The sequence below is a fragment of the Martes martes genome (assembly GCF_963455335.1).
Source record: "Martes martes genome assembly, chromosome: 3".
Taxonomy (NCBI): Eukaryota; Metazoa; Chordata; class Mammalia; order Carnivora; family Mustelidae; genus Martes; species Martes martes.
This window is the reverse complement of record NC_137890.1, coordinates 70,658,524-70,802,702: the sequence shown is the minus strand read 5'-3', so window position 1 is coordinate 70,802,702 and position 144,179 is coordinate 70,658,524. Positions and strand designations below refer to the sequence as shown.

Below are 144,179 nucleotides of genomic sequence, written 5' to 3'. Positions count from 1 at the left end.
AGGAGGACTGGGGTTGTGCAGGGTTGGCCAGATCAGGGGGCAATGGTCCAAGAGGGCTCTAGGAGGATGTCACAGTTGTCCCCTTGTGTGACCACATGTGTCAGCATGACTGGGCATTGGCCAGACTGGAAATGACAGGGTGGACAAGGGGCTGTGTCCCTAAACTGTCTTCTGCAAGGCAAAAGTTTGGTAACGAGATTTCTTTCAGTACGATTTCATTTTACATGTGTCTATGAGTCCCTAAAGCTGACTGTGTAGGACATGAAGTATGTAGTTTGCCATTGTTTTCAAGTCTGAGGTGCTGGGGGCAGAGCACACTTGATACTTCTTTTTGTTGCTTTCAGAGTATAATGACTTTTCCCACATTCATCTCAAACCCAAGGACAGGGAACAAAGGCAACACAGATCTACACTTTGAAGTGTCAACAGGAATCTCCAAACCCAAGTTCTCACAGGAGCTAAAGCTTCAGGACCAGGGAGACAGAAAGGGGAGGCAGATAGCAAGGAACCAAAAGAACAGGTCATGTGTATGTGAGCTGGCCCACTTCTCTACCTGTTGGAAGCAAGCCATGCCTAACAGGAGAGAGTCACACCTGCATCTGGTCCATCTGTTTGCTGCCCTTGAGCAGAGTAGAGGATGTGCTGAGCTGGGTGTGGAGTGTGGGGGGAGATGGGCAGCTGGCTACAGATGTTACCTGCCAGGTACCTGTAGGACCAGCTCCTGGTCCTCAGCAAAAATGAAACAATAATTATGTTTAGTTACCTATTTCCTGGGACAGGTAATGTGCTCAGTGACAATAACTTGGTGACTATATCCTCTCATTTTATTTTCTAAAAACACTTTAAGCAGGTAAGATTGACATACAAAAAGCTGTCCATAGTTAATATATGCAACTTGACCCTGGCCCTAACCCTAATATCTAGTTAAGTTATACTCAATTTAGAATATTGAGCTAAGGAATTAAGGGACCAACCTTCTTCTGTCTCATTCTCCCTTGAATCTGCTAAGTTGGAACACATTTGGCCAAATGCTATTTGGAGAGTGGCCACATGGGGGAAACAGTGAGTAAGCACTGGCGCAAACCCCACTACAAAGCCAATTCTTCCTTCATCCTGTCAAGCCTTGTTCATTCAGTGTTTACAGATCATTTTATAGATTACGACAATTGTGACTTTGCTGAATTTTTTAAAAACCAGACTAATTCTTTCAGCCTATTAAGAATAGACGATGTTGTCTAAAATCTCAGAGTTGGCGAGCAGATGAAGGCTCAGGAGCCTGGGATAAGGCCATTACTATTGAATCTATTCAGGTCAACTTAGAAAACAAGGATGACTTCTATTCCACTTCTTTTCAGGAAGAATTTGTGCCAACCAACAGTACTAAACCCACACAAAATAATGCATCACAGAGGAAAACAAAAGGAGAATCAACAACCTCCAGAAGCAGAGAAAGAATCACACCCAGGAACCAAGAAGACAGACCATAGAGGCTCTGCTCAGGCCAATTTGCAGTCTCTAGATCCTCTGGAGATAGAATGCCCCCAATGCCCCTGGGGGTCATGGGTCAGGCAGAGCATACACCCTAATGATACACTGTCATAACCTGTGACAAGTCTCCTGGTCCCTTCCTCCATGAGGCACTCCCTACCCCCTGATGACTCCAGCCTGATTCTTGGAACTCCAATTCTCCTTTCTGACCTCATTGTTCACTTTTCCCATCACTGCCATAGTATAGAATACATTTAACTACATACTACTCTGACATTTAAATGTTTTTTGTCATGTTTGCTGTGAAACTACACCTTGCATCATCTACCCTGATGTAGAATCACCTGTTTCATTGCATGGCTCAACTGTGGACTCTGAGTGCCTTCACAGTGTCATGGGGCTAGTGTCCTGGGCAAGGTCCTCACTAAGCTGGCTCAGCTGTTGCAGTAAAGGTCTGATCCAGACACAGCTATTTTTGTGCAAGTAAGGCAGCACAGCCAAAACCTTGGTTTAGGTTCAGAATTGCTCCTGGTCCCTCAGCCACATCAGATGGCATGGGGGCACATCCTGAAGACACTTGCTAGTCCAATGTTGCCCTAGGAAATTTCCATGGAATAGCCATTTTGTCCAGTGGCAGAACTCAATAGGAGCGGGGGGGGATGGGAGTCAGAACTCCTGAGATAGAATCCATATTTGAGATTGCCTAGAACCTCCTAGGAGTTCATTCCATAGTCTTGAATGAATAAATTAATCTAAAAACATTTCCTAATTTTAGAAATGATGAGCCTGAAGCTCCAATGAAGTGACTCTCCTAGGTCATACTGGAAATCAGCAAAAGAACCAGTCTGAGATGGGAGATGGCCTCCAGCATGATCCCCCAGAGTGGCTTTAGTTAGAGCTGCAATTACCCATTGAACTTTCCAGGACTCCCAGACTCTCATGGGACTGATCATTTGGCATATTCTGGGAACAAAGTTCATGTCAGGGCCACAGAAATCTCTGACACTGGTTATAACAAGACTCAGTGGAGTCCCAAGCCATAGGCCATCTCAGAGTTTGTCTGCAGAGATATGGTTGGTGGGAAACCCACATGCTGACAGAGGGTAGAGGAAGATGGAAAAAGCTAGGGAAAGAGGGGATGCTTATGTCACATCTTGCCCCAGATGGTACAGTGGTGTCCAGCAGGACAAGCCCCCGAAATGTCCCCCAGCACCTTCACAGAACTCACCCCTGAGGTTTGAAGATGAGCTTCATACATGTGTCATGAGTGCTCCAGCTAGCTCAGGGAAGCATGACACAGGACATAATAAAGTCATAGCCTTGACAGATGTATATTCATGGAGCAATAGATTTCTCCAAATATATTCTGAAATGGTAAAAAATTCACTGATAAAGCATGGATATTTTTGATTAAAAAGAAAGTCATACTTGCTCAATTAATAAATATTTATAGAGTATCTACTTAGTGCAACTATATAGCTCTAGTCCTACCTGGGAACTTGCGAAGAGTGTGGGATATAATCAATGGATCAATGATAGAAAGGAATGCAGGCTAAAGGCTAAGAGAGTCATCCTATTCAGGGAGGCCCATTAAGGAAGGCCACTGAGAAGATGCTTTTCAGCCAAGACCAGAAAGACAGGGTCAGGGAATCCATCTGTGAGAAGAGTGACAGAGCAATTTGATTTTTAATTATTTTGATCATAAAACATAAAAGTCAAGAATTATTGCCTTAGGTATTGCTTTGGAACATTTGGTTCTTCTCTATAACTATTTGGGTTACATGCTAACCTTTACTCACTGTAAAATACTCCAAGAAAATGTCATATTTATGCATGGACATCTTGTATTAAAAGGCAAATAAATTAACTCTAGCAAACCCCTAAACCTATCCCACACCCTAACCCTAATTCCTGACCCTAACCCATGACCCTAAACCTGACCCCAACTCTGACCCTAGATTGGGCTCAGAAGGGTCTGGGCCAGAAACCTGGAGCCAAAACCCCAGGGGCTGGGGACACCCAAGCAATTCCAGAGGGCTCCACCTGCCACCCAGAAGAAAACCATGTCATTGGGAACTCTGGAAACCATTAAGAGCGGGAGGAATCTACATGCCCACCTCAGGCAATCCCCCACATTCTGTGACCCACTGGACAAAAACCTGGACCCTGACATTCATCCTGGCCCATGCCCTCAAATGAGCCCTTGGGTAGTCTTGCCACACAGCTGGCAGATTGAACCTGCCATGATCCTAGGCCCCAACCCTAATCTTAGGTTGGTTTTTTAAAGGACCATGCCCAGAGGCCTAGCTCCAAATCCCCAGGGAATGGGGACATCTAAGTGAAGCAGAGGGCTCATCCTACAACAAAGTCCAAAATCATGCCTTTTGAAACTCTAGAAAGGATTTAGAGCAGGAGAAATCTGAATGAAACTGAACCAATCCCTGCTTACTTATACTTTTATACCATACTGAACACAAAGCCTGAGCCTGATACTCTCCTTAACTCTAGCCTTCAATTCAGATGTCTGTGAAGGTCTCTATACCTAAGGATGCTCCACGGACCTACCCCATCCTAGTTTAAGAGATAGGTAAAAACATGAAAACACCTTTCTACCAAAAGGACATACAAGCAACCAAGAGACACAAGAAAAAGTGCTCCACATCAATAGCCATCGGGGAAATGCAAATCAAAACTAGAATGAGATACCACCTTACAACAGTTGGCATGACTAAAATTATCAAGGTAGGGAACCACAAATGTTGGCGGGGATGTGGTGAAAGGGGAACACTCTTACACTGTTGGTGGGAATGAAGCCTGTACAGCCACTCTACCAAATGTTATTGCATTTCTTCAAGAACTTAAAAATAGAGCTACCCTGTGACCTAGCAATTGCCCTACTAGGTATTTATCCCAAAGATACAGATTGAGTGAAAAGTAGTGGCACATGCCCCCCAATGTTCATTGCAGCAATGACCACTCTAGCCAAAATTATGGAAAGAGACCAGATGTCCATGGACAGATGAATGGATAAAGAAAATGTGGTCCATATCTACAACGGAATATTATTCTGCCATCAGAGAGGGGGAATACTTACCATCACATCTACCTGGATGGAACTGGAGGGTATTATGCTGGGCAAAATAAGTCTATCAGAGAAAGATAATTGGCACACGGGTTCACTTATGTGTGGAATATAAGAAACATCATAAGAAAACTGAATGGGAAGTCATCAGAGAGGGAGAAAAACCACAAGAGACTCTTCATTACAGAAACAAACTCACGGTTGCTGGAAGGGAGGTGGACGGGGGAATGGGGTAACTGGGTGATGGGCATTAAGGAGGACACGTGATGCAATGAGCACTGGGTGTTGTACACACCTAATCTATTACTGAACAGTACATCTGAAACTAATGATGGACTCTAAGTTGGCTCATTAAATTTAAGTTAAACAAAAAGAACTCAAGCAAACACTCCTAAAAATTCATATGGAATCACCAAAAATATTAAATAGCCAAAACAATGTTGAGAAGAAAAACAAAGCTGGAGGAGTCACAATTCCACATTTCAAGTTATACTACAAAGCTGCAGTCATTCTAACAGTATGGTACTGGCACAAAAATACACACAGCAACCAAGGGAACAGGATAGAAGCTTAGATATAAACCCACAATTATGTGGTCAATTAATCTTACACAAAGCAGGCAAGAATATCAAAAAGGAAAAGGACAGTCTCTACAAAAAAAGGTGCTGGAAAAACTGGACAGCTACACACAGAAGAATGAAATTACTCTGCTTCCTTACTCCATACAGACAAATAAATTCAAAACAGTTTCAAGACATCAATGGAAGACCTGAAACCATAAAAATCCTACAAGAGGATACAGACAGTAACTTCTTGACATAGACCAAAGCAACATTTTTCTAGACTGTCTCCTAAGGCAAAGGAAATAAAAGCAAAAATAAACTACTGGGACTATGTCAAAATAAAAACTTTCCATACAGCAGAAGAACTATGAAGAAGTAATAATAATAAGACAACCTACTGAAAGGGAGAAGATATTTGCAAATATCCTATGCAATAAAGGGATAGTGTCCAAAATATATAGAATGGATACAACTCAACACCCAAAAAATAATCCAGTTAAAAAATAATAGATATGAACAGACGTTTCTCCAAAGAAGAAATACAAATGGCCAACGGTCCCATGAAAAGATGTTCACCACCACCCAGCCTCAGGAAAATGCAAATCAGAAGTATAATGAGATATTACCACACACTGTCAGAATGGCTCCCATCAACAGCACAAGGAACAATAGGTGTTGGGAGGATGTGGAAAAAGGGGAAACCTCAGGCACTGTTGGTGAAAAAGCAACCTGGTGCAGCCACTCTGGAAAACAGTATGGAGGTTCCTCAAGATGTTAAAAATAGAGCTCTAGGATTCAGCAATCACACTACTGGGTATTTACCCAAAGAATATGAAAACAATAACTCACAAGTATACATGCACCCCTATGTTTCTTGCAGCATTATTTACAAGATCATAAAATGGAAGCAACCAAGTGGCTGTTGATAAAGTGATAAATGAGATAATAGATGTGTATACACACACACACACACACACACACACACACACAGTAAAATATTACTCAGCCATAAAAAGAATGAAATCTTGCCATTTCCAGCTACATAGATGGATCTAGAGAGTATTATTCTAAATGAAATCAGTCAGTCAGAGAAGGTCACTCTTAAGTAGAATTGAAGAAACAAACATATATAAATAAAGGAGAAAAAAGAGACAAACCAAAATACAGATTCTTAACAATAGAGAACAAACTGATGGTTACCAAAGGGGAGGTGGATGGAGGGATGAGTGAAAAAGATGAAGGGGACTAAGAGTACAATTTTCTTGATGAGCACTGAGTAATATATAGAATTATTGAATCACACTGTTGTACACCTGAAACTAATATAACACTGTATGTTAACTCAACTGGAATTAAAATAAAATTTAAAAGATTTTTCTTTCAGCAACCTATTTGAAAAAGCTTTGGTACACAATGTTCATATGCCCTACTTGGGAGTATTTCCTCAACAATGTTTATTCACTCTATGCCTCGATTTCAAATTTCATTGAATTCTTATATTTTAATTGTTAATCCCAGCCCACAGGAGCCATGGTCCCTTTCCATCCAGGATCAGCATCTGTGCATTCAAGAGAGTGTAATTAGAGATAGATGCCACTTCATAATCCAGAAAGCTATTATTTTTTCTGTTTTAGTATGAGATGGTCACAGAGTGTGGGACAGGTTTCAGAGCAGGTTTGTTCTCTATCCTGGATCACTAATTCAGTAGTCATTACCTGGATCCATTTGGTTAATAGGTTCCCTGTGGATGAGCTTGCTTCCAAGCACACCTATTAAAGACACAAAGGAAGGTGGGCTCAGTTCAGGATAGGAAGAGGAAGTACAGAGAAGGGTACGATCCCTTCCCTGATTCAGGAACTGCCATGGGTGTGGGTATGGAAGACAGAAGCAATGGGAAACCACCAAGTTCACCAGCTGAATGCAGGAGGCACAGATCAAGGGTTCTCAAGATGTGGCGTGTGGAGGCTGCTCTGAGCTACCTCTGGGAAGGAGAGGGAGGAAGGAATGAGAAAGAGAAACTGCCTGCACCTGGCCCATGACTCCTGGCATACATCAGTCTACACAGCTGACACAGCCTGGGCTCAGGATGGGCTGGCTCAGGTCCCTCAAAACTCAGTGGGACAGCTGGCTCCAGGGCTCAGGAACATGCTGAAGGAGGTGCCAGGGAAGGCTGCCCCTCCGAGGTCATTCTCTCTTTGAGCAGACAGCCCTGCAGGACTGCTGAAAACCCACTGAGAGGTTCAAAAGACATGCCATGGATGAACTAAGGCATGGAGAAATAGAAAACAGTATTGGTTTTTAAAGTCAGAGCTGTCAGCTCAGGAAGTAGGGATAGCTTCCCTGAGGAGGACTGAGGGGAGGGCAGGCCAGGCTGAAAAGGAAGATGTGGCTCTCCTAATTGGGAACCTACAGCCCCCTTCCAGGGCAGGGCATCATCCTCACATTTCAGGGCATCCATGGACGTGTTCCATCAGGGGACTGACAAAGCTGCCTCTCAAGAAGGCTACCCTGACATCGGGTTGCACAAGGTGGAGGATAAGGGCCAGATGGAGGGAGGGCAATACCCCAGGTGGTCAAGGGGCAAGAGCAGAGGCTCATAACCATTAAGATAATGAAAAGTAGGAGGTAGCAGCATGGGAGCTGGCTGACACAAAAGTGCCATGGGCACAGTGCCCACAGCTACAGTGACTGGGTGCCTTCTGTGCCAGGCACGGTTCACTTCAGTGGGCTCCAGACTATTCATGACCATAACCCTAGGAAGTGTGCACCACCACTGCCCTCCTTTCCCCGTGTTGCTGCTAGGAATCACCGTCATCAGATCCTGATCAGTTTTCACGGAAACTGAGCAGTGGCTCCCACCACACACTGCCCCTCTGGTCGTGGTCCAGTGTGAACCTCATGCCTGGCCAGAGACTGCTGTTTACCTGTCTCCACACAACTCAACAAACAGGAGGGTTTCCCTAAATTCCACAGGTTCTGATGAGACAGATCCACAAGCCCCACTGCCCCACTCACCACCAATACCCAGTGGGTCACTTGGGACCTCGGCTATTGTCATGAAACTCACCATGCCCCATTTCTGTCACTTCCTACAGAAAGTCAGGTTCTGATCCCCCAATTTACCATACAACCTGGTTGCTGACTTGGGACCATGCCATGAACCCACATGGCACCTTTCTGTTAGAGAAAGCCACCCCTGCACCTCCTATAAAATGTTTCTAAGGAAGTACAAGTCCATCAGGGCTACAGTGTGAATGGTGGTACACAGCCTGCATGGTAGTAATCAGTAATTCTAACAAGAGTTGACCCCCTACCCCTGCTCTAGTCTCACAAAACGTTCCTTTCTCCACAGAATGCCTGGTCTTCCCTCAAAAAATAAAAAAATAAAAAAATAAAACCACCTAGGAAACTAACCATTAAACCATTAACCATTAAACTGAATGTTCCCTTCACTCTCTGTTTCAAATATTGTTCACACACAATGGTGTGAAAGTAGAAATCAGTCACAAGAAGAAAATGGAACAGTCAGAATTATGTGGAGATTTAACAACATGCCACTAAACAACGAATGGTCAAAGAAGAAATCAAAAGAAATTTTAAAAGTACCTTGAGACTAATAAAAAAGAGAACCAGAAAAACTTAGAGGATGCAGCAAAAATAGTTCTAAGGGGGAATTTGATAGAAATTCAGGTCTTCATCAATCCATTTGAAAGCTCTCCAATAACCAATCTAGTTTTACATGGGAAAGAAGTGGGAAGAAAAAAAAAGAAGAAAAAAAGCCCCATAATGGTGGAAATAAGGAAATAACAAAAGGAATGTGGAAATAAATCCAATGGAGACAAAAAAGACAAAAGATCAATGAAAATACGAGCTGCCTCTTTTGGAAAGGTAAACGAACTGACAAACTTTTAGCTCGACTCACCAAGAAAGAGAGAGGACTCAAATACACATCAGGAAAGAAAGATAATTGATTCCTCACATCAAGATCCTAGAGGAGACCACAGGCAGCAACTTCTTGGACCTTGGACACTGCAACTTCTTGCAAGACATGTCTCTAAAGGCCAGGTAAACAAAAGCAAAAATGAACTATTGGGACTTCAAGATAAAAGGTTTCTGCACAGCAAAGGAAACAAATAACAAAACTAAAAGGCAACCTACAGAATGGGAGAAGATATTTGCAAATGGAATTATAGATAAAGGTCTGGTATCCAAGATCTACAAAGAACTTCTCAAACTCAACACCCAAGAAACAAAGAATCCACTCAAGAAATGGGCAGAAGACAGGAAGAGACAGTTCTCCAAAGAAGAAACACAAATGGCCAACAGACCCTGAAAAAATGTTTCACATCACTTGTCACCGGAGAATTCAAAACCACAATGAGATACCACCTTTAGCAGTTAGAATGGCTAAAATTAACAAGACAGGAAACAACAAGTGTTGGTGAGGATGTGGAGAAAGGGGAACCCTCTAACACTGTCGGTGGGAATGCAAGCTGGGGCAGTCAGTCTGGAAAACAGCATGGAGGTTCCTTAAAAAAGTTAAAAACAGAGCTGCCCTACAATCCCGTAATTGCACTAATGGGTATTCATCCCAAAGATACAGATGCAGTGAAAAGAAGGAGCATATGCTCTCCAGTGTTCATAGCAGCAATGTCGACAAGAGCCAAACTGTGGAAAGAGCTGAGATGTCCTTCAACAGAGGAATGGATAAAGAAGATGTGGTACATACATATCATAGAATATTACTCAGCCATCAGAAGGGATGAATGCCCACCATTTGCATCGACATGGATGTAACTGGAGCGGGTTATGCTAAATGAAATAAGTCAAGCAGAGAATGACAATAATCATATGGTTTCATGCATATGTGGAACACAAGATAGAGTGTAGAGGACCACAGGGGAAGGGAGGAAAAACTGATTGGGAAGAAATCAGAGAGGGAGACAAACCATGGGAGACTCTTAATCATAGGAAACAAACTAGAGGAGAGGCAGGTTGGGGGGGGGGGTGTAACTGGGTGATGGGTATTAAGGAGAGGACTTGTGGTGATGAGCCCTGGGTATTATATGTAACTAATGAATCATTGACCTTTACATCAAAAACTATACCCTGGCTAACCGAATTTAAATTAAAAAATGTGAAAAACTTAAAAAAAGAAAGAAAGATGAGCTACTACAATGAATACCACAAAAATACAAAGGATCATAAGAGACTACTATGAGTAAGTAGAGGCCAACACCTTGGACAACCTAGAAGAAATGCATAAGTTCCTAACAACAACCTAGAATGAGCTGTGAAGGAAAAAAATATATATATATGAACAGACTGATCACTAGTAAAATCAGCGATTCAGTAATCAAATCCTCCCATCAAACAAATGCCCAAGACCAGAGAGTTTCACTGAGGAGTTCAACCAGATGGTAGAAGAAGAATTAATACCAATCCTTCCAAAACTGTGTTTAAAAAAGAAGAGAAGGGCATACATCTCCAAACTCATTTTATGAAGGCAACAGTACCCTGCTACCAAAACAAGACAAGGACGTTACAAGATAAGGAAAGACCAATATCCCTCATGAACAGAGATGCAAAAACCTCAAGAAATTATGGGCAAAATAAATTCAACCATACATCAGGCGAGTCACACAACACAATCCAGTGGGATTTATCCCAGGGATGCAAGGATGATTCTAAATCTGCACATCCAACAATGGGATACACCACCTTAACAAATAAAAGATAAAAATCCGAGGATTGTTACAATAGATGTAGAAAGAACACTTATTAAGATTCAATATGTATTTCTGATAAAGACTCTAAACCGTCTGGGTATTGAGGGAACATACCTCAACCAAAAGCCCTATATAAAAAGCACACAGCTGACATTACATTCAAGGGTGAAATGCTAAAAACCTTTCAACTATGATCAAGAACAAGATAAAGATGCCCACTGTTACCACTTTCATTCATCATCATATTGAAAGCCCAAGACAAACTATTTTAGACCAAAAAAAAAAAAAGATATGAAATATAAATAGGAAAAGAAAATGGTCACTATTTGCAGATTACATGATACTATATGTAGAAATCCCTAAAGAGTCCACAAAAAAAAGAAAAGAAAAAAAAAGCACCTGTTAGAATAAACAACTTCAGTAAAGCTGCAAGATACAAAGTCAATATACAGATATACAGAGACCTGCTGCATTTCTTTTTTTAAAAGAATGCATTTATTTGACACAGAGAAGGAGAGAGAGCACAAGCAGGGAGAGCAGCAGAGGGTCAGGGAAAAGCAGACTCCCTGCTGAGTAGGGAGCCCAATGCTGGGCTCATTTCCAGAACCCTAGGATCATGACCTGACGTGAAGACAGACAACTGACTGAGCCACCCAAGTGCCCCAACTTGTATTTCTATATACTGATGACAAACTTTCACAAAGAGAAATTAAGAAACCAATGTCATTGACAATTGCATCAAGCAATAAATAGATAAATAAATCTAGGAATACAAGTAACCAAGAATGAGAAAGACCTGGTATACTAAACACATGGCAGAAAAGGAAGGAAAAACATGTACATGTTGGCAGGTGAATGTATGGGTCAAAGATTTGGAAGATGACACAAATAAATGGAAGCATATGCCATGCTCATTAACTGGAAGAGTTAATAATGTTAACATGTCCACTGTACCCAAAACAATCTACAGGTCTGAGGAAATCCCTATCTGAATTCCAATGGAATTATTCAAAGAAATAGAAGAACAGTCCTAAAATTCCTATGGAATCACAAAAGACCCAAAAAACCCAAAGCAATCTGGAGAAAGAATAAGAGAGAGTCCAAGATGGCAGAGGAGTAGGAGACCTTAATTTCGTCTGGTCCAAGGAATTTAGCTAGATAGCTTTCAAACCATTCTGAACACCTGCAAATTCAAGGATAGATCAAAGAAAAGAATAGCTGCAACTCTCAAAACAGAAAAGTGACCACTTTCTGCAAGGTAGGAGGTACAAAGAAGTGACTCTAAGTTGATAGGTGGGAAGATAAACTGTTGGGGGAGGGAGCCTCTGTCAGCCAGCTACCATCAAATGCTAGGGGCAGCAGAGCACAAAATCAGAAACTTTAGAAGTCTGCTCTGGTGAGGGATGGCACTCTGGTGGCTAAGCAGGGGGTGGAACCCTCAATGGGACAGTGTAGTCTTAGAATCCTCGAGGTTCCAGGAAAACCAGGGCCGCTTGTGGGCAGCAGAGCTCCCAGGCATCAGAGCAGGGAAGCTGGCTGCAAAGAGTGAGCGCAGGAGTGGGCGCAAAAACTGCAGGCTGCCATAAATTGGGATCCATGGCACAGTCTGGCCACTGCTCTTTGAGAAGGGGTCCAAGAAGTGGCACGACTAGGGAGAGCCCCCTACCTCTCCCAGGAGGAGTGGTGCCTGAGCATGCTGCAGGAATCTGCTGGGTTTGGAGACTCAAAACGGGGTCATGTGCCAGAGATAGAAATGCTTGGTCACAGGTCCGGTGAACATGGACTATTGACAGAAACCAGGGAGACATGAAAGATTGACCACTTTTCTGTGAGGGTGCACTGAGGAGTGGGGCCCCGAGCTCTTAGCTCTGGGGCCAGAGATTGGAAGGCCACCATGTTCATTCTCATCCCAAAAGACTGGGATTATTCCCTGCATATTTTCAGACCACAAACCTTTAAAAATGGAACTCAATCGCAAAAGGAAAGTTGTAAAGAACTCAAATACATGGAGTTAAAGAGCAGCCTACTAAAGAATGAGTGGGTCGACAAGTCAATTTAAGGTGAATTTTTAAAAATTATGGAAACATGTGAGAATGAAAACACAACTGTTTAATATCTTTGAGATGCATCAAATGCTGTCCCAAGAGGGAAGTATATAGCACTATAAGCCTTTCTCAAGAACCAAGAAAGGTCTCAAATACACAACCTAACCCTACACCTAAAGGGGCTGGAGAAAGAGCAGCATAAAAAGCCTAAACCCAGGGGCGCCTGGGTGGCTCAGTGGGTTAAAGCCTCTGCCTTCGGCTCGGGTCGTGATTACAGGGTCCTGGGATCGAGCCCCGCATCGGGCTCTCTGCTCAGCAGGGAGCCTGCTTCCTCCTCTCTCTCTGCCTGCCTCTCTGCCTACTTGTAATCTCTGTCAAATAAATAAATAAAATCTTAAAAAAAAAAAAGCCTAAACCCAGAAGGAGAAGAGAAATAATAAAGATTAGAGCAAAAATCAATAAAGGAGAAACCAAAAGAACAGTAGAACAGATGAACGAAACTAGGAGATGGTTCTTTGAAAGAATTAATACGATTGATACACCCCTGGCCAGACTTCTCCAAAAGAAAAGAGAAAGGACCCAAATCAATAAAATCATGAATCAAGAAGGAGAGATCACATCCAACACCAAAGAAATACAAACAATTATAAGAACATAGGATGGCAACACTATGTCAACAAATCAGGCAGTCTCAAAAAAATGGATGCATTCCCAGAAACATAGAAATGACCAAAACTAAACCAGGAAGAAAGGGAAATCAGAAGAGCCCCATAATCAGCAAGGAAATTGAAGCAGTCATCAACAATCCCCCAGGAAGCATAATATCCCATTGTATATATGGACCACATCTTCTTTATCCATTCGTGTGTTGAAGGGCATCATGACACTTTCCACAGTTTGGCGATTGTAACCATTGCTGCTATGAACATTGGGGTACATGTGGCCCTTCTTTTCACTATATCTGTATCTTTGGAGTAAATATCAAGTAGTGCAATTGCAGGGTCATAGGGTAATTCTATGTTTAATTTTTCAAGGAATCTCCACACTGTTTTCCAAAGTGGCTGCAGCAACTTGCTTTCCCACCAACAGTGTAAGAGTGTTCTTTCTCCACATCCTCTCTGACACTTCTTCTTTTCTGTCCCATTAATTTTGGCCATTCTAACTGGTATAAGGTGGTATCTCAATGTGGTTTTGATTTGAATTTCCCTGATGGCTAACGATGATGAACATTTTTTTCATGTGTCTGTTAGCCATTTGTATGTCTTCTTTGGAGAAGTGTCTGTTCCTATCTTCTGCCCATTTTTTGATGTGATTATCTGTTTTTTGGGTATTGAGTTTGAGGAGTTCTTTATAGATCTTGGGTAACAGCCCTTTGTCTGTAATGTCATTTACAAATATTTTCTCCCATTCTGTGGTTTGCCTCTTTGTTGTGTTGACTATTTGCTGTGCAGAAGCTTTTTATCTTGATGAAGTCCCAAAAGTTCATTTTTGTTTTTGTTTCCTTTGCCTTTGAAGACATGTCTTGAAAGAAGTTGCTGTGGCAAATGTCAAAGAGGTTACCAACTTTTGTATCAACATGGATGGGACTGGAGGAGATTATGCTGAGTGAAATAAGTCAAGCAGAGAAAGTCAATTATCATATGGTTTCTCTTACTTGTGGAGCATAAGGAATAACATGGAGGACATTAGGAAAGGAAAGGAAAAGTGAATTGGGGGAAATCAGAGGGGGAGATGAAGCATGATAGACTATGGACTCTGAGAAACAAACTGAGGGTTTTGGAAGGGAGGGGGTAGGAGGATGGGTTAGCCTGGTGGTGGGCAGTAAGGAGGGCACATATTGCATGGAGCACTGGGTGTGGTGCATAAACAATGAACCTTGGAACACTGGAAAAAATTAAAAATTTTTAAAAAATCCCCCAGGAAATAAGAGCCCAGCACCAGATGGCTTCCCAGGGGAATTCTATCAAATATTTAAAGAAAATTTCATACCTATTCTTCTGAAACTTTTCAAAAAAATAGAACTGGAAGGAAAATTTCCAAACCTTTTTGATGAGGTGAGCACTACCTTGATCCCAAAATGAGACAAAAACCCCACCCAAAAGGAGAATTATGGACCACTATCCCTGATGAATATGGATGCAAAAATTCTCACCAACATACTACCGAATAGGATTCAACAATACATTAAGAGGATGATTCACTATGACCAAATCAAATTTACTCCTGTGCTGCAAGGGTAGTTCAACAATGGCAAATCAATTAATGGAATACACTACCTTAATAGAAGAAAAAACAAGAACCATAGGATCCTCTCAATAGATGCAGAAAAAGAATTTGACAAATTACAGCATCCTTTCTTGATCAAAACTCTTCATCATGAAGGGTACACACCTGCACACCATAAAGGCCATCTATGAGAAATCCACAGTGAATATCATTACCAATGGGTAAAAACTGAGAGCTTTCCCTTCAGGTCAGGAACATGACAGGGATGCCCATTCTTATCACTGTTGTTCAACATAGTACTAGAATTCCTAGCCTCAGCAATCAGACAACAAAAAGAAAGAACACACATCCCATTGGCAAACAAGAAGTCAAACTCTCACCCTTTGCAGACAACGTGATACTTTCTGTAGAAAACCCAAAACACTCCAGCCCAAAATTTCTAGAATTCATCCAGGAATTCCGTAAAGTGGCAGGATATAAAATCAATGCACGGAAATCACTTGTATTTGTCTACAGCAACAATGTGACAAAAGAAAGAGAAATTAAGGAGTCCATGCCATGTAGAATTACACCCAAAACCACAAGATACTTAGGAATCCATCTAACCAAAGAGGCAAAGGATCTGTACTCAGAAAAATATACAATCGTCATGAAAGAAATGGAGGAAGACACAAAGAAATGGAAAAACATTCCAGGCTCATGGATTGGAAGAACAGATATTGTGAAAATATCTATGCTCCCTAGAACAAGCCACAGGGTCCATGCAATCCCTATCAAAATACCATCCACGTTTTTCACAGAACTGGAATAAATAATCCCAAAATTTGTATGGAAACAGAAAAGACCCCGAGTAGCCAAAGGGATGTTGAAATAGAAAACCAAAGCTGGTGGCAACCCAACTGCAGACTTCAAGTTCTATTACAAAGCTGTAATCATCAAGACAGTATGGTACTGGCACAAAAACAGACCCACAGATCAATGGAACAGAATAGAGAGACCAGAAATGGACCCTCAACTCTAGGGTCAACTAATCTTCCTCAAAGCAGGAAAGACTATCCAATGGAAAAACAAAGTGTCTTCAATAAATGCTGCTGGGAACACGGGACGGCCACATACAGAAGAATGAAACTGGACCATTTCCTTATAGCATACACAAAAATTAGACTCCAAATGGATGAAATACCTCAATGTGAGACAGGAATTCATCCAAATCCTTGAGGAGAACAGAGGCAGCAACCTCTTTGACCTCAGCCACAGCAACTTCTTGCTAGGCATGTCTCCAAAGGTGAGGGAAACAAAAGCAAACATGAACTGCTGGGATTCCATCAAGATAGAAAGCTTTTGCACAACAAAGGAAACAGTCAATAAAACCAAAAGGCAACAAACAGAACGAGAGAAAATATTTCCAAATGACATATCAGATAAAGAGCTATATCCAAAGTCTAGAAAGAACTTATCAAACTCAACACCCACAGAACAAATAATCCAACCAAGAAATAGGCCAAAGACATGAACAGACATTTCTCCAAAGAAGACATCCAAATGGCCAAGAAACACATAAAAAAGTGCTCAACATCCCTTGACATTAGGGAAATATCAATCAAATCCATAATGAGATACCACGTTACACCAGTCAGAGTGGCTAAAATGAACAAGTCAGGAAATGACACGTGTTGGTGAAGATGTGGAGAAAAGGAAACCCTTTCATACTGTTGGTGGGAATGCAAGCTGGTGAATGCACCCTGAAGAACAGTGTGGTGGTTCCTCAAGAAGTTGAAAATAGAGCTGTCCTACAACCTAGCAACTGTACTACTGGGTATTTACCCCAAAGATACAAATGTAGTGATCTGAAAGGCACCTTCACCCCAATTTCTATAGCAGCAATGCCCACAATAGCCAAAGTATGCAAAGAGCCCAAACACCCATCAACAGATGAAAGGATATATATATATACACACACACACACACACACACATACATATATATACGTATATATATACGTGTATATATACATACATGTATATATACATACATGTATATATACATGTATATACATGTATATACATACATACATACATGTATGTATATACATATATGTGTGTGTGTATATATATATACCATTAAATATTAAGCAGCCATCAAAAATGAAATCTTGCCATTTTCAATGACATGGATGGAACTAGAGGGTATTATGCTAAGGAAATAAATCAATCAGAGTGGGACAATTATGATATGATCTCACTTATATGCAGAATTTAATAAACAGACAGAGGGTCATAGGGGAAGAGAAGAAAAAAGGAAGCAAGATGAAACCAGAGAAGGAGATAAAGCATAAGAGACACTTAAACTTAGGAAACAAACTGTGGGTTTCTGAAAGAGATGGGGTGGGGGAATGGGGTGGCTGGGTGATGGGCATTGGGGAGGGTATGTGCTGTGGTGACCACTATGAGTTGTGTAAAACTGAAAGATCTCAAGCCTATACCCCTGAAACAAATAACACATTATATGATCATAATAATAAAGAAGTAAAAGAAAAACATTTAGATTATAAATGTAAACTAAGTTTAAATAAATAATCTCATTGATGAAAGAAAGACAGCAAGCAAACAAGCAATTAAGTGACCTGGATTCACCACACTCCAATTTCAAGCTAGATTACAAAACTGTTGTCATCAAAACAGTATGGGACTGACACACAGGTCAATGGAACAAAATAGAAAGTTTGGAAACTCATAACCACAGTACTTTTGGCAAAGTTTATTCATTAGTATATTAAAGGTATTTTTAAACTTAGTTCTGATAGAATTATTAACTCTGAATGGGAATTAATAATATTTATGTCCTATTCCAGCTGTTGCTTCCAATAAATGCATTTCTTTAAACATGCTGTTTTATATAAGTATATATTATAAAATAAGAATGATTTAGAATCCACATTTTAAGAGAAATTAAATGTACTTTAATAAACCTACCATGGAAAAGGAAATATAGATATCCATCATGACAACTGAGAACATCACATAAGAACCACAATCTGGTATCTGATGGAAGAATATAACACTACTTAGGTAGTTCTGCCCAAATGTTCAACCTGATAGAAGTTATAGAGCCAGCTACTCATTTACAAAAACATGTCAGAGGATGTCAGAGGAAAGTCCTAACAAAGAGTACAAAGATCTCAACAGTGAAGTCCGCACTGCATATATTCTGACAGGAAAAATATTTTCCCAACAAATAAGCTGTAAGACAGGAAAGAAAGGGAGAAAGGAAGGAGGGAGGGAGGAAGGGAGAAAGGAAAAGAAAGGAAAGGAAAGGGAAAGAAGAGGGAGAGAGAGAAAGAAAGAAAAAAGAAAAGGAGGAAGGAAGAAATAAACCTCAGAAACTAATATACACATGCATGGTCTTAATTTATGACACAGCAGCAGAAAATATACAATGGGGAAAGGACTGTCTTTTCAGTGAATGGTACTGGGAAAACTGGACACTAAATGCAGAAGAACGTGATTAGATCACCTTCTTACACTGCACATAAGAATTATGAATGGATGAATGGCTTGAACATAAGAACTGAATCCATAAACCTCCAGGAAGAAAACACGTAGTAAGTTTCTCTATATTGGTTTTGGTGAAGAGTCTTACATCAGACACCAAAAGAAAAGGCAACAAAAGCAAAAATAAACAAGTGGAATGACATCAAACTGAAATCTCTAAATGACAATAGAAACCATCAAACCCTTAAAAGGCAACCTACCCAATGAGAAAAAATATTTGCAAATCCTATGTGTGAGAAGAGGCTAATATCCAAAATACACAAAACACTCTTCAAATCCAAACAAAAACTGAATAAAAATCAGGGAGAATATGTGAATAGATCCTTTCCAAAGATGGTATACAGGTGGCCAACAGACACAGAAAATGTTGTTCAACATCACTAACTGTCGTCAGGGAAACACAAGTCAAAACCACAATCAGCTATCACCTCACAACTGTTGGAACGGCAGTTGTCCCAGAGACAGACACCAGGTGTGGTCAAGGGTGGGTACACAAGGGGACCCTGTGCACTGTGGATGTGAATGGAAACTGGTATAGCCACTGTGACAAAGGCTATGGAGGTTCTGGGAAAAAAGTAATACAACCAACACATGACCCAGTAATTGCTCTACTAAATATTTCTTTGGAGAACACAAAACACTCCCTCAAAAAGAGAGATGCACTCCCATGTTCACTGCAGCATTATTCACAATAACCAGACATGGAAACATTGACTTTGGGAGCATTATGCTAAGTAACTCAGACACAGAAAGACAAACACCAGAGGCTTTCATGGACATTCCACATGGAATCCAAAAAGTACTGAATGCATACATACTGAGAACAGATGGGTGGTTGCCAGATTCAGGGAAGGGGGGAAAGGGGTGAAGGTGGTCAAAGGTGCCATGTTTGAAGTGACAAAATCTGCAAGTCATGGAATGTTCTGTGCAGTATAGAGACTAAAGCTAACCCTGCAGGATGAGATACAGGCTCCACTGCTACTTGAAAGTACAGTGTTCCTAGGAAACCTTTCACAGCAGAAATGGTGTAAACTGAAAAATGAAGTACTATTCATTTCTACAGAAAAATGAGTGAACATGCTCAGACACCAAAAGTTCCTTCTCTTTGGCTCTTCTTAGGCCTCAGGACAAAACATCCTAACAGATGCCTAAAATAAATGGAGGTAAAGCACAGCAGATGCTCACAGATGCAATTCAAAGTGCTGGTGGCTGGATGTGGAGAGCAGTGCCCAGGAAGGAGCTGGTTGGGGTGCACACCACCTTTGTAGTGGTTCCCCACAAAACAGATGCTGAACATGATGCCAACTTCTTGAGGGAAATCCTCTTCAGGTTTCTTTCTGCTACTGGAGCTAAGTAGTAACGTAGATCTTCCCAAAAAGCCATGTGTCTTACCATGAACTTAGAGTAAAGTGGGGGAGACTTGAACTTGAAAGTTGCTGAGGGGGTAGAAGTTAAAAGTTCCCCTGGACACAAACATCAGCAGATCCACTGTGAAAAACATCTTCCTCAGCAACTGGAACACAGACTACCTCCTACCCCCAGAAACCTCCCCCTTTGCCTCGCTGAGGACAGCCCACAAGAGCTCAGAGTTACCTCAGTTCCTCCTTTCTCCCAATCCCAATATCAAACCCACTGGCAAATCCTGTGAGCTCCGTCTTCAATAGGTACCCAGAATAGCATTAACCCTTCCTTCCAAGGCCACCTGTCTGGTCCACACAGGAGCCCATCTCTTGCCTGAGTTCCTAGAAAAGCTTCATCATTGACTTCTCTTGCTCATCCTTAACTCTGTGTCATCTGTTCTCAACATGGTAGCCAGGATGGCCCAGTGAAAGAGGTCCCATAGGGTCATGGCCCTGTAATGGCTTTCTGTCACTCTATTGTCACCTTCCTGAGGTCATGCCCACTGTCTTCTGTGGCCACAGAGCCTTCTTGCTGCTCCTGGACATACCTGGTATTCTCCTGCCCCAGGGCCTTGCATACACTTTCCCTTCTTTTTAGAAGGCTCTTGATGTGATATCACTCACCTTCTTTAGAACATGACTCAAGCATCACCTTCCTAGTGAAGACCCATCTGGCCCCATGTGAATAGCAAGCAACACCGCCACCTCCTCTTCAGCAGCCCAGCCCTGTCTCCTGCTTTATATTTCCAGAGCAGTTGGCAAGGGAGAAACAGAGGCCTGTTTGGATGGTTTCACCACTGACTCCCTCCAATTTCCTTGTCCAGAGCCCTGGGGGAAAAGGTGACCAGAGCTCTTGCACAGACAGGATGTCTGAAGTAGGGTCTCCCTACTTTACCCTGAAGACCATCAGGAAAATGAGCCATAAGATGAATCAACTTACATGGAAACCAGACACCTTCCTTGATTCCAGGTGAGCACACACACTTCCCCCCTTGCCTGATGTGCTCATCTGAGAAAACTGAGCAGAGAAGCATCCCAGGGTCCAAATCTCCCTCTGGCCAAGGTCCTGGTAAACAGATATCTCTCCTCCTTGCACCAACCACCTAAGATTGATGTCTGGTGTCCTCCTGTGCTGGGACAGATTGGTGCACCTGTCCCTCTTTCCTGGGACGTCATCACAAACCAGACTTTGATGCACAGTTTTCAGGAAGGAACTGCAGCAGCAGCAGCAGCAGCAGGCCACCCAGGTTCAGTCTGTCTCACACATCAGGCCCCATGTGGAACGGGAGCTTCAAGGAGACTGGTGTGCCGTGTGGCCTTGGAACCTAATGGCAGGAGCTGAGATTTCAGTTCCAGATGAAAACTGGCCTCTTCCACACAGCACAGGAAAGGGGAGGATTTCTCAGGGCTGTGGCTCTGGAAGAAGGGCCACTCCTGGCTGAATTCAGACACCAGGCAGAGGACACCTGTCGTGTCTCATCTGAGGAAGCAAGGGGCACACTGGGCAAGAATCCATAATGCTGCCTGTGGGATGCTTCCCACCAAGCCCCCTGCAGAGACAAGACCTTGAGAACCCAACAGGAAGCAAGTTTCCTATCACATCTGCAGCAGGAGGGCTTGCTGGGGAGCAGAGCCCTGTCCCTGGAGCAAGCTGGCCTGTGCATCAAGAGTGAAGGCCCACTGCCACGGCTCACAGTCTCCCCACTATCTGATCAGACTCCCCTGCCAGGTTCACACCTGCTGACATGATGACTCCTAAGACCCAGAGACTGCTTTCCACCCCAGCTCACTGCTGCTCACAGAGAAGCAAACTCCAATCTCAGAAACGTGTTTATTGTTAGCTCTGGAATTTCCTCGGTTTGTCTCCACTGTCCTACTCAAGTGTCCCTTCCAGATCATTCCTCCAGGGCCCTAGGGTTTCAAGGCACCTTCAAGCTGCCCTTCAAAAGGCAGGAACTGGTCCGATGAGGCAGACCAGCCAAGTCACTCTGTGTGCGGGAAACTCGGACCACATCCTCCCTGAACACCAATGCTTCCAAGTCCAAGCTTCAAACACTCACTCACTGGGCCTGGAGAACCACGTCAGCATGAACACTGCTTTTTCAAATCTCTTGTCTCCCATTCCTTCAAGCCAGAAACCAAGCTCTAATCACTCTCTATTTTTCCTTCAGAGAAGTAAGGAAAAGGATAGAATCAAACACTACATGTGCACAGCACACTTCTATCCAAATAGAATTCCGTGTTCTTTTTCATACGGGTAGCCCGACATTGCCCATACTAATGAGAGGCACCACAAGTTCAGTCCTCATATATGTATATGACCTTGTGTTTTTCCTTTGGATATTTGTATCCTGAAGTCAATATCCAGACTGCTTTCTTAAAAAACAAGAATAATAATGACATAGTCACATAAAGGTCTGGATCTCCATAACCAAACAACATGGCTATGGTTCAGAATAGGATGAAGACACAACCTCTTCCCAGGAAGCAAAGCCCACACCCTCAGGGATCCTGACATACCTCACAGGTGATGGGTTCCTCTGCTCCATGGAGTTTTTTGAGTGCAAAGGATGCAGATACCCTCCAGGATTAATTCTATTTTCTTCATAAATTCCCCAGTTCAAGTCACAGGAGATTCACCAGATCAGGTTTCAGAGGCCAGGGTGGGCCACCAGGTGAGCAGCCACACACACACTGCCTCCCCCACCCACCCACCCCCACCCCCACCCCCTGCCAGCTAGGGAATGCTAACAGGGGCTTGTGTTCCATTGGGAGCACAATGAGCCACTCCCTGGGCTCCTAAACAACCCACACTCCTCTTCCATTTCTCCCACTCAAAGAGGGCACCACACCCTGTTATAGCTCTGAGGCTGTGCTTTACTTTAAAAACTAATTTTTTAAAGATATTATTTATTTATTTGACAAAGAGAGAGACAGCAAGAAAGGGAGCACACGCAGGGGGAGTGGGAGAGGGAGAAGCAGGCTTCCCACCAAGCAGGGAACCCAAAGCATGGCTCAATCCCAGGATCCTGGGATCATGACCTGAGCTGAAGGCAGATGCTGAATGACTGAGCCACCCAGGTGCCCCCTCAAAAATAATTATGAATATCAGAAAGTGGTTCACAGAAGAGAAAAACATGAACTCCCACAAAGGATTCTTTGACTATTTCAGAAGCCTGTTTTCCCATTGTTTAATTAAAACAGGAAAGAAAAACACACAGACTGCCCCTTCCAAGTGTCTAATCCACTTCAGTGATTGAAAGGAGAGCAGGAAACAGAAGAGTAACAGAAGTTCTGGTGACCCATCATTTCCACCATCTAACTTTCAAAACTTCACCCACACGCAAGGAAAGAAGCACAAACCAACGTCTCAGCCTGGTAACGCGGAGAAGTCTGAACTAGAGTGACAGGGACAGACGATAAGGTTGTGTGTGTTGGTGGAGGCTGGTAGCACAGAAGAAGGGGCTCTGCCAGCTCTCCACCCGGGCCTCACCTGTCTTCAGCCGGGAACCTGCTTGCTGCCCTGACCTGTCACAATTGTCACACGGGAGACACACAGCCACCCCTGGAGCCATCCCTGCCCACAACCTCTTGCAGAATGCACTCCACTCTCCTCCAGGACCCCTGTCAGCTTTACCCAGACCTCGAACTCCCCTGCCTGCTGCAAAGCTCCAGGATCCACCCACCTTCCAAAATGACACTGGCCCAAGGCTTTCCTGAGAAAGGGAGAAGGCTACTTCATGAATGGTTAATACCTTTCCTCTTCTGTCATATTTCTCTGCACTTACCTTTCTACCTGGGCAAATGGTAAGTAACATATCAATGGAAAATGAACATGCTCTGGGATCTGAATCTTTCATTGCAGCTTTCTGAGGACTCCCTATGCAATAAGAAACTAGTGTATCTTACCACAGTGTATTTGAAAACTATCATCTACAGAATAGGAGAGCGAAAACCACTCCATTTTTACCTCACTCTTCATGAAGCAGAACATGGTCTTCATTATTCTTCATTGACTTCAATTCCAATTCGTTTCTGTCCAGTGTTAATTCTTTTGCTTCAGGGGTAGGATTTAGTGATTCCTCACCTGCATACAACAGCTGGATCTCATCACAATTAGTGCCCCCCCAATAACCATCACCCATTTAACCCTTCCCCCCATGCACCTGCCCTCCAGCACCTGCCCTCGGTTTATGCTATAAGTTTGAGTCTGTTTCCTCATTTGCCTATCTTTCTCCTCCCACAATGTTCATCTGTGTTCTTTCCAAAATTCCACAGGAGTGAAGTTAGTGGGTATTTGTCTTTCCTTACAGATTTTGCTTAGCTAAATGCACTCTAGATCTATCCACATCCTTGCAGGTAGTAAGATTTTATTCTTTGTGAAGCTGGGTCCTATTCCTCTGTATATCTATCTCCCACATCTTCTTCATTCATCAGTGAATGGACATTAGGACTCCCTCCACAGTTTTGCTGTTGTTGATAATGCTGCTATAAACATCACAGTGCTTGTACCCCCATTGAATGTGCATTTTTGTGTTCTTTGGGTAAATACCTAGAAGTGCAATTGCTGGATCCTAGGGTTGTTCAATTCTTAGCTTTTGAAAGAACAGCCATACTCTGCTCCAGAGTGCTACAGCAGCCCACATGCCCACCAACAGTGCAGGAGGGTTCCACTTTAAGCAGAGCATTACCTGCCAGCAATTTCCTGAGGAGGAGATGGAAAACCTGGGGGATAACCTGACTCACCCAGGTTCAGGCAAGCAGCTACAGAAATTCACCCCAGGGTTCCTGATGCCAAGCCCTTTGAAGCCACCAGCGTGCCTCTATCCAGGAGAATTCCCAAAGACTCTCTTTCCGCGGGTGCCTGGGTGGCTCAGTGGGTTAAGCCTCTACCTTCGGCTCAGGTCATGATCTCAGGGTTCTGGGACCAAGCCCTGCATTAGGCTATCTGCTCAGCAGGGAGCCTGCTTCCCCCCTCTCTCTCTGCCTGCCTCTCTGCCTACTTATGATCTCTCTCTCTCTCTGTGTCAATACATAAATAAATAATCTTTAAAAAAAATAAAAAGACTCTCTTTCTGACTTCACCGCAAATGAAACTACAGAGAAAATATGGCCTGTCCAACTATCCAGATGATCCATTTAGTGAAACTAGAAAGTCAAGCTTCACTTTTACATCATCAAAGTCTCCTTAGAATCATTTTGAATCTTTCCTCTGCCCTCATTGTAACTATTTGGATGAAAAGACTAATCAGTTAGGAAACATCACCTTTGACAAATGACAAGACATCATCCAAGTCTCCATCTGATTGCAAAAAGTCACGTGACTCTAGATGCTGGCCACTTCACCACAGCTTAGGCCCAACGGAATAAACACTGCTAGATGAAGGAACAAATTATGTGTTAAAAACACACACAGAGTAAATCTCATTTTCCCTTTTTAATCAAAGCAATTGCCTAGGAAAGAGATGTTCCAAATACCCTTGTAAACCAGAATGAGCAGAGAAAATGGGATCCCCTGCCATGTTCTAAACTAAAGAACTCTTGCACCCCACACTAGATTGCTGACAGCTGCTTCAGTTGGACTTTGTTGCTCCACTAGAGACAAGAGAAAAGCCCAGGAGGTTTGGGGTTGAGGAGAAGTTTTACTTCCTGTCCTGACATGGATGTGACATTGTGCCCAATGTAGCTGCTGCTTTCTCTGAACACTGACGTCCTGTGACAAGCTGCATGACTGACTCAGATGCTGTTCAGAGGATCGGGTCTCGTGGAGCCAGAATTGAGAAGTGTTGTCAGATGGGGATACAACAGTACCTCCGATCTAAGGCCTGTACACCTGCTTCAGTCCTTGGGCAAGGGGAGACACATGCTTATTTCTTTGGTAATTAGCTTCATTCTAAAGTCAACCAATGCCATTGTCCTTTTTGGAGAAGTGATGTCACTCTTCCAAAAACACACTCATCAGTTCCAAATGCAACATGAGTCAGGTGTCATTTCCTCCAGGCTCCAGACCCCCACTGGGAGGCACCTCCTGCACCATCCTGACAGGCCATTATCACCAAACCCAGGAACACAGGGCACAATGCTGAGTTGGCGGATGGCTCTAGGGGTTGTTACCACCACTTCTGAGCCTGGGGAAGGAGAGGCTATAAAGCTCACCACTCCCTCCTGTAGAAACAAGCTGTAGTACGTCACCTTTCAGGGTCTCTCACCCAGCACCTCACCACTGCCCTCAGTGCCGGCAGGCTGCAACGGATCCATCTTCCCATGTCTTTCACACTGCAGCTCGCCACTGCCTCCAATGGTGGCAAGCAGCATTGCCATGCCTTCCAGTGACTCCCACTGCAGCTCACCACTCCCTCCAGTGGCATGAATGAGCCTCCCAGAGTCTCACAATGCAGCTCACAACTGCCTCCACTGGTCTCAAGACCCACTGGCTTGTCTTCCACCTTCAAGCATACTGTAACTCAATTTGGGTAGAAATCTCATGAGAACCCATTTCAAATATCGTGAGAACGCAGGGAAATCACGTGATCTCAATCCACAGCTCATGAGATCATGGTCCAAATCCTGTGAGATCTCAGGTACTTATCATGAGATTTTTACCCAAATATTGTCATTGTAAAACTAGTGTACAGTACATATGATTGCATTATACTGTTTTCTTTTTGCTGTATTGGAAAATTTTTTTGTTACACAATTTTCATACTTGTTATTTTTCTATATAGAGATGCATGATTTTCCATGGATGTATTAATCTCAATTGATTTAATTACTTTCCTGCTGTGAAACATTTTGTATCTTTCTAACTTTGTTCATTCATTCATAAGGCATGAAGCATTTTTTAATGTACCAACCATCACACTAACTTTAGGGACAGAAAAGTAAGAAAGAAAGATAGGTAGGAAGATAGATAAATAGATGGATGAAATAGTCTCTGCCCTTGAGAAGTGTTGGGTGAAAGAGATGTGCTCACTAACAGGGGACCCAAACCCAGTGCAAGGAGTGCAATGAAAGGGTCAGACATCAAAAAGTAGTTTTTGAAGTCTTGATTAGCATTTCTCAAAATTTTTAGGAAGGGACATTTTTTTTTTTTTAAGGAGGGGTTGCAAAATCAAGTATGCTGTAAGAGAGCTAGAATGCAACAAAATGAAACATAGGATTTTAAAAAATTTGTGCTCTTGAATAGCCAGTGTGGTCATGAATTTCCAGGAGGGCATGTGGTCTACTACAGTGTCTCACACACTTCTATCTCAGGATCCTTTCCAAGAATTAGCCAGAGGACTTACCAGGTAGACACTGAGGAAAGCTGCTCTGGTACATACTATAAGCAGGTAGGCAAACAGACTGGACTAATAAACACATCACTCCAGAGTCTGAGTTTGTGGATTTCATGCACAGCATTATCCTTGACAATTTTACAAATTAAATCGGTGTCAAATGTACCTCAGTACTGAATTGATTTGCTGCTAATGTTTCCTAAATGTTTAAATTACTTGTTGGATCCCTCCCAGCCATGAATGGATATTGTGATGGTTAATTTTATGTGTCAACTTGACTGGTCATTGGGCGTTCAGATTAAGCATTATTTCCTGGTCTTTCTTTGAGGGTGTTTCCAGATAAGATTAGCATTTGAATCAGTGGCCCAGTAAAGTAGATTGCCCTCCGACTGTCCGTGGGCATCCTTCAATCCACAGAGTGCCTGAATAGAACAAAAGTTGGAGGAAAGAGGAATTCACCCCATTTCCCCCCTGTCTCTCTACTTAAGCTAAGACATCTCATTTTATCTTCCATTCTGAGAGTGGGATATACACCAAACTCCCTGGATCTCAGTCATTTGGACTCAGACGAATTATACCACCAGCTATCCTGAATCTCCAGCTTGCAGATCATGCAACTTTTCAGCCTCCATAATGATTTTATATCTATCTATATCTATATCTATCTATTTAGGTAAATAAATATCCATCCTATTGGTTTTGCTTCTTTGCAGAATCTGACTAATGTAGATACTGTTATGAGTTGAATTATGTCCTTCCAAAAGATATATTGAAGACACAAACCCCAGTACCTGTTAATGTTTTATTTGAAAATAGGGTCTTTGTAGATGTAATCAAGTTAAATTGAGGTCATTAAGATGAATCCTTAATCTAAGGATTGGTGGCCTTATAAAGAGAGAGAAATTTGGACACAGACACTGAAGGATGACAATCATGTGAAGAAGAGGCTGAGATTGGAGTTACCCCACCAGACCTAAGAAACACCAGGGGCTACCAGAAGTTGAAAGAGACAAGGATCCCGCCCAGGGGCTTTTGGAGGGAGAATGGCCCAACAAACATCTTGGTTTCAGACCTCTTACCTTCACAACTGTAGGAAAATAAATTTCTGTTGTTTTAAGCCCACTCACGTTGTGGTCCTTTGACATAGTGGCCACAGGAAGCTAATACCACCACACCACCAGTGTGGAGAAACACTGGAGAACAGAGGAGGCTACGTCTAGTTCTGTTAGTCTCCTTAGCCTGTTTTATGCCATCTGTCAGAATGCTGCACCTACTTCCTCTCAAAACCCCACAGGTGCCCACTGTCTCTTCCCCTTCTGCCTGGTGAAGACCTTCTCACAAGAAACTATCTGGAATTTATTCCCACTGGATTGTAATAAACTACTTGTCACACAACTGAAGTTATCACTATGGAAAAAGCCATTTGTATGGTAGACAGTTTCTGCAGGTTACATAATTTTGTTAACCTTAAAAAAAATAAAACTGCTGTAAGGACCTATTTTATATTTTTATATTTTAGGAAGAGGCTTTCATTGAGGTTAAACAAAAACTTTGTTGTTTAACCTTTAAACTGTCCCTGCTCCCCTTCCCCCAGGGAATTCACTTAAAAACAAGTCCCAGAAACCAGCTCCGGGTAACAAAGCCCAGATACAAAGGTGGGTCAGGCCAGGTGGAGACATCTGATCAGTAGGAGGTTGCATACTGTCTCCCTAGCTACCAAGGAGTATGGGCCCCCACCCTTTGGGAACCCTTTTGGCGCCAATCCTAGTCAAGGTATAATAGGCTGGTTCAAATGTCTACTAGAGTAAATTGTAATTCAATTGGTCACCTAGCATCACTGTGGAGTTTCCTGTGTGTGTTACAATCTCATTGGTCACCTGTGTGTGGCCAGGCCCAACCGCATGGCCTTTGCCCTTAAAAGCTAGACTGTGAAACAGAGAAGGGTCGCCCTCTCTTGCAAGAGGTGCGTCCCCAAATGTTGGGTTAGATTCTTGATGCTTGGCACGAAATAAAGCTTTGCTTGACCTTTGCTTTGTATCAGTCTCGCTCCTTTAATTACAGACCCGTTATTGGGGCATAACACTGCCAATTATTTCACCAGCCAAAATAATAATAATAATAATAATAATAATAAGTTTATTCAGGAGTAGCAGAGAAATGCAATTTTTTCTAGAAAATTTCTAGAAAATTTTAGAATTTAAAATTTAAAATTAAAATTTTTATAAAATTAAAATAATTAAAATTTAAAATTAAAATTAAAATTAAAATTAAATTTAAAATTTCTAGAAAATTTCTAGAAAATATTTCTAGAAAATATTTCTAGAAAAAATAACTCTTTCTAGAAAAAAAGTTGGGAGTTGGGAGGGCTGTTATAAACAAAAAGCTCATTGGAGTAAACGGGGAGGTCAAAGTATAGTGGCTTTTCATTGGCTGAGATGCGACAGTTTCTCATTGGCTGGACTATTGCTAGGGAAAGAGAAAAGCCCTGCTTTCTCCTACTGGGGTGGTAAAGTAGTATCCACATGCAAGGTCCCTCTTTTCCTATTGGGTCTGCGATTGACAAGGAGTGGTAGAGCATGAGAGGACAGCTACTGGCCTCCTAACTCCATTCTAAATGAGGTTTCCTTTCATTAATTTTCTCAGTTGCAAACTCAAAGTTAATGGGGTCTGGGACCAAATTGCCTGGACTGAAATCCTGGCTCCACCAATTCGTAGCTCTTTGAGCTCCACCAAATCTCTTGAACCTTATTGTGGCTAGATGACTTGAAGTTAAAGGAATTAGTATATTTTCAAGTTAGATGATTTGAAGTTAAAGGAATTAATATATTTTCAACACATAGAATGTATCTGGAATATAAAAAGTGCTCAAAACGCATTAGTTATTATTTTATTCACAAATATTTTATTCAGGTTCATTTACTACACGTGGTCTTTGATTTGGTGCAAGTGATATGACCAGGATGAGAAAATGACAGTATAAGAAGAATAAATACTTGATTTTCTTTCTGAATCTGACACAAATAGCCTATAAAGAAAAAAAAAATCAACCTTCCCACCTACGAATGGGTATGGCAGATATCCACAAGAATTCTTCAGGAATACAATAGAAGTATAACATTGTAGGAAGAGAGCTGTTTGAGAGCCAGGAAACCAAACTGTTGGTTCTTGCTTTCCTTTTAAATAGCTGTGTGAATATTGTACCTTTTCTGAAAATTAGGATGTGGGTGGTGTGTTATTTAAGGTTCCCTACAGTTCTCCTTGTCTGTGTTGTAAGATTGTTACTATAACAGAGGTGATGAACACAACAAAAGAAAGGCACTATGTTAATTTGTTGCTAAATACACATTTTGGAAAGGACCCCAAATTGTTGGTTAGGGTAGAATTTATATCTTAAGATTATTAAAGAGTAACAACACAGAAATCAATTGTCAATTGTCTTCAGAGACAGTTATTCTCTCTGAAAGATTCACCTTAAAATAAAACTAAAATAAAGAAAGAAAGCCTCCATAATTTTGAAAACAATGGCTAACTTACACAAGTAAATGTCAGTACAAGTTCTTTGTCATAACTCCTTTCTGTCTCACCACACATGAATCATTCCAAGAGGAAAATTCCCTGACAGTAATTAGCAAACATGGCAGATGCTAACTGGTGGCATGCAATCAAATCACTTTCCATCAGCTTACCTAAGGTAGACTCTCCTTTGCCCTTGAAGACAGACGAAATTTCTATAGGGGACCTTGATATTCAGTATGGTTAGAGGACCAGCAGCATTAGCAGTAGCTGAGAATCTAATAAAAATGCAGGATCAAGGCCCCATCTCAGACCTGCTGAACCACAATCTGCATTTTCTGAGCTCCCTAGGTGATTGACAGGTGCAGTAGGTCTGAGAAACGCAAGGGCACACTAACAACGGAATCACGGCTTGTGCTCTTTGACAATGGACTTGTTGAGCATAAAGCCCTCTCTTCTCGCTCTTCTTTAACACCTATGTAAGGCTTAGCAAGTTTATTTTGGAATGCAAAAAAACAAAGCTGAGACTAAAATGGTGAGATTTGCTGAATGTGAACTAGAGTTTTCTGTTGATATGTATGGCCATTAGTAGCAAACATTCTTCAAAGCTTCTACTTGAAGTTAAGGTCACTACAGGGTTTGCTTTGGCTTTTGTTTGGGTTGGGTTGGGTTTTTGTTGTTTTATTTTGTTTTGTTTTTGTTTTGCTTGGGGGAAGCTAAGCAGAATGAGTCACAACTGTAGCTCCTACTTGTTCTCTGTAGTGGTGAAATAGGTATGACCCCCACCTGCCCACATGGCCCTTTAAGGCAGGACTTCTTGTCCTGGCTGCTGTGAGTGAAGTCAAGAGCCTTCAGCTATCAGCCCTTTCAAGGACCACTTCATCTCCAGAATCACCAGCCAAAGACTTGATCTTCCAGGGGTGGCTGGTATTAATAACTGATTGAGATGGGCTGGTCATTTTGGCCCAGCGCATTTCCATGCATGACAGCTCTGATGAGTCACCTCATATCTGGTGCTTCTCATGGCATCAGCCCAGGCTGCTGGTCCCACATCCAGCTCACTTCTCCCTCCGCCTTATCTGCTTCCTTCCTTATCTGTTCCACAGGTATTGATCCTGAGGGTACTCCCTAATAAAGACCCCTGAACTAAACTGTCTGAGGGTCTTCTTTTTGGAGATCCCAACCTGTGACATACCATGAAGGAAATATGAGATTGCCAGAATTTTGGGTGGAAATATGACATAAATCTCACACTGGGCATCAAAAGATCTGGTTCAAGTTCTAGATGAGACACAGAGAGTCAGTGCGGTACTGAATAAGACTTGTACTGTCTTTGAACCTCAAATGTTTGTAAGACATGAATTATCCCTCCACATCTTTCTCACAGGGTAGTTATCATGAAAACTTAATGACAAGATAATATATGTCTGAGGAAATCACTCTGCAGAATGCAAGACATTAGATGATTATTATTCGATAGATTCTGGAGAGTTTTTTGGTTTTTTGCTTATTCTATAAGTCCATCCTTCTCAACATTAAACCATTCAGATCACTCTAGAATAATACTCTCCTGGATTATTCTCACATCTGGCTAGAACTAACTTTTTAAGGCTCAAAAGAGATGTCAAAAATCAAAAACTCTGAGTGAATGTCAATGTACCCCACATAATTTATACACTATACACCCAGGACTCAGGCTACATGAAAGCCTGTCATCTTGGGTATAAAGAAAGGACTTGAGGGAGCTGAAAGTACACACTTAGGGATGGATATAAAGGAGATATATGGGTCCTAAGTCCTGTGAATGTGTACAAAGTCATAGTAAAATGGTTTTATGAGATGGGGGATATTTCATTAATGTTTCAGCCCATCTTGACCAGAGAACTTTGTGAGTAATCCTTGGTTCATTTATTTCTTCTTCTTGTGAAGTTCCCTCATAATCATTAGGAGACTTGCTTGAAAGATAGCAAGTAGCTTGAAAGTAAGTAGGAAATCAAAAGAGCAATCAACATTTCAATTTGCAAGAGAAAGAGAGACTGACAATGTAGAGACTGGACATCATGGACATGACAGCTCTTTGCTGAAAAGTGTCAGTTATGCTTGGGAAGTTATGCCTACTGCCTCTGACCACTGAGTCCCCTGCTCAATTGGTATGACTGGTGTCCAGTGAAAAACATCCACCGCTGCAGACCGTCTCACTACAAACATTTCATCTCTCTCCCTTTCTCTCTCTCTCTTTTTCTGAGAAAGAAATAGTCTCAGATTAACATAAAAATTCACTTACAAATGGTTGCCACAAAAGAAAAATTAGGGAATATAATGAAGGCCTTTTCTTTTCTTTTCTTTTCTTTTTTATTGTATGTTAGTCACCCTACAACACATCATTAGCTTTTGATGGATTTCCAAGATTCATTGTTTACACTTGTTTACATATAACACCCAGTGCAATACATGCTTTTGCCTCTCTAAGACCTTCAGCAACCATCAGAGATCTTTGAGTTTCTTATTTCAATTCACTGAAAAATACATTATTAATTAAAAATTTAAAAACTTTCCCTTTGCTAAGGCAGAGATCTTTCTTTTAACTCTTTACCAGCACAAGAACTGTTGGAAGTGGAGCTGCCCCAACAAATCCAGTGAACAGGAGTGAGAAAATTATTCTGATTTTTCTGGGAAATATTAATAAAGTATTAATAGAGAAGGTGAGAATCAGTTTGATAGTAAATAGAATAAGGGTTAGGCTAAACTGAAAGAAAAATGGAAAAAAGTAAAGTTGGTTTGAGTATCCCTTCTTTTGTTCTCTCTGTTTATCTCTGTTTTCTCTCTCCCTTAAGATCTACCAAGCTTGGGTGCCTGGGAGGCTCAGTGGGTTAAGCCTCTGCCTTTGGCTCAGGTCATGATCCCAGGGTCCTGCTCAACAGGGAGCCTGCTTCCTTTTCTCTCTCTGCCTGACTCTCTGCTTACTTGTGATCTTTCTCTCTCTCTGTCAAATAAATAAATAAAATCTTTAAAAAAAAAAAAAGTCTACCAAACTCTGTGAAGATTTCCACCCTTTGCAATCCCTTGGCGTCCCAACCTCCTCCTTTTAACTTGGTCATCCTTGACTCAGCATCTTTATGTTATCTTTATCCCCCAACCTAAAGCATGTACTCTTTCCCTTACTCATAACTCCAATAGTTGGTGTGTTCTCATGCCCTCAGATTTTAAGGGCTAACTAGCAAATCCAGAGGTTCCTTGAGTATTATAGAAGGAGGATGGATGCATAGGGCTGCTCCCACAGAATGTATGACATGTGTATGTTAATAATAACCCCCTAGAGACAAATGACCCGTGAGAACCACTTTCCTACTATGATGCTAATGAAGGAGATTTCTCACTTGACAGTTAAGGAGAGCCAGACTCCAGCTGGCTGGGGGAGCAGAGATAACTACCACCAAATGACCACATTCACCCCAATCTGGGAAGCTCTTCTTGGCCCTAATCTTTTGATGTAGAGGCCCTCTACCTGCTAGTTCCTTCCTTTAAAGTTCTGGGAATGTCGATAATATCTTGCCAAAGGCCTTTTTGATTCCTTTAATTCCCATTAGTCTGGTAGTATACTTGGCTATAGAACAGAGAGGATTTCAGTGTCTGTCAATGATGATGTCCTCTGATCTGGCAGTTCTAAAGGATAAATGTGCCAAAATGAGAAAATTAAAGGAGTGGTGCCCTACACATGAGAACAATTATGTGCTGGGTGGTACTGAATACCACCCACAAAATAAGTAACAAGAGTAAGTACACAGAACACTCACAATTTCTTAACTTTTATGTTTTAAAAAAATCATAAAGATTTTAAATGCCCCCAGTTTATGCAAGAGAATCATTCTGCATTTCCTGAGGTAGAAGCCGTGTGCAAAGAGTACATTGCCAACAGTATTTGGGACTGTTGATCAGCAGTGACCTTGAGCAGCGGTGTCCTGTGAGAAGCACAGCTCCTATTTGGAAGTGGTGGGAAAGAGCAGAAACTGAGCAAAGGAAATTCAAGAGAGGAGGAGACGGCCTGGGAAGTGAAGGGGGTCCTATGGGGAAGCCACAACCCTTAGTAAGAAAGCTCCAGTGAGGAGTTCAACAAGTACCACTATGAACAACGCACTCACCACTTTCTTCTTATGTCCTGTGGCATATGCAAACCCAGAGCTCTGGATCTCAGGACACCCAAAGCATAAAGGCCAATGTGGGCAAGCCCTTTGTTTTGTTCTTATGAATTGGCAAATATGAGGCCCATATCACTGATGTTCCCCAAAAGTCCTGACGATCCAAAAGGACTAAAAGGAACATTCACTCATTTCAATGAAATGAATGATGTGGAAAATGGGAAGATATGTACTGGGGAGTCAGGTTTCATCAACTGTCACATATTCAAGAATGGCCTTTAGGTCTACCTCCCACTTGGATATAACACAGAAATGTGGTTCAAGGAGATATATATTTTCCCTTGCTAACATGTGCACATAGTCGTGATTCATATAATTAATGTACGGGTGTATGTTTTAGATCTGGCCAGTTTTTGTTTTGGTATTTTTTTCAAATTATTTTCTTTAACTTTGTATTCTTTCACTGACTTCTCCCTATTTGCTCCACCTCTCACTCCCTAGCAATCAATTTTCTACTCTCTGTTTCTATGAGTTTGACTTCTTCTTCTTCTTCTACTTTTTTTTTCTTAGATTCCATATATAAGTGATATTATACGATATTTGTTTTTTCTGGCTTATTTTAGTTAGCATTATGTGTTCAATGTCCATCCATGTTGCAAATGCAGTATATCCTTCTTCCTCAAAACAAAATAATATTCCATTGTATACATACACTGTCTTCTTTATCCATTCATCTATTGATAGACACCTATGTTGTTTCCATGTCTTGACTATCATGAATAATGCAATAGTGGACATGGAAGAGCAGATATCTCCTTGATATCTTGTTTTCATTTCCTTTAGATACATACCTAGAAGTGGAATTACTGGATCATATGGTAGTTCTATTTTTAATATTTTGAGGGACCTCCAAAACGTTTTCCATAGAGGCTGCACCAATTTACAATTCCACTAACAGTGTACAAGGGTTCTCTTTTCTCCACATTCTTGTCAGTACTTGCTCTCTCTTGTTTTCTTTTTCATGACAGTCATTCCAACAGATATAAGAGGTAATATCTCCTTCTGGTTTTAATTTACATTTCCCTCATAATTAGTGATGTTGAGCACCTTTCCATGTACCTATTGGCCATTCATATGTCTTCTTTGGGAAAACATCTATTCAGTTCCTCTGTCCAATTTTTAATTGGATTTTTTGTTGTTGTTTTTTTTATTTTTTTACTGAGTTGTATGAGTCTTTATATATTCTGATAATTAGTCCCTTATCAGGTATATGATTTTCAAATGCTTTCACTGATTCCATAGGTTGCCTTTTCATTTGTTGATGATTTCCTTTGCTGTACAGAGCTTCTTTGTTTGATGTAGTCCCACTTGTTTGTTTTTGCTCTTGTTACTTCTGTTTTTGGTATCAAATTAAAAAAAAAAAATCATCACCAAGACCAGTGTCAAGGAGCTTTTTTCTTCTAAATTAATTTTGTCAAATTTGGTCAATTTTATTATCATGGACTTCATTGCTAAAGAACTTGGTCATTGAATTGTCACTGCATAAAGAAAACAACGATAAGAAATAAGTCAGAGAAAGACAAATACCATATGATCTCACTCATTTGTGAAATTTAAAAAAACAAATGAGCAAAATGGAGAGAGAGAGAGAGAAAGAGAGAGAGGCAAACCAAGAAACAGACTCTTAACTATAGAGAAAAAAATGGTGACCCAGAGGGGAGGTCGGTGGGGTAATGGGTGAAATGAGTGATGGGGATTAAGGAGTGCACTTGTCATCATAAGCACTGGCTGCTGTATGGAAGTGTTGAATCACTGTATTGTATACCTAAAACTAATATTACACTGAGTGTTAACTAACTAGAAAGAGTAAAAAAGAAAACAACCTTAAACTATAAGACTTACAAAAACAAAAGCAGTAATCTGAGTTTTTACAAGATCAGAGTACTATTCACTTTTGCTTAATATTAGATTCTCAAAATTAATAATTATCAACTGCAAGAAAGAAATAATTCAGTTTTTCATAGTCATAAGATTCAATTTTTATAAGGCAGAAAATAAATTGTATTATTTTTAATAATCTTTTTTCTTAGTATTTATTTTTATCTGAGTATTTATTTTCCAATTTAGAAACAGCATTTTCAATAAAAATTCAATTGTGTCAATGCGCCCAACGGGTATTATAAAATTAGGCCAAATTGTTGATTCATTTTCTCTTTCCTAATAACTGACACAGAAAAGTTAAATTTCTTAGATTGTAAAGTAGGACTATTTCCACATAGTTGTCTCTTAATCAAATAACTTTAATCCAAGTGTATATTGTGATGCATATCTAACAAATTGTTTTTAAAATGAAGTACATTATTTCTCTGATCTGTCAGCTATTACTGAATACCACAGAGATGTCTGTTATTGTGTTTGTAAACATAACTATAATGTTTCTGAAATATAATTTAAAAATCAATACTTAAAAGCACTTTAAATGCATACTTGGGCATTATTCATCCTAGAGGCCTATACATCTCATTTTCTAGAAAAATCAAAGGTATGCTCTATCAAAATAAAAACTATACTTTCAATTCTGTGTGTATGATTTGATTGTGCAGGAATAATACTTATTTAATCAACTTAGAGGATGAACTAAATGCTGAAAGACCATTAACCCTGAATATTAACCCTGAGTTTAGCCATAGATTTTCTATAGTTACAACTTAGTAACATGTAATTATCAGCAATATTGATTAACAAAGAAATGAATGAAATAAAATCCACTGTTTCTTTTATCTTAATATTTCTAAAAAACTATAGAAAAAAAGCAATTATATTATTCATGAGTTCAATATCATTATCCCTTAATTATATAATACTTAACTCATTTTCCTAAGGTATATTTGGAGAAATAAGATGAATGGTCTTATAGAGATTAAAACAATGAGGAGTAATTATAAACAACAGAGCAACATAATTTATAAAAAAATATAATTTTTTGTTTGTTTTAAGGTCTTAGGAATTTTCAGATATTGAAAGAGCAAACAGATATAAATGCATTTTGCTTTAGGTGAGGTTTGCTATTTTTTCTTTCCATGCCTATTTTTAGGGAAATTAAGATTTTTTTAGAAAAAAAATTACTCTATAATTACATATTACTCTAAGATTTAAAAATTTGTGCTCTGGTATGTAAATAGACTATAATAAAATAGTTAATATATTAATCTAGTTCATACAAATCAAGCTATAGTTGACTTCCCATTTGTTACAATTTTATTTTTAGTTGAGTTTAAAATTGATTTTTTTTTTCTGAGCAAAGAGGTATTGAGAATTTCATTTTTATTCATAATAACTAATTGTTTAACATGTCCCAATTCATGAAAGCTATATTCTTTGGCACTTCAACATCTATAATTTGAGTATATTTTTAAAAGGTGTCTGAAAATTGCATGTTTATAAGTTTAGTGGATATTTAATTCTGACCTCAAATTGGAAGCTTTAACTATAAGATACTTAGAGCCCTCTTACTAAAGAACTTGGTAGGTATTAGTTTAAAAGCACAATTACAGAAATACACCTTCTAAACGCCTAGAGAAAAGAGTTAATGAAACACACACACACATGCACACACACACACGTAACTCAAAAGAAATGAACAGGGTTTCATATCTTTTATGTGCAAGAAAGAAGCTGAGAATTATTCTACCAAAGGTTGCTAAAAAAACCCCTTGACTCACATACCTACAGACTTTCAACACCTAAATCCCAGCCCACATGGGAATTGTCCCTCCCCTTTTTCATTCCCATCCCTCAAGCTGTCCTTTACCCTCTGTCTTTAAGGTGGTTATTGAGTTGAGTTTAACCTGATTCACTTCAATGAATAGTTAAGGGAAAAGCTGGCTGCTGTTGGATCTTTTCACACTGTGCACACATATGGAGATAACACTTCCCCCCACATCCCCTCTCCAGGTCCTAGCTGCTGGTCAATCTCACGTGAGTGCCCTAGGCTGCCCAGTCTACAAGTATATATCTTATTTTATCAGCAGAGCTCCAGGGTTTGGTCTACCTATTTTTAACATTCCTGGGGATTAATTTCTGTCAGCTCTTGTAATTCAATGAGTCCTAGTTCTGAATCATGCTGAAGGCTGTGGGTGCAGAGCACAAGGCCTCAGGAACCTGCCTAGAGCTGAAAACACTGCACTTGCTTTTTACAGTATAACATCTGTGTGGTTCTTCCAGTAGTCACATATCTTTTAACCTGATAAAAGCAGAATAGTCTTAGCTGGAAATGAGAACTGAATTTGTAAAACTAGCTAAGATGATTCAAATCTGCCAGAAAACACTTCACCCTGACTCCAAACCTGAACTGGGATAACAATTGCATTGATTGCATTTACTATTAATGTTGGAGCTCCTCTGGTTTTATTTCATCACTAGAATGACATCCTTTGAAAGAAATAAAAAATTGCTATTATATTAAGTGGTCCAAGATAACCTGGTAAGAGTAGTTCTTTAAAGGGCACTTGGAAACAAACAAACAAACAAATAAATAAATAAATAAATAAAGGGCAACTGGATGGTTCAGTCAGTTGAATTCTTGACTCTTGATTTCAGCTCAGGTCATGATCTCAGGGTTGTGAGATTGAGACTCATATCCACTCTGTGCTGAGCATGGAGTCTGCTTATGATTCTCTCCCTGCCTCTCCCTTTGCCTCTCCACCACTCTAGTGCCCACTACCCTCCAACCCAAGTTCTCATTATCTCTCTCTCTCTCTCTCTCTCTCTAAAAAAAGTACTTCTTTAACAGCAAAAATGTGGCAGGAATTCTAGTCTTTAGCTTGCCTACAAGATTTCCATTTGCCCACCTATATACTTATATTATTTCCAGCCTCCCGTCAATAATCAATTCTCATATTTTCTTTGGCTGACCCTGTATTTGCATAGCAAATGTACTTAACTATTGTTCTGCAAACTCAAATTCCCATAAAAACAAAATAAATCAGTAACAGAAAAAGGAAGCCAATTTTTTATCTTTTCAAATCACCCTTCTTGTCCTTATATCTTATAAAAGGAAAAAACATTTATTCTTTCATATATTCACGCTTTGAAAAGGGGAATAGATGTGCTCTTTTCAAAGATCTCATAATTTATGAAAGCAGTTTTAAAAATTTGGGTCAGTAAGCTCCTCAGATTTCAGTAAGAACTAGACTCTTCGTAGAAATATGAACACATCTATATAAAATTTTGAATATAAATTTTTTATGAAGTTGATAACCACCTATAACCCTTGTATAAAACACATGGGATGGACTGAATGTTTGTTTTCTCCCCAAAGTGAGGTTATTTGGAGATGAGGCCTTTGGGAAGTAATTAGAGCTACATTAGATCACAAGGGTGGGGGATTTAGTGGCTTTATAAAGAAAGGAAGAAAGAAAGCTATCTCTCTTTCCTCATCCACCCCCTCCACATGCATACATGTAGAAAGGCCATGTGAGGATAGAGCAAGAAAGGTAGCTACCTGTAAGCCAGGAAGAGAACCCTTAACCAGGAACCAAATTGGCCAGCACCATGACCTTGGACTCCCCAACTCCCAGAACTGTAAGAAATAAATTTCTGTAGTTCAAGCCACACAATGCAGTGTTTTGTTATGGCAACCTGAGTAGGCTGATATAGCCCAGGCTAAAGATATCCACTAGGTATTACTTCTTATTATCAGTGCTACAGATTCTACCACAGAAGAACCTTAAGATTATTGCTAGATGATGGTAATGTTATTGTCATATATTTTGAAACTTTCTGAAATTCCTTATGGAAACAGACTGAGTAAAACCCATTTATAATAAAACATCTGTGCAGCAAGAGGCAGAGGGGAGTAATAGGATATCTGATAGAGCCAAGAAAAGAAAATCCCAATATAGTCCAAAAGTACTCACCAGAAAGTGTGGCAAGCCAACCTGAGAACATACACTGAAACTAATAGAGGTTCTTCCCACTTCAACAGCTACTGAGAGCAAAGGGTGCACTGTAAAGAAGTCTGAAGGGGCTGGAACAGTCTCAAAACTGACCAGCCAAAGCTCCCAAGGAGCTACTGCTGAGAGGAAAATCAGATAAGCAGAGCAACAGTAGATATGAAAAGAGAGTCAGTCCAGAGAAGTGGGAGAGAGAGAGGAACAGTGCCAGAAAATATTATAAATGAAGTTGCTAATTTACAACACTTTAAGGAAAGAATAAAAAAGGGAGTTTTGTAAAGTTAGAAAGGTTTCCTGAACTCTATTGCCTTCTAACAATTCAAGAAAACTAATTTCACATAGAATTGAGCATCAGAGAAATATTGGGGCCAAATTCAATGCAACGTTATTGTAAGAAAAAAAAAGAATAAGGAGCAAAATAATATCTGTACAAACAATGAATGAAAGCATGCCAGATAGACATGCTTCCAGAACAAACACAAACTATAACATATTATTTCAAACAAACTAAAATACTAGGATAAATAATGCCAGAACAAGAAAAATAAAAATTAGAAAAATTCAGAATAAAATGACAGAAGTGAAGAAAATTAGAAATTTTATAAAGTCAATTTCATAAATAAAAACGAAACTTGGGGCCCCTGGGTGGCTCAGTGGGGTAAGCCTCTGCCTTCGGCCCAGGTCATGATCTCAGGGTCCTGGGATCGAGCCCCACATCGGGCTCTCTGCTCAGCGGGGAGCCTGCCTCCCCCTCCCTCTCTGCCTGCCTCTCTGCCTACTTGTCATCTCTCTCTCTCTCAAATAAACAAATAAAATTTAAAAAAAAACTAAACTAGAAGGAACTCAAAAGCAAATAAACATAACAGGTAATGTTTAAAATTTAAGTAACTTGCACTCCAGAATAAAATGAAAGAGATCTAAAAAAACTGAGTGATAACAATAAACTTTGAAGATAGGCTAAGAAGAGACAACATAGATAATAGGCGTCTCTGGGCATGGATGGGTTGGGAGAAGTATAGTGAGGGGGACAGGAGAATAGAACAAACTCTAAAGACTGTTATTTATGCAATCTTTCTAGAAATTAATTTTTAAAAAGATTTGAAACTCTATATTAAAAGAGCACACTTGGTACCTGAGAGTATAGGCCAGAATGACCAACATTGTGATCTATTCCAGTAAAATTAGTAGACAACTGAGACAGAAAAATGTCCTTGATCATCTAGACAAAAAAAGAGCAGGTGACTTACAGGAGAATAAAAATTAGATTGCCATCAGACTTCTCAAAATCTCTGCTATCTATCAGAAGAAAATGGAGTAACATATTTAGAGTACTCAAGGAAAATTATTTGAGTCAAGGATTTAATATTCAACAAAGCTGATTCTTCAGGTAGAAATAGCATAGAAAAATGTAATCAATATGCAAGAAATCAGGGAACATTATTCTGTTGAGTTCTCCCTAAAAAATCTGTGAAAGAATGAGGTTAAGATAACCAAAATGAATAGAGAGGCACTGTCATATTACTGATTATGAACATTGAATGTATAGTTTCTTACACAACTAAGACTAAATGATGTCCAAAAGAGAGAAAGTAAACTATGTTGAGGTTTATACTCTAGCAATGTAGGTACAGGACCTCTAAACAGTTTGGGGGAACATTGGGGAAAGCATATGGAAACACATTCTAACTGCTTTCAGTAATCATACTAGAGTAATACAACTAATAGCATTATTCTTAGAGTCAGCAGTACTAATAATACTGTTAGTAGTGTTATCCTTAGTATCAGTAGTGCTAATACTACTAGTAGCAGTATTCTTTTGTGTGTGTTTATAAATAAAACAAATGAATATTTAGGGGATATTGTAATTCTAATATCCTCTCTGTTTTTCCTTGAGAACCAGAATTCTCAGTGTGTAAGAAAGATATATTTTTAATATGGACGAGCTTGAGTAAAAGTAGTACGAGCTTGAGTAAAAGTAGTACTTGTAGTACTTTTTTCAGTGGTAAATATCAGTATGATACTCATAAGAAATTGACCTTTATTATGCATATATTATTCTATATATAATAGGTAGAATATATATCATTTTAACTCTGTCCTCTGAAAATCCCTAGAAGCAATAATTAACCCAATAACCATGAAAATTCCTACCATATAGATTATGGTCTTCAAATACTTTTTCCAAAAGCAACTAGATGAGCTTGGATCATGTTGTGATATTAAAAAAAAAAAAAAAAAAAAAAAAACAAGGAACATATCCAAGATCAATAAATCTTCTCTTAAGGACTCAGGAACCAATTTAAGAGACTCACCTTGGTCAAAGATGGCATGGTTTGGGCTTCAATAATAAAAATGCAATGGATTGAAAGCTATTGTGTAGTAAAAAATTAAACCTATCCAAAAAGAGATCTGGTCTTTGCTCTCAGTTCCTGGATGGTGATCTGCAGGTCTTTGAAATGCCCTACCCATTAATGGGTCTTTATTTATCTGAGAGCCTTGGGCCACACAAGATAGTCTAATAATTTGATTTATGGCTGGGGCTTTGGGCCATGCAGTATCAGCTCTACCTCTGGAGGGGCTGGATGTTCAGGTCCACTTTACAGGTCTCTGTGAATAAGCCCCAATGATAAATCCAGACACCAAAGCTCTGGTTGGCAATACTCAGTGCATATTGTCACATACTGTTGTTGGGAGGAGTTAATGCTGTCCAGGGCTCCAGTGAGAGAGACATATATAGCAGAGTCCACTTCTTGAACTCTAACCCAGACCATCCCTTGACTGATTTTAATCTGGATCCTTCCATGGTAATACACCATAACTGTGAGTTCAATTTGAGTAAGGTTAATTCTTCCAGCTACAAATACAAATATTTGTCTTATACACATTTCTTCTCTTTGCATAGAAGTGTATCATAGGAGACTAAGCAAATGTTTTTTGAAGTTCACATATTTTATTAACTAGATTAACTTATTATTTATTAACTTAGATTAACTTTATTAATCTAAGCTTCCATAACATGGAGACTTAAAACTTCAGTGGCTGAAACAAAATGAATTTATTCTGATATAGGGTATGGAGAGGAATAGATGGTTTTTCTTCATGAAGTTATTGAGGGAGTCAGGGATCCTCCATGTTGTTATTGCACCATCCCCTGAGTGCTGTTCTCACTACCTGGGGGAAGTTTTCTCACCACTGCTGTCTACAGGAAAGTGAAGGGAAGCCATGGGGAGGTGGGACACATCAGTGCTCCTCACATCCCATTGACCAGGAAAAAGCTAGTTACATGGCCACATGCAGCCACACTGGAATCCTAACTAAGTTGCCATGTTTCCAACTAAAACACAGAGGACTCTTCTAGTGAAAATAAGGTGGGGCAAATAGATATTGGGGGACAGTTAGCACTAACCTAATAAATTTCTGATCTATCAGAGTAACCTAGAAAAATCCAAAGGGTTAATCTGACATGATTTGTTCTTCATTAATCTCTGCTGGATTCTGGTGGTCCTTACTTTCTATTAGGTGCTCATATCTAGACTTTTAATTTTTTTTTTTTTAAAGATTTTATTTATTTATTTGACAGAGAGAGAGAGATCACAAGTAGGCAGAGAGGCAGGCAGAGAGAGTGAGAGAAGGAAGCAGGCTCCCTGCCGAGCAGAGAGCCCGACGTGGGACTCGATCCCAGGACCCTGAGATCATGACCCGAGCCGAAGGCAGCGGCTTAAACCACTGAGCCACCCAGGCGCCCCCATATCTAGACTTTTAATAACCTGATCTAGACCTTCACTCAAAATCCTGATTAAGTTTATCAGTCTTTCTTTGCACAAACTACATACCTCATTCTATTTAGGAAAATTGGATTTAAATTTATCTTTTCCCACCTTCCTAACATACTTTCAATCCTTAGGATTCTTTAAAAACTAACACCTTGGTAATTTCTTTCTAAGCTACTCCTACTGCCATGAAATATAATTCTTACATGCCAAGAGACAGAAAGAAAAAAGACAAAGGAAAGAAATAGAACCATTTCAACTAGTCTAGTAAGTAAGCAAAAAGAGGTAAGAAATAAAGGATTATTACGATTCATTTCTAAGGGAAGTTTAACTACGTTAAGAAAATGCATCAAGTCATTTATTAGAAAGATGGGAATTATTTCAGTGTCAGTCTTCTTTATATATGCACCCATCAGGTTTTTATTTTATTATCATTTGAAGGTAATTAGAATCACAAACCTTAGCTTCTCTGAATAATCACTACTAGGTCTTCCAAAAAAAAAAAAAAAAAAAAAAAGCAAAGGCTATACTCCTAGTCTAAATTTTTGGATGTCTTCCCAGTTCAATGTCAAAACAGTAGCTTCCTTTGGGATAACTATTCTTCTTTATTCTCCTGAAGAGTCCTTTTAGTGGTTTGTTCTGAATAATTATATATCATGTTTGACTTTCCTTTCACACAATGTGAAATTTTTTATTTTCTTGTTCTTTATGGTAACAGCTAAGTTACTTCAAGCCCATTTCTTTTCTCTCTCAAATATGTATCTATTTTCCTGGAAGTAGAAGTGGAGAATCTGCAAGTACACAAAGGCAGAGAAACTATACACAGATTAGATAAGCAGAAACCTCTATCCCCTCCACACTTCATCCACAAGTCGCCTTGCTCTTTTCTGAAACCATATACATATGCACACCCTGGGACTTTCCAGGTGTTTTTCACTCCACATGGAATGCTTCCTCTCCACCTCATTCTGACTAGTGTTCCTCACACACCCCTCATTGTCAATTCAAAATCCACCCATATCATGATGCTTTCCCTAATCAGACAGAATCAAGTGTTCTTGTCTGAGCTAGGGAATAGTTTCCCACTATTAATTGTTTAGAGTATGCTGTAGCATTATGTTTGATTTTTTTTTAAACCTTCATTATTTTTCCACCTATAATATCTACAGAATTATTATTTTTCATCAGGTTACATACCTTTGTAATCACTATCTGCTGGCATCCTTCCTTTCCTGAAATTTTGCCACAAATTGATGCTCCCAGAACAGCACGGAATACCAGAGCTAGCTAATTTAAAAACACCAGGATCTGGCAGACTGCTCAGCAGGGAAGTATTTTGGTTCCTCTCCTTCTCCTATCTTTGGTTGGCTTTTCACCCATAAAACAGGTCCCATAAATATCCTAAGGGGCAGTAGATTGCTGTCCCAATAACTGCCATGTGACCTGGAAAGGAGGAGGGCTGCCCAACGAGGCAGCAAAGCCATGGCTCTGGGGAAGGCTGACTGCTGATGGCTAGTCTGGCCAGCCCACCAACGACAGTTTTCATCCAACAACAGTTTCCACTTCCCAAGGACTGTCTCCCACACCCTATCATGTGTGGACATATTACATTGGTTCTTTTGCTCAAATTATTTTTTTCTGAATATGTTCAGAAAACTGTCACGTTCCTCTGCTTTTACTTTCATCAGTAAAGAATACTTATTTGGGGATCTATCCGGCTGGTGCTGATGATATTTGATAACATTCATAAAATAGCTTGTTTATTGTCATTATCTCATTTCTTCCAACCCATAATAACTCCTCAGGGAGGGACAACATCTGTTCTTGCAAGAGAAATAGCTACAGGCTTCTTGTTGGTTTTCTCCAGGCTTTAGACTCCTGGGAGATCAGAATCTCCCCTCCCCCCATTCTTTTGGTTTCCCTAGATTTTTTTTACACAGAAATTTAACAGAAAATAATATTGTAATGCTGAGGTGTTTATTAGATAACAGAATACTGTGAAATATTAAAATGAGACTAAAAGGAGGAACTGGAAAAAGAAAAGAAAAGAAACAATAAGATTTAGAAAGGATTTCAAAGACCTTTAAAACTACTAGTCAACTATCTCCTCAGAGATAAAATTCTATAATAAGTATTAAAATTATTCTGCTCTCAAGTACTTAGCTTAGTTACTGTTAAAATATTAATGTGCTTTCTTACATTGAAACTAACTTAAATTTCAGGCATTTAGGTTTAGAGTTCAATTCACAGCTTGTTAAGATGTGGAATGTATTAATTCTACGACGTTCTTGCAACTATGTCCCAAAGCTCTAGGACTTACATGCTATATGTGCCAATTAATATCCAAATTTCATAATGTATGTCAGCACTATAAACAATTAGTGTGGGGAGAAAAATGATGCCCTTTTTGCTGATAAAACAGCATTGAACATTGAACAAACATTCTTTGAGGGTCTACTGGGTCCCAGGCTCTGAGGCTGAGAAAAGGTTTGGGAACCGGGTGGGGGGGAAGGATGAATGAAGATGCAAATAAGGGGAAGGGAAGTAAGGAAATTAACAAAGCCCCTCTATATGCTTTCAAAAGGTATTCACAATCCCATGCGGGATGGAAGGAAAGGTGGAAAAAAAGGAAAGTGCTGTTGGTGTGCTGACAGCTGCATATTTGACAATACAAATAGGTAGCCCCCAGTTTTCCAGTTGCAGAGCCACTCTTCTATAAACCTAGAATTCAGAATTTTCCTGCCCAGACTCAATCGAGGAACTAAGGGGATCAGTTAGCTCTGTTGTTTGCTTGTTGTTTTCCCTTAGGACCTATAATACTCTTCCCAACCAAAATGTAGATCAACTCCAAGTGTAAAAACAGGTTCATTTGCTGTTGCTTAAAAAGCTTTTTTAGGTCAAGAGTTCTTTGCACTTCTCAGGAAGCTTCACAACTCACAAGGCTGATAATGTCAAGAATGTGGAACTCATAGCCTGGAAATGGAGTTCCATCCCAGCTCCATCACTCAGAAGCTGCAAGGTCTTGAGCGTATCCCTTCAACTTCTCCAGCTTCGGAGGAAAGAATGCACAAAGCTCTTTATGTACCATGAAGGCAGAAATGAAGGTCAGTTGCTGATACAATTGTTCCCTATGATAAGGCAATGAGTCTAGGTTTATATCAAGACCATTCACCAAAATCACACACTATACCAGGAATAGAAAAGACGAAGAGGAACTCAATTTTCACTTTTTAATTAGGCTGTGCCTCTTGAACTGAGCTCTAATTCACAGTAAAACTTGTCCTGTGAGTAACAGTCCAGCTTCACTTTCTGTCGCACCTCTCACACCCAGCATATCAGCCCTTGCTAAAATTTATGTACTCCAGCCCCTCCATGATTGTGCAAAAGTTCCCTCCTTTGGTTTTAGTACCCTAAGTCTGGCAATCTGGTTACCTCCCTGGAGTAACATTTACTGTATTGTACATAAAGACTACCCCCTCAATAGGATGGGAACTCCCTGAAGACAGAGCATGCATTATTAATCTTTGTACCCTTGGCAGGGTACCTGGTAAAGATGGACATGGCTTATTGAATGAATGAATGAACGGAGTGCATGTACATAAACTTCTGTCTACAAAGAACAGAATTGTGACATACCCCAACTATGTGTATATGTGGGTTAATCCAAAGCACTATTACTCCTGTTATATTTTGTAAGTCTTGAGATACAATTCAGATTCGTATCTGAAAGTTGTACAAATCAGTGCTTTTTAGTATACCTAGTTATGCAATTTGATAGTGGTGGCGCACATTTTCATTACCCTAAAGAAAAAAAAATCCTCCCCATTAGCGGTCATTCCGCATTCCCCCCCACAACCCCCACCTTCTAGCAACCACCAATCCACTTTCCTGCCTCCACGGAATTTTAATTAATTTCTTGTCACACAATATACATAGCATCAAATATCTGAGTGCATCCCTTCGCATGACTGAAAAGAAAGAAAACCCGAGGCAGCTTTGATTTGGTATACAGGTAGAGAATCAACCTCCTTGGTCTGTGACCTTGGACAAGTTGTTGAAGTGGATTTCGCTTCTTCGTAAGATGAAGTTTAGACGGTGTGTGAGGGCGCCTTCAGGTTAAAAAATAAACCAGCTAAAACAAAAAAGCAAAAGAAACCCTCTGGCTATAATCCAATACTCCACCCTCGGTAGCCTTTCCTGGGCTTCCTTAATAAATGTCTGTCATTAGGATTTCACACCGGAACCGCTGCAGCCCGCTGCCCTCCCCGCGAAGGGCCCTTCAGAAGATGTTTCCTCTTTTTCTTCTTGGCCGTCCAGTTATTTCTGGGCTGGCTGAGGAGGGAGAAACTGCAGAGCCCAGGAGCGGAGGCTCCGCGCGCCGTACCCGCAGGAAGCCTCGCCCAGCCCCGGACCCCACCCTCCCGCGGCGCCCCTGGAGAGAGGCGGCCGCCGCGCGCGCCACCGGCGCGGGAGGGGCGCGGCGCGCGGGGGCGGAGCCAGCGACTTCCGCAGCCAATCCCGGCGTCGGCGCGTCCCGGGGGTCCGCGGCTCGCCCGGCGCGCAGGGGGCGGTGCTCCGCTTGACAGTGGCGGTCGCCCGGCAGCGGAGCCGGGGTGCTGCGAGTGGAGCACAGCTCAGGGAGCGCGAGCGGCACAGGCGGCGGCAGCGGCACAGGCGGCGGCGGCGCCCGGTCCCCGCCGGATCAGGCTCTCAGCGCAGCGAAGTAGCCCCTCGCGGCGGCAGCGGCGGCGGCGTGCGGGCGATGCTGCGGGTCTCTTCGGGCGCCGGTGTCCTGGCCTCTTCCTAAAGGTACCCAACCCCGTTCGCCCCCTCGTCCGGGGCACCGCACCGATCGGCAAGTGGCTTTGTGAAGCTCTAGGCTACCAAGACCGAGTGGTGGGCTGGGAGCGGGGTGGGTGGGGCTGGGCGGGGCTGCGCTGTCTGGGCCGCTTTCCCCGCGAGGAAGAGGGTGGGGGCAGAGGGAAGCGGGGTGGGGGGAGGAGGGTTGTCTCGGGCAGCAGCTGGCTGCATCCCCATCCTCCATCCTCCTCCTGTCTCCATGTGATTTGAAAGAGGTCTTGTTCCGGGAGAAAGTTTGGTGCTGAGACTTTAGTAGCCAGACTCGGGGGTCCCTGAGGCCCGCACCTTGAAAGAGAGCTAGAGCACCCAGTTGAGGACGCCTGTGTTCTGAATGTGGTCATGCAGGAACCCATGCCACTTTCTGACCCAAGCAGCATTCCTGACACAGGCCCTTTCTTGAGGAAATTCCTCTGTGGGAATCTCCCTTCGGGAGAGGGGCATTGGGACACAGGGCATCCTGAGCCCCCACCTTATGGCTTTTGCTTGAAAACAGTGCAGCAGGTAGTCAGTATCCCCCATCTTCTCTCTCCCTAGAGTGGGCGCTACCAATGTCTATGCCCCAAGAGCTTCCAAATTTCAAGTCTAATTAAAGATCCCCCAAACACCAGTGTGTCCAAGGTGCCAATGATTACTCCTGTCAAATTTGAATAGTTTCTTAATGCCATATGCTTCCAATCAGCTCTCCTTGAATGCTGGGCGGGTGCTGTGGAGCACAGGAAAGGGAGGAGAAGTTATAGCCCCGCTTTTCGGATGGTAGATGGGAACAAAGAATACAGAACATGTGTACCCACTTGAAGATAGGAGAAAGTTTTAACCTTCAAAATAAGGTGGGTTAGGTGGGGATTATTTGCTTTACAAAACTTTCTCCAATGTAGAGAAATGATTAGAGGTAGAACTGAGTTTTACATAAGATTGTGGGAACGGGCCTATGGTAAAGTAGCTCAGAGTAGAGGTGGTAACATTTGGATATCCCTTTGACTTGAAATTAGCAGGTTTCAACGAATATATGTAGATTCTGTTGAATTCTGATCAACCTTCCTGATCATACACATGGATTATTAAGTTTACTTTATTCCTTCCTAACCAAGACATTAATACCATAAGACAACTTCATAATACCAATTTTTGTCCTCTGGAGACACCCTTAGCCAAGAACACAGACATCCTGTTTTGATCCTTAAGATTTACCCCCACACCAGGCAGCATAACCTCTCTGAGAACATTTACATCATAAAGAAAAGGAAGCTTCCTTAATGGTGACACAATAGTGTCCAAATACTGAGCACATACTACGTACCAGGTATATCACTAAGTTTTTACATAAATTGTGACTTTTTTTAAAAAGATTTTATTTATTTATTTGACATAGATCACAAGTAGGCAAAGAGGCACGCAGAGAGAGAGGGCAAGCAGGATCCCTGCTGAGCAGAGAGCCTGATGTGGGTCTCGATACCAGGACCCTGAGATCATGACCTGAGCCAAAGGCAGAGGCTTAACCCCCTGAGCCACCCAGGTGCCCCATAAATTGTGACTTTAAATCTCACAGTCAACCTGATGAGATATTATTACTCACCCTGTTTCAGAAACAAAAGAGATTATGTAATTTTCCCAAGACTATATGTCAAGTAAGTGATAGAGGTGAGATTTGAACCTGGATCTGTCTGATTCGCTGCCCTATGCTATCTCCCCCTACCCTATGCTATCTCCCAGCCTCTCTTGAGAGAGAGTTGCCATATTATAATGTAGTGGGAAATCAAAATATGGCAAATATTATGTCTACTGGCCTCTTGGATTCAAACCCTTTTATAGACTATTTTTCCCTCTGGAAACCTAACACTGTTTGCCTGTGCCCAACAAGTATTCCCTTCACCAAAGGGTAACCTCAGGAACTCTCCAGATTCCCCCTAAGCCCCAGTCCCCAGCATGTAAATCAGATGGGAATCTGGAACTCTCCAGATTCCCCCTAAGCCCCAGTCCCCAGCATGTAAATCAGATGGGAATCTCCAGACATACAACCTCCTTGTCCTTTCAGAGAGGTTAGTTCTGGAAGACAGGTAACCAAGTGTTTCCCTACTGCCACTTAAGGAGCAGTCTCTACCCTCTCAGTCATCCAAGTCTGTTTTAGCTCTGCACATGTAAGTACACACCACCAGTTGGCAGCAACACATCCCCTGCACTGTTCACACTGGCACACTCATCTTCCTGTACCAACTGTCAGAGAATTCCTGACATAGGCCTGCTTACTTAAAAGAAAAAACTGAAACAAGGTTGCTGGGGATGGTGTTATTAGTCCAGGGAATTCCTGTATTCTCCACTGCTGACCAGAAAGGAAATTAACATAGGGCCCCAGGAGCAGGAAGCAGACCTTCCCCATGGTGTGAAATGCCACGTGTATGGTGTTAGCCCATTGTCAATACTACTGAAGCTGTGTGTTCACCGCATAGAAACCTGTTTACCTGTTATCTTGGTGATGGGTGTGGCCACACACCTATTTCTGATTCCATTACTCACTTCTATACTAACACAGTTGTCACTGGCTGAATGGTATCAAAAATTGATGTCACGGTTGTGAAACAGTAAGTTCTGCAGCTGTGCCTAAAAAATTGTGTGTGTTGTAATCAACAGCCATTGTTTTCTCATTTCTCCTGCCTAGGTGTGTGTTTGTGTGTGTGTGTGTGTGTGTGTGTGTGTGTGTGTGTTTTCTCTCCCTTGGTATAGTTTTCAACTCTCTCTGGTTCCAAAATGATTTGAAGTACCAAGCCTAAAGAGAAATAGATGCATTTTTGAGCTGAGGCCATATGCTGCCTGGAAACATATCTGTGTAGTTGGCATTTTACTCATGTTACTCTAGTGCTAAGAACCGCAAAGTCCCGTATGCATGCTTTGGGATTTCAGATGGACTCTCCTGTCTAATTATTTCACTCCTTCCCCTGCAGCAGTCAGAAGGTTTGCGTTTAGAATACAGCCCCAGCACCTCCCCTCTAAATTCTGTAAACTGTAAGCCCCAAACTGGAACAGCGCTAATTAAAGTTGGGAAAGTAGAACACGAGGTTTGCTCATTGTCACACTCTTGGAGGAGAATGGGAAACATACCAAAAACATTGTGGGGGATATGGAGTGATGTAGTCTTCTTTAGAATGACTAGTGATCTATAGATCTATACCAAATTGATACTGCACAGTTTGCCTAAAGTTGGGTTTGTGCAGGTACCTCACTAAGTTAAAACTGTCCAGTATCAACAAACTTCTACTCTATTCTGTTCTATTTATAACACTTCTCATTAACTAGCTATCTGTTTTTATTTCCATATTTTGTCAAATCTAAAGTGTCATCAGTTATAAGAAATAACATTTTTATGTTACACAAGAAGACAAAACACTACCAATTATATTATAACATGTATTCCATCTTAACTGTCATCTTCCGTGATACTGTATGAATCAGTCACACTGCTCTCTCATTGCTTTCAGGCCTCCATGTGTTCCGTAGGTTTTGGTACTTTTTCCTGCTCGTTCCTTCATTACTGTTGCTTCCCTAAGCAAAGTGTGAGAGGCAATGGGTTTGCTATATCTCAGTAACACGCTGTAACAGATTCCTCTTCTGTGTCTTTCTTTTTTCAATCTGGTAAAGCATTTGGATCTTGCTTTGCAAGGTAATATGGAAATGCCAAACAAAGACAAATGTTTCCCTTAGTAATATAACATTTATGCCCCACTGCTCTGTTTCTGTGCTGTGGTGCATACACAGGAACATCTTCTTTCAGTGCCAAATCATCGCGGAATCTTTTTGAAAACCATTTAAATGGCAATTAAACAGAACACATGCAGAGCCAACAATGCCCATAATTTAGAAGCGATAACAAAATGAATAGCTGTGACCAAATTTATGCATGTGCAAAGGAATGACAATGGTACTGCTGAGTTATCAGCAGTTTTAAGATACCATCAATATTAAGACACATCCTGATTTCAGAGATGTTAAAATGTAAAAAAAAAAAAAAAAAAAAAAAGTGAAATATGCTAATCTGTGCCTCCTTCATCTCCTCAACCCTGTTGATTCATTTGTTCATATGGTCACTCATTCTGTTAGACCAAGCTCCAGGGGGACAAGGACTTTTTTTGTCTTGTGCTCTACCATATGTTAGCCACTTAAGGATAGTCCATGACACATAGTTAATCTGCTCAATAAATAAATATCTGAGTGAATGAATATCCTCCTGTGGAAGGTATGGAGGCACATCAAGTAGTTCACTACTCTCCTGCTAGTTAGAAGATGTATTCTTAAAATTATGACATTGACACAAATGCCAGACATTGAGAAAGGGTATAGGCCAGCATTAACTCCTTGATTTTATTTACAGACCCCTATTCAAAATATGTCATGCCATTACAAAGACTAGTTCAGGACAGAAGAAATTCCATTGTAGCTTTCATTAATCTTTGACCCCTGAAAGAATTTCTAACAACTTAATACTTTGATTCTTTCCTGCAATCCCAAATCATAAATTGCTTGAAATTTATACTTAGCTCAATTTCATGTACTTTTCCTATTGGGTATTTGAGAGTAACCAGGATTAATAGGCACATGCTTTTCCTTCAGTAGGCTCCTCTGACACAGGAATTCAGTGCAGGTGACCTTGTTTGGATGTGTATTTCTGAGAGAACATGTGTATTTGTATACACACACACTTTAAGGCCTTGCCTTGCAGTCTGCTTTTTAACCGCCCCCCACAAGTGGCCATCTTGACATTTTGACAAAGAAAAAGATGAAAAGGAAAGAGGAAAGCCTTGATAGGCAATACAGACCTCTGTCTGTCAGTGCTTCTTCCTTATTGCTTCCTAGTCAAGCAGAATGTCCTTCGAGGCCAAACAGGAAGCTCTATGAAGATGCAACAGAAGGAACTGGCAGGGGAACTTCACTTAGCAGCAAACTCTGAAGCAGTCATGAGGATCCAAAGTGAACAATTAGCATTGCCCAGATAACCGCACAGTCTATGAATGTGATAGCCAGACCTGCAAAGATATGCCCCGATTCCAGTTCTGTGAAACGTGGGACCTCCAAAACACAGTATGTAACCAACTAAGGTCGCTTGTGGGCTTCTAATATACATTGTCTGCTTGCTTAGGGATGAGTAAATGGTGTGTGTCTCTCCCCACACACAGGCAAAGCAGTGTGTGCTGCGAAGAGACCTGGCGGATGGATCAGAGTTGTCTCTTTCACATAACCGAAAATAATTATTAATTCAGTCTTTTTGGCTCTGCACTAAAGGAACTTATGTATAATTACTTTTATTAAGTATTGTTAACATGGCAATGACAACAATAATTTAAAGATTCTATTTATTTATTTAGACAGCTTGCATCCGCTTTCACCTGAGGGGGGAGGGGCAGAGGGCTAGAGAGAATGTCAAGTGGACTCCACAACTGAGCGTGGAGCTGACCGGGGGCTTGAACTCATGACCCTGAGTTAATGACCAGAGTCGAAATCAAGAGTCAGATACTTAACCCACCTGAGCCACCCAGGCTCCTCAAAGACAAGAATAATTTAAAACTTGTTTTTACTGAACACACAGGGTAAGATGAAAGAAAAACAGAAAAATCTTAGCTGCCAATTCTATGATTAATTAGGATGCTTTAATCATGTATGGTAAGACATGCAGACATGGAAATGACTGTCATAAAGGAAGGAATTTATTGTGCTCACAGATCCCTAGAAGCAGGAAGCACATAAGTCACGCAGGGCCACATGGAGGTGGAGGGAGTACAGAGTGAATGTGGGCAAGAGAAGGTAGCAGGAGAGGCAGGTTTAGGACTCAGTAATTTCAGAGAGCTTTGGAGCATAGAGGCTGTCTGTCCCTAGTTGTCTGGTACCTGGCCCTGGGGTGATTAGGGCAGGTGGACAGCAGTGCTGAGCATGAGGGTGGGGAATATGGGCTCTGGATTGATTGGTTTGCATATGAAAGGCACACTGGAAGGCAAATTATTTATCTCTAGGAATGAGCTCACCCTGTGAAGGGCAGTGCCTGCAGGGTCATCAGTATCCCAAGATGTGAGAACATCAGAATACAGAAAATAAAAGACATGGTTAATGTATGGGGATTTTTTAAATAGTCCAGTAATGAATTAGCCCCATGTACACATGGAGCATTCAGCCAAATGTGCAGAAATGCCTCGTTCCGGATCTGACACATGGTACTCACCCAGTAAACATTAATTACATCTGAGTTGTGGTACCAGATGGTCCAGCCATGCTCACAGTCAGCCTTTGCTGCATATTGCAGTCAGGTGTGCAGTGTTAATCTTGAGAAAAAGAAAAAAAAAAATGAGGAACCACACTACGTAAAGGATCCCCAGATGAGAGATGAGCCACCCAGGACCAAGAGGAGGCAAAACTGTTAAGTTGTTAAAAACATAAATGAACTCCTAAGCAAATACACCTTTAACTCTAAGATCTTAAAATCCAAAAGGTAATTATATGTTTGGGGTAATTCCTTACTGTGGATTTGGAATATCAGTAAAAGTCGGGAAACATGAAAATTGCAGGCAACTTATAGAAAGGTTGTTTCTGAGTAAAACTGGAGTTGCAAAGTGAATTGTGTATTGTAAATGTGCTCAGGAGCACACTTCTCAATGTGAGTTTCTCAAAATAGTACCAAACATATTATTCGTGTGGTGATAGGCCTCGGCACAAATGGTTCAAATATACCCGTACTTTCCAGATGCTGATGGAGGGTGGCAATGAGTTGGATGGATGTGGGGTTGGACTCAAGACATTACTTTAAAAAAAAGTGTTATCAAGGTATAGTTGACACACAGTGTTATATTAGTTTTAGGTGTACAGCATAGTGATTTGACAAGTCTATACATTATGCCATGCTTACCACAATGTAGCTACCATCTGTCACCATATAGCACTATGCACTACATTATATTCCCTATGCTGTACCTTTCATCCCTGTGACTTATTCCTTCCATAACTGGAAGCCTGTACCTCCTCCCCCACCTTTACCCATTTTGCTCATCTTCCTGTTCCCCGTCCTCTGGTAACCATTAGTTTGTTCTCTATATTTATGGGTCTGTTTCTGCTTTTTTGTTTGATTGTTTTGTTTTTTTAGATCTCACAAATAAGTGAAATCATATGTTATTTGTCTTTCTCTGACTTATTTCATTTAGCATAATGCCCTCTGGGTCCATCCATGTTGTAGTAGATGGCAAGGTCTCATTCCTTCTTGTGGCTGAATTTGTACACACACACACACACACACACACACACACACACACACATCAATCTCATCTTCATCCATTCATCTCAATGGACACTTGAGTTGTTTCTATATTCAAGACAGTGCTCTTTATGATGAATGATAGCAGTGCAGGAGGGTAGAAGTGTTAGGGCTCACAGCCAAGTAAATGAGATGAATTGTAGCAACCTCATGATTTCTCTTTATGTGGTTGGTTAATAATTATAATGTCTTTAAAGTCCAGTGACTTTTCCTTAGAATCTTGACCATGCATGTTAAGAAATAATAATGAAAACGTAAGTGGGAGCTCCATCTAATAATATAAGAAGGGTAATTTCTTCAGTGAAAACTCTGAGATTGCCTTCTGCTTACAATTCTTTCCATTTGTGGCTTTGCACACATCTCCTTAGCATTGTGTAAGAGCTTATCTATGTTGAGGGAAATTGTAGGGATGTTTTCACTGGAGCACAGCTGCTCCCCCATTGTTTCCAAACTGACATCATAACTCTTTAATTAAAGTAGCAATATTAGCCTAAATTAGACAATGAATGATTTTCTGCCTTGTTTATGTTGCTGGCCTAGATTTGATGTTGGTCAGGACACTCCTTGGGTTTATCCATACTAGTGAAATGTCTTTTAACCTAATATATGTTTTGAACTCTAGGCTTTTATGTCCTTTTGAACTCTGATTTCGTACACAATTTAGACCCATGTGAAAATGGAGTATTCAGTCAAACGAGATAATGTGCAGAAACATTTGAATCATCAAGAAAACTGATGATGAACAATTACATCTACACGAGAGCTGCATGTTGCTTTCAACATCAGTGACACTCATGAGGCCTTTGCTTCCTGGAGCCCTTTCTTTGTGTTGATGCATATAAGTGAGACCCCATAATGGGAGGGTGAGGTGAGAGGGGGAGCCTTTCTGGAGTTGTTCTAGGTGTTTGCATTCTATTTTAGCTTTACCCTTTATGAACTTGAATTGCACTCTTTTGGGGTAGAGTGGAAAGAGGCATATTCTCACTTATCTTATCAGCCCTACAGCCTAGAAAAGTAGCTATAAATGACAGGTGCTTAGTAAGTATTTGCTGATATAAAATATATTGTTTGGTTGACACTGGAATTCCCACCCTTCTTTGGCCTAAAGATTCTTATTAATTATGAAATAAAAGTTTCACATAATACTTTATACTTTGATAGGTAAATCATCAATAATGAAGCATCAAAAACATCAAAACTGAAATTTTAACAAATAGAAGTCATGTAGATAAACTTGGCTAGACAAATTAAAAAATCTATTATAAATGGGGGATTGGCTGGGTCACTCATTTGGTTAAGCATCCCACTCTTAATTTCAGCTCAAGTCATGATTTCAAGGTATTGAGATCAAGCCCCATGGCAGGCTCCACACCCAGATTTTCTCTTTCCCTCTCTCTCCCACTCCCCACTCCCTCTCTAAAAAAGGGGGGGACCATTACAAATGACTATTATTAAAATTCTATGAGGGGCACCTGGGCGGCTCAGTCATCAAGCATCTGCCTTCGGCTCAGGTCATGATCCCAAGGTCCTGGGATTGAGCCCCGCATGAAGCTCTACGCTCAGCAGCAGGAAGCCTGCTTCTCCCTCACCCCCTGCTTGTGTTCCCTGTCTCACTGTGTCTCTCTCTGTCAAATAAATAAATAAAATCTTAAAAAAAAATGAAATTCTGTGATATTGGATTGAAAACTATACAGACAAAAAAATGTATAGAAATTCCTGACTTTGATTTAGCTTACCTAGGGAACTTAATGTAAGACACAAATAAGCAATACTACTTTGAAGAAAATGTCAATTACTTAATGGAGTTTGCTAGAACAGTAAAAACAGAATAACATATTTGGTCATAACCAAGTACAGGTTTCTCCGGCTTTCGAAATTAGAGCATTCCTGTGAAACTTTTTGTAAGCCAAAAGAGTGTAAAGAGAAAAAGCAATTACCATTTTGTAAAAGTGAAAATCTTCTTCAGACTTCTTTTTGTTGGTGAAAACAAGTACAATGTAGGCCTTTTGTAAAAGCTTAGTGATGTAAAGCAAACCTTTGGATAGCAGAGGAAACCTGTGTTGTAATAAATTTAATAATAAGATAAGCCATAGTGCTAAATGTTGTAGGAAAAAAATGAAATACCATATGCATATAATGGATACTTGTCATTAAGTATTTGTCCAAACCCACAGGACAAACAGCACCAAGAGTGAATCATAATGTAAACTGTAGACTTTGGGTGATTATGATGTGTCCACATTGGTTCATCAGTTGTAACAAATGCACAACTCTGATAGGGGGTGTTGATAATGGGGGAGCCTATACATGTGTAGGGACAGGGTTATATGCAAAATTTTAGGTTCACAGTGTTACTGTGAACCTAAAACTGTTCTAAAAGTATGCAGTCTTAATACAAAAGAAAAGGAAAAGAAGGGAGGGAAGAAAGGAAAGAGGGAAGGAAGAAGGAAAGGAGGGAAGACAAGCATGTATTTATCCCAGGTCTGAAGGCCATGAAGATTTTTCTGAACGTTCATGTCATCTTATAAAATGTGATGCTTTGGAATATAGAAAACTGAAAAGCATTTAAATAAGGAAATATAATTTTAAAAAATTGTAAAAGGTAAAATGACCTGGGGTGAGAAAGAAATGAGAAAGAACACAGGTAATAAAAACTTACTTAATAATAACTTACTTACTAACTTACTTAATAATAACTTACTTACTTGCTAAAAAATCCTAAAAGGTAAAATGACCTGAAATGAGAAAGGAATGAGAAAGAACACAGGTAATAAAAACATACCTAAAATATGTAAGGCTGGCTCAGTTGGAAGAGCATGTGACTCGATCTCAAGGTCAAGCCCCACATTGGGGATAGAGATTACTTAAATAAATAAATAAATAAATATAAATATAAAAAAATAAAATAAAATATGTAACAAGTTGACATGAATATGGACTATGTGGCATGACTACTCAGATTCTGGTGTATGGGTTGAAGGAGATGAGCAGACATTTTGGACATTGATATACAAATGTCAGATCATCAAATGCTTATGTCCAGAGCATAAGGCACACAGATTAATTGCTACCATTTAAAGGTGTAGTTTGTGCTTTGACAAAATTCAAAAGTGATTTGGAAAATTGGAAGTCTGTGTCTACTGACTTCTTTTTCATTTGTTAAACTAATAAAACAAAAATAATAATAATCCTTGAACCACCACTAAAGAAGTTAGATCATAGGGACTTTATGCAGAAACCACTTAAGACAGAATTACATATAAGGATTTTCTTCTTTTACTTAAATGTTTTTCTAAACAGTAGAAATAAATCCAACAGAAGAATTCAGTATGGACACTCACAGGCTCTAAAAGCACATTAGATGCTTTAGTTTTGTCTCTTAAAAGCACACTTATCTGAAACAGCACTTAAGGTTTTGAAATTTGATCTCACTTATCTATAACAGTACTTAAAATTTGGAAATTTGGTCTCAGTGCTCACAAAATGTTCACTTCAGCAGTTTTTCTTATTTCTATAGTAACTGCAGGTGGAAACTGTCTCGGTAAGTACAGCATGGAAATGAAAAATAATTTTCTTCACTACGAAAATGATCAGAAGAAAGGTCAGAGGTCTCTTGAACAATGGCTACATTATCTTGGGTATGTTTTTGGAGTGGGGAGAGCTTTGATTCAGACTGACCTGGACTTTCCACCCCCTCATCCACAGAAAGAGGAGGGAATCAACACCTGTTGAAGACTGTGTGGCCAGTGCCAAGCCAATGGCATTACAATGTCTTCTTACCTCATTTCACCCTCACAGCCACCCTCTTACACCCTTTGTGTAATAGATGCAGTTATTATCTCTATTTTCCAGGTTAGGAAAACAAAGAACAAAGAGGCTAGATATTTCGCATAATGTCACTCTGATAGCAAGTGAATAAGTTGAGAGAAGAACTCAGAGTGTCTGACCCCAGAATCATGAATTTAAGCACCTACATAATACTCCCAGGGTGTATGCTTACATCTATCAGTCTTGGCTTTCTTGTCTCTAAAATGAGGCCACTGATTTCTACTGGGCAACTTTGTTGAGTTTGTAAGAGAATATATATAAAATATCTAGTGCATTAATGGCCTGGTACGGAGTAGTTGCCTATTGTTATTGCTACTCTTGTTGCTTTTGGAAATGACTGTAATGTGACAGTCTAGTGAAAATCCTAGCTATTTTTGTCTCTCAAATTTAGCCCAGTAATGTCCATTGCTATGGCAACCATTCTGTCGAGTCGTTTATCATCATACAGCTATAGGCACTTCCTTGCTGGCACCCACAGCCCAGTCTAGAACGTCTCTTCTCCTCTGGTACCTATCTTTTCTGCCTTACATGGAATGTCTAGATGACTAGAAAGCAGCAGAAGTGGAAACAAACACTTTAAAGTGGGAGCACAGATTGGCATTATTCTTTGCAGGAATTCTCTGTACTCACTCTTCAGAACAGTGGAATTAAATCCACCAAAAGTAGAACAAGTAGAGTGTTGAGATGCCACTCAATGCTCTGATGCCAAGAATTGGGGAACTCTTACCTTCATTTGCTATTGTTTTTCTTTCTTTTTTTCTTTTTTTCTTAACATATAATGTGTTATTTGCTTTAGGGGTCCAGGTCTGTGAATCATCAGTCTTATACAATCCACAGCACTCACCATAGCATATGCTGTTATCTTCTCAAGTAAGAAGAAAACCATTGGCAACCCTAAGTTTATTCTTGAAGCAATGACTAAATAGAGTGCACTTAATTACAGATTCCATGAGTTCATAAGTAGTTAGCCGATCTTAAACATTCTTGTAAATATATTGTAGCGAGTGAAATCTACATTGCATTCCTCCTGGCTTTTCCTTAAAGAAATCCTGGGGCATCTATTTGGGAATTTTTGGAAATCGGTTATGAAATTGCTTTTTTATTCCCACAGGTTCAACATCTTGGCTATGTGACCTCTGATTAATACATTTAAAAAATATCTTAACATACTTAAGGTACATTAAAATATATTTATTATGCAACTCATATATTCAGTGTAGAAAAATTTAAAGATTTAGTTAAATAGAAGAAAATAAAAGCCACCCATAATCCCACCTTCCAAATGCAGTCACTGTTTGCATTTTGCATGTTCCCTCCCATATTTCTTTTTTTCACACATTATACACAAAAAAATGGAATCATTTAATATACTGTTTTGTAAGTTGCTTTTGTCAGCTAACAAAATTTATCCCAAATGTCTTTCCATGATAGTAAATCATTATATAGCTTTTTAGACAAGCTGAAAGTTACCAGACCTTGGTCCTTGTGTTTTGAAACACCAGAAAAGCTTCCAATTAGCCCCAAGACTGAGGACTATGTCTGTCTCATACCCCTTTCTTGAGGAGTTTTAGAGTAGCCTAAGCTTGTTTTCACTTGTAGAGTAAGAACTCTACATCTGGATTCCTACCTCTTCCTGGTATTAGTACTCTTGTTATCATGAGCTTCCCATATTTTCATCATCTAAGGAGGGGTCTCAGAGTCTTCCTGGTGATTCTAACATGGAAGCGCAAATGAACTTTTTCTGCTTTGCATCCTCTGACAGATGCATGTGAGGAGACACACAACCCTGCCAACTGGCCTCTTAAAACAAAGCCCATCTGCGGATCAAAAGCTGCCATTCAGAATACTGACAGCCTCCCTATCTTATAATTTTAATTTCTACAGCTGGCTCTCAATTACTGCTTCTCCTGGGAGCCGAGGTGCCAACGATAATTGAAAGCCACAGATAATAACCAAACTTTATGATAGTTTAAATCTTCTTCCTAGCCATCTTTCAGCCAGAGCTGCTCACAAGCCAACTGATTTGAGTTTCTCCTCCATTTATTTTTCCTGATTAGCCCTTGATTCAGAGCCTAATGAGCAATGAGGTAGCCAAAATTTGGTTGTGGGAGAGACAAGCGGAACCCAGCCTGTCTTTATGCTCCTACAGTTTGAGTATGTCAGTCTTTGAAACCTTCAGTGTCTTCACTGTGAAGAGCACTAAGCAAGGTGTTTTGTATTAGTAGAATCAGGCATTTAAACTGTCCCTTCTTGGTTCTTTATCCAGATATTTTGTTCAAGAGCATATAGATTGCTTTTTTCTGTCTGGGTTCTCTAAGAGCCCATCAAAGCTCATCAAACAAGTTCCAACTAATTGGTGTTCTTTTATTTCTTTTTTTAAATACTAACTTAAGCTTCTCTTTCCTCATTCTGCCCTCTTACCTCCACTCTCCTGCAAAACACACATATATGTGTGTATACATATATGTAAAATACACACAAACACATTTTAAAAAATGAATCAGAGCCACCATTCTGTAACCTCCTATATTTGTGTTCTTTTACCTTCTCCATCAAGGGCCCCTAAGCCTTGAAATCACCAGCAACCAAGCGTGCCTCCACGCATGCTAGCATCCTTTCTCCCTGACCAGCACGGGGCACCTGCCTCACTTCTTTAACCCTCTCTGCTTCTTAAAGTCTCTTTCAGCATTTCCATTTCTCTTTTGCCCTTTCTTTCCTTTTGTACAATGTCTTTTTCTATTTCCCTGAGATTGTTGTCCTCAACAAGGACATGTATCTAAAAAAACAAACTTTAAGACCATGGTATTTCCTGTGACCATCACAGCTGAAGTCTCCCTAAACAGCACACTACCTGTTTACAAGATTTACCTTTTTTTTTTTTTTTAAGATTTTATTTATTTATTTGACAGACAGATCACAAGCAGGCAGAGAGGCAGGCAGAGAGAGGAAGGGAAGCAAGCTTCCTGCTGAGCAGAGAGCCCAATGTGGGGCTCTATCCCAGGACCCTGGGATCATGACCCGAGCCTAAGGCAGAGGCTTTAACCCACTGAGCCACCCAGGCGCCCCTACAAGATTTTCTTTCTTAAAGGAAGTCATTGGGCATTTGGTTTTCAAGGCATTCTTACAGCTGGTTGGGTTATATAACTGAAAGAAAGGGTTACTGCCATCTGGTTACATCATAGATGCTGAGAAGGGCCATTTTGATTTAGACATTGCAGAACACTTACTTCTGAGCATGTTCTCCCCATCTCTGCTTTATAAGTGGCTTATTCCTCAGCAGCAGGAGTGATTCAGGCCCTGTGGGACCACTCCAGCCTATTTGAATAAGCTATCAATAACATTAAAAGCCTTCCCAGACACTGATGTTTGCCAGCACTTACAGGCTAGTGCAAATTGGATGAGTGCCTTTTGGGTGTTTTCAGTTTCTCCTCAGTGTTTGTTAAACAGTTGAGGCATTTATCAGAAATGTCAATTGGACACAAACACATTATAGTATGTGCTTTTAATTGTATTTGTACTGAAACTTGATTCAGGAGAATCAAGTAGAACTTGATTTCTCATTGGATCATGTCCTTAGCACCAGAAAGAAATACTGGCAGCGTTGAATAGAAATTGTATGTGAATTATCCCCATAGAGTAGAAGACAGTCAAAGCTGGCACAGCCTCTGGACCGGGTGTGAGGACTGTTGATTAAGAGACGGACAGAAGGAGCCCAGGGTCTGCACCCTCCTCCTTTAATCTCCTGCCTGACAGAGCACCCCAGGCCCACTGGCCCAGCCAAGGACAAATGCCAGCTGGACCCTGAATTAGGGAACAAGAAACAATTCAAAGTTAACAAGGGACCCGAGGAAAATGGCGGAGGCACTATTGACTTCATTTGTAACCTGGGTGGGATTCAGAACATCAGTGATTTCTCCCTTGAAATTTGTGTGAAACATGGGCAACATGTATCTTCTCTTTCTTTTTCTTTACTTTTTTTTTTTCTTTTTTGGAAGAGAGTCTATAGCTTTGATCAAGTTCTTACAGTAGTCCATGGCCAGAAAGTGGTTAAGAATAGCAGCGGTTCTAGTTTTTCTCCCCTCGTGTGTAATAGCCTCTTCTTTGTTCAGGTTGTCCTGAAAGAAGTTCGAGATGTTCTAAACCACCCAGTTTCATCATCTATGGCTGGGGAAAGGGGTGCTTTTAAATCCAAATCCTTACCTTCCTGAGCACCCAGTGAATCCAAGAAATTACAAAATCCGGTGGGGGGGAGTCTGCTCTGTGAGGCTGAACAATATGGAGGGTGATACCATCCACTGCCAGTGTGGTCTGACAGCTGCAGAAGACGCTGGATGGTATGTTTGAGTGTGCAAACTGGGCTGCTATCTCTGAATGGGTTCTGTGAATGGACCTTTATTATTTGGGCAAAAGTGGGCATAAATTCCCACAGCTTTGTTTATAGCCCTAAACAGCTGAAGGTGCAAATATAACTTCAGAATCCTAAATTCTAAAATGCAGCCTACTAACTACTAACAGTACTTTTAAAAACATGTGAGCTTTGGAATCATAAGTGTAGTAAGAATTAATAATAACTCATTTTGTTTTTCACTCAGCATAGAAGTTCCTCAAGTGTAATGATACTGGTCAGTGGGAAGAATGGGTGCTTGAATGACATATATAAATTAAACAGAATCCCCTTTTAAAAAAGACTAGTGTAGATAAAATAACATCTGAAATAAAATAAATGTAAATGAAATCAAGTCATAACCAAGTCCTGATTCAGATGCAGTTAGGTTTTTGAGAGTTGAAGGACTGTCCTTTATTCTGCCACACCCTGTTAGTGATCAGCTGGCACTAAATATATGATTTTTTTTACTTTTGGAAGTTTTCTAGTAATATCTTAATAATGGTATTATCATCAGTATTATAGAGAATGCTCAACCTTATTTTAAAATGGAGATTTATTTTGCACTAATTGGCTGAATTCCCTTCTGCTGACCCTTTGAACTATCAGGTCTGCTCCTAAATTTTATATGAGAACTTGAGTGTAGTTTCTGGATTTTTGTGGATGGATTTACTTATTTGCCAAACTTTGCAAGGTAGTCTCTGTTTTACTTGAACATGCTTTAGGTAAGAGGATATACTTCACTAAACAATTTTCATTGAGGATTAACCAACCAAAGCAGAAGAAGGTGATGGCAGACTGACGTTAATCTCATTATCCTATAGTTGATTCTGAAGCATTACCCCATAAGTGCCAAATAGATCCCTCTGCTGACAAATAGAATGCTTCCTTTGGCATCAGCAGTAGCTTGGTGTATCTTTTTTGGAGGGCCTATGTAAAGTCTGTCACTTACTACTTAACAGTTACAATAAGCCTCATTCATCTACCACTATAGGGAACATGTTGTAAATGTGTTAGTTTTTCAGATAATTTAATCCTGCTTTGTCCAGAGTCTCTAAACCAAGACTCTCACTTCTGTCTTCTGATACAAAGAGTAGGGAAGTTAATTTTCCGTTTTCTGGATGGCTTGGCCCATCTGTGTGAACATGGGGATATACCTTCTGGGGCTGTAAACCTGTGTATGTGGGACCATTTGTCCAGGAAGCTAAGTTACCCCAGATGTTTGTGCTTTCTGACAGCTTGCTCTGATTTTTATGGACCTTTTCCTCCACAGATCATCATGGTTACTTTCCATACCTGTCAGAGTATATAATACACATCTATTCCCTACAGTTACCTGGATGGCTCCATTACTTATGTTACAAAGAGCACTTTAAAAATGCTGTTCTTTTAGAAAGAGTAAGAGAGTTGGACTGACAACACTTAATTCAGGTGTTTGCTGGTTTTAATTATTCTCAAAATGGGTTAAAGAATAGCTTCTAGTTCATTATAATGATACAGGTAAAAATCTAGAGTATGTCTTACAATTTTTAAACTTTGAGCTCTTTAGAAATTATAAGTCAAAGTCTCTTATTCAGCTTCATCTGAAGTCAGTCTACTTACTAATTACACCTTAACCAAAAATGTTGGCTTAATTTATATTGTATATAGTGTATTGTAAATAACATGAATGATAAGATAATGCAAATAAACAAGCCTAAAGGGGAAATAAAATGAGACTTTTGGAGAGCTGACATCATTATGCATGGGAATGTAACCTTTCATTAAGTACAGAGAGATTTAAATATCTTTAGAGTTGTATGTCTCCCAGAATTTAAGGTACTGGCCACACACTAAATGGCTTCATGACTTGGTTTCTATATATATTCCTACAAAAAATCATCTTTTCTAGTACATGCTTAATAATCAAAAAAGTAATTTTTATTTATTTTCACATTAATTAATTATTTTGTGAAATGGAGGCAATACCTCCATTATTCAATACACTTCCCAATTTTTATTTATTTCACAGTGCTTTCTTCAGCATTATAAATAGATATACTTTAGCCCATAAAAAATTAAACTGTAGCCTGCTTGCTTAAAACTTCTGTCCAGTTGGTGACAGTGACTGTAAATAGTATAATTAGATGTTATGTAATGAGATAAAATATATTTCAGTTATATAGAAAAATCTTATCGCTACAGCAGCTTCTCCTTTCATCCTAGAGCACCATTAAAGTTGTTTTTGTTTTAGTTTTCCTTTTCAGTTCCACACTAGAGTTGTTATTAGTCTTTTTATTTTTCCATGAGTACCAGTCACTGGTGATACGGCAGTTGATTGATAAAACTGATTACTCTGCATGTGTAAACCAGATAATTTAGGTCCCCAAACCATTCTCCACCAGAAATATTTAGTTGCTTTTCTCTACTAATAAGTTCATAGCGTAGTTATTAATCATGTTATATTTCAGATTTGTTTATGGAATAAAATTGTTGTTTTCTTATAACAAAGTGATCAGTCTATCTATTCCAACAGAAAAAAGTATAATCATCCTGTACTGTCTAATTTCACCTTCCCTGCTGTTTACCAAAATAACACATCTATTCACCTCCCTCACAATCAACCTGCTCTTGGGTTTACTGTGTGAAATCTCTGTCCAGTGTGTGAGGAGAGCCAAACCGTCCAAACAGTGGTCACCAGCATGAGGATATGATTTGGGGGCTGACTTTGAAGGCACTGGAGCAATATAGAGGTGTGGTAAACAGCAACAAAGAGGTAGGAAATCATACTGCTAAACAGAACCCTTTTTCTGGGCAGTATAATCTGAATCAGACAACCCCAAACATTGCTCCTATGCGTGGTAACTAATCCCAACCCCAGCATACGGATCAGCACCCAGCACATAGTAGGGCTGAGTTTTCTCATCCGTAGAATAAGGATTATGATACCCATGTCACACATTTGTCATGAGGGGAAAGCAGGAGAATATTTCAAGTGGCTAGAGCTGTGCCCAACATGTAGTAGGCTCTTGTTATAAAAATAAAGTCAGAAACTCATAACTAATTTAGTTATGTCTTATTGCAGGCAATTCAGTCTCTCCGCCTAGGATGGTGATGGAAGACAGATAGGGAAGCCTTGGCATCAGTATTTTTAAATTGTTTCTGAACTCTAATGAATGCTTTTATGTTCCTTGGGGTCTGGGCGTTTTAAAAACAAATGTCATTCGGAAAAAATTGAAAGCAACAACATAGATTTCTACATAGCAGATGGCCTGACGGCAAACTCCTTCTACATAACACTCCCATTTCCAGGAAAGTTCATTGAGACATCTGGTTGAAACCTCTCTAACATGTCAGAACCTGACTGACCTTGTGGACCCATTGCCAGGCCACTGCTTTCCTGGGAGGATAGCCTGTCTTCCCTCTGGGGGCTCAGTGTAGAACCATGAGGCTCAAGGTTTGAGAATTAGGCTCCAGGTGGGAGCCTAGGTGATGTAGCTAAGTCATTTAGATGAAGTGAAAAATCAAGAGGTCAGAGCAAGAACATGAGTGAGGTGACCCCTGCAGTGTGATTAGTTGTTGGTCAGGGAAAAGCACCTAAGGGACATAAGTTCACTTTATCTGCTTTACTGGGGAAGGATGATAATTTCATCACATATGATTTTCTATTATAATGTCTTAATGAGATGTACATTGAAGGCAGATGAGTCTCAGGCAATGATTTTGGGGTGTGTGTGTGTGTGTGTGTGTGTGTGTATGTTTAAGTAGCATCCTAATGATTCTGAAAATTACCTAAGGAAGATGTTGTAATCAGCCAGATCATGCTGGCTTATCAACATCAGGCCATGTTTCTGCATCTCTGATTCAATTACTTGGAAACTTATATCATTAAAATAAAAGGCATCCATGTTTTATGTCTTGCTAGGGGAAAAAAAAAAAAAAAGATTAATGTTACTTTACAAAGTGGTCTGGCTCTACCCAGGAAATGATCTCTTCTCACTCATTTTGCATTCTAGCCTAAAACAACCCTGTCCATAGCTCTATAATTAGAAATGTAATAGTCAAAGCCAGGCACTAGGAAAAATGTCAGATTCATTTTCTCCACCCCCACATGTACTATATTTGTTTGGTTTATTTTCTTCTTGCTCAATGAAGAAATTTTCTTTAAATATGAGTGTCAGAAAATGTAAAACTAAATAAGTTACCAAGTTTATCATTTGGGGTATGTTCTATTTTTATACTAGTTAATCGTGTTTGGGGATGTAAGGCGCAGGAAAGGCTTCCCTATATTATTTATATAGTAACTTTTCAGCCCATAGAAGTGTGTCGCATTTTGAACCCATGTGACAAGTAAATACTTCTACCCTCAATGTCTAAAAGGAGGACACCCAGTGTGATTACCTACATACAAAAGTATGTCTCAAAAACTGACGTAAGGATTACAAACTGGTTTTCTGTTTAGGTCTACATTAAATCCTATGGCATTTAGAAGCTAACTGGTGTAAAATAACATACTATTTGCTAGAAATAATTTAAAAGATCCATAGCTTTATACTCTTCTTCAAATAATTTTTATTAGCCACTTGCTCACAAGTATGTGTGGGCTTTTACATGAATTTGATATCACAATCTTGCAGACATTTGCTTTCTAAGACTTTATAATGGCTCAAAGAAAAGTTTTTATGCTGATATGTAATTCTTGAAGTGTAAGGTCCCAGACCTCAAGGGCCACACTGTCAGAACCTGCTCCCATCCTAGATTATACTCACACCTCCACTGGCACACACCAGATAAACTCAGAAATCAGCTGGTCAGACCACAAGTGTCAGGTGGGTACCATTGCCTAATGGAGGCAAGAGATCATACAAGAAAAATATAAAACTCCAGCATTTGATTAACTCAAGGCCATTGAAGAGAAGAAATAAACATATGAGAAACAAGTAATGAGCAAATTATATAAAGTTTAAGTTCTCAGTTGTATGAGGTTCATATGTTTTCCTGTTATTGCAGAATGAATCAGGAGGAAATGGACTTAATGTAGGGCTGATTTTGTTGGATATAAGGAAGGTCGAGCTTTCCTGTGGGTTAGGTACATACAGATTTGTCAGCAAGACTAGAGCTTGGTGCCTCTTAGTACTGATTTGTGGTTTCAGTAGCTGCAGTGCATAACTGTAAGGTAGACATTCTTGAACTACCCTTAGCTATGTACTTGATCTTGTGTTAGTTTAGAAAAGGCTGTTTGGCATCAGTTGAGAAGCTATACTTCATCTGACATGAGTAACCTATATATAATAGGTAACCTCTTTACAAAAAAAAAAAAAATTACATGATAAGTAAAAAGTTTGGCCTATAATCCTCCTAGGAGTGGTGTGGGGATGAGATAGAAAGAAACTAGTTCGTTTGCATGTTACCCTTCCCAGAAAAAAGTTATGTTGATTGTGGCTTGATTTATTTGTTTAATTGTGGTAAGAGCACTTAACATGCAATCTACCATTTTTAACAAAAATTTAAGTGTATCATACAGTATTTTGACTATAGTTATAATGTTGTATTTAAGGTCTCTAGAACTTATTTATCTTTCTTAACTGAAACTTTATCCCGGTTGGTTAGTTGCTCCCCCTTTCCTTCTCTCCCAGCCCCAGGCAACCACCACCCTAGTGTTTGATTCTATGAATTTGACTATTTTAGATAATGTCATATAAGTGGAATCATGCGGTATTTGTCATTCTGTGATTGGTTTATGTCTTTTAGCATGCTGTCCTCAAGGTTCATCTATGTTGTCAACACAATGCAGAATTTCCTTCTTTTTAAAAGATGAATAATATTCCATTGTATATATACATCACATTTTCTTTATCCATTCGTCTGTCGGTGGACACTTAAGTTGTTTATGTATTTGACTTTTGTGAGTAGTTCTGCAATGAAAGTGGAGGTGCTAATATCCCTTCAAGATCTTGATTTCAATTCTTTAGGAAAATATTATTCTAATTGTTTCCTTTGCTGTGAAGAAGCTTTTTAGTTTGATGTGATCCCACTTGTTTTTGTTCTTGTTGCCTGAGCTTTTGGTGTCATAGCCATAAAATCATTGCCAAGACAAATGTCATAGAGCTTTACATTTGTGTTATTTTAGGAGTTTTATAGTTTCAGGTCTTCTATTTAAGTCTGTAATCCATTTTGAGTCGACTTTTATATATAATGTAACATAAGGGCACAGTTATTTTCTTTTGCATGTGGATAACCAGTTTTCACAACACTGTTGGTTGAAGTAAACTATTCTTTCCCCATTGTGTATTCTTGACCCCCTTATTGAGCATCAGTCTACCATATGCATAGGTTTATTTTTGAGCTCTCTATTCTGTTCCCTTGGTCTACATATCTGTCTTTATGTCAGTACCATTCTGTTTTGATCACTGTAGCTTTGTAACATATTTTGAAATCGAGAAGTGTGATACCCTCACTTTGTTTTTTTCTCAAGATTGATTTGGCTATTCTTGTAACTTTGTAGTTCTATAGAACTGTAGATTTTTTTTCCTGTTTCTTCAAAAAATGCCACTGGGATTTTGATAGGGACAGCATTGAGTTTATAGATCACTTTGGATATAGTATGGACATTATAACATTATTAAGTCTTTCAATCCATGAATGTGGATATTTTTGCATTTGTTGTGCCTTCTTTCATCAGCGTTTCATAGTTTTAAGGTATATTATTAAATATTTTATACTTTTCTGGTTGTTATTTTAAATGGGGTTGTTTTGCTAATTTTCTTTTTAGATAGTTCATTGAAGTATACAGAAATGCAACTGATTTTTGTGCCTTGCAATTTTACTAAATTTGTTTATGTGTTCTAAAGGCTTTTTTATGGAATCCTTATGGTTTTCTCTATATAAAATCATGTCACCTACAAACAGGAACAATTTTACTTCTTTTCCAAGTTGGATACCTTTTATTTCTTTTTCTTGTCTAATTGCTTGGGCTAGGACATTCAGTACCTTATTGACTAGAAGTGGCAAGAATGGGTATTCTTGTCTTGTTCTTCATCTTAGAGGAGAAGCTTTTAATTTTCACCATTAAGTATGATGTTAGCTGTGGCCTTTTCATATATGGTTTTTATGATTGAAGTATCTTCCTTCCATTCCTAGTTTGTTGAGAATTTGTATCACAAGAAGATATTGAATTTTGTCAGGTTCTTTTTTTGAATTTATTGAAATGGTCATGTGATTGTTATCTTTTATTCTGTTAATGTGGTGTATCACATTGAGACATTGATTTTCATATGTTGAACAATCTTTCCATCATAGGGATAAATGTCACTTGGTTGTAGTGTGATCCTTCTAATGTGCTGTTAGCTTCAGTTTGCTAGTGTTTCATTGAGGATTTTTGCATCTATATTCACCAGAGATATTGAGTATAGTTTTCTTTTTTTGTGGTATCTTTCGCTTTGGTGTCAGGGTAATGTGGCTTCATGAGTTTGGAAGCGTTCTCTCCTATTCCATTTTTGGAAGAGCTTGAGAAAGATTGGCATTAATTCTTTTTTAAATATTTGGTGGAGTTAACCAGTGAAGCCATCTAGTCCTGGGCTTTTCTTTATTGGGAGATTTTGATAACTGATTCAGTCTCTATACTAATTATAAGTCTGTTTGGAGTTTTTAATTTCTAAATGATTAAGCCTTGGAAGGCCATATATTTCTAGGAATTTATCCATTTCTCCTAGGTTATCCAGTTGTTAGTATATAACTATTCACAGTAGTCTCTTATGATCTTTTTCACTTCTGTGGCACCAGTTGTAATGACTCATTTTTCAGATTTTATTTTAGTTTTCTTTTTATCTTAGTCTAACAAAGAGGTTATCAGTTTTTTGTTTATCTTTTCAAAAAACTAACTGGCAAACTCACCAATATGTGAAAACTAAACAGACTTTTGAACAACCATTGAGTCAAAGAAAAATCAAGAGGACATTAGAAAATACCTCAAGACAAATGTAAAATACAGCAAAAACAGAACTAAGAGGGGAAGTTTATTGCCATAAATGCATATGTTTAAAAAGAAGAAAGATCTCAAATAGAACAACCTAAATTTAAACCTCAAGGAGCTAGAAAAAGTAGAACAAACTAAGCTCAAAATTAGCAAAGCGAAAGAAATAATGAAGATTAGGACAGAAATAAATGAAATTGTATATAGAAAAACAATAGAAAAATCAGCAAAACTAAGAGTTGGTTTTCTGATTGTGGTTTTTCTTACCTTCAAAATTAAGAAAATAAATGTGTCAATGATAGTCAGTTAAATTGAAGCAGGTGTATAGAACCACATGATTTGGGGCAGAAATATGTTTATGCAAGGAGAAAATGTGTATCAGTGTACTTGCAAGAATGCTTTACCCTTCTTCTTAATTTGGGAATACAGAAAATGTTCATCCTGAAACCACTTTAAGAGATATTTCAAGTTACTAGTGACTGCCAGTGCCTGTCAGTGGCTGCCAGGAGAAAGCAGTGAAGATTAAACACATTATATTAAACTTTCTGGTCCATTTGCTGTAGAATTATTTTGTCAGCAGGCTGCTAGATTTCACCTACAGTCATTTAGTGTTCACTAATTCTTTACCAGTCTGTACCCTGGAACGATGCTAGGAAGCTGATTTCTTGCTTTGATTCACCTTTTCAGTGGGGACAATAACCTAACACACTGAGTTCAGTGTAAACAGGAAATCTGGCAGCAATAACTGGACCAAGGGCTAGCTTTGCAAAGCCAAGTTTTAATGAGTGATTTGCAAAGTAATTAATCAGGAGGCCACTATGCTGAGAAAATGGGGTAAGTAGACCCCACAATGACTTGGTGCCTTTCTTGGCTGCCCAAGGTGACAGTTTTCATGCGCCTACCCGCCTTATGACCAGTAGCCACTCTAAGTAATCTGCCATTACCAGGATCTAATAAAGTTGTGAACTCTAGAGTCCGCTTGTTTAGTCTTGAAAAACTGCAGATCTTGAATCATTAATGACCTATCAGTGGTTTGGAAAAGTAATTCAAAACCAGCTATTTTTTAAGAAATTAAATAGGATAGACTAGAGATACCGAAAGGTATTATGTAAGAAATATTTTGCAGAAGAGAATTTTCATATTCTTGTTAAATATGTGATAACTATGTTGGTTCTAGATTGTAATATAATACACATTTCTAACTAGATCTTGGCCATAAATCTCAAGAATCATTACTTTATATAATATTTTTTGAAATATGGAAATATTTTTTCAATTACATTTTAGATATAGTGATATATGAGAGTTTATTTCTTTATGCTTAGGAAAATAACTTCTCTAGGGAAATAAATGAATTTTTGCCTATATTCAGACAAAAGAAGTGGACATGCTTATATGATCCTATGAAAAACACGACATTAAGTATAAACTGATATTTTATACTATTAAATATCTTAAAATATTTCAAAGCTATATTTATAACCGTATTTGTATTGTAGATACCATTATAGTGTATGGAGCTCAATGATGATAATGCAAATAATTTAAACATTTTAAACAGCATTTCAAAATTTAGAGTCCTGACACCAAAAAAGTAAAATAAGATCTAATAAAAGTACAAACAGAACAAGTGCACAGGTTCTTCCAAGCAGTAGAGAACACAATTGGACTATTTTAAAGCTATCACCACTTTTCTTTTTCATATATTGTCATAGAAATTTTATAAAGTCCTGTTACTTTTAGTATTTGAGTACTTTTCACCCCTAAACATGTAAGCCATGGACAGTTCTGATTTCCCCAATAACTTGCCATACAGTGTATTTACTAATAAACTCAGTATTATGAAATGGATATTATGCATTGGGGCCCAGGATTGAGAGTGAAGGAACCTTTTCAAAGAAGTAGAAGTCTCATTTGTTAATCACTTAGCCCCAACTGTCAGGATCCAAATATAATTCATACACTTAAAGAGCTCAGATTTGGGTAGTGAAATAGATGTGGCTGCAAGTATTAGGAAAATACTAATACAACTGCAGACAGGTCAGTGGTGGCTCAAAGAAGGCAGCTGTCAGTTATGATGGGGTGGGGAGGTGCTATTAAAGGCCCCCACATTACCACATTACCACAGTGAGCAGCAGAATGTATTAATAAGGGACTTCTGCATGTGGGACACAGCCCTGGGGGCTGGGTTGCATATCAAGATGGGCCAGTGGGAAGGTAGACCAGAGAGCTGCCCACATAGCCACATCAAGCCCAGTCCTGTGCACCCACAACCCCATCTGAGCTGAGGTCATGTCTCAGCCATCAGCATACCTATATTCACACCATTTCTTTTCCTATAGGGATGGCTTAGAAGTTCTGTCCCTGTCTACCAAGACTGAGAATATGTTTATCTAATATAAAATAGACAGCAGATGCTGAAATAAACAAGTGAAAGGTAAATGGTCAACATTACCAGTAAAACAGAAATTTGATCAATCAAATTAACAATGGAAGGGGATAGGGAGAGAAGTTTGGGAAATAATGTGACTTTGGGTCAAATGACAGATGATTCATAAGTGAAGAATAAATAAAAGCTTTGAAACCAAAGATGAGAAAGTCAATTTGATGTAAAAAGGGGGAACATTGTGATAAAGAATTCGAGTTAATTAAATGGAAACTGATTTATTAGAGATGAAGATATTGCGGGAAGCTCAACAGTCCCATCTGGGAAAAAGAAGGAGGAAGTTAACCTATTCTAAGTGACCCTTCTATGCCCCGTAATAATAATATCAAAGGGGAAGGGAAGGGAGCCACTAAAGATAAAATAATGATAATAACAGAACCCCCTAACCTATGGAGTCCTTAACCCAAGCATGGTTTAAAAATAAACTGAAAGGCAACAAATTGCTCTTTTAAGACATACCATGTATTTGTGTATGCCCAGATACCTTTTTCATGAGTAAGGAATAGGTATCAAATCTAAAAACCAACCAACCAAACAAACAAGACACCCCCCCCCCCCCGCCCCAAACACACACACAAAATCTGGAGATTCAAAGGCAAGGGCTTGGATGATTCAAACCTAGAATGAAAAGAAAGAACAGAAATGTCATACTTGAGATAAGAAAAGGAGATGGTGATCAGAACATGGACAGGTCTGGCAACAGAAGCAGACCGGTTGGTGAGGCAAGATCCCTGAATTCAGACCTTGCTGCTGCACCTGTCCAAGCTATGTGGTCCTGGGGAGGGGCTGCCCAGTGTGTTTCGCTTTCCTTGCTATTGAAACAAGAGGACTGGAATAAATGGGTTCTAAGATCCTTGCCACAAGTAAACAATGTAAAGAATAGAAGAATATAAAGTGAATCCAGTTCTCATAACAAATTCAAAGTGAATTCCCCACTCAGGAAGTAAGAATCAGGTTTCTGTTAGTTGGTCATGTACTTATTTTCTTTTTTTTAGATTATCAACCCACTCTTGATCTAGTTCACACACACACACACACACACACACACACACACACATCTGTTCCATTCCTTCCTAAAAATCTTCCTGGAATGTCATATTTTCTTTATGAAACTTATCTTCCAATTTCAACAAGAATACCCATACTTTGAATCATTAAAGACCATAATGTCCAAAGTTTGTACATGTTCTGCCTATTTTGCTCCTGCCTATCTGCTGCTTGAGATTCTAGAGCCCTAGGGTTGGAATATACTAGGCTACCTTGTTTGGAATATACTAGACAAGGACTTTAAACCATGTCTGTTTAAAGTTGCATTGTGCTGTGTGGGGGAAATGGGCAAAGATGCCCAAAAGGTACAAACTTCCAGTTATAAGATACATAAATCTTGGTAACTTAGTGTAAGCATGGTGACTCTAGTTAACAATAATGTATTGTTATGTATTTGCAAGTTGTGGAGAGAGTAGATTTTCAAAGTTCTCATCACAGGGGAAAAAATGTGTAACTGTGTGAGGTGATAGATATTAACTCATTTCCCAATATATACATATGTCAGATCATTATGTTGTATACCTTAAAATTACACAATGTCATATGTCAATTATATCTCAATAAAACTAGGGGTAATCAACTTGCATTGTGTAGTAGAATACAGCTTGATAGCTTCAGTTACATTTATAAATATCAAATGAAAATCGTGAAGTGCAAATTGCCTTGATTCTACTGCGGGGCCAAGCGCTTTTTCCTCTTGTTTAGTGTAATTGGGCAGTAATGCACGTAATAAGCCAAAGAATAGGAAAGTCTTTTCAGCCTGCCAATTAAACATGGCATTACACTTACTTTGTATCACCAGGGTGCTAATGCAACCTTAAGGACTCAGAAAAGTAGGACCCCTTTCTTTTGTATAGGTTCCAAAAGAATAGCAAATTAATTAAGGATGTTGTTGAGACTTCCATGAAAATACACCCTCAATAATTTTGAACAAGAGACTCTGTGGCCAGAGGGGCAAATCAATGAGAGTGAAGTTAGAGAAAGATGCTAGAAGAGGAGAATCAGATAACAAGACTAGGTGCACCACAGGGAACATCCTGCTAAGTTTAAGACAACAATCTTGGTCAAGTTACATTTGAATTGCTGATTAGCAGCCACTTAGAAGATGCTGCAGAGATAACAGACAGTTAAGATTCTGCAGTATGAAGAGATGGGAGTGGACTGTCGGATCTGGGACCCACAAACAAACTGAATGGTAGAAGTTGAGTAGGGGTTATCAATAAAAAGTGTGGGCAAGAGAGTAGTGGTGGAATCTGTTTTTTAAAAATTAACACACAGAAGAAAAAACAGAGTCTTTAGGGCTATGTCTACACTAAACTTGCAAGTGAAGTTGAAGGGTCCAGAACATCTAGTGTTCACTGCCATCCTACAACCTGGAGTTCCCCAAGAAGTTTTTGAAGCGGATGCTCTGTCTGCATTCCAGGTAGGATATATTATGGTGGGCCCTTTATTTTAAAAAAAATAATAATAATATTTTATTTATTTGACAGAGATAGAAAGCACCAGAGAGGAAACACAAGCAGGGGGAGTGGGAGAGGGAGAGGGAGAAGCAGGCTTCCTGAGGAGCAGGGAGCCTGCTGTGGTGCTTGATCCCAGGACCCTGGGATAAGGACCTGATCCAAAGGCAGAAGCTTAAGGACTGAGACTGAGGCACCCCTGGTGTTTCCTTTTAATTTGCATTTCGATTCTTGCAGGATATCCACCAGGGTGGATGCTGGTACTCCATTTGATCTTTAGACCATTGAGTTCTTTGGGGATCTGAAATATGAGTTTTCTTATGAGTTTAACCTTATACATGACCTATCATGAAACTGCAGTTGGAAAGATTATCAGGAAATCCTGGAAGAACAGTGTCATTAAGAAAATGAGAGAGATTCAAGGATGAGGAAAGTCTCAGCTAGAAAAACCTACCCTGAGTTGCACGAGGATAAAAGGAAAATAGAGTCGGTTGGCATTGTTCATAAGAAGCCAAATACTGACTTTAATTAAGACAAAAAAAAAGAGAGAGAGAGAGAGAGAAATTTTTTTATTTAAAATTCAGTAAAGCACCAGGGGAAAAAAATAATGATGATCACAGAGTACTTCAGAGGCTTCTGTTAAAGGGGAATTTTGAAAAAAGAACATTAGGCATGAGTAGCTATTTGCGTCAAAAGAGGCTTTTATGAAAATTAGCTCGAGAAAGTGACATTCATAATTGATGACATGAAAGACAGTAAAACATTTCCTGCACTTTGTTGTCTCTTTATTTAATTACTCCATATCATCTGAGATACGTCAGGGCATCAGTGATTTTTGCAGTGTTCCTTGTCTGTACAATTCATTGAAAATTGTAGAGGTACATCTGTATGTGTGTGTATTACACAATAGAGCCAGGACGTAAATGTGTATTTTTACTTCAGTTTTGAGATTTTTTTAGCCTGGGTTACTTCTCATTAATAGACTTTAATAACATGTATTGAATGACAGCTAACTGATTATGTTCTAATCCTTGGGTTTAAAATGCAAGTGTTTTCTTTTTTCCCTTTTTTCTCCACAAACATTGTTGTGTCAGTTTAAAAAATTTCTGCTTTAATGGAATACTTGAAAAATTCCGGGTGTTGGCAGAATGAAAGCCCACTTGAAATTTTAATTCTGAAATAGACTCATTTTTCCTTTGCCAGTATAGGGAATCTACAGGAACCTTTTGTTGCCAGACAAATGGAAAATTCCTATTTTGGGAATCAACCCTGACTATTTTTAAATAGTTCTCAGTCATTACTTCATCTAAGGCATAGCTTTTGATCCACTGCTCAAAGGATTAAACAAAATTCTGGATTTCAAGTGAAAGGTCAACAAATGGCACACACACCTATGTGGAAAAGGCCAAGTCATGCAGTTAATTAGTGCTGGTGCGTCTGAGACACATTTGTGTGGGACTAGCCATTCATTTTAAGTTTCTTGGTAAATATTTTCTTAAACTCATTTTAACAGTTGTTTGATTTATTAGGATAATGTAAGGGGTATCCACATTCCATTTGATAACTTATTTACATTGAGGTCTCTATACTAAATAAAGCATGGCTATGGCTAAGACACAGTTTTCATAGTATAATGTGTTAAATCATGACCATGATTGATGCTTGGACATATTTCCAAATGTACCCATACCCTTAGCTTAAGTGTAGTTTAACTGATGGCAGATTGAATAACAAATGGAATTGAGATGTGGTGGAAACTTGAAGCTAAGTCCGATAAAGAACACTATCATTACCTTCAAATGTGGATCAGAGTAGAAGAGGAATCTGGGATCCTGATGTGATGATAGCTACCCCTGAAACCTGATGCTCCCAGCCCATGAAGAGACCTATTCATGTGTATGCACAATATTTAAATATATCTTTTTAGAAAGGATTGTCTGTGATATGTATGTGCATATATACATGCATATGGCATAGATCATAAGTGTGTGTTATATATATGTGCACACATATGTACCTGTATGTTAGCTAGCCTTTCCAAATATATGTATGGAATATATATATAAATATATATATAGAGAGAGAGAGAGAGGGAGAGAGCAAGTGCATGCGTGAGTGCATGTATATATGTGTATTCTATAGATGAGTTACACTTATATTTAAAGATATATCCCAGATGGCTAAAAATCATTCTCAAGTTGTTTGCCTGCTTTTCAGATACATTTCTGAACACCGTAGAATTTGCCCCTAGGCTCTTAAAGCATAGATAAGTGTCAGTTCTGGGTGAGTGTCAGTTCTGGGTAGATAAGGTCTGAGCTTTATCGATTAAAATATAGTTTTGCATTTTCTTTCACAGCTTTTCCTTTAGAAAAATAAAGACAATGGGAAGCTTTTCTGGTGGGTTTTGTTTTGGGTTTTTTGCTTGTTTGTTTTGTTTTGGCTTTTTTGTATTGTTAATGTAATTGTTGGCCTCGGGTCTATGAGTCTTAGGATGTCAGATGTCATCACAGAACCCCAGGACCAAGCTGCTGTCCTGAAATTAGGTCTAACTTTAAAATGTTAATTTCTGTAGGAGCCCATGGTTCAAGTTTGAGGTGTTCTAAACTAAATGTGGAACTTTCAGATTATCATGGAATTGAAATTTATTTGAGGAGAAAAACCCCAAAGCCTGGGGGTAGCATATGCTCTGAAGCACCAATATTTATGTGCATCCATTCATCTTTGATATTGTAATAGCTGTTTCTGAAACTATACCTGTTCACCAAGAAGGCCTAGAGATTTGCTTCCAAGTTACAGATGTATGTGGGATAATATGGTTGGAGAGTAAAGATGCAAAGTTTGGATATAGTAAGTTCTTTCTAAATATTGCCTTACACGCGATTTTAGAATAAAAAATATTAAGTGACTTAGATAATATAATTAACCTTTGGGTTATTAATGTTACTATTAATGCAGTGAAATCCCATTAATTTATGGACAGCTTGGCATTGATTGTTCAAGTGAAATCTTGGCGTAAGTATTCAATTTCCGTATTTATAATAAAGGTAGAAATAAGTAGTATGGGTAAGATGGACCTTGGGATTCGCACCATAACGAATGCCTCTAAGTGCTAAGTGCTACATATAAACCTAAGTTAATGTCGCTAGTAGCCTCCGCTGTACTTGATAACATCTGTATTTTACCACTGAGGAATCCAAGGCTTAGGGTTTAAGCAACTAACCAAAGTTGTGTATCCAAGGAAGTGGACTGAGAATTTGAACTCACGTCCTGTGCTTTTATGAGTACAAAGCCTCTTTCTAAGTTCCTTTCTTCCTTCTTTTATTCAACAGATATTTACTGAGCAACAATGTGGTCTTCACAGTATGCTAAGCATTATTCTTGCAAGCATTATGCTTATTATCATATTTACCAATCCTGCTTGTCTGGGCCCTCGATCAATTTTCTAGGACTTCGGGGTGCTCGCTCTGTCCTAGACTGGCAGAGACCCAATTATACGTTTGAAATATTTGTTTCCTGGTCATTTATACTCTCTCAAACCCCATGCATATCCTCAACTAGTCTATTGTGCTGTTCTGCTCTACCAAATTTTGTGTGTTCATTAACTTACTACTTAAAGTCAGGATTCCCTCTAGGACAGAATATTATAGAATCCAGCCACTTCCTGATAGTGTTGTCGGCAAACGCTCCTACTGACCTAAACTCTGAAAACGTTCTCAAATGTTGAGTTGATGCTGGCACAAATGAAAACCAGATATAATTTTAAGGTAGGAATCCTTAGAATCTTTCCTGAGTGCCGGGTGGGAGGAAGCAGCTATGCATATATCTTATTTGAAAAACTAAGAGAAAAGGTTTGTGCTGTCATCCTCACGTTCCGGGAAGAGTTGGCTCTTCTCATACACAAATGCAGTGCTTCCTTCTCAACATCAAATTCAGTGGGCTTTTGGGTTCTTAGAGGTGTCTAAAATATTTTTCTTTCCCATTTAGCCAGACATAAACATTACTCTTATTGACGTGCACGGGAAGATTTAACATAGTCCCTGCCTTGTGCAAGGCTATCTTACTATTTTCATTATGATTGTTGTGTTCATTGTGATCTCTTTAAAGCCTTTCTTTAACCTATAGGAGACACTGAAATCTGATTGCCTCTGTGAAATGTCAGAGAGTGGAATAGGCAGGTGATTAAGCAAGGACAGAAGCTACTTTGGCATAATTACACTCTAGCATATATGTTTAAAAAACAAGTGAAGGGGCTCCTGAGTGGCTCAGTCCGTTAAACTCAGGTCATGATCTCAGGGTCCTGGGATGGAAGCCCTGCATCGGGCTCCTTTCTCAGCAGGGAGTCTGCTTCTCCTTCTCCCTCTGTCCCTCCCTCACCAAATAAATAAATAAAATCTTAAAAAAAAAGACCAAAAAACCTCAAGAGGTTTAAAGTTGAAGCATTTTTAAAGGTGTCTAGGGACTTGTTAGCAGTGTATACCCTACCATACCATTTTCATTACACTTTTATCTTGGAAGAATGGTGGAGTTTTATGATTACCAAGATTTCCCCAAGCCTGTGAAAGCTAATGAGTTATATTTTCTCTCCCACTACTGGATGAGATTCCTGCTAATAGCTAGGATTCACTGGCTGTGTCCCAGAATTTCATCTATCCTCTTACCCATTTTATAAAGCCTGTCCTTTCGTGTCCTATGACCCAGATAGAAACAGCTCCAATGAGAGCTTCACACATAGTGGAATGAAACACTCTGTGTACACTGGGAATTGACTATTTTGCCACATGCTTGCTCAAAACCCAGGCCTGCGTAGAGTATAAAAATCATTTATGGGAAGAAAAGAGGGAGAACAAAAAAAGGAGTCCAAAAAAAGATAAACTTCTACAGTTCTCCTTTGAAGTTGGATACTATTCCTGGAATTTCTCTACGAGTTACATGGGTAAAGAAGAGTGGGAGATTGTGCACTTACCAGATGAATTATGGCCATGTAAATATGCAGGTTGGAAAGTACAGTCCAAAATACAGCTTTGCTTCAGAGTTGTGTTTTCCTTGTTTGCTTGTACCTAAATTGATCCAAAATTTCATCAATCCTCCTCTTTCCTTTGAGTATTAAGCAAATGTCATCAGGAAGCATATGTATCAGCTTAATATCTATGTATTCCACACATCTAAAATGAGAATCTTGCTTAATTTTAATGCAGCTGTTTTGCTAGGAGAATAATAATTTAAGTGGTTGTCTCTGTAAAAAAAAAAAAAAAAAAGAAGAAGAAGAAGAAAATACAATAATTCCCTTGTCTAGGCTGAGAGTCCTTTGTCCCACACCTGTTGAAAATTAATTTAAGCCACTCACTTATTTGAGTAAGTTAGAAGACTTTTAAAAAGTAATTTATCCAATAAGGTCATAGACCAATGGTCCCTATGAAATGACAAGTATGCTAGCAGTCTTTAAGCTTTTTGCAAAAAGAGTTGTGGAAAGGGTTTATGAAAATAGATTAGATTTCATTTTAAAGTGCATTAAGTGACATAAACAAATAGGAACAATTTATTTTGTAACTTCCCAAATACCTTCAGTGAATGAAAATAGGAGTTAAATATTGGAGTAGTAATAAAGTCTCAGAGCAATGGTTAGTTCTGTTATTTTAATATATCCACTGGAGAGGAATAAATATGTGTTAAAATGATATAAGACCCATGATTTCAGGTGTTTTTATGTGAGCTACAGTTTATATAAATCATCAGTTATTTCCCCTTTGGGATTGTGGTTTTGCTTAATCAATGCAATGTGCAGTTATGCATTATAAGAAAGAGGTAATATGACACAATTCAAGTGGTAATTCTTGTGGGAAGAAAAGTTTCAGAGATACTCTAAGCTGGAAGGGGTTCTAGAGTAGCATCATCCAATAGAAATATAATGTAAGCTGTATATGTCAGTCTAAATTTCCAATAGACATATTAAAACAAAGAAAAGCAGGTGAATTAGTTTTAACAATACGTCTTATTTAACCCAATACATCCAGAACGTTATCATTTCAACATGTAATTAATATAAAAAATATTAAAGGGATATTCCCCCCCCCTTTTTTTTTTACTGTTTTTGAGATCTGGTGTGTATTTCATACCTGCAACACGTCTCAGTTCAGACTAGCTATATATCTCAGGCTCAGTAGCCCTAGGGGCTAGTGGCTCTGGTATTGGACAGCACAGCTCTAGACCAAAGGCTTACAGGGGCCAAACAGGTAAGAATGGAGACAGAGCCCAAATGGGGCCTGTGGCCAGCTGCAGCCCTTCTAACATGGACAGAGCTGCTCTCAGCTCAGCTCAGCCGGTTCCTACCTTACCCCTAGTACTGCCAGGTTTCCTGAGTTTTGGAGGGAGGCCAGAAATTCAGAGTCCTGCAGGCAATTTCTCAATTTTTAAGTGTTGGCAACTAATTCAAAACTTTCAAAACATTATATGGGCCTGGCCCTCAAGCTGCCAGTTTGTGGTCTTTGTTCCCACAATTTCAAATTTCAGAGCATGTGAGGTTCTCTGGCTCGGCAACATGCTGTGTTAGGTTTGGTTAAGGATCGTAAAGGATCCCCATTTCTCACAAATACAAATGTGTTTGAACATGTTTCTAAATGTAGGGACTGTATCCCATGTTAGAATCGACCCAGTGGTGGTTCTTACCACCTGAGTTAGTGCTTTCCAGAAAGAAAATGTCACTTGTTCACAGAATCTAGACTTGCCAAGTCCTGGGGATCAAAGATTTCATTGCTCTAGCTGACTGTACTTCTTTAAGTGTTTTATTTCTTTAAAGTGTTTTATTTCTTTAAGTGTTTAACTTTTAAGTGTTTATCCTACTTGTAACTATGTGCTGAGTGTCCCTCTTCCATGGCAGATCACAGGCTTTTCGAGGGCAGGAAGAATCTGTTTTGTTCTTGCTGTAGCCACGGCATCTGGCATATGAAATGCTTTGTGCAGCTATGTACTGAAAGAATGAGTAAGTAAATAAATAACTGAAAACCCAAGGAGGAAGTATTGTGGAGGATACAGAAAAATTAGAACCCTCATGCACTGCTGGCGGAGATGGTGCAGGCACTATGGAAAACAGTCTGGCAGTTCCTCAAAAACTTAAAAATAGAATTATCATGCGATCCAGCACTTCCACTTCTGGGTATAGCCCCCAAAATTGAAAGTAGGATTATGAAGAGACATTTGCATAACCATGTTTGCAACAGCGTTACTCACACTAGCCAAAAGGTGAAAGCAACCTAATTATCCATTGACAGATGAATAGCTAAATGAAATATGATCTATACATACCATGGACTATTATTCAGACTTAAAAAAAGAAGGAAATCCTGTCACATGCTACAACATGGATGAAGCTTGAAGACATTTTTCTAAGTGAAATAAGCCAGTCACAAAAGGGCAGATACTCTATGATGCCCCTTATATGTGGGGCCTAGAGTAGTCCAACTCATTGAGATAAAGTGGTGGTTTCCAGGCGATGGGGAGGAGGGAATGGGGAGTTAGCATTTAGTGGAGTCTTCAGGAGAGACAAGAGTTGTATGGATGGTAGTGATGATTACACAACAAGGTGAATATACTTAGTGCCACTGAACTCTACATGCTTAAAAATGGTTAAAATGGTAAATTTTGTTATGTATGTATTAACACAAATAAAAATGTGTAATCCTTAAAAATTCAAGAAGGTCAAATGACTTATCCAACCAGGTCATGATATTGTTCCCTGGAGCTCTTTAGGCTCTCCCAGACTATTAGTAGTATTTTTTGACGTAGTATTTTTTGAAGGTCTTAAAGCTGGGAACCAGCAGACCTAGATCTAAATCTAAATCCCTTGATATCTTAGTACCTCACTTCCCACTCATTCATTGTCCTGTCTCTCTGAAAATAACCTACCAGTAAGTTTAAGATGGTGAAATGAAATATGTATGAGAAAAGTGTATGCACTGAATTAATCTGGGCTGAATTCCTTATGCCCCAGGGAATTAATGTATTATTGACATAGAAACTTCTACTCACGTAGCAAATATTTAAGAACCTTGTTGAACTGATCATTGCCCGGTTCAGTAAAAATGGTTAAGTTTACCTCAGTCACTGAGCGAATGTTTTGCTTTATTGCCTTTGTGATGGTTATGGTTTTATTTTAAAGCAGTCTTCTATGTGCTCAAATGCCCTTGGCGTCAGAGTCTTCTCCTGCTCTCACAGTAAAGTGAGGTGGGAAAAGAATCCCACATGCAATAGGATATCTAGTCTCATGATGCCTCGCCACACCTCGAAGGGCAGTATCTTCCAGTGACCTTTCCTGGCTCGGGAGCTATGTGCATGTCTGTTGTTCAGAGCAGCCTGATAATCAGCAATTAGAGAAGAAGGCATAAACATTTGCATATTTTCACTCTTTAGAGATTTGCTTTATTAGGAAGCAAGCTCTCAGTTTTCTGTTGCATGCTGTATGTAGCATGTCTCATTTTCCAAGAGGACACTATCCTGAAACTGAGAAAACAAATGAGATTCTGTGTTAGGTCTAAATCATGGATGGCCCAGCTTATCCACCCTCATGTTTGAAAAATGAGCACAGCTAAATGACTTGCCTGTCCTGCTGCTCACACGTAGATCCTTCCTGTTGCCCTGCAGTCGCCTCTTGCACTAAAATACATTCAAGATTGACAAAAAGACTTGAGTGCAGAACAAAATATAAAACGAACAAAGAAAATAGAGACGAAAAGTAAATCTTAGTTAGGGGGAACTTCTATCAAGACATAAAAGCAATGCAAAATAATTGCAAAAGAAAAGCTGATAAATTTAACTACAATTTCTGCATATCAAAAATAGGATAAAATGTAAGCGACACATTAGGAAAATATTTGTAACAAATGTGGTAGACAAAGGTTACTATGAAAATAAATGTCCCTAATCAATCATAAAAATGCTTTACTATCCTAATACTGTATAATCGATAAGGGAAATGATTTTTCTCTACAAAAGAAGAAATATAAGTGGCTAATTAGTTTGAAAAAAGTTACTCTCTTTAGTAATTAAAGAAATGCATACTAAAATGAGATGAAGACTTTCTACTTATTGGCAATATTTTTTACAAGATAATCCTCAGTATTGGCACTCACACACTGCTGAGAAGAGTAGAGTGGATGTAGCTTTTCTGGAAAGTTATTGTGCAGTACATCCTAAGAGCTTTAAATGTGATTATACACATTGACTCAGAATCTGTCCTAAGGACATAATTAGCAGTACCAATAAAGATATATAAGGATGTTCACTGCAACATTGTTAGTAGTTGTAAAAAATTGAATATAACCCAAATGAACAACAGGGAACTATTTACATAAATTATGGTTCATCAATGACATTAATGCTGACTTTAAAAATCAGGAGTCCAAAGAATATTGATTAAAATGTTCAGTGTGTATTGTGCACAGTTATATAAAGTGTAATTGTGTAAACGTGTACAACTGATTGACTGTTGCATATACCAATATGCACCACAGCAAATCTGTATGTATGCATTAAAAAAGGATTAAAGGAGAATCAGCAATATGTTAGAGACCATTATCTCTGGATGGCTGGATTATAAATAATTTCAATTTCAATTTTGCTTTGTAACTCATCTCCCTGTTGTAACTTTTATACAATTAAAATTTATCATTTCTGTAAATGGGAAAAAAAAAGCTTTTAGAAACAGAATTACCCCTGGTTGACTCATTCGGTTAAGCATCTGCCTTGGGCTTGGGTCATGATCCTGGGGTCCTGGGATGGAGCCTCACGTCGGGCGCTCTGCTCAGCGGGAGGTGGGCTTCTCCCTCTCCCTCTGCTGCTCCCCCATCCCAACCCCACTCATGCTCGCTCTCTCTCTCTCTCTCTCTCTCTCTCCCCCCTCTCTCAAATAAAGAAATAAAAATCTTAAGAAATAAAAAAGTGGTATTGCTATCAAAACAGATTTACGATGAAGAAAATGTTTCATCTTCCTTCATAAACTCTTTCCTGGTGCCATTATACCCTTTGCAGTTAAAGACTCCAGTTTGTCTCCCCCATTCATCAAATTACCAAGTTCTTAGAGTCTAAGATTAAGTCCTGCATGTTTCCTAGACCTGGCCCTTCCTTTCCACTGCCCCGATCAGCCCTCTAGTTTGGTTTAGGTCTTTATTACTTATTGCCTCTTGATTCTCTACTGCTCTGGGTTTTGAATCCTGACTCCAGACCTGGCATCCACAATTCTAAGTGACGTGCCTCTAACCTGGCTTTCTCATGTTAGTCCTCAGGCACCCTTCTGCATGTCAGACAGGCTGTCCCCTCATGCACCTATGCTTTCATAACTCTATGATGTTCCTTCCACTAGCAGTAGACTTTCTTCAGTCCTCCATTCAATGGACATTTACTGAACAATTTTCATGTGCCAGGCAATTGGGGGCACAAAAATGAATTAATCACAGACCTCTGCCTTGGAGGGGCTCACAGTCAACTTGGGGAAACAGACAAATACACAACTAGTTCTATTTTGTATAATAAGTACTAGTTATGTTAAAAATGTTATCCATGATGGAAGTGGGATTGGAACCCAGGTCAACCTGCCTCCAAAGCCATTTTGCTTTAAGGTAAGGAGAAAGAAAGGCAATTTTAGTGGTCTGCTCTGGCTGGCACCTGGGTGATTGTTGGAGAGGAACAGGACCTGGGGCTACAGAATGCCTGTGTATGGCATGATGGGGGCCTAAAACCTAATCCTATTTATAACTGAAGTAATAACTGATAACTTGGCTCCATGCCCTGTTTTAAGTGCTTTGCACATACTAACTCCGTTTAATCCTCACAATGACTTTAGGATATAAAACAACTGTATCTTTTTATAGGTAAAGAAACTGAGGCACAGAAAGATGAAGTGATTTGCACCATGTCACATAGTAGCTATCTGAGTCCAGAGTCTGAGAGCTTTACAACTGTGCTTTGATAATTTATGTGCTTAGTTGTCTTGTCTCTGCAAATAGATAGTAAACCATAGAAGGTCAGAGGCTGTCATAGGCACATTTGTCTCCCTAGTAGAACTCTATGCACAGACACCAACTGATAGGAATTGAATCGAATTAAACAAGGACCTTCAAAGTCTCCTGTGAAGTGCTCCTACTTGCTTTGAGAATTGTCCAGACCTATGTGGTTGGGGGAAAGTGGAGAAAAAAAACACAAAGCACATCTGTTTATGCCACCATCCCAACTCAACATTGTTATGTCCTTCAGCAGCAGATAACACATCCGTGTTGGCTGAATTCACACTGGGTAGTCTCTGCCTCGCAGGGTCAGGATCTCCTCGAGTTGGAAGCTGTTGCCCTATTGAACCTCCCACTGGTTTCAAACTGTAACCTGACTGAAAGATACTTAGAACGTGATTCCAGAATGTGAGAGGTGCTAGCTTTTTAAACTCACTTGTTCTAAGCCTGTAGCTTTTTGGAGAGAGAGAGTGAGCCCTGCCGGTTCAGATTCCAGCATAATAGAGTCATAATGTGTGAGCTTAAAGGGGATGCTATGCAAATGAACACTTGTTTCCTGTGTGAGCCAAAGGCAGAGCAGTATGCCCATAATGAGTCTTCTCTTTTACATTGCGGGAATTGGTTGGCTCACCTGCACAGCCACAATAGGAATGTCACTGAAGACTTGCATGCCTGCACACACAAAGGATGGGATATGTGAAGCCTTTTCTCTTCCCCACCACCCCCTCACCCTCACTCACGCATGCCGGAGGAGCAGGCTGCCATGAGGTCATGTAAGGACTCGCAGCACTTCTCATTCCAACCATAGCATCGCGTTTGCTTTAAAGGAGCAGAGCGAGAGGGTGGGGGCAGAGATGGGAAGAGCAGCATCGCAGGCTCACCCCCTCATACCTTGGCTTTTTTCATGCCTTTCCCTATCACAGGCCTGCCCCAACCCCACAAATCAAAATCATCTTTGGCCTTGGAGAGCAGGTTCAACAAGGCCTCTTCTGTAACAGTAATGGCAGCTAATAGTAACTGAACACATTCACCAGGTGTAAGACTCTGTTCTACCAGGGAATCAGCACGTGTACCTTTTGAGCGATGCATTCACTGTTCCTATCTGCACTTATCGACCGCAGAAACTAGGTTTAGAGAAGGTTAGTGAGTTGCCTGGGATGGAAGAGCCAAAACTCAAATCCATGCTGTGTTACTCCAAAGCCTTTCTTGGCCGTAAAACTTCGGCCTCCAAATTCTCCCTGCTTCTGCTTCCAGCTAGAAATCATTTATTCTTCTAACAAATGTTTGCAGTTCTTTATTTGTGTTTCCTTTATGGGACTTATCAGTGTTAACATATGAAGATCATTATTTATAGAAATTTATAAAACTTTCCTATTAAATGGGGGACACAGAGGCAAAATGCATTTCTTATTCCTTGGCATATTTTCCATGGCACCCAGTGTAATATGTAGCACCCACGGACAAGAATAGCAAAGGTTGTTTCTGATCATATTTGACCTTTCTGAACACTTGCACCTTGGCAGGAATTTGGGGATCAATAAAACTACCTAAAGAAAAGTAAAGATCATAGTTTTCCTCACAAGAATGTGGAGATCACTCTTAAGAATCCACTGTGATGGAAAACATTTCATTCTTTAAAAAAAATTCTCATCCTGTTATTGGTAGTTCTGAACATTAATTTTTTCCCCCCATGGGGTCAGAAGATACCGAAGTATAGGTATCCTACTTCCTAACTAGGAAAACAGGGGACAGAAATCAGGTATTGGCAGTTTTTCTATTTTCATTTGTGTGTGAATTTTTAATATAAATGCTGGGACCTAAAACATTAATGCAAGTCACAGTGTTTCAGTGAACACATTTCAGCAATTCAGCTTTGTAACAATTACAAATAAATCTGTTCAATTTTTCTGGACAGCGCCAGCATCTAGATTTTTTTTTTTAAGATTTTTATTTATTTATTTGACAGAGATCTCAAGTAGGCAGAGAGGCAGGCAGAGAGAGGAAGGGAAGCAGGCTCCCTGCCAAGCAGAGAGCCCGATGTGGGGCTCGATCCCAGGAGTCTGGGATCATGACCTGAGCCGAAGGCAGAGGCTTTATCCCACTGAGCCACCCAGGCACCCCTGGATTTTTTTTTAACAAGTAACTGTCTTATTGATGACAAAAACCAAAACAAAGAAACAAACAAACAAACAAAAACAGCAAAAAACAAAAACAAGCAAATCATACACCATAGTTCACCTTACAGTGCTTTACCCTTAAGAGCCCCAGCTCCGTGCTGTGCTGGCACTGCTCAGAAGTCATTAGCATCCCAGTCTGCTCAGAACCCCTTTTTGTGTATGGTTCTGATCTGCCATTCCTTTTCTGTGCCTCTCCCTTGTTTAGTGACAGTTGAAGCTTCCTTGGCTCCTCTGTGGCAGGCTGCAGAGACACCCCCATCCCACGATGCTTCAAATTTAGACTTTAAAGGAACTAGTCGTCATTAGCTGTACTTTAAAGTTCTTCTGTCACATAAATGTATCCACGTGGTTTCAAACATTCTGGGAAATACCTGCTGTAGCTATGCCAGTAGTGGTCACTCCTCCCTCCATCCCACCCCTCCTGCCTCTCACCTCCCTCCCTCTCTCTCTCTCTTGCTCTGTCATCTTGCTTCTTGGGCTGTGACAAATAAGAAGGGTCTTCAGTTCATGCCCTGATCCAGTTTTTGGCAGAAGAGACCTGTTTTGAGGGTGAACCCGGCTCTATCTCACCCCCTGTATTCCACCCTCAAACATCTTTCTGGATGCATTGTTAAAGATTTTTATGTTTTTCTTTTAGCCATTTCATAATCATCCGTTTCTAAACTATACTAGCACAGCATTTGGTTCATAATCATGCACAAATATGTATCGATAAATGAACCCATGGGAGGAAAGGAAGGGAAGAAAACTAGTGTGTCCAGACTCACTTGTATAAGCGATGTCATCCCCTCTTCTCAAGACACAGACCTGGCAGGATGTGGGGTCACAGTGCCACCACCATCCCCCATCTTTTTTTTTTTTAAGATATTATTTATTTATTTGACAGAAAGGGAGATCACAAGTAGGCAAAGAATCAGGCAGAGAGGTGGAGGGGGAAGCAGGCTCCCTGCTGAGCAGAGAGCCCTATGCAGGGCTTGATCCCAGGACCCTGAGATCATGACCTGAGCTGAAGGTAGAGGCTTAACCCACTGAGCCACCCAGGCACCCCCCCACCCCGTCCCCCATCTATGACGATCTGAATAAATCACAGAGGCATGTATGGTTGTCCCGGGGTCAGTTTTGATGTCTGTGCGGCCTGCTCTGGGGCAAAATGCACGGCTGGCCCAGATGTTGCTGCCACCACCCCTGACTCCCTCCATCAGCACAGCAAGGGTTCCAGCAAATCCATAATGTTGCACCTGCACCTGTGGCAGAGAGCCCCGTCCTCTTCCATCAAAAGGAAACAGATACTATTCCCTCTGTGTCAGACTTGTTTCAGAAGCTGGAGACAATGAAGTCTCCAAAGCCAGGCTGCTTGAACCTGTTGAGGGACAAATTCTCGCTCTTGCTGCCATGACCTAGGGTAACTGAATACCCCAGCATTCCCATGAAGATGAGTTTCTGGCAGAGCTACTCAACCCTGCAGGTCCTGCTCCTCCATTCACTGCCTGGGCTGAAGATGGAGGTATGGTCTTGCCATTAGTTGAAGTTCAAAGACACAAAAAAGTGGTGCCGTGGAGCCAATGCTGACTCCAGTGGCAACTCCCAGGTGTGGCTACAGTTCAAGTCCTGCGGGTTCACTCAGGCTGTATTGATTCCTCAGGCGGCGAGAATAGATGCCCCTTCCCTCAGAGCTGCACTCTGTCCTGAAAGCTCCTGTGGCACAGCGATCTTGTTCCCTCACACAACCTGAGAGCATCACCCTGGCGGAACCAACTGCTGCCATCACCATCTGCCTTGGATCAGATTCCAGAATAAGTCACTTCATGGACATAGACCAATATCCCGTCAGTGTCCAGTGCTTGGTGGAGAGGTAGTTCTACCGGTTCTGTCTCTTCCTACCTTCCAGAGGCCTCCTCTCTCCTACACCTCTGTTCTTTTTTCCATCTAGTCTCTGTCAAGGTACTGTCACCAGACAAATGTTAATAACTTTGAATCTGGAAGGGAAGTGCCTAGGGTTCATCTCCCTTTATGCCCAAAAGATCTCTCAGTTTCCAAGTAAACTAGTGGGTGCCATGAGATATATGGTAGAAAAACTCCACTGGAGCCCACCTAGGGACATGGAACTCCAGATGTTGGCAGGTGCCGGAGGGACTGAGGCTCTTTCACCCACCTGCAGCTTCTGAGCCCAGGCCTTGGTTTTACCCAGATGTACAGTCATATAAGTATCATCTTATTGCCTGTAAGTAGAAGAGGTACTCTTACAGTAATTAGTGCCAGAAGTTTCTTCCAAGCCTGTTAACTTATATTTCTATTCATTTCTTTCTATTTAGAAATTTGTTATTGATACAAATTTCATAAGTAAATACCTGCAGAAAAAATATTTTTCATATACATACATACATGCACATATATGTGTGTGTGTATATATATATATGTATAAAAGCTTTCATGTATAAAACCTTTCTGAACAATGAACAGTAGTATAATCAAATATAGGTCTATGTGTATGAGTGTGTGTACGTGTGTACAGGTCACCCACTTACGCACATCCTATGAGTCCTGGGGCTCCATGTGGAAAGCGTGTCTTGTCATGGGCTGCAGCCCAGTAAAGGCTGGAAGTTGCTGCTTAGGAAGCCCCCCCCCCCCCGCCGCCCCACCAACACACACACCCCAGCTGAGCCACTTTCAGATGCTTTTTTTCTTTCCTCAAAGACAATTCCTACATTCCTGACTGGTTGTGCCATGTGTGAACCTTGATATTTTCTTTTGTTTTTGTTTTTGTTTTTGTTTTTGTTCTTGCAAGATGACTGAGGAGGGAAATCAGGAATAGTGACAAGCAGACAGTAGATAAATGGCATGTCATCACTCCCACTTGAATAATACAAGAATAGTATTTCTGCTGTTCAAAATACCCTCTTGGGCACCTGGGGGGCTCAGTCAGTTAAGTGGCTGTCTTCAGCTCAGGTCATGATTCTGGGGTCCTGGGATCAAGTCCCACATGGGGCTCTCTCTGCTCTTCGGGGAGCCTGCTTCTCCCTCTCCCTCTCCCTCTGCTGCTCCTCCTGCTTGTGCTCTTTCTCTTTCTCATCAAATAAATAAATAAAATCTTAAAAACAAAAAACAAAACACATGCCTATACCAGTGAGTAATGCGTGCCTGTGCTTTGGTGCACCGGCCCTGCTTGGGTAAGATTGCAGGCCCAAATCTTTTGCAGATATCCATCTGTCTGCATATTAACTGGGGCAATCAACGTGGAGAGCCCTTTGAAATGCTTAGGAATGTTGCAGAGTGGCCATGTTAACTATTGAATTCTTCATGTGGGGGCTCAGTGGACACAGCCGTTCAACAGCCCCAGTGAAAAGTCATGGAATGTGTGTAAAATGAGCAGTTAAGCTTCCGTCAAGCGCCAGGCGCTCAAGCCTCTGACCCTGCTGTCAGCTGCTGCTGGCATGCACAAATGAAAGGCGACCGGGGCCTCCTCTTAGATGCCAACCCTCATTGCAGTGCCCAGAGCGTTTGGAAAATATCACTATCAGATACAGCAGTTCATTTCCTTAGGACAGAGCTCGGAGCTGAAAGGAGGTTAAATGCAAAGAAGCACAACAGTGCAGGTTTCCAGGTCTTTCTTAAGGGCATAAATATTAATAGATACTTCACAGAAAAGCTATATAGCTATATAGCTTTGTAATGTCTTGCGATCATGGTAGGACTTCGGGTGGGGTGAGCGCTGTTAATTCTCCACTTGCTTGTCCTTGGATTTCTCAACGTGTTTCTAGCCCCGGGATGATAATGTGAGAAACCAGTGCAATTCAACAGGTAGAAGCAGGTGAAGATGAGCCTCCCTGTGACCTAGATTTCTTGTCAGGTCTCCTGATCTGCTCAGAATATCAAAGGAAGGCGCTACATTTTTAAAGGCCGCTCCATACTTTCGCTCCCGGAATAAAACAGAACTCTACTTAACTCTGGGTGGGTTTAATGTTTTTGGTGCATCAAAAATATTGCTTGTTTATCTAAAGCTAAGAGTTGAGATGAAAACATCTCCAAAGCAGATGAAAGTGAGAGGGGCTTATTTTAGAGGGGAGGGTGAGGCAAAAGGGGTGGGTTCGGTGCTCAGCCACTAACCTCTGCGACACACCCTTTCTGCGTGGGTAACGAAGCAGCCTGGAGTGCCCACGAGATACACGAACTGCTCTGAACCCAGAGCACCACTTTCTTACTGCCTATTTATTGCCTAATTAGCAGTCTCATATAAGCCACATAAATTAACATAAAGCCATTCTGCTTCTCCACGCCTGTAACACACTTCTCTGTGATTAGGAGTAGGGAGCATGGAACCTTGGCTGGTACATTGTCGGGTCCATCACTGGCTCACTGGTGACTTCGTAGTGTCTGTCACAGAGAAACAGCCTGGAAATGAGCTTTTCTAAACTTAGGCACATATCAATTATTCACCAGCCCAGCTCCTCTTGTACATTATCTTATAGACTTCACCTTGGCAACATGGCACTTCATTTCTAAATCTTAATCTGAAACGGATACCTTAATATTAGGTTTCTGTAGCTTTACATGATTCTGTATGTCAGCTGATTCTGAACGTGTCTTTTCTTATTCTCTTCCTGCTTTATTTATGTGAAACTTTCTGTGAAGGTTAAGAAACCAAGGCTGTCACTTCCTACTTTTCAGTATCAATGATGAGATCATACTTAACAATATATCAGTCATTTAGCTTTTGAAAGAAAATATAGACGCAAGAATTTCTGCTTAGATCTTTTTTACATACTACCTTGTTCGCAGTGTTGAATGAAATAGTATAAAATGTGTTTACTGCTCTTTTCAAATAAGTGTAATTCAAAATTAACCACATTACGGTTATTACCTTTCGTTGCATAAGGAGAAAATTGCGTGTATCAGATTCCTACTATTTTTATTATGTAAAACATAATCTATAATATTAAGTCCATGAATGCCAGAAAAAATAATATAGAGAAATTCATCCTTTTTGTAATGTTTTTATTTTCTCTGTTTACTCTGAGAGCAAGCAAAGGACACAAAACCATGTCAAGGCAGCAACCACATAATGTCATTAATCGGCTCCCGTGACAGGATAGCCAATTATCCTCTTGAGTGCTTCACATAAAAGAGCGGATGGTTCCTGGAGAGAGTCTAGCCAGCCCAGAAAAGAAACAGAGATTACAATTATAATGTTAATAGTCTTAATAAGCATGTGTACATTATCTTGGGGGTGGAATAGTGCCCCTCGGTTCCTGCTGAGCCGTCAGTATAAACTGAATGACTTTCACTTTGTAATCAGGAAAATGAGATGGGGGGTGTGATTTCTCATGAGAAAAATAACATTCTCAGAGAGATGTCAGAACAGCACAATCAGACACCCTCCCTATTTATCAGATGGGCCTGGCAGTGCTGCCCGTCGGTGATATTGCTGCTAAGTCCCAGGACAGGAATGCACGAGCCTGTGCAGCCTGCATTGGGGGACAGGAAATTAGCTATACTACGGAGCTTTTGCAGTCTGAAGGATCAGGTATTGCTATTAGTGACATTTCAAAGAACAAGTTAAGGCTTAAGCAAATCAAGGATCCAGTGAAGGAAATTAATACCACAGTTAAATACCATGGAACATTTGCCTGTACTCTGTCATTACAGCAAATATATTCTAAAGCATCTTCAGTGCCTTATTATGGTATTATAGGACATGTTCACTTCTCCCCTGGAGAGATGAAGATTGTATTAAGCAAAAAAGTTGGAAAAATTTCCACTCACATTTTTTTTAAAGACTTTATTTTTTTTCCAAGTTTTTATTTAAGTGCTAGTTAGTTAACATACAAGTGTAATACTAGTTTCAGGCATAGAATTTAGTGATACATCACTAAAAAAAGCGACTTTATTTTTTAGAGTAATTTTAGGTTCACAGCAAAATTGAAAAGGTCAGAGATTCCCATATACCCCCTGCCCTCACACATGCTTAGTGTACCCCATTATCAAAGTCCCCATTTCTACCTATTTTCATGAATGGGTGTTATTTTGGACAATGTTTGGCTATCCAAATCTTTCTAATTTTTGTTAAATTTTTCATGTTAAGAAATATCCATATGTTTAATAAGCTTTTTCTTTGGCATCTGTTGTAAGCTAGGGCAAGGGATATTGATTCCAGCGTAGTGCTCATTACATAAAAGACTCTTTTTTTTTTTTAAAGATTATTTATTAATTTTTTGACAGAGAGAGATCACAAGCATGCAGAGAAGCAGGCAAGAAGAGAGAGGAAGGGAAGCAGGTTTCCTGCTGAGCAGAGAGTCCAATGCGGGGCTCAATCCCAGAACCCTGGGATCATGACCCAAGCCAAAGACAGAGGCTTTAACCCACTGAGCCACCCAGGCGCCCCTACGAAAAAGACTCTTAATATTTGGTGAATTAAATGCATTCTTGAGACACTTGACAAACTCATCATCTAATAGCTGGGTCAGGATGGAGGAGAAAGACATACGGATTTAAAAATCACAAAGAGGTACTGTTTACAGTTAAAAAAGACATCAGAATGTCCTTATAAAAGTGAGTGACAAATGAAAACATCTCCAGAAGACATTAAAGTCCAGACATGGTTTAGTTTACCAGTACTTACATCTTCAAAAGTTCACTTTCAGGGGCACTCAAAGTTATAAGAAGTTATATTTGGAGGAAAAAAATTAAAATGCGGTATGTTAAATGTGATTTTCCTAAAAATGACAACAGAACAAGAATTTGCATTTTTAGACAAGGTCTTAATACCCAATATTTTTCAAATCATGGACACAAGCAATGTGTCTAATCAACCAGTTAGCCCCTATAATTTATGTACCTTTTTACCCTACAGATTAAGCTTCCTACCATATGAAATTATACTTACAATGAGAGGGTTTTATGCTTAGTTCCCACCTTTATCATTCTTGCTGTATTTACTATAATTATTCAAAGGATTAAATAATTCATGGAGTGCTAGGATTGAGTTTAAATAATGATATGCCTCTTTAAGCAGGGTTTTGGAAATATTTAGGATTTCCTGATGGCTTGCTTGAGAAACTCACATAGAGTGCACTGTACTTTATTTTTCCCACTCATTTTCATTTTTTTAAAAGATTTTATTTGTTTATTTGACAGAGATCACAAGTAGGCAGAGAGTCAGGCAAAGAGGGAGAGAAGAGGAACTGAGCAGAGAGCCCGATTCCGGGCTCGATCCCAGGACTCTGAGATCATGACCTGAGCTGAAGGGAGAGGTTTAACCCACTGAGCCACCCAGGTGCCCCTCATTTTCATTTTTAATTGTTCTGGAGCAGACATACAGATTAGGATTCTAGTATCAGTCTCAGTATTTGGAGATGAATCCTTTCTATTAGTGGGGGTGGGGGCATCTCGTCTATAACAACTTTTTTTTTTTTTTAAAGACCATTTACTTATTTATTTATTTATTTATTTGACAGAGACACAGCAAGAGAGGGAACACAAGCAGGGAGAGTGGAAGAGGGAGAAGCAGGCTTCCCACCGAGCAGGAATCCTGATACGGGGCTGGATCCCAGGACCCTAGATCATGACCTGAGCCAAAGACAGACAGACGCTCAGTGACTGAGCCACCCAGGTGCCCCTGTAGCAACTGATTTACATCAAACTCAAACAAAATATGTAACCCAACTCATACAACTTCTTATTCCTCTTTTTATTATTTATGCTTTATTTGCAACAGCATTACTTCCTAGTGTTTTGCTGATTCTGTTGCAAATATCTAATATATTAATTTAAACAGGCCTAGGCTTGAGTTGGATCCCAGCTTACTGACTGTAACTTTGCATAGTTTACATCTCAAAACTCCAGTGTCCCTATCTGTAAAGTGCAAATAATAAGATCTTGTGGGGAGTAAAGGCATGAACTCATCCTTGTGTTATGCACAGCAATGTCTTGCACATGATATGTGCTTCATAAATGTTAGCAAGAGGCCTTGGACAGAGCAAGGCCTGAAGGCATGCAGTGCACAGCTGGCACCACTCTCCATGGCGGCCATCCTTTGTTGTTGTTGCTATAGTTCTATCTGCGGGGAAATGTGTTCTCAGTTCAAACTACCAGACTCACCTATAGATTTAGATGGTGACCTTGTTTTAAGTTGCAATTTTAACAGAAAACTAGAAAGACAAATGTTAAGGACATTCAGGAATGGGGGAGACCTCTCTGGGGCTATCAGAAATATTTTCTCAAAAATTTGGTGCTTAAAAAATGGGCTGGAGGATGGCTGTTCAAGTTAGGGAGAATGTTTTGTGCTCGAGTAAAGATTTAAATGGGGTTCAGTGCCAAGCTTGAAGAAAAAGTGCCTTCATGTCATTTTGACTGGAAGAAAATCAGAAGATGACCAGCCTCTTAGAATTACAAGTGACAGGCTTATTGTGAGGAGAGCCCGGGACCTTCAGTTCAGAAAGTCTTTTCAGCAGAGGGCACACATCTGAAATGACACTGCCAACTAGAAGGGGTCCCCCAACAGCCCCTGGTTCATGACTGCAGCCCCCGCCCCCCCACCAAGGCTCTAGAAGCTTCCCTCTGCAACTCCTTTGACAGTTGTGGTAGGAAGAATGCCTCCCACCCCCCTCCCCCAGGCACAGGAGGAGGCAGGGCGTCTGGGCTCACTCAATAGCCCTGGAAGGAAGAACATTTTTCCCACCCTCAAAACAGGACTCCACCCTCAGAATAAAGCAGACTTCGTAGCTGCCTAACCAAGTGGCCCCATGGGGTTTCTGGGAGCTAAAAACCACAGCAGAGCTTTCTCCTGCTTGCGCATGTCTCTGGGACGAGGAAAAGAGATCAATTTAGACCACAAGCTTTGACCTTGTGAATTGAAGGAGAATGGTATAAATAAAGAAACGTAATGTGGAGAAACTCATAATGAGCAGAAAAATAATAGGCTTTAACCCATTGGAGCCTAAGAGCAGAAATTCCTTTTTTAAAGATTTTTTATTTATTTATTTGACAGACAGAGATCACAAGCAGGCAGAGAGACAGGCAGAGAGAGAGGGAGGGAAGCAGGCTCTCCGCCGAGCAGAAAGCCCGACCTGGGGCTCCATCCCAGGACCCCGGGATCGCAACCTGAGCCAAAGGCAGAGGCCCCAACCCACTGAGTCACCCAGACACCCCAGAAATTCCTTTTTTAAAATGCCCTCAAAACTAACACTGGGGGTGCCTGGGTGGCTCAGTGGGTTAAGCCTCTGCCTTCAGCTCAGGTCATGATCTCAGGGTCCTGGGATCGAGCCCCGCATTGGGCTCTCTGCTCAGCAGGGAGCCTGCTTCCTCCTCTCTGCCTGCCTATCTGCCTACTTGTGGTCTCTCTCTCTCTGTGTCAAACAAATAAATAAAATCTTTGAAAAAAAAAAAAAGAATACTGGAGAGTGGAAATCTCTACTGGCTATCATGACTTTTATTTATTTTATGGATAATGCAGATGATTAAGAGCTGATCAATATTGTATGCTATTGGGACTCCTGGGTGGCTCATTTGGTTAAGCGGCTGCCTTCGGCTCGGGTCATGATCCCAGCGTCCTGGGATAGAGTCCCACATCGGGCTCCTTGCTCAGCGGGAAGCCTGCTTCTCCCTCTGCCTCTGCCTACCACTCTGCCTGTGCTCGCTCGCTCTCTCTCTAACAAATAAATAAATTAAAAAAAAAAATTGTATGCTATTTTGATATCTATCGCCCATATACAGGTTGCTTTGTAAGGAGAGTACAGAATGCCTGCATATCTACTCTGAATGTATTAGCTTCCTAAGACTGATGTAACAGATCACCACAAATTTGGTGGCTCATAGGCTATTGTCTTCCTGTCTGGAGATCAGAAATCTAAATGGGTCAGCATGGTTGCATTCCTTCTGGAGAATCTAGGAGAAAATCCTTTCTTTGCCTTTTCCAGCTGCTGGAGACTGCATTTCTTGGCTCACGGCCCTGAGCACTGACCTCTACTTCATGGTCACATCTCCCTCTCTCTCATCTTCCTGTCTCCTTCTCAAAAGAACTCCTGTGATTGTACTTAGGGCCCACCCAGGCAATTCAGGACATTCTCCCTGTCTCAAGACCCCTCACTTGGGGAGCCTGGGTGGCTCAGTGGGTTAAAGTCTCTGCCTTCGGCTCAGGTCATGATCTCAGGGTCCTGGGATCAAGCCCTGCATCAGGCTCTCTGCTTAGCGGGGAGCCTGCTTCCTCCTCTCTCTCTGCCTGCCTCTCTGCCTACCTGTGGTCTCTGTCTGTCAAATAAATAAATAAAATCTTTAAAAAAAAAAAAAAGACCCCTCACTTAATCCCATCTGCAAAGTCCATTTTGCCAAGCAAGATAACATCTCCACAGGTTCCTGGCATCAGGAGGTGGGCATTTCTGAGGGGCCGTCATTCAGCCTACCACCCTGAGGCCTTGGAGTGTGTTATACCAGAAACCTAGACTGAAATCAGTCCGTGGAGGGAATGGTGAAAGGCTGCAGGTGGAAGTGTTATCCAAGGCCATTTCATTCCTGTACCAAATTGGAGAGTTTAATAAATTTTACATGCGAAAGATGACAGTGTATTCAAGTAGTATGTTCAGAAAGAGGGAGTTCCTCCCTTCACATTCAGTGAATATTCTAGTGTGTGGTCTAGAGCATCCTTACCATTGTTCTGCAGCGTCTTCTCCATTAGCCCTGCGGGTGCTGCCATGAACTCCAGGCAGACCACCTTCAGTCAGCTCATCACCTCTCAGTGTTTCAGGGTGTCTTTGCCTTGGACTGAGCATACACATTGGTTGTCAGCCCTGTCCCAGTACAGGGACATGAACTCGCATGTTAGCACAGCCTTTACAGTACAACGAAGTTTCTCTGGCTTCCTCTGTGCCTTGTGGTAGCAAGATGGCATAGAGAGCTACAGGGAGAAAGTTTTTGGGAGACAGCTGCCCGGGAGTTCGGGCCAAGTTAGCAGGGGCACCCCTGCTGCAGAGAAGGTCATGAGGGAGTTGGTGGGTGACATTACCACGTCCTGACAGTGCCTCAAGGAGCCACCTGTGGAGAGGAGGTTGGAAGTGAATGGCTGAGGCAGATGGAAGGACTCATTGTTGAAGCTTTGCATCCTGGGGTGTGAAGCCAAGGGCTTAAGTGTGGGGGCACCTGCTAACCTTGGAAGCTGGAAGGTTGGGAATTGCTTAATGACACTCAGCACAGATGCCCTCCACAGCTCCTTGGAGGCCACTGGGGGCTCACATTCTTCTCACACTGAAAGCTGGAAATGGGTGTGCCAGGCCAGAACCCCAAGACTGACGGCTCATCATCTCTGCACAACCACATGAGCATCAGAGAGAATAGAGCTGCCCGTGGCCTCTTCTCTCAGTGGGCGGAGAGACAATAACTCACATGTCCAGCCACAGGCTCCATGAAGGGACTTTGTTGGTGTCTAATTAAAATTCATACTTATTAATTACTAGTATGCCAGACACAACCATTCGCCCTTTACATGACTTACATTATTTAATCCTCAGAATTTTTTTTTTTTTGAAAATGCTGTTGTTTTATAGATGAGTCCAGAATGATTAAGTAACTTGCTTGAGGCCACACAGTGAGTGAGTGGGGTACTTTCCATTAAACCCAGGCAGGCAGACGTTCTGCCCTCTACTACTTCCTTCCTAGATGGACTGATGAATGCTCTGGAGGAAAGATCTTTAAGATAAAGCAAACCCTTATGAGGGCTTTCTACATATGAGTTCATTTAAGCCTCAGAAAACCCAAGTTAGGTCCTTTTATTGTGAATGAAGAAACGCCAGCCTGGGAGGGGTTCAGTAGCTTGCTCAAACTCACCCAGATAGCAAGTAGCACAACTGGGATTCAAAGCCAGGCCACCTGCCTCTGTTCCTTTGAAACAGAAAACATGTTGCCATTGAGATACAAAGATAACACCCAGTGTATAGATGTTGGATCTAGGTGATGGAACTTATTAAGATCGTGGAAGGCACTATAACTGGTACAACCCAGAAATGAGTCCAAGAAAGATGAAGTCTCCTTCCTTTCCCCAGGGAGTTTGCAGCCCTAGGGAGAGGCCTTGGATGCCACCAATTATGAACTCCGATTACTTTGGGAACTCAGACGGCAGTATGACAAGAGTAAAAGGGGGTCTGGGTTCTGGCATGCTTTTTATACCACGCGACAGCGGACAGCCTCTCCTCATTCCATCTGTTACCTGTGGATGTCAGTATCTCTGTGCTCAGTGTGCCGGGTTACAACACTTCCTCCAGGAGATCAAAGTCTCAGGAAATGCTGAAGGTCGTGAGGGTGCCGGCTTACACTGTGAATGAAGCAAATAATGAGGAATGGGGAAAATAATGAAAATCTCGCTTCCAGTGGTGTTTTAAAATCTCAATATCCTGGATTGGCAAATTAGTTGGCATAAGCAGGGAAGTGCTTCCAGACACAGGGATCCATGAATAACAATGCAGGAAGGCAGACAGGGCCGTAACAAGGCTGATCAGAGGGAATGGACAGTGAAATGAAGGATGTGAAATAAATTTGGACGGACAATAATAGCAAGTCCCTCAGAGGCCTTTAGCAAAAGGAGTAAGAAATCATCATTAACTAAAGAAAATTAATTTAATTTAATAAAGATCCTATGCATCCCTGACCATGGGGTTTATGTTTTTGTTTAGGAGAGTCTCATACGTAATGAAATTCTATAACGAACAGGTTATGATGAGGTTTGATTGTATTTTTCATTTATGATAACCAGACACATGACTTAACGGCCGACAAAGGGTTGCATCTCAGAGAAGAGATGTATCTGTTTCCTACCACTGCTATAACAAAGAACCACACAAACTTTGTGGCTTAAAACAGCACAAATTGAGGGGCACCTGGGTGGCTTAGTCAGTTAAGCATCTGCCTTCGGCTCAGGTCATGATCTCAGGGTCCTGGGATCAAGCCCCGCATCGGGCTCCCTGCTCAGCCGGGAGCCTGCTTCTCCCTCTCCCTCTGCCTGCTGCTCTGCCTACTTCTGCTCTCTATCTCTCTGTCAAATAAATAAATAAAATCTAAAAAAACAAAACAAAACAAAAAAAAAACCCCACACAACATAAATTGATTTTCGTAAAGTTCTGTAGATCAGAAGTCCAACGTGGATCTCACTGAGCCGTATAAGATCAAGGATATAATCTCTTTCTGGAGACTCTGGGGGAGAATCTGTTTCCTGGCCTCTTTTACCTCATAGTTGCTGCCAGCTTCCTTGGCTTCTGGCTCTTTCCTTCATCTTCAAGGTCAACTGAGTCCTTCTGATGATGCCATCTCTTGTTCTCTTTCATAATTGCATCTTCTCTTCCTTTCTCTTTTGGTACCTGGATGCTGAGAGTCTTGGGATTATGCCATTCTCTTCCAAAATTATGTTGCAGGTGGTGTGGCTGCATTTCAGCTCAAGAGCTGTGAATGAGGAATTTACTGGTAAAGGTAAAGAGGCAGAGTTGGTAGCCAGTAGCCAGGAGAGAGAAGCAGAGGCAGGTGTGGGCAATATTGACAGGAAAAGGAGAAACAGGATGGAGCACCAAAAGTATGTCCTGGTGAGTCTGAATTTTTTATGTTAGCCAAGTTGGTGCTTGTCAAATAAATGACATTTAAGTGCTTCTAGAAAGCAAACATTGTATTATTCAGAAGAAGTAATTCATGACAAAAATCATAAAGAAGGGGCACCTGGGTGGCTCGGTTGGTTAAGCACTTGGCTTCAGCTCAGGTCATGATGTCGGGGTCCTGGGATTGAACCCCGTATTGGGCTTCCCGCTTAGGGAGAGGCTGCTTCTCCCTTTCCCTGTAAACCCCCTCCTACTCATGCTCTCTCCCTCTCTCTGTCTTTCAAATAAATAAATAAAATCTTTCAAAAAACCATAAGGAAGTTGAATAGATATTTACTAACCTAGATAGTGTTGATACAGTAGTATTACAAAGACTTTTCAGAAAAATATGAATTCCCTTTGACTTATAGAAATTATCATTCCCATTGTTTATTTCCTATCTATCTATGGCGCTCACAACTCTGTGAGAATATAGAAAATTGACCTGTATCAAACAGAAACATGATTCTGGCAGCAAAACAGGTTTCCTTGAAAATCAAGTAAAGTGGACCAAAAAAAAAAAAAAAGGCAGATTTTATTACATTTATTTTTGTTCATTTCCTCAGTTTGTCCTGATTTATTTTGAAACACTGGCCCCATGGGGCCAGAATTTATATTTATTGTTAAATAAACATATCCATTAGGCTCGAATCCATATAAGGAAAATAATGCTAATCTTGTTTTCAGGGATATTTTAAAATCTTAATATTCTGGATTGGTTTATTGGCCTCCGGGTGTTCTTTTTCAGGCTTTGCACTCAAACATAATTGCCAGCAATTCACTTTTTTCACTTTCTGTCGCCCATCAAAGCTTGAAAGAATGCCTTGCCATCATTCTCATCCTTCTTCTGTTCCTTAACTCTATCATTGCCTTTGTACCTTAGCCATATCTTAGTCTTGTACTTCCTCAAATAAGTAACTCCTTTTGGCTCAATGGATAGAGAAGCCAAGCGGAACTTCCCCCTTGCAGTAAATTCTTGGTCTAATTTTTATACCAAGTCTCTTAAAATTCCATAACTGCCTTTTAATTGGGCACATAATTTAAATTTTAAATCTCAGCAAGCAGTATCAAAGGCCCACAGCAATATGCTTTTCAGTATTGCCATTGCCTTGCACATTTTGGTAAAAACATTAGTATCTCCTTTGTTTCTGCCTCCACCATCAACAGCTACACTGCTAAAAAATCGCAGGAAGATGACTGGAATTTGATTAGTAGTTAAAGAAGGCAAGTCTGCTAAGAACCTCAAAGACCTGAAGCAAACTGCTTGAGCTGTGGTTATTACAGACAGGTTTTAATTCATGTGCCAGTGTGACGTGACTGAAGAACCATGCGGCGAATTCCAGGTCTGTGATCAATTTACAGTGTCTGCATGGCACAGAATTTGGTCATAAAAATATATATGCCGCATATTTTCCATACTTGCTAAATCTAGATAAAGTCAACCTAGTTTTTTTCCCCCTCCCTCCCTTTCTTTCTTTTCCTTCTTTCCTTCCCTCCTTCCTCTCTCTCTCTCCCTTTCTTTTTCTTTCTTTCTTTCCTTTTCTTTCTTTCTTCTTTCCTTTCCTTCCTTTCTTTTTCTCTTTCTTCCTTTCTTTTCACCTTTCTTTCCATCTTTCCAGCTTCCTTCCTCCCTTCCTCCCTCCCACTCCCTCCCTCCCTCCCTCCCTTCCTTCCTTCCTTCCTTTTGGTAGAATGTCCTACCAGAATAAACCTGGGCTTTGGAATCAGATCTATCTGGATCCAAATCTCACTGTAACTTTATCTAGTTGTACAGCCCTGGGAAAGCTAGTTAACACTTCTGCTATCTATAAAGTAGGTATAAAAATACCTGTATTACATAGTTGTTGGAGTAATTCATCAGAATAATCCATGTAAGCATCTGGGCCCTAACAGAGTCTTCGTAATTGATAGCTCTTGTGGCTGCTTCCTATTTCCTATTTTATCTTAACTCATCCAGTCTTCCTCCAAGACAGTCTTCATCAGGCCATGGACTGAGAGAGAGAGAGAGAGAAAGAGAGATCTCAAGCTAAGCCAATCACATTGTACTCCTTCCAAGCCACAGTCATTGATTCAGGGATAAGTTTATGGCACAAATTAGATCAAACCAAGCCCTTCCTGGGGAATTTGTGAACCTAAGCTGGGAAAAGAGAGGGATTTTTTCCTCTGTTGGCTTGTGCTCCCAGAGCTGCAGGTTCTTCTCCATGTGACGAAGCCCATCTATGCTGGAGAGAAGGAAGTCATCATGCAGCATCTGCATGTCTAGTTCCAGTGATTGGGGCCCTGGAGCAGCCCTGGATCCTCTCCTCCCAAAGCCTGGGTGTTTGGTCACCTTGTCCTTTGATTCCTTTAGCTCTATCCCCCCATACCACCCCATACCTGACTGCAGGCCCTTTACCTTTAAATTAGACCCAGACTCAAAACAGTTCTGGCCAATGCACAATTATTACTGTGCCTATTTTTTAAGGAGTTTGATTTCTGCAGATCTATCACTTAATTCGATCATTGCTTCTCTCGCAACACTTTTCCTGTTTTTGTAGTGCAAAGAATCCTCAAAATCCAAATGAGGTGGTCTTCAAAGTCTTTGCTTATAAGCATGCCATATTTGGTAACATCTATAAATATTTGCTGATGATTACATATTGGGAAAATGTGTTTCTTGCAGGGGCATAAAGTGTATTTCCTAAAATAGGCATTATTGAGTGGTCTGTTAGAAAAAGTTGGCACCATCTAGTGCAAATAAAGCCACAGTCATTATTCTAGAACCTGTCTGGGCAGGTTAACTCTGCACAATGAAGGTTTCCCTCCACCCCAATGGGTTGTGTCTATAGTGTGCTCATCACACATGGAGGGGACCTGGGAGCCATGGGGGACCTCAGCCAATGCATCCTCCTGGAGGGAACTGGGAGGAGAAGGTACACCATTATGAGCCCACCATATCTGATCTGTCACCTCAACCCTTCCCCTCTTGGGTCAGACCATGGTTGGTCTTCCAGAAATGTTTGCTCAATGGATCAAAACCACAAACAAAGAGAAAACAGCCCTTTCAGCTAATGCATCTTTCCCCTGAATCTCACCCAACAGTTGTCCCTCCCTATCTTCAGGCTTTTTTTGTCCAAAATCACCTTCCTTTCCACACTCAAAAATATTCTCAGCTCTTTGAAGAAATTTTACTTCATCTTCGTTTTCATTCCAAATTAAGGAAAATTATTTTTCCATAATTTATGTAGAAAAATGAGATTCATTGCTTTCAACTTACTACTTACACAAATACAAAAGTGACACTTGCCCTGAAGAAATTCCGTATATTATTTTAGAAAGTCAGTGCTCGCTTCGGCAGCACATATACTAAAATTGGAATGATATTTTAGAAAGTCATGCCCATGAAATGGCTGGAAAGTCACACTGTACAGACTCTGATAATTAGGGGGACTGAAGAACAGTGAGCCAAGGAGAGCCCTTTTTATTTTTTCATTTTTGCTCCTCATTACACTAAACACGAATAGAGCAAACATTTGCTCATCAATTCGCACTTTAACTGAATGTCTATATAATCCTTATAGTCTGTTACACCAGTTCGGCTCTTTGTTGATTTTTAGATGTTTCATCTTGGTTCTGTTTTCCATCTTATTCTTTATAAACACATCATGAACCAAATTTGAATTATGCTTGATTTTCTAATTGTCTCTTGGCTCCTAGATGTACATTAAATACTCCGTTGATACTTGATCACTGAATAGGGAATAACAGAGAAAGTAATGTCTTTCAGACACTGATAGTCCAGTGGGAAACACAGGATAAACTCAAAGAGGTCTATAATTTTCCAAAGAGCATTCAAATGAATAATTGAACAAGCCTGCACTTTAAAGCTGAACTAGACTGCATTAGGCAGTGTGACAGGAATTACTGTTCCCCAAAGCACGTGGAGAAACATAATGTGGAGTACTAGCCCAGTAGTCAAGTAGACTGTTCTCATCAGTCCTATGTCCTGGTTAATACAGAATCTCAGAACTTGGAGCTGTAAACGTTTTTCACCCAAGCCCTACCTTTCGCAGCTGAGAACACCAAAGTACAGGATGAAGTGACCTTCCCAGGATCACACAGTCAACTACCGCAGGGCTGTATCTTGAATCTTTCAGCTCCTGATGGCTATTTTTCAAATAAGCAGGATAAAAGTAAATCAATCTCTCAAGAATCTTTTTGCATAGTGTATCATCTTGATGCAGCAGAGCTAAACCATGGCAGAAGAAACATGGAGTCAGAGTCAGGGAAAGTCTGAGAGTCGAAGTACCCTCTCTTTATGATTGTATGAACCCCCCAACCTCTCTGGGCCTTTGCTTTCTCATCTGTGGTATGGGTGGCAGTCACTGCACTAGCGGATTTGAGTATCAAATGAAAGTGTGTGGGAAAATGCTTTGTATATCATCAAGCTCTGTACTTGGGAAGTGTTATGATTTTTGTTGTTGGGATTGTGTCTTCCTTCAAGGCCTCTGTTATAAATACCAGTTATGTGGGATCTCTAGTATTAGAGAATGCCACTAGAGGAAATGCAGGATACACCTGATTTTATTCCACACTTGCTTACTCCGTGACATGACTTTAAAATGTCATAGTAAGTAAAGGCTGCTTTTAGAATAACCTGCCCAAAGAAATGTGAATTTTTTAAAAAAAGAAAAAGGTTCTCTATCCACAGCAATGAAAAAAACTTTGGAAAATTCTGATTAATGCCTTAGGTGTCCTCCAGCTGAATTTTCATCCCTTTCTTATGTTCCTGCTCAAATTTGGCGACTCTGCAAATATCAGTTAAGGTGAAGGGAGATTTTGGTGCCCCTCTCTCACCACTGAAAAATGGGGAAGAGACACAGTAGTTGCTGTTTGAAAAGTGCTAAATGAGGGGTGCCTGGGTGGCTCAGAGGATTAAGCCTCTGCCTTTGGCTCAGGTCATAATCTCAGGGATCAAACCCCACATCAGGCTCTCTGCTAAGAGAGACTGCTCCACCACCCCCCTCTGCCTGCCTCTCTGCCTACTTGTGATCTCTCTCTCTGTGTCAAATAAATAAATCTTAAAAAAAAAAAAAAAAAGCTACAACAACAACAAAAAAAAGGAAAAGTGCTAGATGAGGCCCATGGCGATATAGCTGCAGTGGGGAGATTTAAATTGTCATCAGAACAATAACTCAGGACTGCGCTATCTCAGAACAAAGTAGGTTGGGAAGACCACATATCTTTTTTTTTTTCCTCCTTGCCTAAATACTTTTTTTTTTTAATTGAGGTATAATTGAAATATAACTTTATATTAGTTTCAACTGTACATGACTCATAGTTACATGATCACCACAATAAGTCTAGTTAATATCCATCGCACACTTAAACACAGTTTTTTTCTTGTAATGAGAACTTTTTAGGTTTACTGTGTTAGCTGCATCCAAATATACTATACAGTGTTGCTGACCATCGTCACCATGCTGTGTTTGACCTTCCCTGGGGCTTATTTCATTTATAACTGGAAGTTTGTGCCTTTTGACCCCCTTCACCCATTTCATCATGCATGTTTCCTTGTGTCCAGAGGACAGAAAGTGAGCAACCAGCAACAACTCAAAACAGAAGCTCTGTAAGTGGAAATTTCCTTGGCTTTCAATGTGGAGATTGTCCAATACCTAAAGACAATCTCTAAGTAAAATTAGAAAGAATAACAACTTTGGGGTGGGACACCCAAGTTCCCTTTCAGTGAGATTCACTTGCAAATCTACACAAAGTTGACCCTGTTTTTCTATAAAAATGGGGATAATGTATCATTTGAGCCCTTGAAACCCAGAGGTAATCACCAAACTTTTATTTTAGCCACTGATTTCAAGCTTCTTTTCAGAAAAAATGTTTTCTACTAAGGGCAAACGTTAATTGATTTGAAGTTTACTTCTTCTTCTGCATTGAATACCCTTGATTTGGAATAAAGTATGATAAAGTAGGGAAGAACGAGAGAAGTCATGGATGTCACTAAAGCCAGCTTCCAATCTCTATATTACAACATGTGTTTATAAGGTTGGAAATACTTGGGTGCTTGTTTCGGTGGCTTGGTTATAGAAATAAGATATGAGCTGCAAAGAGTGAAAAGATGCTTCATATAACTTGAAGAGATAGAAAGTTAATGAAGTACTGTAGGATGTTCATGGTGTTTGACTCAGTTCTGTTTTTATGCAGACATCCTCCTCAATTGGACCTACTGATGTTGCTAAACCTCCCACTCACCCCTCTGTACGGATCTTACTAAGACACCTGGGAGTAGCTAACTATATTGACCTCCTCACATTTTTTGCTTGTTCTCTGGATGCCATACTCTCCTGATTTCATTACATTTCCCTGGCTGCTGTTTTGTCTCTCTTCTTTGCTGGCTCTTCCTCCCTTACCCAACCACTGATGTTGGTGTCCCAAGACACTGGATCCCAAGCACCCTGTTCTTTACTATCTACACTCTCCGAGGTCATCTTCAATCCCATATGTTGTTAATAACCAAACTCCATCTCTGGTCTTCATCTCTCTCCAAAATATTTAACTCATATTCTAAAAGCCTTCACTAGGTAGTTTAGGAGGCATTTCAGACTCAGTATGGCCAAAATAAAAATTGATTTTCTATCACATGCTTATTCTTCCCCCTTTTTTCCCATTTCAGTAGAAAACACCATCATCCAAAATCAAGACAAATATTCTAGGGCTTATCTAGGGCTTATGATGATTTTCTTACCTTCACCTTCAGTCCATACTGTCAGTCTTACCTCCAGAGCTGATCCCAACCATCCACTCCTTCTCGTTTCCATTATCAACACCCTCTCCAGACCACCATTTTCTATGACCCTTGCCTGTGAAACCCATCTCCCAGCTGTCTCCCCACTTCCATTTGTGTCTCCCTTCAACAGCCACAGTGATCTTTTAAGAACATGAATAATACCGGGGTGCCTGGGTAGTGCAGTCAGTTAAGCATCTGGCTCTCATGATCTCAGGGTTGTGAGGTTGACCCCGTGTTGGGCTTCGCACACAGAAGGAATCTGCTTGAGATTATCTCTCTCCTTCTTCCTCCTTCCTCCCCCCCTTTCTCTCTCTCTCTCCAATATAATAAATAAATCTTTAAAAATAAAAAATAAAAACATGAATAATATTTATGTCACCTTCCCCACGTCACCCCACCAGTTATAATTCCCCAATGGCAACCCATCTCACCGGCAATGAAATCCAGGCTGTGCCCTGGTTTACCAAGCCCCTGCCCCATCAGGGCCCTGCTTATTTTATACCTCTCTTCCTTTTATGCCCCAACTTTACTGGCTTACTTTGTATTTCTCAAGGACTCCAGATATGTGCCTACGATAGAACCTTTGCAGATGCTGTTTCTTTTCTTTTCTTTCCTTTTTTTTTTTTTAAGCTTTTATTTATTTATTTGACAGAGAGAAAGATCACAAGTAGGTGGAGAAGCAGGTGGGGTCGGGGAGGGGTGGTGGGTAGCAGGCTCCCTGCTGAATAGAGAGCCTGACGCGGGGCTTGATCCCAGGATCCTGAGATCATGACCTGAGCCGAAGGCAGAGGCTTAATCCACTGACCCACCCAGGCGCCCCATCAGATGCTGTTTCTGAGCTGAAAGTTCTTATCCCTTAAGCCGCTGGATCCTTCTTAACATTGTTATCTCAGCCTAACTCACCTCCCTAGAGATGTTGCCCTTGATACCAGTCTAAAGTCGTCACTGTCGTGCGGTGCCTGGGTAGCTCAGTCCGTTAAGCATCTGACACTTGATTTTGGCTCACGTGCTGATCACAGGGTCCTGCGTTGAATCCCGAGTCAGGAGTCAGGTTCTGCCCTCAGCCCGGAGTCTGCTTGAGACTCTCTCTTCTTCTCCTTCTGCCCCTCCCCCCTTTCTCTGTCATTCTCTGTCTCTCAGATAAACACATAAAATCTTTAAAATAGTCACTGTCACGTCCTTCTGCTTCAGCTTTCTCCTCTGTATTTGTTACTCTCCGACATCTTTATTAATTTTTACTCTTTAGTCAGCATGTAGGCACATGCCGCTGTACGGTAAGCTCTGAGAGCAGGAGCTTTGAAGGTCCCATTTGCCACAAGAACTTGAGTCCTTGGAACAGTGATCTAATAGGCACTCAGAAAACATATTCTGAACAAATGAATGAAAGAATTTAACATTCAGGACAATCTGTTAAGTGGAAAATTGGTGACATTTTCTGTTTTATTTCACAGCACAGTCTTGGCTGACCTAACTACATTCCTAAGGGCTCATCAAGAAAATAAAATAAAAACTCACTGTCATTTGGCCAGTTCAGTTCCCTGGAACCTCTTCCTTCTGCATGTGTGAACAGGGCTGCCATCAAGAAGAAACATGATGGATTTCTGGTTAGAAGGGGTTCTGGTTAGATGCATGGAGATGCATATTAGGTGCGTGGAGGTGCATGAAGGTGCACATTTTTGTGACTTGGAGATGGGTTCCTTCTGATCTATGACCTTTCTGAATTCTCATTCATTTGAGGAGACCGTGGCCATAAATGTCAGGCAGTTTGGCAGAAACGGAAAGCTCCTAATACTAAGAATTTCTCTAGGGATGTCCCAGTGAATTCCCCATTTTCCCCTCCTTTTTGCATATACAGGATGAGATGAAAAATACAGCTGGCACGATCCTGGAACATTCTCAGTCAGAATTTACCACATCCCACGTTCTCACCTGTGCGGCTGAGAGCTCCTGTCTGAACATAAGTTTGTCTGAATCTCAGCTAAGCCAGCCCTTTGGAGGCAGAGATTTCCAAGGCAAAGCCCATTGACCCATTTAGAGAACCAAGGGTAAGGAACTTTGTATTTCTTTGTCATTAAAACACTATTTATGGCATTCTAATGACATGGCTTTCTTTAGACTGTAATTATAGAGTTTTTGTATGACAAGAATATAGAGCACTTCTTGTTTGATTTATCCTTGTGGAATTTAGTATTGAAAATCGTTTTAATTCATATTAAAAATAGTTTTCTATGGCCTATAGCCGGTTCCCCGTTCTTCCTTTCTCATTTCACAATTGCAGAATGCCGGTGGTGTAGTTTCCCTCTGTTTTGAGCCCCACCCTCCTGTTGCTAAGCAGATGAACTGGATTGCATAAATTGTCAATTACTCAGCTGTGAGAATGAAAAAGATGGGCAGGCAGTAGCTAGAAATGAGGACAGCTACTGCTAGCACTTGGAATTTCGGATTAGGTGAGGAAGAGAGGCAAATAGCAGTAGGTGAAGTGAGCATAAATATAAGTTTGATTTATTGTCACCAACTGGGAGAATTTGGCAACAGGGCCAAATACCCTTTCCTGTGCCGTCATTTTCTTTACACAGATTTTCAGAAAGACCTGGAGAAGCACATTCTCCTTTAAGAACTTCTGTTTATTGCAGTGAGTTTCCCCTCCCCATTATAAAAGTAATTTCCTATGATGACCAAAAGAAAAAAAGAAAGGAAATTATAAAAGGAAAAAATGGCATGATTTCACCACTTTAATACAAACCCTGTTACCACTTGTGTATATTTCCTTCAGAGATTTGTACTCATTATATTAGAGTAGATTGGTTTGTTTGTATATTTGTTTGCTTGTTTATGCCTCATTATAATGCACATACTTTATCCTTAGTTTTAGAACATTTATTGAGTAGCAATTGTTAATTTAACATGTCAAGTTAGGCTGGCTCCAAAATCTGAAATCATTTCTAAATCTGTACATATTGAAGGAACATAGTTGCATTTCTGATCCACAAAAAAAGGTCTAACATCTCTTTTACTGATAAATCTTCATTCATCTCATATATGCAACTTTTTTTTTAATAAAGCAGATTAAATATGGCAGGTATCCACCAAACATTCAGCTCTCATCAGATCACCTAGTGATCTGTGACTTCCTGTGAAAATTTTCCACAAAACAAGCATTGAATAGGATTACAAAGATTTCCTTTTGGAGCACTTACGGCCTCCACTCACCTGTATGACTCTACTAAGGGCAATGCTGGCTCTGGCTCTCCAAAGAGAGTTAAACCGTGTATCTGGGTGTAATTAGCATACAGTCAGGTTTTAAGATCCAGGTATCCGGTTTGCTTAGAGGAGACATTCCCCAGCAGACACATTAGCAGCTTCCTAAAGAGCTCCTTTGCAAATAGCTCTAGAAACAGCAAATAATGAACTCAAGAAGGCATGCAGTAAATAGGACACCAGAGGGTGCTAGAGTGATGTTATAATGTGCTTCTGCTTTTCCCAGGGCTCAGCCGCTTAAAAAAAAAAAAAGCTCTTTTTTTTTAAGATTTTATTTATTTATTTGACAGAAATCACAAGTAGGCAGAGAGGGAAGCAGACTCCCTGCTGAGCTGAGAGCCGGATGAAGGGTTTGATCCAAGGACCCTGAGATGAGGACCCAAGCAGAAGGCAGAGGCTTAACCCACTGAGCCACCCAGGCGCAACTAAACTAAAGTTTTTTACATAATACACTACCTTGTCTCAAACACACATACTGGAAGCAACATAGCTTTATGATGTGAATCAGACGTTTGCTATTATTTATCATTCTCATCAATGTTTTTTCAAAAGCAGGTCTTTTCTTCCCATGCTGAATTTAAGGGAAGCATCTTTAAGTCTCTTCTTAGCTGTGTTGTTTTAAGGAAGGCACATTCTTATTCTTTCAAGATTGCATCTTTGCCCTCTCCCAAGAGACAGTCCCATTTGTTAAAATGTTCGGTAGTTCTCATCTGCTAGATATTAAAGAAATGGATTGTTTCCAAACCTGTTTTTAGAATCACAGGACGTGCTTATTTGATCAGCGTGTGCCTCCTGTCTAATTTAAAATAAAATGTGCATGCACAAGGATGAAGTAGCAATGCTGAAAAAGTAGAAGAATGAGTAGTGAGAAAAAGTATACTGGCCTTTATTCATGAACAAACATTTTAGTTTAGCCAGAAGGTTTTTCTTTTGTAATGTTAAGCTTTTAAAAATCTTAGAGTATTTTTGTTCAACATAATTTTTTTAAAAGCATGTATTTAGTGCTTAGTATTTGTGTGTCTATATGACTAGAATTGTCTTTTAAATCATCCCTGCCCTCAATGACCTGGCAGTTTACTTGAAGAAATGAAGGATTTTCTCTTCAAGACGTTGTCATGTGGCAAAAATAATCTACGCGATAATTAATACATACCAAACATACAAGATTTTGCAAGTGTGTGTCAGATAAAATACCATGTGTTTAAAGGCTGGTGATAGTACAGGACTGGGGTTGGGGGAGACGCGTAGACTCGGGGAACTGGTTAGACTGGAAGGTTAGGCAGGATGTAGTTGGGCAGAGAACAGGCAGAGGAGAGGAGCAGCGTGGCCAGCAGGGGGCGCAGGCAAGCATGCGCGCACAGCCATATCCCAGCCCAGCCCAGCCCAGCTCTCCCTTCTTCACCAGGGAGGTCCCAATCGGAAATTATAAATATCCCTTATTTTTATATTATTTCTTTGTCTTTAATGTGGGTTGGAAGTTTTTTGTTGTGGTTTTTAGTTTGGGTTTTGTTTTAAAGTGTGTTCTGCTTATTGTTGTGGTGGTTCTTTTATCAGAAGAAACAAAAAAAGCCCCGCTGTCATTGAAATGGCAAATCATTCTCCATCCCCAGTATTGCCGATATTTTTCCTGGCCTTCCACAGCTCTCTTACAGCCAGATCAAGGGGCTGCTGTCATGTCCTGCACTACAGCTGAGCTGCCTCTGGAGGAGCAGGTGCTCAGGTCCAGCCCAGTGTTCTCACAGCCCCTCATCCAGGTGGACTCAACGCTGTGCCCTAACACACCTGGGAATTGTGTCATCTCCCGCTGGGGACTGAATTCCTTAAGGCAGAATCAGAGCCTGATTTCATCTTTGTAGTCCTAATGCTCAATGTACCTTAGAAACTCAAAAAACTATTTCTCTTATAATTAAAAATATACCTTTATTGGTATAAAACAGTATAAATGCACTATAGAAAATTAGATAATGCATAGAGCAAAAATATTTTTTTGAGAAACACCACATTGCCACACAGTTTACTGTTAACACCTTAGTGTCTATCCTGCTGAGCTTTTTTCTGTACTTATCTGTATTAATCTGTCTGTCCTCCTATCTATAGATCTATCCAGCTAGCTAGCTAGGTATTTTTATGAAATTATACTATAATACACATCATTTTGTAATGCAAACTATCATATAGTCTATGTTTTATTCATTTAATAATAGCCACATTTTCACATAAATAAGTACCGATTTCTGTATGATGCTTCAAAAGTCAGTGCACAAAAAGCTTCCTCGGGAATGCTTGTTAAATTTCAGATTCCTAGGCCCAAGCTGGGATCTGCGGGTTCTGAACCTCCAGCATATGGCTCTAGAATTTCTATTTTATGAAATGTCTAAATGCCTATATCCTAGTCACTGCTTTACAGCATCTATATTGGGGGAGGGCAGGCAGGATAAATTTCTGCTGTATAGATACACTGCAGTGTATTTAATCAGTTTCAAAGTTTCCATTTTTCGTTATTATGAGCCAGGTGATGACACCATAAACATAAATAAGTGATGAGCATGACAAGTTGAGATGATGCATATTCTAAATCTCTGTAAATGTCAACACGGGTATAGTTATTAGGTGCTAGTATAAAAAATTTAAATCCGTGCTCAGTATCAATAGAGGGAGATCTTTACTGTGACTGCAAAGCCGTAGGACAGATCACCATGAAATGCACTGAGCTGGAACTACCGCAGCAGCCTGCTTTTTCTTCTCTTTTCTTCCCTTCTTCCCTTCTCCTCCCTCCCCCCTTCTCTTCCTCCCTTCCTTCTTTCATGCATGGGCGGAAGAGCCATAAATCTGTGTGTGTGCGGTGGGGGGGGGGGGGTAGCCTGATGACTCAGGCCCCCATATATGGGGCTCTCGCCTCTGTGTTATATGGACACATTGGTCAGCTTTGCTACTCCGAATCCTTTTGATGTCTGCTGACAGATTCTTTCTTGACACCACTTAACACCACTGGCTAAGTTGTGATCAAACAACTCTGCCCAGCACTTATTATTCCATCCTAATGGGTGTTGATATACAGTAGTTGGTCCAATTCTCCAAGTTCTTGGCGGCCCGAGGGGAAACGTCTGCCCAGGATTTTTTTCATATTTATTTTTTTCCTTTCATTATTTTTTGTAGTTCCCCTAGTTCCATGATATAATGTCAGTGGAATTAAACTTGAGCATGAAGTAATTAATTACATGGAGTTTCAATTATAATTACTAATCGATCCCCACCTATCTGGGTGACACCTGGTGGCAGTGAGTGTCACAGTGCTATGAAGGACAGATGGTAAGGCTCCATTTGACCTGTCAGGTAGGAGATCCAGGGAATTAGATTAAAAAAATGTTTTTCGGGGGCACCTGGGTGGCTCAGGTGGTTAAGTGTCTGGCTCATGATCTCAGCTCAGGTTTTGATCTCAGGGTCATGATTTCAAGTCCTGCACTGAAAAATAAACAAACAAACAAATAAATAAATAAATTTCTTTCGTAGACCTCAGATGGGCCACATTTATCCAAAAGGCTGTGTATGGACCCCAAGACACCAGTAGGTTGATACTTTTTAATCTCTTAGGCATAATATTACTGATTTTGTTTCATCACAATAGATGAGACTTATAAATCTGTTCATTTGCTTATTAAATATTTATTGGACCCTGACTAAGTGCAGACACCAAGCTAGGCACTGAGATTCAATAGTGAAGAGAGACACAGTTCCTACCCTCTTGGAATCTACAGTCTAAGGGATCAAAGACAAAAAATACAAGCAATTCCTACAAATACAGTAGGAGCAATTGACTCGGCATGTCAGGAAAGCCTTCTCCTATATCTGATGTACAAGCAAATCTAAAGGACAACTAGGAACTGGTGATAAAGAGGACTGAAGATATCTAGAAAAGGAAGAGCATCTACAACAGTCCATGAGACACCATGCCACATTCAAAGAACCGAAAGAAGTCCACTCTGGCTGGACATGGGGCTTGACTGGAGCTGAAACTGAATAGGTAAGGCAGACCAGCTTTCCCAGGTCCTTAGCAGCCCATAAGGAGTTTGGACTTATTGTAAGAACAAATGGGAAGCCACTGAAGGTTTTTAAGAAGGGTATTATAATCAGATTTATGTTTTAAAGAGATCATTCTTGCGGAAGTAGGAGGAATGGATTGAAAAGGAACAAGTCTAGAAGAGGCAAGGAAATCAGGCAATGCTCTCCTGCCGTCACCCAGCTGACAGGTGCTGTTGACGCATTCAAGGAAGGGGTCCTTGATTGTTTATGTTCACCAAGTATGACTACTTAGTTACCATATCATAGTTGCCTGTGGACTTGGACTTGGCTTATACTGTTCCTGCCAGAAGCCAGGTACTATTCTATTTATACAGTTTCTCCCCTTTTGGAGCTTACTTCAGGTGAGGAGAAACAGGTAATTACCATCCTTTTATTTTATTTTAAATTTCTTTTTAAAAGATTTTATTTGAGAGAGAGAGAGAGCAGAAGCACGGGGAGCGGCAGGCAGAGGGAAAAGCAGGCTCCTGGCTGAGCAGGGAACCTGAGGCCAGGCTCAATCCCAGAACCCTGAGATCCTGACCTGAGCCTAAGGCGGACAGTTAACCAACTGAGCCACCCAGGAGCCCCAATCATCACCTTTTTAGAATTAATGCAATAGCAGCATTACTCACATAGCCAAAAGGGGAAACAACTAAACATCCATTGATAGGTGAATGGAGAAACCAAGTGTGATGAACACATACAATGAAATATTATTCAGCCTTAAAGAGGAATAAAGTCTAGATGCATACTACAGCATGGACAAGCGTTGAAAACATTATGCTGAGGGAAACAAGCCAGACACTGTAGGACAAATACTGTATAACTTCACTTATATGAGGTATCCACAGTTGTCACATTGAGAGAGACAGAGAGAATAGAGGTTACCAGGAGCCGGGGGGTTGGGGCACATGAAGAATTCATGTTTAACAAGTCCAGACTCTTTGAGAAGATGAGCAAGTTCTTGAAACGGCTAGTGGTGATGGTTGTTCAATACTGTGAACATATTCAGTGCCGCAGAATTATACACTTAAAAATGGTTTAAATGGTAAATTTTGTTATGTATATTTGACCACAACCTAGAAACCAAAACAAGAAACTGCCTCTCCCCCATAGCCAAACATTCTGTGAGGCTATGGGGTAAAGAAATGCAAGAAAGAGTGGCCAAAAATTATGCTTCAGGTAGTTTTTTTTTTTTTTCTGGGCAAAATAATAATAATAATAATACAGATTGTGGCAAATTATATGAAGTGGTGAACCACATGACACAGTGGAGAGCAACTTTCAGGGCAGGGATTGGGCTCTTTGGGTGGTCAGGGAGGACCCCTGAAGAAGTGGCATTTAGGCTGGTGCCTGCGAGACCCAACGCAGGATGCTGGTGAAGGAATGTTCTAGGTACAGAGAATAGCAGGTCCAAGGACCCAAGGCTGTGAGGAGCTCCACAGAGACAGAATGCAGGGCAGTGGGACTGGAGGACAGTGAATAAAGAGTATGTGGTAGGAAAAAGTCAGTGAATGAGTCCAGAACCAGATTCTCAAGGCCCAGCAAGTCAAGAAAGGGAGGTGAGTTCTACTATGCCTGCGTGGGAGGCACAGAGTTTGTTTGTTTTTTATAAGATTTTATTTATTTATTTGACACAGGGAGAGAGAGAGAGCACAAACAGGGGGAGCAGCAGGCAGAGTGAGAAGGAGAAGCAGACTCCCTACTGAGCAGGGAGCCTGACACGGGACTCAATCCCAGGAGCCTAGCTAGGATCACAACCTGAGTCGAAGGCAGACGCTGAACTGATTAACCCACCCAGGTGCCCTGGCACCAGAGGTTTTTAAATAGAGCAAAGATACAATCAGGTTAACAAAAATGTCACCCTGCTGCAGGCTGAGAGAGTGTATGAGGCAGAGGTGAGGGTGGGAACCGTGGGGAGGCTGTTTGCAGCAGCCAGGGTGAGAGAGGACCTGAGAAATAGAGAGAGTGGATCTGTGGGCTGCTCGGAAGGCAGAGTTGAAACTGCAGGATTCAAGGAGCTTCTGGATTGAACATGTGGAAATGCTGGAGGGTGGTGTGACCTGGGTCCGTACCTTGCCCTGCGCATCTCTTCCATCTGGCTGCTCCTGGGTTGTAGCCTTTATAATAAACCAGTAATAGTAAATGGGGTGCAAAACAAAAATAACAACAACAAGGAAAGGAAAGGAAAAGAAAAAGAGAAAAGAAAAGAGAAGAGGAAAGGAGAGGAGAGGAGAGGGGAGCAGGGGAGGGAAGCAGAGAGCGGAGGAGAGAAGGAGCAGGAGAGGAGAGAAGCAGAGCCCGTAGGACTAGCACTCTGTTTCTAGTCTGGGCTTCGTGGTAAGCGTGGGCACCACCGTGGTCTAGTTGGTACAGGCCTGCATTCACACTGTTGAAGCCTGGGCTCTGTTTCTTATCACAGAAGCAGTATTTGGAAGGAAATGTGTAGCAAAAGGTGAGAGCCTTGGTGCTGGGGACAGGGAAGCTTGGGTTTCAGTGAGTACCACTTCCTAACGTTGAGAAAGATACTTCACCTTTAAGCCTCTAAAAAGGAAAGGAGGCTTATCAGATGAAATTTGGGTGAGATGGGCCCGTAAAAATGATGATGCCCTTTTGTTCTGGGAGCCCCACCTCACCAGCCTCACCAGAGGAGAAGCACACACTCCGAAGTCAGTAATACAAGGCCCGGTCTGGAAGGTCAGGCAGATCTCAGAAGACACCCTGATGCCTGCACTTCCCTAAAAAAGCTGGAAAAGAAAAAAAGGATGAACCTGCTGCCTGTAGCTAAGCCCTGGTAAACCCGGACTGCCAGACAACCGGCAAACACCAAAGCTTTCTGGCAACAACAACTGGACATTAAGTAATTGGGGGGTGGGGAGGAAGGGGGGAGGATCTCATTCACAATAATAACAGAAGCTAAAAGATACTTAGGAACAAATCTGAAAGACATCCTTGTGGAGAAAATAAAAATTTTACCAAAGAATATTAAATAAGATGCAAATCAAAGAAGAGACAGATCACATTCTTAGGTGGTAAGATTCAATATCAAAGTCAGTTTTTGCCAAACTGATTTTAAAATTCAATCATATTCCAATCAAACTCTCAGTAGGATTTGTGCGGGTGAGTGAGAGTTTGAAATTTTACAAGATGATCCTAAAATTCATATGGAAAGCACAAAAGAACAAAAATACTTAGGCCATGTTTGCAGAAGAGCTATCTGGAGAACCTTACTCTATCAGATAATAAAACTTATTTTAAAGTGATATTGATTTAGTCAAAGTAGTATTGGGGTGGGGATAGAAACACAGACCAAACAAAGTAGAGACCTCATGTATAGAAATGTCATGCATGTATAGAAATGGCATGTCATGCGTGCCATAGCACTAGATATTGACATAGCAGATCAAGGAGGGAGAATTATGGATATTTGCCTCAGAACACATACAAAAATAAATTCTAGATGGATTAAAGATCCAAATGTGAATTTTAAAAAAGTAAGAAGAGTATCTTCAAAATCTCCTATCACGGAAGAATTTCTCAGTCAGGATACAGAAAACACAATCACAATTGATAAGTCTGACTATATTAAAATTTAAGTCTGTCTAACAGAAAGTCCTATAAACAAAATGAATTGATGATCTACATAATAGGAGAAGATATTTATGTTGGATATAAGTAACAAAAATTAGTACCCAGAGTATATTTTAAAATTATGAATCAATAAGATGTAGAAACATAGCCTAACATAAAACTGAGTAAAGAAAATGAATATAAAATACACAGAAGAGGGGTGCCTTGGTGGCTCAGTGGGTTAAAGCCTCTGCATTCGGCTCAGGTCATGATCCTAGGGTCCTGGGATCAAGCCCCACATTGGGCTCTCTGCCGAGCAGAGAGTCCGCTTCCCTCTCTCTCTCTGCCTGCCTCTCTGCCTACTTGTGATCTCTGTCTGTGAAATAAACTTAAACTTAAAAAAAAAATGCACAGAAGAAATTTAAGTGGGTATGAAAGGAAGCACAGCCTTTCTAGTTCTGAGGACATAATTTACAGACCTTATAGATGGATACCCATGCAATTGCTCAAGCACTTTGTGCCAGTCGTGGTAGGTCGGACTCACAGTCTTTAGGAGTTCACAGGGTAATACTGTGATTTCCAGGTAGCTGCCAAATTGGTGCCTAACTCTTTCAACTTTGCCAAAGTTTAGAAGGCCAACAGCCAAGGTAATATGGGATTTAGGTCTTAAGCCAAACCACACAGGGTTTTGGGAGAAAGCAGAATTCAGATGAAGACTTGTGAGACAGGAAGGCCCAAGGCTATCAGACGTGAGCAACCCACGAAGCATCACAGCTGGTAGACAGCGAGAGTCAGAAGAAGCCAGATCATGAGCTGAAATTTACGCCAAGACAATCCTCATGCCCATTAAGCTTTGGGCAAGTGAAGGCTGGAGCACACGGCAAGCTGAGTCCCACGGGGAAGGCAGTGACTCAGAAAATGATCTTAGTACAAACTTCTGGCCACCTGGTCGCTTGGCCACCTCCATCCTTGTTGCAGACCTTTCTTAGTCTTAATGAGTCAGTGGTGTCTCTTGAGCAAAACTAATCACTCAGAGTCAGAATTGGCAAATTCATCCTCTTAGCGTAGGGGTTTGTGGGTAATGCCATCCGCTCACTCAACACATAATGACTGACCGCCTCACACTTAGCAGACACTGTTCTTGGTGCTTGGGATCCATCAGTGAACAAAGTAAGCAAAGACTCCTGCCCTTCTAGAGTTACATTCTACTGTAGGGGTTGTTATAAATAATCAAAATAAATGAGCAAATTTCTTATCTCAGACCCCACCCCATACCAATCTGTATTTTAACCAATTCTTCTAGTGATTTATATGTACATAAGAGTTTGACAAGCACCATGAGTCTAGGAATCATTGGCTTTTCCATTTGTAATTCCACGTCCCATTAATTACAGTTCATTTGGCTTTCTGCCAAATCGAAGCCTCAATGTGTTCTTGGTAACAGACAGGGCGTTTCTTGGTGGTAGTGATAGGAAATAGCTCTTTTGAGCAGATATTATAGGCAACATTTACCAAGTCATTCTGAATTTGGGACTGCTTTCTTTGCTATAAATGTGCCTATTTCTTATACTGAGCAACTAGCGGCTATAATTAAGGCAACTTTAATGGCCGCAAGTGGTTTTGTTGTTTTACGCACTTTGCTATTCTGGACCAATTTATTTTAGTTCTGGTACGTTCAGTTAAACAAAAATATATTGGCTCCTTTGCTAAATAAAGACAATCTCATTTTTTTTTTTCATTTTAACACAAAGAGGTAGACAGGCAGTGAGAGCAGAAGACAAGCCATCAAAATTGCCTGAACTGCCTTCTAATCCACACCTCAACTTCCAACATTGCCACTTCCAAAAGGTTCTCTTCATGTCTCCTGGCCAATACAAAGAACCTCTTCTTTGATATCCACTTTCAAGTTGGTCTTTCCCATTACCATTTTCCTGCTCATCCCAAATGAAGTAATTATCTTTTACCTTCAACTCCTGTAACATCTGCTATGATTGTCTCTGTGACTCCTTTTGAAATTGTCATATACTGACTTACAACGGCTCTTCCACACTTGCTTTGAATTGTCCTTCACATCTTATAAACTGAGGCCTTGGATTGTAGTTTACATTTTCATACTTTTATATCGTATTTTCCAGGATAGATGTTAGATTCCTTAAGGACAGAAACTATGCTGTATGTATTTTAACACACTTAATGCATTGCCTCATACAAAAATCGTCCATTCAATAAATTCCTGTTGATTTTAGTGTGTATTTGTTCTATGGGTGAAGCTTTTTCTTTTAGGATGAGAATTAGTATATAAATTATATAGTTTGGTGCAGACATCATGCAGACATTTCCGTTTGCTATTAGAATACAGCTTTAAACAGTATATTAAGGGTTGGAGCTGAACCGTATTTAGCTTGGAAGGACATTTCCCAGGCTGCTAAGTGAAGTCTTTGATGATATGCTGGTTTGCTCCCAGTGTGTGAGAGACAGACACTGGGTTACAGTTTGAAGGGCAAGATAAATGGCTTTCACCATTAGAAAACAAGCAGGAAAGAAATTTAGAATTCAAATTGTATGCCTTTAATTTTTAATATGATGTTTCTTGTGTAATGTCATCACCAAATATTTGAAAGAAAGCTATAACCCAATTCTGAACAGCATTGCCATAAAAGCAGAGAGAAAAGCAGAGTGGAAAAGCAGTTCCATACTGAGTGTAACACAGTTCCCAAAGAAATGGTGTAAATCAATGCACTACAGTGTTGAATCAGCTTATTCCTGACTATTCAGTTTACCCATGAAGAAGAGATTAAGAACTCAGAAATCGAGAGATTACACTAGAGCTGAGATAAAGGATTAACATCATCATGGGTTCTTTCTTCCTTCAAAAGACGCACAGTCTTACCAAATACTTTATACTCTTCCCAAAGATTTTCTCTTTATACTGATGAAAGAAAAAATGGGGTATTCTATTCTTCAATTTATTTTTCATAGTTTAGTACATCATTCTGTGCTACATTGGACCAACTGGAATCTCGCTAGAAACTAAACAGTCCAGCCTCTGAGGTGAGCTGAAGTTGTCTACAGAACTGAATTTTTGGAAGATGGGAAAAGAAAAAAAGAAAAAAAAAGAAGAAAAAAAAAGGCAACTCTAAACACTAAAAGCTTATTTCCAAAAACACACAGGCTCGTTTTATTCCATGACTTTTTCAGGATTGTTGATTAACTGTAAAATTTCCTATTCTAAAAATATATCCCCTGCTTATCTAAACCAGAGTAAACAGCAATGAGTGATTTTACAAATTTGAACTATAAAAGGGGAACACCCATACTCAAATTCTCAGAAATCTCGTTGACTCCATTTCCCAAACTCGAGCCTACCTACAGATAGAGAATGGATCTGAAGAAAATGGCAAGCATCTAAGAAGGATCCTGTCACACCTAAACCAATCCTTGTGATCATACATTTCTTTCTCAGAATGAATTTATTCTTCCTTTAATTTCTCTACAGCGTTCTTCAAACTGAGGATGTTTATTTATCCACATATGAATACCAGGTAAAAGGTGAAAAAGATGATTCTTTTTTTTTAAAAGATTTTATTTATTTATTTGACAGACAGAGATCACAAGCAGGTGGGGGGGGGGGAAGCAGGCTCCCCACTGAGCAGAGAACCTAATGCGGGGCTCGACAGCATTCGGCTGAGCTGATGGCAGAGGCTTTAACCCACTGAGCCACCCAGGTGCCCCGAAAAAGATGATTCTTGGTACCTTTTTGTAAGATGGTTACTATGACCTTAACATCTATGAGTAGAAAAATTAGTGGTCATGTTAAAGCTGGCTTCATACTTTTAGCATAAACTTTTATAGGGGCCAATTTTTTAAAAAAAATCTAAATCACTGATTATTTGACTTGGCAGCATGAGCTCTCTCTGAAATATCAAATCACGGCTCACGTATTATTTGAAGGAGTTTTACAAAAATTAAACTGACTTCATTTTAAAGATTTTATTTATTTAAAGAGTGTGAGCAAGCAAGCATGAGTGGGGGAAGGGGAAGAGCAGAGGGAGAGGGAGAATCTCGCTCCCTGCTGAGCAGGGAGCCCAGATGACAGCAGGGGCTCAATTCCAGGATCTTGGGATCACACCTGAAGCAAAGGCAGAATTAACCAACGAAGTGAACCATCCAGGCATCCCCTGAACTGACTTTAGAGAGGATTATTATTCAACTACAAGATTTTTAAGCCACTTGTTTATGGCAGAAATCTTTTTTTTTTTTTTTTTAATGTATTTGACAGATAGAGATCACAAGTAGGCAGAGAGGCAGGCAGAGAGAGAGAGAGGAGGAAGCAGGCTCCCCGCTGAGCAGAGAGCCTGATATGGGGTTCGATCCCAGGACCCTGGGATCATGACCTGAGCCAAAGGCAGAGGCTTTAACTCACTGAGCCACCCAGGCGCCCCTATGGCAGAAATCTTAAAAACAAAACTGAGAAGAGATTTTACAGTCTGCTTAGAAGAGAGAAGAGGACACATTGGAGGCAGGAAGAATGAATTTTAAATACCTTCAGGATTAGTATCTTTCTACATTAAATGATTTTGAAATATTTTCATTGTCCTCTCTCCTAGAATTTAAAGAATCAAATAATTTGACTTAATGCAAGCAAATGCTAATTTGAGTGCTTTGGTTATAGCCATTAGGGTAGAAGGACATCTTCCCTTTGAACATAAAGAAAGTAGGAAAATAAGTTGAAGAAGGAAATTATTATTAGAAAGATCATTTATTAGAAAGACCATTTCAGGGTGCCTTGTTGGCTCATTTGGTTAAGCAACTGCCTTTGGCTCAGGTCGTGATCCTGGAGCACCAGGATCGAGTCCCGCATCGGGCTCCCAGCTCCACGGGGAGTCTTCTCCCTCTGACCTTCTGCTCTCTCATGCTCTCTCTCACTGTCTTTCTCTCTCTCAAATAAATAAATAAAATCTTTAAGAAAAAAAAAAGACCATTTCTCAGACAGCAAGAATCAATCTTCTCTCCACTACTATCTATTACTAAATACAGGGACAGAAGAAGGGATTTTTTTTTTTAAAGATTTTATATATTTATTTGGGAGAGAGAGAGCAGGAGAATGAGTCAGGGGAGGGACAGACGAAGAGGGAGAAGCATTAAATTAAATTGTGATGAGTGACAAAGATGATTATAAGATATCTTGAAGGTATATGACCAGGAAAAGCGGGGGGGGGGGGGCAAATATATTTATGTTGAGAACTAATGAATAACTGAGATGGCCAAGGGGAAGGGAAAGTCTGTGAACATCTTTCCAGATCAATAGATGTGTATCTTTATCATTATTAATTTCTGTGTAGTCTTCTATTGTATGTTTGCCTATTTGGGTCACCCTTCCCAATAATGCAAAATATCATTATTTTTATTTTTTGATAATTCAATCAGTAAAAAAAAAATCTCATTGTTATCTTATTTGCCTTTCTGTGATCATTAGTTAGGTCAAACATTTTTTCCATATGTTTATCGGCTATTATTCATTCATCTCTGATGAATTACTTATTCATGACCTTGGGTTACTTCTCTATGGAAGTTTATATATAACCTTTAAAATATGTGCCTAGTCAAGTCTAACCCCCTTATTTTTATAGTTCCTGTCCTCATTCCATACTTTTAAAATCTTCCCCATCCCAGTATTAATTTTCCTTACTAATTTGAGATTTCAACTTTATCATATTCTGTATTCTTGCAGAATATGATATTTTATTTTATTATCTTTATTTTATTTTATTCTATTTTATTTTATTTTATTATCTATTTTATTTTATTATCTCTTCTGATTACTTATGCTACCACATTCTTTTAATTACTGTGGTTTTGAAACATATTTTCATATTCAGGAATATAAGACACTCATGTATATAATTCATATTATGCATAATATATATATTTTACACATATATAACATATATGTGTACTTGTAACTTTTCATATTGATATGATTACAAACTTATAGAAGAGTTGCAAGAATGTTACAAGGAACTCTCCTATACCCTTTACCCAGAATTACCAATTACTTACCTTTTGTTCTATTTGCTTTATCATTCATATTATCATTACATCTTTCTCTTCCTCCTTATTTTCCTGTATACATACACTACACATACCCACACACACTCACACACACACTTTTTTTTTTAGGCTATTTGAGAGTTAGTTGCAGATACAACTACAGTGCAGATATCCTAAATATTTCAATGTATATTGCACAAGGTCAAGCATGTTTTTGTATATTTCTATAACACATTTATATAATTAGGAAAATTTAGCATTTTCTTACCACAGTCCATATTCAAGTTTTATCAATTGCCCTGATAATGTCCTTTGTAGCTATTTATACCTCTACCAACACCATCTTACCCCTTCTTCTACCTGCCTGCCACTCCTCTGGCCCCAGAAGTCTAGGATTCAATCCAGGATTACACACTTTCATAGTTGTCTCTTTAGTGTCTTTTATTGTGGAACAAGACATCCTCATTCCTTTTCTTTCTTGACTTTGAAGTTTTTTTAGAGACTACAGACCAATTGTGGAATGCTCCCAATTGAGGTTTGTCTGATGTTTCTTCATGATTAAATTCAAGTTAGGCAATTTTTTGACAGGTATATCATAGTAACAATATTGCGTCCTCCTCATGTTTTATCAAGCATGACGTCAGTTTGTGCCAGTACATGGGATATTAGCTCTGATCATTAAGTTAGTGTCATCCAGATTTCTCTATTAGTTTAGAACCATTTTGTCATATTCCCAGAAAAATCTTTTTCTTATTATAAATCCACCTGATTCATAGATTAATTTGGGGAAAAAAGCCAAAACAATGTTTTCTTTTTTCTTAAAGTCTGCTTTTCTGTCTCTTGGCAACATTTTATAGTATTTCTTCTTTTTATGGGTTCCACAAATTTCTTGTTTAGTCTTAGGTTTTTATTATTTCTGACTATAGTTGGAAGCCAAATTTCTTTTTTTTTTTTTTTCTGCTAAGTAGGAAGTCAGTTGATCTTTTTATACTTGTGTGACTACTTTGCCTATCTCTGATAGCTTTTATGGTTTCATGGTTCTCTTATATTTTATAGGTAAATAATCCTATTACTGCAAATAGTGGTGTTTGTCTCCTGGGATTGAATTCAGAGTCTATCAGTTTTTAGCTTGAGTATTAACATGCCATAGCTTTAGTTTCTTCATCTGTAAAATGTATATGGAAATACTTTATATCACTGCTATGCAGAGTAAATGTAATAACGCATATAAATCTCTTATTTAGCAAGAGATCAAGCTCTCAGTAGATATGTAAGCTAGCTGAAGAAATTATAATCAGCTAATCTTAGAAGTCATGGCATAGATCCCTTATCTTTTTAACTTTTTATTAGGAATTGGGTCTTTGTGGAAAATTTGTATCTCAATCCATATTGCTAATAATACATAGGAAAGCAATGATTTTTTTCTATATTATTATTGTAATGAGCTTTCTAACTGAAATTATTAATTCTTTTTCAGTAATGGGTTTTGGAGATATAAATTCATATCATCTGCAAAAAAATATGCAACTAGTTCTATCTTTTCTTATTTTATTACATTGGCCAGAATTCATAGGTAAAATTATTAGATACTATCAATTTCTGATTTTATGGAGAATATATATGTGTTTCACCATTTTCTGTAAGGTGCTAGGTAGTTTTAGATTATAATTTAATCATATTAATCTTCTAATCTTACCAAACTACAATTTATGTGATCACAAAGTAAATTTTATTAAGTGATTGAAATGAGCATGTGTTTTCCACTTGAGGTAATGGATTGAAATAATTATTTTTTTTTATTGAAATAATTATTAACAAATTTTCTGAGCTTGAAATATCTTTGCATTACTGAAATAAAGTCTATTTGGTTATAATCTTCTTTACACTCACTTGATTTCCTAATAAGTCATATCAGACTGTTGATTTTTACTTTGCTTGTTTGTTTGTCTTGGGCACTATATTTTTCTGCTCTTTGTATTAAGGATATGTGAATTTTATTAAATAAATTAGAAATGTTTCCATATTTCTCTGTTCTCTGTAATGACTTGAGTAATATTGAAGTATATGCTCCTTAACATTTGCTTATAAAATAATTTGGTATTAGCAGCTTTGGGAAAATTGGGTTTTATGTTTTATCATTGCTGTAATTTCTTCCACGATTATTGGCACCCTCGGATGCCAAGATTTTTCTTGGGTCACTTTGGTAACGTCTTCCCACTGAGATTGTCTATTTTTTACAGATTTTAAAATTTGTTAATATAGACTCTCTACAGTGCTCACTTTGGCAGCACATATGCTAAAATATAGACCGTCTACGTTGTTCTTCCACATACATTTCTCTTTTTATTCCTAAAGAAGTGTATTCATACTTTCTCCCAAGTTTAAGCTTTACCTTCGACAGAAGTTTGGTTTGTTTATTTGTTTGTTTGTTTTTAAGTACCGATTCTTAGATTCATCAGTTCTACAGTGTTTTAATGAATTACTTTTGGTTTTAGAGGTCTTCTAAATCATTCTGTCCCATATTTAAATTTGTGTTATTTCTCTGTCTCCTTATGTCATATATTTAATTCATTTATTTTAATCTGTTGCAATTTCGCTACAGCAATCTTAGTTCAAAATTTTTGCTTTGTGTCCCAGAGAGTCTCAGATGTTTTGAAGCTGGTGGGGATGGTCAAAACCGTATCACTCAAGCTCTTTGTTTTCCATACTGGGAAAGCAAACAGCTTAATGGCTTGTTTCACAGCTCACTAGTTGCTGAACCAAAGGAAGCCTCAAACAATTTTGCTGAACCTCTTTTTCCTGTAGCACCACTCCACCTGGCTTCTTAATCAAAAAGACATGAGAATGAAGTAAAGCGAGATCATTTCTAGTGGGAATGTGCCCTGTCTTGGCCGTTGCAGCTGGGAAACCCCTCTCAAATGGCCAGAACTTAAAGAAGCCAACCAATGCTGTTGGAGTACTTTTTTTTTTTTTTTCTTTCTCTGGGACAGAGGTTAGTTTGTGTTGACACAAGCTCAATAAATAAACCTTCTGTTGACTTAGGCAGAGTGCAGGGCCTGTAGAGGGCGGCTGTGCATCGGAGTCTCAGACCCAAGGAAGCTAGAGCCACACCTGCCAGAAAGGAGCAACACATTCCTTCCACTGCTGGGCTCTAAACCAGACCTCCCAAGTTAGGGAACTACATTCTTCCCACTCAATGTCCCAGTCTGGACCCCACCCCATGTACCGCATGCACCATCATTCCATCATGACCTGATTACATTTTTACCCCAAAGCCATATTGGAGAAGGATTGCCATCTCCTTGAATTATAGTTCTCCTAGCAGAGACACTAAGCTTAACCGTGGGGGCGTGGGGGTGGGGAGAGGAGAGCAAATGGGATAAAAGCAACTCAGTGAATTAGCGATACAGCCTGTGTGTGGCAATGCTCTTGCTCACTCGTCCGTTCTTGCCCCCAACTTGTGGTAGTGAAAGTCGGATTGGGAGGGGCTAGAAAAAAGGAACAGTGTGGACATGGATTCAAAACTGAGTTTTTCTTCCTTTTTACTTATTTAGTTAAATATCTGCATGTGACATATATTAATGTCTTGCAATATAAAAAGATGGACTTGTATCTTTGTACACATTTGTGAACAGAAAGATGTACTCATGCACGTGTATTTTCCACACCTGGTAGAAGAGTCTGAAACCCAGGGAATCTGGTGGTGGAGTATCTATGTGAAGTGACAAATGTCTTTGTCATGGAAATAATTTCCCCCTTCTTTAAGTATCTGTTTTACTTGGGTGTTTTACATTTTATACAAAATAATGCTCAGCGTGTGTTATGTCTATTTTTTACAGATTTTATTTATTTATTTGACAGAGATCACAAGTAGGCAGAGAGAGAGAAAGAGAGAAGGAAGGAAGCAGGTTCCCCCTGAGCAGAGAGCCCGATGCAGGGCTTGATCCCAGGACCTGAGATCATGACCTGAGCTGAAGGCAGAGGCTTTAACCCACTGAGCCACCCAGGCACTGTTTCTATTTCTATTTCTTGCACTGCATGAAGATGAAGGGGAGCTGTACGCTTGTTACCTGGAATTCACTGTAAAAGTCAATGCAGCTCACGAAGATTCTGAGACAACTCATGTTTATCACTGGCCAACTCTGTGCCCAGTCCTATACCTGGGGGCTTCCATGAAAATTGTCTTGTTGACTCTTCCACAGCCACGTCCTGCATAGCTGATGCTAGCATTCTTGCTCTAAAGATGAAGACACAGAAGCTCAGAGAGGTTAACGTACCCTAGGTCACACAGCCAATACATGCCGGAATCTAAAATCAGAACCCAGATTTTCTGATTTCAATTAACATTCTTTCATCTGCCTGCCAGACCAAAGCAATTTCATAGTATAGGGTAAATTCCTTAAGGTCTAGGAGAACGCCTTGTCTACCTTCATACAATGCGTTTTCGGCTGCGTCCCAGAGGATTATAGGCTTTGTGGCTTGTAATCTCTCATTGATTTTTATTTTTAGCAAAGCATTACATACGCATTCTTTGAGAAGTCTGATAACACCATTAAGTCTTTTAAAAACTAGCCATCCCCTGACCCACCTCACATAATACAATGAGGTTTTTTGGTTTTGTTTTAGAATTATTCCACGCAATTTGATTTAGAGTTTGAAAGGAGAGGGAGTAAGAAGTTGCTTTTCCTTAATAACTACTATGTCCCAGGCAATGTGAGTGCGCTCTCCATAGCGTGTCTTGTCCAGTTTTCAGAAAGACTCCAGCTTATCCTGGGCCTCCGGGCCCTGTGCTACTTCCGCCTCCCTCGCCTGCCTCCTGGTGCTAGGAAAAATGCATTTATTATCAAGGGTCAAGGACATGAAGATGTTCTGTATCTCTCATGAAAGTTCAGCTGGTTTTCAGAAGCTCATTCCTCTAGTCATAAATGGTTTGGTTACTAGTAAGTCAAAAATGAAACTAAAGCAATCTGCACCAGTAATTTTTTTAAACCAAATCTAGGTATTCATCCCTACACTCTTCCTTCTGAAAACTGATAGACATCTTCCAACTTCATTTGAATTTTTGTAGGCTTTCAGAAGCTACACAAGTCACAAGTAGTATGTAATTTTAAGGAAATATTCTTAAGTTGGCTGCTAAAATACTGCATTTTACCCTGCCTGCAGAGTGGTGCATAGGTAATCCTATGAACTAGTAAACAGACAGTACGGTCTGCTGCATTTGTAAAATTGAGTGGAAACACTGGATCGTTTGTTGACGCAAATTATGTTTCCTAATGTTTTTTTCTTATAGTCATTTTTCCATTTCGATATTTCATTAAATCCATCTGACAGAAATTTCATTTCTCCTCCTTTTCCCCTGCTTTTCCTTATTCCAGGTATACCCTGACTGTTCTTTATAGGAGGCAGCCAGACAGTTAATCTGGCGAGGTAGCCTTATTCTCTTTGGTTCATTAAATTGTAAATTCCGGGGCACCTGGGTGGCTCAGTGGGTTAAAGCTTCTGTCTTCAGCTCAGGTCATGATCCCAGGGTCCTGGGATTGAGGCTCTTTGCTCAGCAGGGAGCCTGCTTCCCTGTCTCTCTCTCTGCCTGCCTTTCTGCCTACTTGTGATCTCTGTCAAATAAATAAATAAAATCTTTTAAAAAAAAATAAATAGTAAATTCCTTGAGCACAGGGACTCTGTCCAATTCTTTTAATTGCACCTCCCACCCCAGACTTAAATTTCTGATACAAGGGAGATCTCAATAAATGAGTGTTGCATTCAGTGGAATGAATGTATACGAGCTGTATGCCCTTGGTGGACATCCTGTTTGCACCTTCACGAGCCCCATTGTGTGTTTGGGGGGCCAACGCTTCCAGAGAGGACTGAGGTTCACAGGGAGGCACAGTCACTGTGGCAGACAACAGAGCCTCTGAGCTCCGCAATCCCACCTGCCTGCCCCTTCCTCTCACTACATAAAGCCTTGCCCTTCTTTGTCAGGCTCCTTCCCTGCACATGGGGTTGTTGTTGTTGCCCCAGTGTATCGTGTATCACGTAGAATCTAGGAATGTGAATTACGTGGAACAGCCCGGGAATTCTCTCCCTTCTTCCTCTTTTATTGTATAACTAAAAAATAAAAAGTGACATTCTTATGATTGCTTTTGGCCCTCACTCATTTTGAAACTTAACCAGAGCAGTTAGGAGTCATGTTTGAGCCATTTGTGAAGCAAGAAAATCCACCCTGTGAGGTTAGAGTAGGTGTTCAGGCCTTATCCTTCGGCAGTAGTCTTTTACCTAAATAATTCAGTTTGTCTTTAACTCTTATTCGTTTTTCTTTGTCTAACTTCCTTTCTTCTGCTTGTGTCAACTAGTTAGGCATTTGTGTTAATGTTTAAGTCTATAAAAATATAAAAGTCCTCCAGCCCCCAATGGCTTTCGGAAGTTGCAGGGATTCAGAAGAATTGTTCTGGTATCTACCTGCTGCCTGCCCATAGCCCTAGGAGCCTCACTTTCTATAGACCCACAAATGCCTGGGGCAAGGCATTGGTGGCCCCAGTGAGTCAGAAGGATGAACCTTCGGTTCCACAACCTAGCAAACATTTCCTGAGCACTTATTGTATGTCAGGCACTGTGCTGGGCCCTGGGGATACAGAGATGAGAAAGAAATGAGTGCTACTGCAGCAAGGGGGACTATACACAGATAAGTATAGAACGATATAGGAGGGGCGCCTGGGTGGCTCAGTGGCTTAAGCCTTTGCCTTCGGCTCAGGTCATGATCTCAGGTCCTGGGATCGAGTCCCACACTGGGCTCTCTGCTTGGTGGGGAGCCTGCTTCCCCTCTCTCTCTCTGCCTACTTGTGATCTCTCTCTGTGTCAAATAAATAAATTAAACTCTTAAAAAAAAAAAAGGAATAGGAAAGGCGGTGGTTGATAGTTGTACAGAGGGAAGTAGAAGCACAGATGGATGGCTAACTCAGCTGGCAAAAGCTAGAAGGGGTTTTCTAATAAAGCCTGGGAACTGGGGGTGGAGGATGGGGGGAGGTGCAGGGCAGGGAGCTAGGGAACTGGGAATTAAGCGGTGAGGGGGAGGTAAGAGAAGGACTCCAGGAGGAGGTGGCATCATGAACTCAGGCATTTAACTGAGAAATGGCTACGTGTGGGGAGTGTTTAGGACACTAAACACATGTAGTTAAGTATTGCTGAAGACACGAGTGCAAAGGTGATTGCAGAAGAGTTAAAGAAGCACACTGGCACAGGTCAGGGAGGACATCCTTTTTCTTATCAATGTATTGAAATGGATCTACCATTGCCTTTCTGCCTGCAGCTGTCGAGAGGCACTAAAACAATGTAAGCAGAAGAATGATCTCACCATTTGCCTTTTGGATGGAGCCATTGGTGCCGACATTTAGGATATGTTTGAGCAGCAGAGCACCAAAGTCCGAGAGAAAGCTATTGCAGAATCTAAGCAAGAGTTAGTGGAGGCAATGCATCAGGGCAAGGGTGACAGGAATAGAAGACGCAATGAATTCAAGGCGGTCAAAATTGGCAGCATCCGGTAAGCAGCCCATGCAGTGGTGGTGAGAGGAGGGAATTTAGAATGAGTCCCAAGTTAGAAACTTTAAGCGGTCAGGAAAATGCAGGAGGGGTAGCAATTTAGAGATCATGCTGATTTCAGTTCCAGACGTGTCGCATTTTGAGTGATCCCGAATATCCAGATGGAACCCAGCAGGTGGTCAGGCGCATGAGCCCATATCTGAGGAGCTAGCAGAGATTGGAGAATTTTAAGGATCTGAAGAACTCACAGACGATATTTGCAAACACAGAGTTGATCACATTTTCTCCCTCGGTTAATAATGCCCGTCTAAAAATCCCAGTCTGTTAGACGTAGAAAGATGTAGCTACCTGCACGCACATACGTCTATGTGTGCTTACACGCTCTTCCCCTCCCCCGCTACAGATTAGAAAAATAATGACTATTTGTGAAGCATTGCATCAGAAGAGGCATTTTCAAGGAATGTAGACAAAACAACATAAACCAAAAACCACACACCTACTCCAAAAAAAGAGCAGTGCATGTAGAAAATTACAGCTTTGAATCCATGTCAAGGAAGAGTGTTTGACAGCTCCAGGATATGAGAAGATTCAAATGACTAACTTGTTTGGTTTGAGGGAAAAGAATGTTCACAAGAAGTCACAAGAGAATTTGTTCTAGCCTCAGGATCAAATAAAGTCACCATTAATACATCCCCGCCCCAATCACCCTAACAATATGTGCTTAGCGTCTTTACCGAGGCTTTCTTTTCCCCCAGTAAGTATGAAACTACAAAATACTGCTTATTTTGAGATCTGGCATTCACTACCTTCATTTTGATGTTTCAAAGTGGAGGTTACAGTGTAGGCGTTTTGCTAGAGAAAAGAAACTTTATGTTCATATCTGTGTAGTATGATATGTATTACCTTTCAGAATGACAACTCGAACAATACTGGGAACTCTTGTATTAAGTGATTTAAAGAATTATATTTCTTATGGCTCCTCTTCTGGAATGGCAGAAGAATAAATACTTTTAAGTGTTGGTGAATATTATATTTTCAACCCTGAATGAATCACATTGAAAATTCCATGCTAGTTTTCCTGAGCTCTAAAGAATTTCCAGAATTCTCAAATGTTTCATTGATCTCCCAATGTAGAAAAAGGGAATTAGAAAACCACAGTTATATGCCTGGCCTTTCAGATCAATAGTAAGTAAAAATAAAGTCCTGAAAAAAATAAAGACATATAAAATCTCAGTAGTGGCCCATCTCTGAGAATTTCAGAAGATTTATTGTGGGAAAATGAGAACCTGAAAAATATCTTTTGTTCAATTCCTAGTCAAACTTCTACACCTGTGTAAAGACCGGACTAAAACTACAAGCAATCCTAGATGGAAAAAAACTGACCTCCCTAATAGATAGCATTTCATGAAGGTGGTGTGATAGCTGATCCTTTGTGGAAAAACTTGTTCTACAACAAGAAAAATACAGGTTTGTGTATAACAGAGTAATTACCTATTTAGTGAAAACATTGTTGATTCTCAGTTATTTTCTCTCTACATTGAGGACTATCTGTAGAAAAATATAAATTATATTTGGACGTTGCTTGCCCCTCTTCTGTGGCTGGTGTGTGCTGGAAGAGAAAAAAGTCCTTTCTTTCATTGTGTGTATAAATTATTACGATTATTTATTTGGCTTGTATTGGATTCCTGAGCCTAATACAAATTATTTGAAATTACTTTTCTCTGGTCCACCTTCTTTAGCACAGGTAAAAGGAGTTGATTTTGCATAGAAGACTGAGGCCTGTCCTTCCTTTGTAATAAAAAAAAGAAAGACTGAGGCCTGTCCTTCCTTTGTAATAAAAAAAAGAAAATTTAAAAAACAAAGCTAAAAAGAATCTGAAATAGGATTTTTTTTTCAGATTCAGCTACAGTGAAAATATCTGAGGTCCTTTAAATGGCAGTTATTAATCAAATTAATAAAACCAGGAAGATATATGAATATGGTACAGTAAACCAAAAATAGATCTGCTTCAAGCATTGTCTTAAGATACTGTCTCTTAGCTTTTTATCATAAACTAATAACAAATGTATAGATGTATTTTATGAGGGGTAGAAAGATGTTTGTTTGACTTCTGTGAGTTTGGTTTCTGGTACTTGGACCTTTCTTAGCTTCTAGAATATGTTATAAAATAAATCACTTTTTTTAAAATCTAGAATTGATAATTATTTTTATCTGTTTATTTATAGAAGAATAGTAGGTCTTTCTGAGATGATAGGGGAACTTGGGAGAATTGAAGTGGAAAATTAAGGCCCACCTTACTGGTGAAGATAGTTTCAAGCTTGGATAAAATTTCCTTGAAGCTGGCTAGGACTCAATAGTGAGTTGGAATTTAATTCCTAGGCAGAGGAAAGAAAATGGTGCTTTATTCCAACCTGAGAGTGACAGTACTTGCTAGGACACCTTTTGAATTCCTCATTTGATACAGTTGTTTTTTCCTGGTCATGGAAAATGGCCCAAAAATGAGGACAGAGTAAAGGAGACGCTTTGTGGGTAAAGGTAAGGAACAGAGAGAGAAGCCAAGAATAAAATGGAAGTAGCTTGGAAGTAGTTGAGAAACAAAGAATCAAAGGGAAAATTTTTATTTTATACATTTTGGTAATAAAGGAAGAATAAGCTTGCTTTAATTAGTCATTTGGTGCAGTTTCTTGGCCCCTCTTAGTATACTTTCTCCTCTAAAAAACGAAAATGATGGTAGTCCCACACTCGTGAGGGTACACAATATAGTGCAGGAGAAATGTTTAGCATAGGACATGACTGGGGAATGTGGAATAAACTACTATGATAAACACTGGATTAAGAGAAAGTGGCTTTTGCTAATTTTTATATTGATTCCCAGTTTTTTTAAGTAATAATAACAGAATGTCTCAGCTAGTATGACAACATGAAACAAATTGGTGTTTTGAGATTTGTTTCATGGACTAGTATGTGGTCCAGTTTTTTAGATGCTCCATATGAATTTGAGAAGATATTGGGGTACAGAGCTCTCTTCCTGTGATATTCCTTACTTGTGATATTTAAATCTGTATCCTTACAAACTTTTGGCTTAATATCAGTTTCTGGCAAACTTTTTTTTTTGTTGTTCTTGCATACATAACAAGCAAGATATTAAGAAATTAAAAGACTGCTAATTATGTAAGGCTAAACTGGCATTTAAATGGCCATGAGTTATACAGTTTTTCCCTTGACTGTACCTGAATTTGCACAGAATTGAGCCAGCTCAGTGTGTGAAATGGCTAGGACGCCTCAAATGCTTTTCATTAAATGCGTGGTGTCACCTCAACCATCAGGGCACCCTCAGATCCAGCTTCACTGCCATTGAAGGCTTCGTGCTGCCGCTTAGATCTGGAAGGTTCAGATAGGATAGACTGAAGAACAGCAGCGGCATTGGAAACTGAGGAAGGAGCTTCAGACTGGCTCATTTTGTCCAGTCCTGTGGTGTCTAGGAAGGCTGCACCTAGCCAGCTAGCATAATTGATGTTTATCCTAAACGTGAAGTTCTTTGACCTAAAAGATTTCACAGGTTTTCTTGGTAGCTTGTGAGGAAAATTCCTCTTAAGAAATGTCTTCTCTTTTCATTTACTTACTTACTGGCTCCCTTATCCCGCGACATTTATTGTGAACTTTTCTGGATGACTCACTGTCCTAGCGAATGTGTTACCTGAGGGTGTCAACGTGGAGATTCTTTCGGGCATTCTAGAAGTTTTACAGTGTGTAAAATTAAAAGCTAAAGATATAATTCGAGGAGAAAATTCTTAAGTGAAAAAGACTCACATAACGCTTGAGTGCCCGTATATCTTCCACTCACTCTTGATGCTGATGATGGAATCAGAAGAATTGGTTTTGGTTTTAACTTCATTACCTGAAGTCGAGAACATTTCTGAATCCTTGTCCAATGCATGGGGAAGGCATAACATTGCCTTTTACAAAGTAAGTTTTATTGAGTTTTAATTAACATATAAATTGCTCATTTTTAAGGATACACTTTGATTTGTTTTGATGTATACATACACCTGTGAATCCACCTACCCCCCCACATTTTATTGTGCCCCTTGGTCATCCCTACCCCCTCATGCCTCCACATCTATCACCAGGTAACCAGCAATCTGCTCTGTATCACTGGAGACTAGCTTACATTTTTTAGAATTTCATATAAACGGAACCATACAGTATGTGTGATTTTGGGTCTGGCTTCTTTCACTGGGCATGATTGTGTTGAGATTCATCATGTTGCAACATGAATCCATGATCTTCTTATTGACAAATAGCATTTTATTGTATAGATATACCATGATTTATCCATTCACTTGTTGATGGACATCTGTTTCCAGTACTTAGCTACTATAAGTAAAACTACTGTGAATATCAAGGTACAAGTCCTTGTATGAACACATGCCTTTATTTCTTTTGGGTAAGCACCTACGAATGGAATGGCTAGATTATAGGATATGTATACCTTTAGATTTTTAGAAGCTGTCAGGTTTTTTCTTTTTCTATTGTTTTTTTTTTAAAGATTTTATTTATTTATTTGACAGACAGAGATCACAAGCAGGCAGAGAGAGAGAGGGAAGCAGGCTCCCCGCCGAGCAGAGCGCCTGATGCGGGGCTCGATCCCAGGACCCTGGGATCATGACCCAAGCCGAAGGCAGAGGCTTTAACCCACTGAGCCACCCAGGCGCCCCTGTCAGATTTTTTTCTAAAATGATTTTATCATTTTATATTCCACCAAAACAGTGTATTCAAATTTCAGTTTCTCCAAATTCTCCCAAATGCTGGATATGGCCAATCTTTTTAATTTTTAGATGTTCTAATAGGTTGGCCATGGAATGTCACTGCATTCTTTAATTCACATTTCTTTAATAATGATGATGCAGAACTCACCTTCATGTACTTATTTGCCATCTGTATTTGGGGGAAGTATTTGCTGTTATATTTTGCCCATTTTTAAATGAATTGTTTATTCTCTTTTTCTCTCTCTTTTTTTAAAGAATTATTTGTTTGAGAGAGAGTGAGTACATGAGCAGGGGTGGGGCAGAAAGAGAGGGAGAGAGAGACTCCCAAGCCGACTCCTGCTGAGCAGGAAGCCTGACGTGGGACTCCATCTCACGACCCGGAAATCATGATCTGAGCGTAAATTAAGAGTCAGATGCTTAACTGACTGAGCCCTGTTATTTGTTTTCTTATTAATTTTCCTCATGTGTTCGAGGTACAGGTTCTTTATCAAATAAATGTCTTCCAAATATTTCCTCCTGGCCTGTGACTTATCTCTTCATTCTCTCCACAGTCTCTTTCAAAGAGCAGAATATTTTAATTTCAATAAAGTCCGATTTATTCATTTGTTTTTTTTATGGATTAGAGGTTTTCTCTTATGTTTTCTTCTAGAAAATTTATGGTTTTAGAGCATTTATTTAGGTCTGTGGTCCATTTTTAATTAGTTTTTGTGCGTGGTATGAGATAAAATCAAAGTTAGTTTATTTTAGCATATGGACATCCAGTCGTTCTATCACTATTTGTTGAAAAAACTATCCTTTCTCCCCTGAATTACCTTTGCATACAGTTGAAAACCGTTGTCCATTTACATGTGGTCCAACATCTAGAATTCCTGTTCTGTTCCACTGATATTTCTATCTTCATGTCATACTCTCTTGACTATTGTAGCTTTATATTGTTTTGAAATTGGTAATATTAATCCTCTTTTTCTTTTTCAAAGTTGTTTTGGCTATTCTTGATTCTTTGTATTCTCATATGAATCTTACTATCAATTTGTCAGTTTCTTTTTTTTTTCAGTTTGTCAATTTCTACCAAAACAAAAGCCTGCTAAGATTTTGATAGTGATTGTACTGAATTTATAGATTAATTTGGAAAGAATTGATATCTTAATGATACTGAGTCTTCCCATGAATCTGATTTATCTCTCCACTTATATAGGTTTTTTGTAATTTCTCTTAGTAATATATTTTAAATGTATATGTCTGTCACATCTTTGTCAGATTTTCCCCTAAATATTTAATATTTTTATAGTATTGTCTATTTAATTTTATTTGCCACTTTTTCATTGCTAACCTAGAAATACAATTGCTTCTTATACATTTATCTTATATCCTGCAACCTGATGAATTTACTTATTAGTTCTGGTAACTTCTTTGTAGATTCTGTCTGATTTTTTACATAGATGCTCATTTAGCTGCAAATATATTTTTACATCTTTCTTCTCAATTTAGATGTATTTTATTTCTTTTCCTTACCCAATTTCACTAGATAGGACCTCCAGTATAATGTTAAATCAAGAGCAGACAGTCTTTCCTCATTGACTATGAGTTATCTGTAAATTTTTCATATATGTCCTCTATTAGGTTGACAAAGTCTCCCTCTGTCTTACTTTGCTGAGTGTCTTCATCAGGAATACCAACCTCTAATCAGATGAATTTTATAAAAGTGCATTATAGTGATAACTGTACCATTTAATTTGAGAGAATAGTAATGACACTTGTGAATACATGTAATTCTTCAACTTATTGTTATTTATTATCCATTTTGTGTATGATATTTCTCACCTAAGGATATGAATCTTAGTTAATTCACACAAAGCAATGGTGAAATAAGCAAAAATTTCTTTCTTTCTTTTTTTTTTTTAGATCAGAAAATCAGACATCAGACAGTACATTAAATAGCTTAGTCCTGATGAACAATGATTTGTCTGAAACCAAAATTTGCAAATTTAGATTTCTAATTCAGAGATCTTATTTGAATAAAAAATTAAAGAAATTTCTGAATATTACCCTTTCTGCTCTCCCTCCAATCTGAAACAGAACCCCAAACATGTGGGAGAAAGCAAAGGCTGGGTGGATCTAAGAATCAAAACCAGCAAAAGGAAATCTCATAAAGGCAATATAAAAGACCCCTGATGCACTTCAGGGAGTCAGTAGACCAAGTCCAGGACTGGTGAGACCTCTTTCATGGCAAGGCATGTGTTGAAATTCAGGGGTTTGGGTTGGTCAGACCATCAGTCAGTAAGGAAATAGGGCTGCTATAAAATCTCAAGTTACTTTTCATTGCTTTACAGGGTGCACGGAGTTTGTATTGAGGTTAGAATCAGTCTTATGACTCACCAGACAGGTCAACCCATCAGAGGTTTTCTGTCCAATTCTTAAGAGCATTTTTAACAGAAAATAGACTAACCAGAAGTAATTTACCAAAATGTGAAGGGTCAAGAGGCTTTACCAAAGGCAGAATGCTAGAGGAACTATGACTTGAAGTGACCAAGCCGGTTGGGACTCTGAAGCAATAGCTCAGGACAGAGATAATGAGTCCTACCATTGGGCAGTGACAGCAAAGGTACAAAAGAGGACACAGATGAAAAGGTGTTTAAGAGATAACATGACATCATTCAGGCAGAGTAATTCCAGGGTTTATAGCTCGAGTCCCTGGGTAAATTGTGATGCCATTTTAGTGAGATCAGAAACTCAGGAGCTGCAGAATTGGAAGGGCCAATTTTGTACCTACTGAATTCCCACCAAGAAATGTTTGGTATGCAGTTGAATATACAAATCTAGAACACTATGGAGAAGTTTGGGATGGGTGTGCACTTAGACATCATGGTCCAGAGATGAAAGTTGCGATCGGAGGTGAGAACGATCAGTGCCACCAATGCTCCTGCCATCTCACTTACAACAGTCATTTCCCAACTACGTTGTAGCACCCACAGTTCTGAGATCATGCTGCCTGGTCCTGGGACAAAAATGTCCAAAAGCTTGATTCTTTTATGAATGCAAATTTCAGTTCGGTCCCTTAAACAGAAGAATAAAAATAAGGACCATCAGTCCTTTCTCTCATAGACCATGTGGATGTGTCAGGAAGTAGCATAGAAAGGGACATTTGTTTATGTTGTGCCTTCCCACCAAAGAGCTCCACGACAAGCCCAGGAAGATGTGCCCTTAAGCCCTACCTTAATCTGGGAAAAAGCCAGGCAGTTACACTGGCATTTTGCTGAGACTTGCAAAATTGAACAAGGAGGAATGCAAGTGTAAATGAAGCTGGATTTCAAGCCAGTATGAACTGGTTCTAGAGCTTATTTAAAAAGGTTCAGGCTGCATGACATTCAAAACTTGTGTAAGAGTCTGCTTCAGCAAGTCCCTG

General features: G+C 40.0%; 1 protein-coding gene across 1 annotated transcript; it reads left to right on the top strand.

Moving 5' to 3' along the window:
- Nucleotides 1-47,820: 47,820 nt before the first annotated feature.
- LOC308340236 (uncharacterized protein) lies at nt 47,821-114,213 on the top strand (the record flags this gene model as incomplete). Its single annotated transcript, XM_080799394.1, has 3 exons — nt 47,821-47,838; nt 49,052-49,543; nt 113,392-114,213. 3 exons carry the CDS (start codon nt 47,821-47,823, stop codon nt 113,560-113,562), a joined length of 681 nt encoding a protein of 226 aa, XP_080655520.1. The 3' UTR covers nt 113,563-114,213.
- Between the last annotated feature and the right edge of the window lie 29,966 nt (nt 114,214-144,179).